Source organism: Hordeum vulgare, chromosome 2H (assembly GCF_904849725.1).
Source record: "Hordeum vulgare subsp. vulgare chromosome 2H, MorexV3_pseudomolecules_assembly, whole genome shotgun sequence".
NCBI lineage: Eukaryota > Viridiplantae > Streptophyta > Magnoliopsida > Poales > Poaceae > Hordeum > Hordeum vulgare.
The window spans coordinates 73,036,956-73,181,134 of NC_058519.1; the positions used below are offsets into that span (position 1 = coordinate 73,036,956).

At 42.9% G+C, this 144,179-nt stretch overlaps 1 non-coding gene across 1 annotated transcript; it reads right to left on the bottom strand.

The window, feature by feature from the left end:
- Positions 1–33,765: 33,765 nt before the first annotated feature.
- Positions 33,766–33,839, bottom strand: TRNAI-UAU. Its single transcript has one exon. It is a non-coding gene; the product is annotated as a tRNA-Ile (tRNA).
- Between the last annotated feature and the right edge of the window lie 110,340 nt (positions 33,840–144,179).

Consider the following 144,179-nt stretch of genomic DNA (forward strand, 5'->3'; position numbering starts at 1 on the left):
TTCTTCTTATATTCTTTCTTTTTCTCCTCTTTCCTCTTCTATACTTTCTTTTTCTTTTTATGCTATTTTTGAGCTTATTATAACATTGTGGAGGAAAATAAAGTAAGTATATAACATTTATGAGCTAACCAAGGTTATTATGATATTTTTGACCTAGCTAAGCTAATTATGTCATAAATGAACTAAATAAGCTAATTATGTTATTTTGAAGGATGATTAGCTAAGTATGTCTTTCTTGAGGAAAATAACCTAACTAAGCTAATTATGTCATTTTAGAGGAAAACAAGCTAACTATGCATTTGTTAAGCAGAACACTTGAGAAAACTTACCATCTTCATCACGGCGGATGTGAAGCACGAGGGTTGCTCGGGGCACTTTCATGTGGAGAAGGTTGCCCTGGAGATGGGCTGTGCGATGCGGCTCGGGAGTCATTCTGCACCAAAGACCATTTGCAATGTCTCATTAGCATGATGACACTAAAATGTTAATACTAGTAACTGATGACCATTCAGATGAAACTCATTGTTCCAATAGCAGAAATGACTGGCGTCGAAGGAGGGGTCTGACCGGTCGCCTCGCACATAGACTGCACATTTGGTTTTGACGAGTCATTCATATTAGTTAGTAATGAAACAGACATTACATGCATGATTTCGATAATATGAAAAATAAACATACCACAAGGAACTCGTACATGGCCCTGTGAGCCGCTTCATTATGTGCCCTCTCCTCCTCCAACAATCAAGCCATCTTCTCCTCCGTGGCCCAATCCATCTCCGCCGTCACCAGGTTCCTCTCCTACAAAAGCTCCTGGAGAGCAGCCTAGGTTTTCACTCTGTGTGTGTGTGTGTGTGTGTGTGTGTGTGAAGAGCAGCCTACAACATCACTCCTCGTTAGCACGGTAATCATCGATGGCCACACACACAATGTAATGGAGTAAAGTTTTCTAAGTCCGTATAACTAACCTCGATGACGAGATCGGTTGGCTGTGGACAAGGCCCTATCTTTTTGAATAGGAGCTCATTTAGCGCGCCTTGATCTTCGGGAGAGTGAGAGGACAGCGTATCAGCCCATCTCCAAAGGCTATCGAGCCATGGGGCCTCCCGCCACGAGATATCATCACCAGCTCTTGATCCAAAGGTTGTTGGCTCGAGTTAAAGTCATGCCCTTTCCTCGCCTTCCCCACCTCTTTGTAACTCATGACCTTGTGGTGGGAGAAGATGTTTGTGAAATTCTCTGGATGATTGAGGTCAGAATCAGAGAATGCCTTGGCCTTCCTGTAGGAGGCAGTATGGGCCATGGCGTAGAGGTCATACACCTCTGGCACCTCCGTGTTATTGTGATGCGCCTAAAAGAGATCAAGAAAGTATTAGTAAAGGGCTCAAGCTAGCATGAACAAATAATTGCATGAATCATGAATCAAACCACATACCCACTTCCGCTCGAAATGAAATAAGTTGTCGCTGCCTTGATGGTGTGGCATACCAACCATTTGGACATGCCGGTCCTTCGCATTATTGTGGATGGCTTGCCAATGGCTTCTGCACCACTCATCCACCCACATCTCCAAACAATCTATCTTATCCGCACACCATCTACGGGGCACCTATAAGTTAGTAATGAGAAATTTGAGCACTATGCCTATGAATCAAATCAAGGAGACTAAGTACAAGGCCTTAAGAATTGGTAATTATCTTCGTGTATTGTTCCTTCTTCAAAAACGTTTCGCAGCACGATGACTTGTCCTTCTTAATACTATGTGATGCATAGTAGTCTCGAACATCCTGCACCCAAGCCTCGTGGCGTAAGTTCTGTAATAGGCGCTTGCACTCGGTATGGATAACCTTGGCCACTGCTTCCTCGTATCTCTCCTCACACCTGTAGAAGGTCTGTAATCAAACGAGACAACACTGATTAGTACAATAACTAGCTATATTGTTCATTTTAGATTGTGTAAAAGGAGAAATTAGCCAAAACTGTTGATCACCATTTTGACCCTCGTGTGGCACAAGACACCATCGATCATCTCCTCTAGCGGGGCTTGTGCAGCCTTGTAGTGCTCCCACCTAAATCCAAGTTGACGAACCTGATCTTCACCATGCAAGGTGATAAACCCCGGGAAATTTTGTCTTCAAAGCACACCAAGGACGTTGTTCAGCCTGCAGACTCCACGGGGGTAATCTCAACCCGTGCAGTATGACCAGGTCAACGCATTAGATATTGGAAGAAATGTGAAGGCAAATGGTACAAGAAGAGTAAATGCACTTACTTCTCCCCATTAGGCCTAATGACGGGCCTCTCCTCGCAGGTCACTATCATGGGCGGGAGACGTGTACCACCATGTTGGTACATGGTGACCCCCTCAACCACCTCGCCATCACCATCAGTAGACTCATCCCCACCACCATCAGCATGCCCACGTGGCCCTCGGTCCGATCTGGCGAGGTACCCCATCTGTACGTCTCCTCGGACGTAGCCCTTGGATCCCGAGTATCATGGGCCGAAGCCTCTAGGACTGGAGTCTCCTGGGACGTAGCCCTGGTACAAAAGTCTCGTGGGCTAAATCCTCTGGGACCAAAATATCATGGGCCGAAGGCCCGTCGACCCAGGCTTGTGTCTCGGAGTCCCCGTATCCTCCACATCAAATAGGTCCACCCTAGTAGTCATGTGCTCGGGTGAATGAGCTGGGGGTGGCAGCAAGGAGAGCGTAGCAGTCCGCCTACCTCTCCCGCGGCCACGTATTGACCCTTCGCCTTCTTACCTACCCAACCTCCTCTCCCACACCAGGCGATAGTTCTTTCGCACAAAGAACATGGAAGAAATAGCTCATCTCTGCGAGAACTTGCCATTCATCCTCGGGAATAAAGCCACACGACGTCACCAGCATTACCAGCTCAAGCCATATGTGCCAATCGTGACTCTTGAGACCAAATATTTTCAATTTTTCAAGACTTTCCCCCCTCTTTAGATTCGTTGCATACACATCGGGTAACATCAACTGAATTTTGACCCAGAAGATAATTTCCCTGATAGCTCCCCATTTTAGATAGAACCAGGCCTTTGGCTTTGACCGGTTCTTCTTTCAATGCGATTGTCGCACGTTTTGTAATGGTCTATCACATAGATTCTGCTGATCGACTCTAGTCTTAGAATTATCATTTGACTTCCCTTATATGCCTAGAAATGTATGAAAAATGGCCTCTCTCATATTATCTTTAGTGTGCATCAGGTCGATGTTGTATGGAAGAAGGAGGTCCTTGAAGTAAGGCAGATCCCACAAGCATGTCTTGTGACTCCCGTCATGTTCCGAATTATACCCCTTGAAATACCTTGAATGCTCTAGATCAGGATCCAGAGCATTTAACTGATCCAGGATTGGTTGGCCTGTCAACGGAGGTGGTGCCGAGTTTTTGACAAATTTACCTTTGATAAAGTTCTTCTTGTCTTTCTGAACTCATGGCGAGCATCCAGGGACTATCTATGAAGTCGAAGCAAGAATACTTACGACCCGCCTACAGACAATGAAACTGAAGAGGTGCCTTGCATGTGGGGCACAGGAACCTTCCATGCACACACCAGCGAGCGAATAGTGCATACGTCGGCAAGTCATGCATCGAGTACATGTACCAAACATGCTTTTTGAAGTTTTCTTTTCTAGCGGCATCGTATGTCTTTAACCCATTAACCCAAGCGTCTTGCAATTCATCCTTAAGCGGCTGCATGTACACATTCATATTCTTCCCCGGATAGTTGCGCCCTGGAATTATCAACATCAGGAATATGTTCTTTCTTTGTATAATCTGTCCGGGGGGAGATTGACTGGAATGACAAATACAGGCCAACTACTGTCGGGGATATAACCCGTCCAATGGGGCCAGGTCAAGCTGTAAAGAAGGAAGGAGGATATGGGCCGGTAGGCTTATCGAATGAGTCGCCTTGCAACCCACCACCGAAAGATGGCGACTCATGGACTAGAGGGCAGAAGACGCCAGAAGCTTTCTTAACTTGGGAAGTAAGATAAGAAAGAATTGTAGTAAGTTAGGGACCTTTATTTGACCCGGACTCTATTGTAGACTCGAGGTCTCTACCTATATATATAAAGGAGAGCCCACGAGTTAGAAAGATCAAGTAAAAAAAACCTCGAGATCTAGGCTAGTGTTTCTTCATCCTTGTAATCGATATATCCATCAATATAGACACAGAAGCAGGACATAGGCTTTTACCTCAACCTGGGTAAATCTTTCTCTCGTCCCCAATCATCCCCTTCGAGACGATGTCCTCACCCCTAAGTCCGATCTCAATGACATCTTCCATGAGAAAACCACGAGAGTTGTCGCCCACTGTGGTCCAATCGCAAGGTGGAGTTGAGTTCTCGGATGGAACCTGCCCGGGGTTTGGGTGCTACACGGTTTCCATGAGAATCAAGAATCGCCGTAGCGACCTCTACACCACCAATCCAGGTTGGAATCGCGAGGCTAGCTTGTCCAACTCTAATCAGCAGGTCCACTTTGGCCAGATCTTCTCGTCGGCACTTGGATCAAGCATCTACACCCCCACCATCGAGTCGGCTCGGTGTGCCTAATGTGATCAATGTCAAGACGGTCGTCGACACATCTTCGTCGGATTCACCCAATGACTCACCCTTTTGGATGAGGTGGTGAGCAGCGAGGATATACTCACCCTGGCGTCGGGTCATCCAAAGGGAACACTAGATCCATCCTTCCTCTCCATGATGGATCTGCAAGCCCTCCAGAAGTAGAAGTCGTTGACCCTTTGAAGAGCCCGATGAGCCACCTCGTCAGGTCACGGTCTACAAGGCTAGAGTCATGCTAGCTCTGGGTCCATCCATAGAAGGAGCCACCAACAGCACCGACGGGTCAGGCAAAACACCGACTCAGGCTATGAGGGATCTGGTGGCTGAAGTGTCCAAGCTTCTTGAGGTCCCTGTCACCGTGGAAAACCAGGAGGAGCATAATGTGGAACTAGAAAAATTTCGCGTGGAGATGGTCAAGGTCCATTAGGAGATAGACGTAGAGAACACCCGAATGGCAGAGTTACACGCTCGAATCCAAGATGACTCGGATTATTTGAAAGCAGATGCCTCACGACTACGGCTTCGACAGAACGCTTATGAGGTAGTTGACCATAGGAGAAATCTGTCCCGAGTGCCTCAGAACCTAACGCCGACTCGTTTGTTCGCCAGCGCACATACACCTGCCACACCTGGTTTTACACAAAATCCACTGCGTGGACAGGTAGATCCAGCTCAACCACCACCGGGGCAACCTCCTCCGGCTCAGGCATCACCGCAACATTTTCATACACCACACGACCATTTTCCAACATCGTTGACAATATGTTGGCTACAACGTGCAACTTGGAGGTGCTTCCCATACACAGAAACACCCTGACTGACATTGAAGCTAGAAACACTATTGAGATGCCGAAGACAGCAGTGGCCCAGCAAGTGCAATTCTCATACAGTCGGGATCGGATGCACTCTACTCCCTATATCAGCCGTCATGAAGAATCGTCGGCTATTTCCAATAACAGGTGATGACACCAGTCCGGGGTTTCCCCAACCCAGCTAGGATGACAGAATTCCCAAGATTTATTTGACGCAGCAAGAGTCGCCTAGCAGATGGAGGTGGAAGCAGCCGCAAGGAGGACGGCTCAACCGCATGCGGCCGGACCTCAGTCAGCAACATAGGGAGTTAGAAATAGCACCAGGACGATCGACGTTCCTTGCTTATCCCTGACTCTTCACAGCGAGCCCATGCCTAAGGATTTCAATGGACATTGCAAGGTGCCAAATTAGACGACAGATCTCGATCCGGTAGCTTTGATCGAAACTTACTATCTCGCCATGGGTATGCTCGACGTCACTGACGTGGTATGTGAGAAGTATCTCACAATGATGTTAGAAGGTCCGACTCGAACTTGGTTGAAAAACCATCCACCCAATTCCATTAACACTTGGGCATATCTAAAGAAATGGTTCATCAAAAATTTCCAAGGAACATGCAAACGTCTGATGACAATCATGGATCTCCAACATTGTGTTCAGTGTACGGGCAAGTCGACCCTTCATTCGACTCATCGGGTTGCAGAAAACATCCAGTCATCAAACAATATTACAGACTTGCAAGCCATCCTAATCTTGGAGAAAAACTGTCACTTCTAGCCCCTCATTCTGAAATTGGGTCACCTAAAGCGGAAGACTCAAGATATGAGCGATTTAATGGATGTTCTGACAAGATACACTGAGTCGGATGGTACAGTAGATCCCGGCTCAGACGACGAGAAAGCCGGTGATACTTCTCCAACGTATCTATAATTCTTTATTGTTCCATGCTATTATATTATCTATTTTGGATGTTTTATATCCATTAATATATTGTTTTATATTACCTTGGGGCTAACCTATTAATCTAGAGCCTAGTGCCAGTTTCTGTTTTTCCACGTTTTGAGTATTGCAGATAAGGAATATTAAACAGAGTCCAAACGGAATAAAATCTCCGGAATGATTTTTCTTGGAACAGAAGAAACGCGGAAGACTTGGAGTAGGGGGGAGGGCATCTGCCGGGAGGCCACAAGCCTGCAGGGTGCGCCCTGGCTTGTGGGTCCCCTGCAGGTCTCCTAACCCTATTCTTCGGCCTATAAATTCCCAAATATTCGCGTAGAGCCACACAGAGCCACGAAAATACTTTTACACCGCCGAGAGCCTTTGTTCCCATGAGAACAATCTGGGAGCCTTTTCTGATAATCCGCCGGAGAGGGAATTGATCACGAAGGGCATCTACATCAACTCCATTGCCCCTCTGATGATGCGTGAGTAGTTCACCACAGACCTACGAGTCCATAGCTAGTAGCTAGATGGCTTCTTCTCTCTCTTTGATCTTCAATACCATGTTCTTCATGATCTTCATCGAGATCTATCTGATGGAATACTCTTTTGCGGTGTGTTTGTCGAGATCCGATGAATTGTGAGTTTATGTTCAGATTATGTATGAATATTATTTGAGTATCTTCTGAATTCTTATATGCATGATTTCATATCTTTGCAAGTCTCTTCGAATTATTGGTTTGGTTTGGCCAACTAGATTGGTAATTCTTGCAATGGGAGAAGTGCTTAGTTTTGGTTCAATCTTGCGATCTCCTCACCCAGTGACATAGTAGGGGTAGCGAGGCACGTATTGTATTGTTGCCATCGATGATAAAAGGATGCGGTTTTCATCATATTGCTTGAGTTTATCCCTCTAAATCATGTCATCTTACTTAATGTGTTACTCTGTTCTTCATGAACTTAATACTCTAGATGCAGGTAGGAGTCGGTCGATATGTGGAGTAATAGTAGTAGTTGCAGAATCGTTTCGGTCTACTTGACACAGACGTGATGCCTATATGCATAATCATTGCCTTGGATATCTTCATAATTATTCGCTTTTCTATCAGTTGCTCGATGGTAATTTGTTCACCCATCGTACTGTTTTCCTTGTTGAGAGAAGCCTCTAGTGAAACCTATGGCCCCCGGGTCTATTTTCCATATTATACTTTCAGATCTATAAACCAAAAATACCAAAAATGCCTTGCTGCAATTTATTTAATTTTGTTTCCGCTATCTTTTATATCTATCTCTATCAGATCTCACCCTTGCAAATAACTCTGAAGGGAGTCACAACCTCTTTATAGCGTTGAGTGCAAGTGTTTGATTGTTTGTGTAGGTACTACGATTGGGGCCTGGCTTGTTCCTCCGACTGGATTGATACCTTGGTTCTCAACAAACTAAGGGAAATACTTATTTAGTTCGCTACATCACCCTTTCCTCTTTAAGGGAAAAAAAACACAAGCTCAAGAGGTAGCAGCCGACAAAGACAAGAATGGAGAAGGTGGTAAGGGAAACCAAAATAATAAACGGAAACAACCTCAAGGCGGACCACAGTGTGTGGCCAATACCCATACTCGGTTCAAAAATCAGCATCGTTCTAGGGGACCTTATAATGGGAATAAGCCCTACAATTATGAGGAAGCACTCAAAGCTCCCCGCCCAAAGCATAGTACTCAGGATAAGCCATCTAATCACTCATGGGGGAATTGCTATATCGTGCAAGAGTTTAGGAATCAAGCTTTCCAAAGCCACCAAGAGGCTAATGGTGGACATCCAGGTTAGTATGGTCAACTCGGTTCACATGGTTGGTCCTCTCGAGGCTTCCCAGGATCAGGGTTTAATGAGCCACGCAATTCGAGGTCAGACTATCAGCATCAAGGGAACACTAGTAATAGGCAGCATTCGGATCAAGGCAAATAGCAAAACAACAATCAATCAGGATTTCAAAGCAATCCTAAGCAACTGAATAATGGTCAATATTGTATTTTCGCCACCAAGGGTTACAACGAGGATATGAAGCACAAGAAAAAATCATAAGCATGGTTGGGCCGGCGGTCCCAAGATATCTTAATTGGTTTGAACAACCAATTATCTGGAGCAGAGAGGATCACCCTCCCTGGGTTGATAACCCGGGACACTTAGCATTGGTAGTAGCACCTCGGGTTGGTGGTTATACCCTCAAAGACGCTCTTATGGATAGAGGAAGTAGCATCAAAATTCTATACTAGGACACTTTCTAGAGGATGAACCTGTGCGACAACAGTCTACAAACTTCATCGACGGTTCTTCATGGCATCGTTCCTGGAAAGTCAGCATATCCGGTGTGGAGGACTAATCTTAAAGATGCTTTTGGGGATGAGCATAATTCCAGATTTGAACCCTTAATGTTTGAGGTGGTGCAGATAAGAAGCCCTTATCATGCTCTCTTTGGAAGGCTGGCTTACGCTCATTTCATGGCTCGTCCTTGTTACATCTGCCTCAAACTCAAGATGTTGGGTCCGAAGTAAGGAGACGTGGCTTCTGCTGAGTCGGCTTGCGCTACCGAAAATTTAAAGTCTCTCACAAACGATGTTGGAAAAGAGCCCCTCAAGTAAGCCGTCGGTCGAGTAAGTCAACCCGGCCAAATTTTTAGCCTCGTCATATTAAGAGCCACCGGCTCATTATCTTATTTATCAATCCCCAAATTCTGTATAGGCCTCTATGATAGTTTGAATCAAATAAATCTCATCTTTTAGCCAAAACTTGAGCATGAGATTTTCATCATATGTTTTATGGGATTACAAGTTTAAATAAATTATCATGATCGATAAAATTAAGCCGGCTTATCTGGGGGTCTACTGGTCCCCATGTTGTTTAGCAGTAATAGCATTGTCTTCTCTAACCCTATGTTGGGCCTTTTATTAATCTTGGTCACTTGGGGGCTTCCAACTCATTGAGTTCAGCTTTCTCACCCTCTTGATCAGTAAAGACAACACAAAATGGTTAAACTTGCCGGTATGTTTGATGCGACTGCGATAAGATGACTCCATGTACTCTTTACTACTCAATCCATTATGGAGCCTGAATTAGCAAGGTTAAAGCATTGGTTTGTCATGTGAGAGCGAGCATACTAAAACTGAGGATAAAAGATTAGTTATCATACCCGCTTCATTGAAGCAAGACATGAGCCTTGAAAGTCGGTCTGCTATTTTTACCGCTACTCACTGAGCCGTCTTATAAATCATATTTTATGTCCTGGGTGATTGTGGTTATAATCATGTTATGGTCAATTCAAATACTGCTCCTCTCTTACAATAGTCTAGTAAGCTCAAGCTCATTGCCGGCTTAAAAGGTCCTACCTCTTTACCACGTCTCATTGAGCCAGCCTATCAAAGATAATTGATTCTTTGCAAAGTGTTAGAAATTTTTCAGGAATGAGCCATATTAGGTGGTTTATCATGGAAAACCAGGATAAAGGAATATCTTAATAAGGTCTTCAGCGGCAAGCTAAAAAAGTAAAGACAAGCGTGCTCGATGGCACAACCAAAAGCATTTCAGAGTTTTTACTACCCCTATTACAAACTCGCATCAGGAGTTGACAAATTCAAAGATATTTTAATGCATGGGACCAGTTGTTCTACTAGGCGAGGCATTTTGACTCGCCCTCAGTTTTATCCCCCGGTTGATCCGAAATCAGATTCATGTGGCTCATCTTCATCATTGGTGTATAATTGGACTTGGTGAATCCACCGGATTGACCTTAACGATTCAAAGTTTGAAGTTGTTCCCGGTTGAAGTAGAAGCACCAACATTAGGAGTGGCCTTTTTCTTGTAATGAGACAAGACTAGCTCAGAAGGCTCATCTTTTGGCATTGGAACACGTTCATTATCAACAGTATAAGTTGTATAATATTGAGATGTGTCGACCTGCTCTGCAAGAAGAGTCACCAGCGACCGGGTTTCCTTCATTACTAGAGCAAAGTCTTCTCGAGAAAATTCAGAGCCATCCAATTTATACTCTAGAAACCCATCTTTCAGAGCCGCCAAACCATGCTCTGGTAGATATGCTTTGGCACGTGTGAGAGGCAAGTTTGCCCCACCACGGGCTGCTGATTTCCAAGTCTCTCAAACCCTTTGCGGCATGGTGAAAAGTTGTTTCAGCATATCTTTGACAATTCGGGGTGGATACTTTGGATTCTTTGCAGCCATCATAAAATAAACAGACCTGGTGTATAACTTTTACACATAGGAAAAAATCTTTTTTAACTTCATTAAGGGCAGTTGCACCAGGGACTGGTCTGTTTGGCCTATAGGACAAGTATGAATTTTGAGTCACCGTTATACGTCAAAGTTGAAGAAACGTAAGGAGATAAAGATAAAGAAAGGCTTACCAAAAATAGCAGTTAGCATCTCGTTGACTTGCTTCACCAGACTAGCATGATTTTCCTTCAAAGGGCCAAGTTTCCCTTCGTCTTTCTCGGCATGGGTTAAAAGAACAATTTTTCTGTCTCAAAGTTCTTGATGACTTGCTCAAGACGTTCCTGCACCTCCCAAATGGAGCTTTCAAAAAGAGCCATTATGGAGTCAGCCTCAGCTCTAAGCCTTGTTTCCTCCTTAAGACGCCTTTGTTGATCTACAGTTGTGGATTTGACATCTTCGACGAGCCTCTGACAGAGATGCGAAGTTTATCAGAAACTGGGAGTATAAATACGCCCTGAGGACGGCTTATTATGAAGCAACAAGAACATGGCAATAAGCCAAAGGCAAAAGCAATGATAAATAATGAAGAATATAAAACAAGTCCCAAACAGATTGCAAGCAATACACGTGGCACTTGGGGGCTAATGTGTGTCAATTCTATAAGTAACATATACTAGACCCGACTCATCTCAAGAAGATGAGCTGGCCCTTGGGGGCTATAGGTCGAGTTCATTTTCGAAATATTAAAGATCCGACTCATCTCAGGAAGATGAGCCGGCCTTTGGGGGCTACAGGTCGAGTTCATTTTCAAGATATCAAATACCCAACTCATCTCAAGAAGATGAGTCGGCCCTTGGGGGCTACAGGTCGAGTTCATTTTCAAAATATTAAAGACCCGACTCATATCAAGAAGATGAGCCTGTTGGAATTATGCCCTAGAGGCAATAATAAATATAGTTATTATTATAATTCCTGTATCAAGATAATCGTTTATTATCCATGTTATAATTGTATTGAATGAAGACTTATATACATGTGTGGATACATAGACAAAACACTGTCCCTAGCAAGCCTCTAGTTGGCTAGCCAGTTGATCAAAGATAGTCAGGGTCTTCTGATTATGAACAAGGTGTTGTTGCTTGATAACTGGGTCACGTCATTAGGAGAATCACGTGATGGACTAGACCCAAACTAATAGACGTAGCATATTGAACGTGTCATTTTGTTGCTACTGTTTTCTGTGTGTCAAGTATTTGTTCCTATGACCATGAGGTCATATAACTCACTAACATCGGAGGAATGCTTTGTGTGTATCAAACGTTGCAACGTAACTGCGTGACTATAAAGATGATCTACAGGTATCTCCGAAGGTGTTCGTTGAGTTAGTATGGATCGAGACTGGGATTTGTCACTCCATGTGACGGAGAGGTATCTCGGGGCCCACTCGGTAATACAACATCACACACAAGCCTTGCAAGCAATGTGACTTAGTGTAAGTTGCGGGATCTTGTATTACGGAACGAGTAAAGAGACTTGCCGGTAAACGAGATTGAAATAGGTATGCGGATAGTGACGATCGAATCTCGGGCAAGTAACATACCGAAGGACAAAGGGAATGACATACGGGATTATATGAATCCTTGGCACTGAGGTTCAAACGATAAGATCTTCGTAGAATATGTGGGATCCAATATGGGCATCCAGGTCCCTCTATTGGATATTGACCGAGGAGTCACTCGGGTCATGTCTACATAGTTCTCGAACCCGCAGGGTCTGCACACTTAAGGTTTGACATTGTTTTATGCGTATTTGAGTTATATGGTTGGTTACCGAATGTTGTTCGGAGTCCCGGATGAGATCATGGACGTCACAAGGGTTTCCGGAATGGTTCGGAAACGAAGATTGATATATAGGATGACCTCATTTGATTATCGGAAGGTTTTCGGAGTTACCGGGAATGACGTATGGGTTCCGGGTGTTCACCGGGGGGGCAACCCACCCCGGGGAATCCCATAGGCCTTGGGGGTGGCGCACCAGCCCTTAGTGGGCTGGTGGGACAGCCCAAGAAGTCCCTATGCGCCATAGGAAGAAAATCAAAGAGAAAAGAAAAAAAAGAGGAGGTGGGAAAAAGGGGAAGGACTCCTCCTTCCAAACCTAGTTGGATTCGGTTTGGAAGGGGAGGACTCCCCCCCTTGGCTCGGCCGACCCCCTTGAGGGTCCTTGGACCCCAAGGCAAGGCTCCCCCTCTTCCCCCTATATATACGGAGGTTTTAGGGCTGATTTGAGACAACTTTGCCACGGCAGCCCGACCACATATCTCCACGGTTTTACCTCTAGATCGCGTTTCTGCGGACCTCGGACGGAGCCCTGTTGAGATTAGATCACCACCAACCTCCGGAGCGCCGTCATGCTGCCGGAGAACTCATCTACCTCTCCATCTCTCTTGCTGGATCAAGAAGGCCGAGATCATCGTCGAGCTGTACGTGTGCTGAACGCGGAGGTGCCGTCCGTTCGGCACTAGATCGTGGGACTGATCGCGGGACGGTTCGCGGGGCGGATCGAGGGACGTGAGGACGTTCCACTACATCAGCCGCGTTCACTAATGCTTCTGTTGTGCGATCTACAAGGGTACGTAGATCGAATATCCCCTCTCGTAGATGGACATCACCATGATAGGTCTTCGTGCGCGTAGGAAATTTTTTGTTTCTCATGCGACGTTCCCCAGTAGTGGTATCAGAGCTAGGTTCATGCGTATATGTCTTCTCGAGTAGAACACAAAAGTTTTTGTGGGCGTTCATGTGCGTTTTGCTGCCCTCCTTAGTCTTTTCTTGATTCCGCGGTATTGTTGGATTGAAGCGGCTTGGACCGACATTACTCGTACGCTTAGGAGAGACTGGTTTCATCGCTACGAGTAACCCCGTTGCTCAAAGAAGACTGGCAAGTGTCAGTTTCTCCAACTTTAGTTGAATCGGATTTGACCGAGGAGGTCCTTGTATAAGGTTAAATAGCAATTCATATATCTCCGTTGTGGTGTTTGCGTAAGTAAGATGCGATCCTACTAGATACCCATGGTCACCACGTAAAACATGCAATAACAAAATTAGAGAACGTCTAACTTGTTTTTGCAGGGTATGCTTGTGATGTGATATGGCCAATGATGTGATGTGATATATTGGATGTATGAGATGATCATGTTGTAATAGATAATATCGACTTGCACATCGATGGTACGGCAATCGGCAGGAGCCATAGGGTTGTCTTTAAACTAACGTTTGTGCTTGCAGATGCGTTTACTATTTTGCTAGGATGTAGCTTTAGTAGTAATAGCATGAGTAGCACGACAACCCCGATGGCGACATGTTGATGGAGATCATGGTGTGGCGCCGGTGACAAGAAGATCGTGCCGGTGCTTTGGTGATGGAGATCAAGGAGCACGAGATGATGGCCATATCATGTCACTTATGAATTGCATGTGATGTTAATCCTTTTATGCGCCTTACTTTGCTTAGAACGACGGTAGCATTATAAGGTCATCTCTCACTAAAATTTCAAGACGAAATTGTGTTCTCCCCGATGGTGCACCGTTGCTAAAGTTCGTCGTTTCGAGACACCACGTGATGATCGGGTGTGATAGACTCAACGTCCACATACAACGGGTGCAAAACAGTTGCACACGCGGAACACTCGGGTTAAGCTTGACGAGCCTAGCATGTGCAGACATGGCCTTGGAACACATGAGACCGAAAGGTCGATCATGAATCATATAGATGATATGATTAGCATAGGGATGCTTACCACTGAAACTATACTCAACTCACGTGATGATCGGAGTTGAGCTAGTGTAAATGGATCATGAACCACTCAAATGACTAGAGAGATGTACTTTTTGAGTGGGAGTTTAGCGAGTAATTTGATTAAGTTAAACTCTAATTATCTTGAACATAGTCTAAGTCCACTGTGAATATATTTGTGTTGTAGATCATGGCTCACGCGACAGTCACCCTGAATTTTAATACGTTCCTAGAGAAAGCTAAGTTGAAAGATGATGGAAGCAACTTTGTAGACTGGGCTCGTAATCTTAAGCTAATATTACAAGATGGGAAGAAGGATTATGTCCTTAATGCTGCGCTAGGAGATGAACCACCCGCTACGGCTGACCAGGATGTTAAGAACGCTTGGTTAAGACGTAAGGAGGACTACTCAGTAGTTCAATGTGTAGTCTTGTATGGCTTAGAACCGGGACTTCAACGTTGCTTTGAGCGTCATGGAGCATTTGAGATGTTCCAGGAGTTGAAGTTCATCTTTCAGAAGAACGCCCGGATCGAGAGGTATGAGACCTCCGATAAATTCTATGCTTGCAAGATGGAGGAGAACTTGTCTGTCAGTGAACATGTGCTCAAAATGTCTGGGTACTCAAACGGTCTAGCTGAGCTGGGGATTGAACTCCCGCAAGAGGCTATCACTGACAGAATCCTTCAATCACTGCCGCCAAGCTATAAAGGCTTTGTGTTGAACTACAACATGCAAGGGATGAACAAGTCACCCGGCGAGTTGTTTGCGATGCTGAAAGTCGCAGAGTCTGAACTCCGTAAAGAGCATCAAGTGTTGATGGTGAATAAGACCACTAGTTTCAAGAGAAATGGCAAAGGCAAGAAGGGTAATTCAAAGAAGAGCGGCAAGCCTGTTGCCAATCCGACGAAGAAACCCAAAGCTGGACCTAAGCCTGAAACAGAGTGTTACTATTGCAAGGGTATGGGTCACTGGAAGCGCAATTGCCCCAAGTATCTGGCAGATAAGAAGGCGGGCAAAGAAAAATCAGGTATATTTGATATACATGTTATTGATGTGTACTTAACCAGCTCTCGTAGTAGTGCCTGGGTATTCTGTACCGGTTCTGTTGCTCATATTTGCAACTCGAAACAGGAACTGCGGAATAGACGAAGGCTGGCGAAAGATGAAGTGACGATGCGCGTAGGAAATGGTTCCAAGGTTGATGCAATCTCCGTCGGCACAGTTTCACTTCAGTTACCATCAGGATTAGTTATGAACTTGAATCATTGTTATTTAGTGCCTGCGTTGAGCATGAACATTATATCTGGATCTTGTTTATTGCGAGACGGTTACTCTTTTAAGTCAGAGAATAATGGTTGTTCTATTTCTATGAGTAACATCTTTTATGGTCATGCACCCAATGTGAGAGGATTGTTCATATTGAATCTTGATAGTGATACACACATACATAACATTGAGACCAAAAGAGTTAGAGTTAACAATGATAGCGCCATATTTTTGTGGCACTGCCGCTTAGGTCATATTGGTGTAAAGCGCATGAAGAAGCTCCATGCCGATGGACTTTTGGAGTCACTTGACTTTGATTCACTTGACACGTGTGAACCATGACTCATGGGCAAGATGACTAAAACTCCGTTCTCCGAAACAATGGAGCGTGCAAGTGACTTGTTTGAAATCATACATACCGATGTGTGCGGTCCGATGAGCGTAGAGGCACGCGGCGGATATCGTTATTTTCTCACCTTCACTGACGATTTGAGTAGATATGGTTATGTCTACTTAGTGAAGCACAAGTCTGAAACATTTGAAGAGTTCAAGCAATTTCAGAGTGAAGTTGAAAATCATCGTAACAAGAAGATCAAGTTCCTACGGTCTGATCGTGGGGGTGAATATCTGAGTTTCGAGTTTGGTGCTCACTTAAGACAATGTGGAATTGTTTCACAGTTGACACCGCCTGGAACACCACAGCGTAATGGTGTGTCCGAACGTCGTAATCGTACTTTATTAGAGATGGTGCGATCTATGATGTCTCTTACCGATTTGCCGTTATCGTTTTGGGGTTATGCATTAGAAACAGTTGCATTCACTTTAAATAGGGCACCATCAAAATCCATTGAGACGACACCATACGAACTGTGGTATGGCAAAAGGCCAAAGTTATCGTTTCTTAAAGTTTGGGGATGTGATGCTTATGTCAAAAAGCTTCAGCCTGAAAAGCTGGAACCCAAAGCGGAAAAGTGCATCTTCATAGATTACCCAAAAGAGACAGTTGGGTACACCTTCTATCTCAAATCCGAGGGCAAAGTGTTTGTTGCTAAAAACAGAGCTTTTCTCGAGAAGGAGTTTCTCTCGAGAGAATTGAGTGGGAGTAAGATAGAGCTTGATGAGGTTGTCGAACCTCTCATCCCTCTAGATGGTGGCGCAGGGCAAGGGGAAACCTCCGTCATTGCGATGCCGGTTCAAGAGGAAGTTAATGATGATGATCATGAAACTCCGGTTCAAGTTCCTGTCGAACCACGCAGGTCGACGAGACCACGTGCTGCTCCAGAGTGGTACGGTAATCCCGTCATGTCAATCATGTTGTTAGACAACAATGAACCTGCAAATTATGAAGAAGCAATGGTGGGTCCAGATTCCAACAAATGGCTAGAGGCCATGAAGTCCGAGATAGGATCCATGTATGAGAACAAAGTATGGACTTTGGAAGTACTACCTGAGGGCCGCAAGGCTATTCAGAACAAATGGATCTTTAAGAAGAAGACGGACGCTGAGGGCAATGTGACCGTTTATAAAGCTCGACTTGTGGCAAAGGGTTTTTCACAAGTTCAAGGAGTTGACTACGATGAGACATTCTCACCCGTAGCGATGCTTAAGTCCGTCAGAATCATGTTAGCAATAGCTGCATTTTTCGATTATGAAATCTGGCAGATGGATGTCAAAACGGCGTTCCTTAACGGTTTCCTTAAGGAAGAGTTGTATATGATGCAACCCGAAGGTTTTGTCGATCCTAAGAATGCTAACAAGGTGTGCAAGCTCCAGCGATCCATTTATGGGCTGGTGCAAGCATCTCGGAGTTGGAACAAACGCTTTGATGAGGTGATCAAAGCATTTGGGTTTATACAAGTGGTTGGAGAATCTTGTATTTACAAGAAAGTGAGTGGGAGCTCTGTGGCGTTTCTAATATTATATGTGGATGACATATTGCTGATTGGAAACAACGTAGAGTTTTTGGAGAGCATAAAGGATTACTTGAATAAAAGTTTCTCTATGAAGGACCTAGGAGAAGCTGCTTACATTCTAGGCATTAAGATCTACAGGGATATATGGAAACGCCTGATAGGACTTTCACAAAGCACATACCTTGATAAAGTTTTGAAGAGGTTCAAAATGGAACAGTCCAAGAAAGGGTTCTTGCCAGTTTTACAAGGTACGAGATTGAGTAAGACTCAGTGCCCAGCAACTGATGAGGATAGAGAGCATATGAGCACCGTCCCCTATGCTTCAGCCATAGGTTCTACCATGTATGCAATGTTGTGCACTAGACCGGACGTTAGCTTGGCCATAAGTATGGCAGGCAGGTTCCAGAGTAATCCAGGAGTGGATCACTGGACGGCGGTCAAGAATATCCTGAAGTACCTGAAAAGGACTAAGGAGATGTTTCTCGTGTATGGAGGTGACGAAGAGCTCGCCGTAAAGGGTTACGTCGATGCAAGCTTTGACACAGATCCGGACGACTCTAAGTCGCAGACCGGATACGTATTTATTCTTAATGGGGGTGCGGTAAGCTGGTGTAGTTCCAAGCAAAGCGTCGTAGCATATTCTACATGTGAAGCGGAGTACATGGCTGCCTCGGAGGCGGCTAAGGAGGGTGTCTGGATGAAGCAGTTCATGACGGATCTTGGAGTAGTGCCAAGCACACTGAATCCAATAACCTTGTTCTGTGACAACACGGGTGCCATTGCCCTAGCAAAGGAACCACGGTTTCACAAGAAGTCCAAACACATCAAACGACGCTTCAACCTCATCCGCGACTACGTCGAAGGGGAGGACGTACATATATGCAAAGTGCACACGGATCTGTGTAGCAGACCCGCTGACTAAACCTCTTCCTCGGGCAAAGCATGATCAACACCAGAACTGTATGGGTGTTAGATTTATTACAATGTAATTCGCATGATGATGTGAGGCAAGTGGGAGACTGTTGGAATTATGCCCTAGAGGCAATAATAAATATAGTTATTATTATAATTCCTGTATCAAGATAATCGTTTATTATCCATGCTATAATTGTATTGAATGAAGACTTATATACATGTGTGGATACATAGACAAAACACTGTCCCTAGCAAGCCTCTAGTTGGCTAGCCAGTTGATCAAAGATAGTCAGGGTCTTCTGATTATGAACAAGGTGTTGTTGCTTCATAACTGGATCACGTCATTAGGAGAATCATGTGATGGACTAGACCCAAACTAATAGACGTAGCATATTGATCGTGTCATTTTGTTGCTACTATTTTCTGCGTGTCAAGTATTTATTCCTATGACCATGAGGTCATATAACTCACTGACACCGGAGGAATGCTTTGTGTGTATCAAACGTCGCAACGTAACTGGGTGACTATAAAGATGCTCTACAGGTATCTCCGAAGGTGTTCGTTGAGTTAGTATGGATCGAGACTGGGATTTGTCACTCTGTGTGACGGAGAGGTATCTCGGGGCCCACTCGGTAATACAACATCACACACAAGCCTTGCAAGCAATGTGACTTAGTGTAAGTTGCGGGATCTTGTATTACGGAACGAGTAAAGAGAGTTGCCGGTAAACGAGATTGAAATAGGTATGCGGATACTGACGATCGAATCTCGGGCAAGTAACATACCGAAGGACAAAGGGAATGACATACGGGATTATATGAATCCTTGGCACTGAGGTTCAAACGATAAGATCTTCGTAGAATATGTGGGATCCAATATGGGCATCCAGGTCCCGCTATTGGATATTGAGCGAGGAGTCACTCGGGTCATGTCTACATAGTTCTCGAACCCGCAGTGTCTGCACACTTAAGGTTCGACGTTGTTTTATGCGTATTTGAGTTATATGGTTGGTTACCGAATTTTGTTCGTAGTCCTGGATGAGATCACGGACGTCACGAGGGTTTCCGAAATGGTCCGGAAACGAAGATTGATATATAGGATGACCTCATTTGATTACCAGAAGGTTTTCGGAGTTACCGGGAATGTACCGGGAATGACGAATGGGTTCCGGGTGTTCACCGGGGGGGCAACCCACCCCGGGGAAGCCCATAGGCCTTGGGGGTGGCGCACCAGCCCTTAGTGGGCTGGTGGGACAGCCCAAGAAGGCCCTATGCGCCATAGGAAGAAAATCAAAGAGAAAAGAAAAAAAGAGGAGGTGGGAAAAAGGGGAAGGACTCCTCCTTCCAAACCTAGTTGGATTCGGTTTGGAAGGGGAGGACTCCCCCCCTTGGCTCGGCCGACCCCCTTGAGGGTCCTTGGACCCCAAGGCAAGGCTCCCCCTCTTCCCCCTATATATACGGAGGTTTTAGAGCTGATTTGAGACAACTTTGCCACGGCAGCCCGACCACATATCTCCACGGTTTTACCTCTAGATCGCGTTTCTGCGGAGCTCGGGCGGAGCCCTGCTGAGATTAGATCACCACCAACCTCCGGAGCACCGTCATGCTGCCGGAGAACTCATCTACCTCTCCGTCTCTCTTGCTGGATCAAGAAGGCCGAGATCATCGTCGAGCTGTACGTGTGCTGAACGCGGAGGTGCCGTCCGTTCGGCACTAGATCGTGGGACTGATCGCGGGACGGTTCGCGGGGCGGATCGAGGGACGTGAGGACGTTCCACTACATCAACCGCGTTCACTAACGCTTCTGCTGTGCGATCTACAAGGGTACGTAGATCGAATATCCCCTCTCGTAGATGGACATCACCATGATAGGTCTTCGTGCGCGTAGGAAAATTTTTGTTTCCTATGCGACGTTCCCCAATAGTGGTATCAGAGCTAGGTTCATGCGTAGATGTCTTCTCGAGTAGAACACAAAAATTTTTGTGGGCGTTGATGTGCGTTTTGCTGCCCTCCTTAGTCTTTTCTTGATTCCGCGGTATTGTTGGATTGAAGCGGCTTGGACCGACATTACTCGTACGCTTACGAGAGACTGGTTTCATCGCTACGAGTAACCCCGTTGCTCAAAGATGACTGGCAAGTGTCAGTTTCTCCAAATTTTTTGTTTCCCATGCGACTGACCCCAACACCATCCCCGAGCCGGACATCAGCACCAACACCATCAACCGACTCGGTTCACTCAACCTACCCAGCGTCACATCGGGCAACGTCACGCTTTCATCGGCTTCACGCAGGAGGTCAACCTCCCGGAGGAGTCGGCGGTTGTTGGAGATACTCGTGGTAACTCTGATAGCGAGTCGTCCATGGGATACACGGAATCAATCTGCGCCTCTATGACAGAGGGCTTTGGGGTTTCCCCGGGGCGGCGATCTCTGTAGGACCTCTAGAGCCCCCTTGCCAAGTCACGATCTACATGGCAGGGCCGTGCCGGCTCAGGATCCTCCAGGAGCGGCAGCCGCCAATGGAGCGAGCGGGTATGGAAAGACGCCGACCCAACACATGATGGATCTGATGGGGAAGATTTCAAAACTCGTAACAACCGCCGTTACTGCCAAAAATCAGGAGGAAATCAACGCAGAGCTGGTAAAACCGCGAGAGGAGGTGGCCAAGGTACAACTGCAGATTGACATTGAAAATGCCTGGATGACGGATCAGCAGGCTCGAATCAAGGAGGAGACGGGACGTTTGAAGGCTGGGGCGTGGAGGCTTGAGCGTCGGCGAGATGCCTCCGATGAAGTGCACCAGAGGAGGCATCAGAGTCGCTTTCCGGCCAACCCTAACCCGACTCGTTTGTTTGATAGCCCATGCACACCAGATGTGGAGCATAACCCGCCTCGACAAACAGATGTACAGGTTAAGCAGGCTCAGCCTCCACCGACCCAGCAGCCGGCTCAGCCTCCACCGACCCACCAGCCGGTTCAACCTCCACCGATCCAGCCACAGGTTCAGTGTTTCCAAACACCGCAAGGCCACTTCTCCAATCCCGTAGACAACATGTTGGCTTCTATGCGCAACCTCGAGTCTCGCCCCATTCATGGGAACACCCCGATTGAGGTGGAAGTTAGGAACGCCATCGAGATGTTTGAAGATAGTTGTGGTTCAACACGCGTAATTCTCTTACAGTCGTGATCGGTTAGATTCCATGTCGCACACCAGCCGCACCAAGAGTCGCCATGAGGAGTCTCTAGTGGTGTCCAGCATCGCTCGTCGACAACAGCCTCAATCCAACCCGCCTGTACCATCGACGACCAACGCCCAGGCGCTTGTGAACATGGCCCGTGCCGCTTGTCAGGCGGAAGCAGATGCGACGGCAGCACTCGTGGCTCAAGTGGGTCCGGTTTACGCCCAGCCAGCACCTGCATAAAGTGAAGTGGGTGGCAGGACCTCGGGGGTCCCTTGCTTGTGTTTAGCCCTACGCAAAGAGAGGATGCCCAAAGATTTCAAAGGACCGTTCAATGTTTCCAACTACACTGCAGATCTTGAGTCGGCTGCGTGGATTGAGAGTTATGAGCTCGCTATGGACATGCTTGACGCCAGCGATGCAGTATGCGCTAAATATCTCACAATGATGTTGGAAGGGCCGGCTCGAACGTGGTTGAAGAATCTACCGCCCAATTCTATCAATACTTGGGTGGAGTTGAAGGAACGGTTTATAAAAAAATCGAGGGAACTGCAAGCGTCCAATGACGATTGTGGATGTGCGGCATTGTGTTCAACACAACGATGAGTCGTCTCACCACTGGACCTGCCAGGTTGCGGAAATCATCCATTCGTCAGATGGCATCACGGCGGCTCAAGCCGTGCTAACTTGGAGAAGGATTGCCACTTCCAACCCCTGGTCCTAAAACTTGGCCGTTTGAAGCGAAAAGTGCAACATATGGGCGAGTTGATGGACACCCTCACCAGATACGCTGAGTCGGATGGCACGAAGGATGTCGGCTCGGACGAGGACTGAACCGGCGAGAACAAGAAGGGAGATGATACCAAGGGCCATTCTCAAACCCCTGGAAGGGAAGGAAAAAGAAGGCAACAAGACGACGGTTGAGACTTTGTTCCTAACACGAATACAGGGTTTAGAAATCAGCGTCGGAATACTAGTCCAGTTCGAGGCTTCAATGGAAAGAAACTGCATAACTATGAGGAGAGGCTCAAGGGGCCTTGCCCTAAGCATATCACCCCAGATTCCCCGTCTGCACACTCTTGAGAGAACTGTTATGTGATGCAAGAGTTTCGCTTAGAGGCCGCTAGGAATCACCAAGGGGGTAACGGCGGAGAACACCCATGTTAGTTTGGTTCTAGCGGGTCATATGGGGGCTCATCTGGCGGGTTCCCATGGTCCGGCTCTCATGGGCAGGGCGGCTCAAGCGGCGGCAATGACAGCACTCTCGCCAGAATAATCAGCAGCATAATAACAAGGGCAGTTTCTAGAGCAATCTAAAGCAATTGAGCAGTGGCCAGTACCACGTCTTCACCACCAACACCTGCAGGCGGGATAAGAAGGTCAAACAGAGGGCGACCAATATGGAAGAACCGCTAGTCCCTAGATATCTCAACTGGTCAAAACAGCCCATTATTTGGTGTAGGGCCGATCACCCCCCCCCCCCCGGGTTGATAACCCCAACGACTTAGCGCTCGTGGTGGCGCATCAGGTTGGGTACACTCTTTTGAAGGTTCTCATGGATGATGGGATTAGCATTAATATCCTATACTATGAGACCTTCCGGCGAATGAATTTTTTGGAGGATGAACTGATGCCACAACGGTTTTTCATGGCATAGTCCTAGGCAAGTCGTCATATCCAGTCGGTCGGATCAAGTTAAATGTTACTTTTGGTGACGAGTCCAACTACGGGAGTGAGGCTCTGATGTTTGAGGTGGTCAAAATTAAGAGTCCCTACCATGCTTTGTTTGGTCGGCCATCTTATGCTCGTTTCATGGTCCGCCCCTATTATGTATGTCTTAAACTCAAAATGCCAAGTCTCAAAGGTACCATCATGGTCGATAGAAATTGAAAGATAGCTCAAGAGTGTGAGGAAGGAGATGTTGCCTATGCTGAGTCGGTATGTGCGGCGGAAGAGTTGAAATTTCACAGGGCCAATGTTGACCCGGCCGACATGAGTCCTCTCAAGAAACCTACTACTTATGCTAAGCCGCCTCTCAAGTTTTAGCCGACGGACGATACCAAGCAAGTCGACTTCACCGCGGGTGACTCTTCTAAGCAATTCACTATTGGGACCGGCTTGGGCGGACTCTTCTAAGAAATTCACTATTGGGGTCGGCTTGGATCCCAAATAGGAAAGCATGGTCCTCGAATTCATCCATGATATTTGGGACATCTTCGGATGGAAGCCTTCAGACATGCCAGGAGTCCCAAGAGAATTCGCTCAGCACCACCTTAAGGTGGATCCGAAGATGAAACCAGTTCGATAATACCTCCGTCATTTTAATGAGGAGAGATGCATGGCTATTGGGGAAGAAGTCACCCGGCTCCTAGCTGCCGAGTTCATCATCGAGGTTTTCCATACGGAGTGGTTGGCTAACCCGGTTTTAGTTTTGAAGAAGAACGGCACCTTCCGTATGTGTATCGATTACACCAATCTCAACAAAGCTTGTCCGAAGGAACCTTTTGCCCTCCCCCGTATCGATCAAATCATTGATTCTACGGTGGGTCGTGAGCGCTTGTGTTTCTTGGATGCATAATCATGTTACCAACAGATCAAGATGATTAAGGAGGATCAAGAGAACACGGCTTTCATAACCCCTTTCAACGCTTTCTGCTATGTCTCTATGCCCTTTGGAATCAAGAGCGCGGGGCCGACATATCAATGTTACATCCAAAATTTTCTGCACAATCATATTGGGTGCAATGTTCATGCCTATGTTGATTATAATGTGGTGAAATCTCAGAAGAAGGAGACGCTCTTGGGGGATCTGAAGGAGACGCTTGATAATCTTCGAGTATACCAGATGAAGCTTAAACCGGCCAAGTGTGTTTTTGTTGTTCCTGCATGCAAGCTACTAGGTTTTGTGGTGTCTGAGCAGGGCATCGAGGCTAACCCGAACAAGATCAAGGCAATCACTTCACTTGGTAAGCCGGCCAATATCAATCATATCTAGCGCATGGTGGGTCGTATCGTGGCGTTGAGCCGCTTCATAAGCCGCCTTGATGAGAAGGTGATTCATCTTTATCAACTACTCAAGAAGACGGATGATTTTGTCTGGACAAAGGCGGCCGATGAAGCTTTCGAAGCCCTCAAAAAACAATTAGCTAAGCCACCTATTTTAGCTACCCCGACTGATAAAGAGCCCATGCTCCTCTATATCGCTGCTAATTCCAAGGTGGTAAGTGTGGTTGTCGTCGTTGAGCGCAAGGAAGAGGGTATGGAATATCAGGTTCAGCGGCCAGTATATTTTGTTAGTGAGGTGCTAACCTTGTCCAAGCAGCGGTATCCACATTGGCAAAAGCTGGTCTTTGGAATTTTTATGGCAAGCCACAAACTGAAGCATTACTTCGAGGAGCATCCAATCACTATGTTCAATTCAGCTCCGATTGGGGATATCATACAGAATAGAGAGGCCACTGGCCATATTGCTAAGTGGGCAATTGAACTTGACCCCCATCATGTGAAGTACTCACCTCGAACAACCATCAAGTCTCAGGTGCTAGGGGATTTCATCAATGATTGGACTGAACTTCAGCTCCCAAAAGATAATTCGGACAACATGTACTGGACTATACATTTTGATGGCTCCCGGCAATTTTAAGGCTCAGGGGCTGGAGTCGTGTTATCTTCTTCAAAGGGTGACAAGTTATGTTATGTTCTGCGGGTTATGTTCCCATGTACCAACAATGCGGCTGAGTATGAGGCTCTCTTACATGGGCTTAGTATATGTAAGGAGATGAACCTTAGCTGGGTCAGGTGCTTGGGCGACTCAGACTTGGTGGCTCAGAAGGTGTGTGGAACCTCGAACTCAAAGGACCCCTTAATGGTGGCTTACCGATGGGCAGCCTCAGATGTGGCGAGTAATTTTCATGGCTATCAGGTTGACCATATTGATCGATGGCACAATGAGGCGGTTGATGCATTGTCATGACTTGGATCTCAACACAAGCCGGTTCCGCCTAATGTTTTCCTGGACGTCCTTCACAACCCCTCGGTCAGGTTACCAACTAAGGAAGATATAGCAATCCCTGACCCGGAACTACAGTTGGTGGTGGCTCTCGAGACGACTCGTGATTGGACGGCGCCATATTTTTCTTATCTCACTCGAGGGGAGCTTCCGACTGAAGAACTTGTTGCTCGCGACATAGTACGACGATGTAAATCCATGGTTATTCATCAGGGCGAGTTGCATAAAAGAAGTGGCAGCGGAGTTTTTCAGCGTTGTGTTTCCCCTGAAGAAGGCCGTGAGATCCTTAACAAGATTCACGCTGGCGACTATGGCCACCATGTCGGCTCATGGTCTTTGGTCTCCAAAGCATTTCGACATGGTTTTTATTGGTTAACGGCTCATGCACACATAGAGCACATCGTGCGTAAGTGTGATGTGTGTCAAAAGTTTGGCCATCAGGATCATGTGTCGGCTGAGGAATTACGCATGATCCCAATCACTTGGCCCATTCAAGATGTCTTCCAACAAAAAGACTCATCTGCTGGTTGCGGTTGACAAGTTTACCAAGTGGGTTGAGGCGATACTTGTTAGCAATTGTGAAGCAGAGACACCTGTCAAATTTCAAAAGAGGTTGATCTTTCGATTTGGCTATCCCCACGGTAGCATCACTCATAATGGCACCAATTTATCACAAGGCGCCATGATGCAGTTTTGTCAGCAGGAGCATATCCGGCTTTATGTATCCGTAGTAGCGCATCCACAGTCCAATGGACAGGCCGAGCGAGCTAATCAGGAGATTGTGCGTAGGATCAAACCCCGGCTCATGGTTCCCTTACAGCGTACTCCGGGATGCTGGGTTGAGGAGCTCCCCGCAGTACTTTGGAGCATCACAACAACGCCAAACAGATCCACTGGTTACACGCCTGTTTTCCTCGTTTATGGAGCTGAGGCAGTTTTACCAAGTGAAATACGACATGATTCTCCTCGAGTGGCCGCTTATGTTGAAGCAGACAATGAGCAGGCACGTCAGGATTCCTTGGACGCTTTAGAGGAAGAGCGTGATTTGGCAGCAACGCGATCAGCTATATATCAGCAAGACCTACATTGCTATCACACACGTAGGTTTAAAAGACGGGTCTTTCAGGAGGGTGACTTAGTGCTTCGATTGACTCAGGATCATACAGGCATGCACAAGCTGTCACCACCATGGGAAGGTCTGTTCATCGTTAGCAAAAGTCTTCACATTGGCTCATATTATCTGGTAGACATTCATCCACACAAGCCAACTTCGGAGGACGAGACAAACCGGCCATGGAACATGGCTCATCTTCGGCCTTATTATACTTAGAGCCATTGGCTCCTTATCTATGTACATAGGTCAAAAAAATGTAGCTTTTTATTTAAAGACAATAAATTCGGCGCCCACGAAATTAGGGGTCTTTGTCGTTTCATCCTATATGATAAGCATGAGCCTTTATTGTTTTTCCTAAGCCGTAAGAGGATGAACCGCCGTGAGGAGGTCATCTAAACATGGATGCTATTAGTATCAAAGAGCATGAGCAGCCACGCTGCGATCGTTCCAACATGGATGTTGATAAGCTAAAGAGGACCAGTTGCCATGATGCATAGTTCAAACATAGGCGCCTATGGTGGTGAGGAGTATCAAGTTGACTTATCTAGGGGCTACTAGTCCCAGATTGTTTAGCAGTGATAGCACTGTCTTCTGCAATCCTATGCTCGGCTTTTTCCTGATCGTAGGTCATTTGGGGGATTCCAACTCACTAATTTTAGCTTTCTCACCCTCTTGGTCTACAAAAAATTAACGCATTAGAATGGTTATACTGGACTGTATCTTCAAGCGACTCCCCTTATTCGCCTCGTGTACTCTTGGCGAGTCAATCCATTGTGGACCCTGAACTTACCAAGGTTAAAACGCTGAGGTGTCATGGAGAGCCGACATATGGAAAATAGACAAACCATGGGTTCATAGAACTCGCTTCACTGAATCTTAACTTGAGTGCGATTTGCCAGTCTAAATTTTAAACGTTATTGCGAAAAACTATCTTAGGGTATGAGGAGAGCCTTGCAAGCTCGTCTGCCTGCGCGACTCATTGAGTCGGCTTGTTGAAAACAACTTGATGCCATATTATTGTATTATTTTTTCCAGTGAAGGATTCAATATTCTTACTGGCTTATGCAGAGAATTTTGGCTACGAATCCATTACCTTGCGAAGGAAAAATCAAATTGCAAGACGACAAATTTCAGAAAGGCGGCTTATATTAAGGTGATGCAAAAAACTTCAGCATGCACGAAGGCATGACGCAAAATAGCAGTTTTGACATCTAAAGCTATTACATGGCTACAGAAGGCCAAAGTTTTTCAATATATCAACCGAGTGGGCAATTCCTCTGGGTTATAATCTTCTGGTTCAGTCTCGGGCAGACACCTCCGGGTTATCCTGCTTCGAGCCTTCTGGATCCTGGATCTGGACGTCGCCTATAACCCAGTTGCAATGGATTAAAGCGTGGAATTCTCCTTCTTCATTCAAGATGGGCGACGGGTCAACATGAGGGGCAAAAAGATTCTTACGGCGCCGAGGAGTAAGGTCCACTATTTTAAATGTGGGTGGTGGCACATGCTTGTTGTTCTCATCATAATTCGCTTGATATTTCGTTAGATCAGCACCTTCAGCGAGGTGACTAGCTGGTAGACGAGCCGCACTCATGCAACGGGCGTAGTCTTCCTGGGTGAACTCTGATCCATCGTCTTTATATTCAGGAAACCCGCCAGCTATCTCCTCTGGGTTGAGTTCTGGTGCATAAGCCAGAGCTCGGCTCGGCGCGGTGATTACCCCTTTACGAGCAGTTGATTTCTTCAACTCTTCAATTTTCTTCGGCATGGTTGAGAGAAGCCTTGGCATGTCACTGATGAACTTCACCGGTTCTTTGTGACCCATAACAGCCTTGATGGTGAACAAGTCGCAAGCATAAAGTTTCTCTGTTAAGGTGTACAAAGCCTTCAGCTTCAGTATAGAGTTGTCTTGAAGGCTGGCGGATCGACGACCTGCGAATAATTCAAAAGTATAAATCGCCCGGGAGGTCATGTTTTTGTACAAAGATTGGAAATGAAAGTCTTACATACAAATACTCACCAAACACAGTTTTCGTCATCTTGGAGATATGTCATTTCAGGCCAGTTAGTTCTTAAGTAACCAGCTTCAGCTAACACTCGCTGTCTTCAACGCGTTTCAGCAAGGCGACTTTGTCAGCTTCGTCAACCTCTTTATATAAAGTGTACTCAGCTTTGAGTTTTTCAATTTCTACCAAGGAGATCCGAAGTTTCTCCTCAGCTTGAGCTCAAGCTTCTTGCTGTTGTGCTAGATTTTTCTTCATACCACTTAAGTTTGCATCGGCTTGGTTCAAAGTTTCCTATACAATAAAAGACCATATGGATGAGTCGTTAAATTTAGAGCCGCCAACATGGTTTACACAAGATTTTTTGAGACTGCATAGAAGAATGTTATCAAGTCTCAAGCAGATTGCAAGCAATATACTTGACACTTGGGGGCTAATGCATGTCGAAGTTTTCCACATAAGTATAATCAATATCCGACTCATCTTCAAGAAGATGACCCGGCCCTTGGGAGCTACAGGTTGATTCTTAGCAATTTCATCAAGACCCGTCTACCCTTCAAGAAGATGACCCTGCCCTTGGGGCTACGTAAGGATATATGGACTGTGTTATTGAAGTACAACATACCTCATATCTTTTCTTCATCATATTGACCATGCTAGCCTGCATAACCCGACTGATGGAGAGGCGGCTTAGATATCCCGAATGTAGCTCTTCGAAATCAAGCTTTTCAATGTTGGGAAGCTCAAGCTTAGCTTTCCCTTTCTCTACTTCATGCTTTGCACTTTTGGCAGTGTGCTTGGCCAACACAGTGGAGACATGTGTTGTGTAACCCGTCCCAGTAATGACAATTCTCTCCTCGTCAGACATAGCGTCTTTGGTTGTTTATGGAGAACTCGGTGGGTTAGGATTGACCTTCGGACTTGTCTCCATGGCCGTGTCATCAGCGTTCGCCGGCTCAACATGAATATTAGGAAGATCATCAACGGCGCCTTGATGATTTTCAGGAAGCTCGGCACGTGCTTCAACATGGAGCAAGCAGAGGCGGAGTTCATCGTCATCCAAGGGGATGAGATGGCGAAACAGTAGGCCATCATGAAGTCCATCTAGGATTATCTCTATGTGGAGGCCAATCAGCGCTTCATCCGGCAGAAGCAGGCGTCGACCGACACCCTTTATGCCAAACTCAAGGTGGAGGCAAAGCAGGCGGTGGAGCCGAAGTTACGGTTGTCACGCATGTACCTGGCGCGGGGCATAAAGATAGTGGACATCTTCGCTGGGGACTAGGCTAGTTGATCTATGTAATATATATGATTTTTTTTACACACTTTTGTATGGATTTAAGATTTCTATATGAGGTATCCGGATGCATATGAGCAAATCTAAAACTTGGTCGGTCAGTGTGTGCGAACGTTTAAGGCCCCTGATTTGCCGATGGCAATTGTCGATGCTCTAATATGTTATGTTGTCTCGAATGGAGAAAAGAGATACATATATGTAATACATCATTGATATATTTTTTGGGCAAAACGAAACATAAAGAGTACATAAAACAATTACTAAAGATACGAGGCTACCGAACAATGAGGCCTCTACAGTTATTATCCTGAATGGACAAATAAAATACTTATATATACTGGGCAAAATGAAACAAGAAGCGTTCAAGTACCAAAGCGAGAAGGCTCAGGGCATGGCCGATGTCCTTTGTGCGGCCTGATTGAGGACACATTCTTTTAAATGCAGCCTTGCAGAAGTTATGTGGGGCTTTATTCACAATGTCAGACAGTTGGACGCATCGGCATCATATACTAGAGCATTTTATACGTTGGCCGCAAGATTATCCGCACGTGCCTATTGGATTACTTGGCTAGTTTTTTAGAATATAGATTGGGCCTTTTGGCATATTAGAAACAAAGCTCTAATAGCATCTCTAGCAGACCACGACCACGTATTATCATCGACCCACAAAATTCGTTCAGAGTTTGTAATAAAACGGTTTTGCGGACTGATGCGAGCTGCACAGATCACGCATAGCGAAACTGTGGATACTCCGTTTTATAGTTCCGTTATACGGTGTCTGCTCTATCGGTGTCCGCGCCGGTCAGTATATCAGATGCGGTTTAATCTAAATTTAACACAAATTCACATATTTAAAATTACTAATTTGCAATATAAGAAAAATCTCAACATCCGAGTCGTCGGAATCGAACGAATCGTCGAGCAAAAACTTCTCGCACAGGCTTAATTTCATCTAAATTCACAAATACGCGCGCCGTGTTAACCAACTATGCATATCGCTCGGCACAAGCACAAGTACAAACTCATCGGCTGCTCGAGGGCGGTGGCTCTCCGACGGTGGATCGGCGGATCAGGGGAGCCGGTGCAGCAGCTCGGTGGAAGAGGGTAGGGGCGCCCCGCGGCGCGATTCCACCCGCAGATTTGGCCGGAATCACCGGCGGACGACGGGCGAAACCAATGGCGGGCAACGGCAGAAGGGGCTAGGGAAAGGGCACGGGTTTCCTTGGATACAGGGCACCGTAGGGGCGAGGCGGAAACCTGCGTTTTCGCGGGTTGGGGATGAGATTTTGCCGCGTCCCTCAAAAATATTTACGTGTCAGACGCGTTTGCCGGGTTTGATCGGACAGCATTTTTCACACCGACCCTGATTTTGACGATTATTTTACAAGTCGCGGCTTTATACGAGGTCTGCTAGACATGTTCTAATAAAGGCATATTCAGTAAAGATCATGTTGATGCCTTGTATAAAATGACAATTTTCTTAAAGGTTTGGAAGCCCTTGAGCAAGTTGGAGGATGCATCCACCTGTGAGGCGTTGCTAGCCAAGCTCAGAGCCCTTGCGTCGAAGCTTCAGCGCCACAGGGAGCACAATGATCAGCAGGGAGGCTGATTTTGATTCTGCGTATTGCATCATCGCATTGTTGGCGTTAGGTATCTTCAGTCTAGTTGCTCGGTTGTGTGCCGTTGGTTCTGTGGATCTGTATATTTTATTTGGAAAATCTAAAGTGCACACGACGTACAGCCGCGTTCGCATGCGGCGGCTGATACATGCACCTAGCAGCGCTCGCTGAGCAGCGTACCGTAGCTACATTACACTGTGTCGCATTATTCACTAGTACAACACCCTTGGGACTGTTTGCTATAGTGGACCGTCGGTGCTAGCTATATGGGTTACAATAATGGAAAATGCGACGGTTGCTGCCTGCGGCTATACTGTGTCATATTATTTTATATAGCTTTTGTACGGTACTATTTGCTACAGCAGGCTAGCAGATGTTGCTATAGTAACCGTACAACACATTACGCCCGTGTTTTGCGTCGAAGTTACCCTCGCTGCCATGTCTACCTTTTTTTCCCTAAATATAAGTCTTTTAAAAGATTTCATACTACATACAAAGCAAAATGAATAAATCTACACTCTAAAGTACTCCCTCCGTTTCAAAATATAAGACGTTTTAGGAATTTCATTAGAAGACTACATACGGAGCAAAATAAGTGAATCTATACTTTAAAATATGTCTATGTACATTCGTATGTAGTTTATAGTATAATCTCTAAAAGGTCTTATATTTAGGAACGGAGGGAGTATGTCTATATACATCCGTATGTAGTAATCTAATAGAATCTCTAGAAAGACTTATATTTAAGAACGGAGGGAGTAGCATGCATGTATGCGTGGTCTATCTTTTTATATGACAAAGCATATAGCATGCCGCTTTGTTTACTTTTCTTCACTGCATAGAATACTCGTGGCAATGAGGTGGTGGGGTGCATGAACGTTATAAAATAACTGGTCACTAGTTATAATTTAAGTGACAAGCGTTGCAAAATAGTACGACAACTATAGTGTTTATAACAACTGACAAGCTTATATGAGATTTGAGTAGAATTTAACTGACCGACACAACAAAATACTACCACAATTACATTTCATAACAATCAAATGTCCTTTTATTTAGACACAACATAACAATCAAGGATAGAATTCAACAGATAAATACAGCAAACACCATGACAACTATTTTTTTACAATGACTGACAAGTTGTATGAGACAATATGATAACGAGGTAGGATTAAAATGACAAGCACAAAAAATATATGTGGCAACTGTGATTTTATAAGCACCTACAAGCTTTATGAGACCACATGACAACTTAGTAGAATAAAAATGACGAGCATATCAAAACATTTTGGGGACTGCATTTATAACATCGATAATCTTTGCACGAAACGACATCAAAAAATATGAAAATTAAGTTATTTTTATTAATTGGACAAGTAAGTGGTTAATAATATAGCAAGTGAATGGAACAATGTGGTAATTATGGAAGGAAAAAAAAAGTTTGTCGAAACATGTCGACATGGGATCTAGTTTTAAAGATCTTGCCGCGACAAAGCTAACAGTGAAAACAGATCATCGATTGAATTAACGGTTTTAAAAATAAAACATTTTAAATTTTAAGCATTGAAAAGAATCTTTACGTTTACTTTTAGGTGCATGTGCATGCGAGTCACCGCATAAAAGCACCAGCATACGGCGTCCCTGCATAGTTGAATCCTATTTTATTTGCCTATGAAACCTTGTCGTATGGTTGTAAGGGCTTCCAAAGCTTCAATAAAATTGTTAGCGTTAGGTATCTTCAGTCTAGTTCGCTATAAGGTCGGGCAATTATGCCCCCTGTATACGACGCTGGCAACCGAGCAATGGGAGATCTAACAGCTACCAACATCAATTATTGTCTCTTTTCGCAAAAAAAAAAGTCAGTTATTGTCTCAAATGGAGAAACAATATATATCAACGATTAAGAAACTCCAATTTTCCTTGCAAAAAAAAAACGATTAAGAAACTTGACAAAATGAAACAAAAATATGTTCCTGGCGGGGCTCACCGGCGACTCTGATGAAACAACAATATGCTCCTGGCGGGGCTCGAGTCTCGAAGGGAGAAAGAAATACTTATATATTAACGGCTAACAAAAAAGAACAAAATGGTGCTCCCGGCGGGGCTCGAACCCGCGACCTTCGGCTCATAAGACCAACGCTCTAACCAACTGAGCTACGGGGGCTTTTTTATTAAGTCTATTATTAACTCTTAATAACTACATTTAATCTGTCACGTTCACATATTACCTACATTGAAACGTTTCCAGGATCACGATTTTCACAAGTCCTTTTCTGTTATTTGTTTCATTCCTATGGTTGCCATATATAGGATCGTTTTATGACGCTGTTTTTTTGCAAACATCCATAGCTCATTAAATACACTGCAATGCATATAAATACTTTTGGTGACTCAAATATCTTGAAAAGATATTTACGTTTTTTTTGGCATAATTAGATAATCTTCCACACAAGTTTATGCGGGACTCAATGGTGCTAGAAGGGTTGTGCGCTCTTTGCTGCGCCGCTTGTGTTATTTGGATTTCATAATAATTTTATTTGGTCTCTCGCGCCAGGGAAATGATGGTGTATATTTTTCTATATTTTCTATAATGTGATGTTTTAGTGGGGCCTTTCTAGAAGTGTGATTCCGTGTTATCTATTATATCAATCCACATGTATGTGAGAGAGTTTCTTATGCTGGTGATCACATGTATTAAATTGGTACTATATTGTTGCATGATGATGATTCTTTATTGCCAAGTAATAAGAAGGTGTTTCTATATATGTTAGTTGTTGTCGACTGATTTGAGTAATCATAGAATAATTCAAAATCATGAATCAAATTCAAAATTAAACACCTCGATCGAAATTATTGACCCATTGACCCAGACAAAATTATGAATCGGATCCGAAATTGAACAAAATAAAAACAGTGAACTAAATTCAATAACCATAATCAAAATGTTGACCCACTCAAAAACATGAACCAAATCCGAAATTTAACACCTGAGGTAAACAATAGAGCTCTAAAATTAGGGATCATATTGTGTTTACTAGACTAGAAGGGTTGGGTTTGATTTGCTACGTCATTGGTGTTGTTAGGTTTCTTAAAAACAATACTCACTCTATTTCAAAATATAAGTTGTAGTACTTTTTTTAGTCAAACCTTTAAAGTTTGATCGAATATATAGAGAAAATATCAAAATCCATAATATCATATTGGTATGATTACATTCATCATGACATGAATTTCCATACATTTTTTTGTTTAATATTATGATGACGGTGATTTTTGCTCTAAACTTGGTATAAGTTTTCGAAATCCGACTTTCCAAAAAACTAATAACACTTATATTTGGAACTAATGGAATATTTAGTTTGCCAGGTGGGGTAGATGATGGATTGTGTTTTATTTTTATTTATAATATGGTTATTTGGTGGGTCATTCTGTTGGAAATATGCCCTAGAGGGTCTTGCTTAATGCGAGACGGCTACTCATTTAAGTCGGAGAATAATGGTTGTTCTATTTATATGAGTGATATGTTTTATGGTCATGCTCCGCTGGTGAATGGTTTATTCTTGATGAATCTCGATCGTGATGTTACGCATTTTCATAGTGTGAGTACCAAAAGATGTAAAGTTAATAATGATAGTCCCACATACTTATGGCACTGCCGCCTTGGTCATATCGGCGTTAATCGCATGAAGAAGCTCCATACGGATGGACTATTAGAGTCTCTTGACTTTGAATCATTTGACACAAGCAAACCGTGCCTCATGGGCAAGATGACTAAGACTCCATTCTCAGGAATAATGGAGAGAGCAACCGACTTATTGGAAATAATACATACTTATGTGTGTGGTCCAATGAACGTTGAAGCTCGCGGTGGCTATCGTTATGTTCTCACTCTCACCGATGATTTGAGTAAGTATGGGTATATCTACTTGATCAAGCACAAATCGGAGACATTTGAAAAATTCAAGGAATTTTAGAGTGAGGTCGAGAATCAACGTGACAGAAAAATTAAGTGTCTATGATCTGATCATGGAGGAGAATATTTGAGTCACGAGTTTGACACACACCTAAGGAAGTGTGGAATCGTTTCACAACTGACGCCGCCTGGCACACCGCAACGCAACGGAGTGTCTGAACGTCGTAATCGCACTTTATTAGATATGGTACGATCTATGATGTCTCTTACCGACTTACCGCTATCATTTTGGGGATACACATTAGAAACTACAACATTCACTTTACATAGGGCACCGTCTAAATCCGTTGAGATGACACCGTATGAACTATGGTTTGGCAAGAAACCTAAGTTGTCGTTTCTTAAAGTTTGGGGCTGCGATGCTTATGTGAAGAAACTTCAACCAAAAAAGCTCGAACCCAAAGCGGAGAAATGCGTATTCATAGGATACCCTAAGGAAACTATTGGGTATACCTTCTATCTTAGATCCGAAGGTAAAACCTTTGTTGCCAAGAACAGATCCTTTTAGAGAAAGAGTTTCTCTCGAAAGAAGTAAGTGGGAGGAAGGTAGAACTTGATGAGGTAATTACACCCCCTCTCGAACAGGATAGTAGCGCAACACGGGAAGTTGTTCCTGTGGCACCTACACCAACTGAAGAGGAAGTTAATGATAATGATCATGAAGCTTCAGATCAAGTTACTACTGAACCGCGAAGGTCCACAAGGGCACGCTCCGCACCAGAGTGGTACGGCAACCCTGTGATGGAAATCATGTTGTTAGACAACGGTGAACCTTCGAACTATGAAGAAGCGATGGCGGGCCCGAATTCCAACAAATGGCTTGAAGCTATGAAATCTGAGATAGGATGCATGTATGAGAACAAAGTATGGACTTTGGTGGACTTGCCCGATGACCGGCGAGCCATAGAAAATAAATGGATCTTCAAGAAGAAGATTGATGCTAACGATAATGTAACCGTTTATAAAGCTCGACTTGTCGCAAAGGGTTTTCGACAAATTCAAGGAGTTGACTACGAAGAGACTTTCTCTCCCGTAGCGAACCTGAAATCAGTCTGAATCATGTTAGCGATTGTCGCCTTTTATGATTATGAAATTTGGCAAATGGACGTCTAAACAGCGTTCCTTAACGGGAACTTTAAGGAAGAGTTGTATATGATGCAACTAGAAGGTTTTGTTGACCCTAAGGGTGCTAACAAAGTGTGCAAGCTCCAGCGCTCCATCTATGGGATGGTGCAAGCATCTCGGAGTTGGAACATTCACTTTAATGAGGTGATTAAAGCGTTTGGGTTCATACAGGTTTACGGAGAAGCCTGTCTGTACAAGAAAGTGAGTGGGAGCTCTGTAGCTCTCCTCATACTGTATGTGGATGACATATTATTGATGGGGAACAATACAGAAATGTTGGAGAGCATAAAGGCCTATTTGAACAAGAGTTTTTCAATGAAGGACCTTGGAGAAGCTGCATACATATTAGGCATCAAGATCTATAGAGATAGATCGAGACGCCTCATAGGTCTTTCGCAAAGTACATACCTTGACAAGATATTGAAGAAGTTCAATATGGAAAACTCAAAGAAAGGGTTCTTGCCAGTTTTGCAAGGTATGAGATTGAGTAAGACTCAGTCGCCGACCACGACAGCAGATATAGAGAAGATGAGTTCTGTCCCCTACGCTTCAGCCGTAGGCTCTCTTATGTATGCCATGTTGTGTACCAGACCTAATATAAACCTTGCCATAAGTTTGGTAGGGAGGTACCAAAGTGATCCCGGTATGGAACACTGGACAGCGGTCAAGAATATCCTTAAGTACCTGAAAAGGACTAAGGAAATGTTTCTCGTTTATGGAGGTGACGAAGAGCTCGTCGTAAAGGGTTACGCCGACGCCAGCTTCGACACAGATCCGGACTACTCTAAGTCACAGACCGGATACGTATATGTTTTGAATGGTGGGGCAGTGAGCTAGTGCAACAGCAAGAAGAAGTCGTGGCAGCATCTACATGTGAAGCGGAGTACATAGCTGCTTCAGAAGTGGCTCATGAAGGAATTTGTATGAAGGAGCTCATCACCGACCTTGGAGTGGTTCCAAGCGCGTCGGGTCCAATGACACTCTTCTGTGATAACACTGGGGCCATTGCCATAGCCAAGGAGCCCAGGTTTCACCGGAAGACGAAGCACATCAAACGCCGCTACAACTCCATCCAGGACCATGTCCAGAGTGGAGTGATAGATATTTGTAAAGTACATACGGATCTGAATGTTGCAGACCCGTTGACTAAACCTCTTCCACGAGCAAAACATGATCAACACCATAATGCTATGGGTGTTCGATACATCACAATGTAACTGGATTATTGACTCTAGTGCAAGTGGGAGACTGTTGGAAATATGCCCTAGAGGCAATAATAAAATGGTTATTATCATATTTCCTTGTTCATGATAATCGCCTATTGTTCATGCTATAATTGTATTAACAGGAAACAGTAATACATGTGTGAATAAATAGATCACAATGTGTCCCTAGCAAGCCTCTAGTTGGCTATCTCGTTAGTCAATAGATGATCATGGTTCCCTGGTCATGGGCATTAGATGTCATTGATAACGGGATCACATCATTGGGAGAATGATGTGATGGACAAGACCCAATCATAAGCGTAGCACTAGATCGTATTGTTCGTATGCTAAAGCTTTTCTAATGTCAAGTGTCTTTTCCTTCGACCGTGAGATTGTGCAACTCCCGGATACCGTAGGAGTGCTTTGGGTGTATCAAACGTCACAACGTAACTGCGTGACTATAAAGGTGCACTACGGGTACCTCCGAAAGTGTCTGTTGGGTTGGTACGAATCGAGATCGGGATTTGTCACTCCATGTGACGGAGAGGTATCTCTGGGCCCACTCGGTAGAACATCATCATGAGCTGAATGTGACTAAGGAGTTAGTCACACGATGACGTGCTACGGAACGAGTAAAGAGACTTACCGGTAACGAGATTGAACAAGGTATAGGTATACCGACGATCGAATCTCGGGCAAGTTCTATACCGACAGACAAATGGAATTGTATACGGGATTGATTGAATCCTTGACATCGTGGTTCATCCGATGAGATCATCGTGGAGCAAGTGGGAGCCACCATGGGTGTCTAGACCCCGCTGATGGTTATTAGCCGGAGAGGTGTCACGGTCATGTCTGCATGTCTCCCGAACCCGTAGGGTCTACACACTTAAGGTTGCGCCACACCTCTCCCACTCTGGCCGCCTCCCCCCTCTCCCATCCGGTGGCCACTGGCCCCTAGGGAGGGAACCCTAGGTGTGGCGCAGCCCTCCCCCTCCTCCTATAAATAGAGAGGGGTTTTGGCCATTGGGGAACAAACTTTTCCCTCTCCCTCGGCACAGCCCTGCCCTTCTTTCTCCTCCTCTCTGCCGGTGCTTGGCGAAGCCCTGCCGGGAGACCTCGTCTCTCCATCGACACCACGCCGTCGTGTTGTTGGAGTTATTCCCCAACCTCTCCCTCCTCCTTGCTGGATCAAGGTGTGGGAGACGTCACCGGGCTGCACGTGTGTTGAACGCGGAGGTGCCGTAGTTCGGCACTAGATCGGAATCACACCGCGATCTGAATCGCCGCGAGTACGACTCCATCAACCGCGTTCTAGTAACGCTTCCGCTTAGCATTCTTCAAAGGTATGAAGATGCACTCATCCCTCTCTCGTTGCTGGTCTCTCCATAGGAAGATCTGAATATGCGTAGGAATTTTTTTGAATTTAAGCTACGTTACCCTACACATTCATGGTGTGATTATGTGGTATCCGCTGACCAACCTATATTTATGTGGGGAAATTTCTGCATCGATGGCATGTATTATATTGATGCTACAATATTACATGGTGGCACTTCTTTTTTTCCGGGTAGTGGGAGGGTGTGTGGGATTGATATGTTTTTATATGCCGATTGCTATTGATTGACTCGGAAAATTGTAAATCCAAAATTGAATACCTCAGTTGAATGAAAGAGATTCAAATTAGGGAACATAGTGAATTACAAGAATTAAATGGCACGGCTCCTTGATAAATTGTTGACCCAGTCAAAATCGAGTGATCCAATTCTAAAATGAAGATCTCAATTACATTTATGGCCTTAAAATTAGGAAGCATAGTGTATAGTATGAAATAATTGAACAATGTTATACAAGATAGATAGATAGATATCATATAGTCCAAGATAGCCCGATTTTGCAATACCAAGTTTGCTCTATTTGTGCATTATTCGAATTTCTCAAAGCTAAAAATTCATATGCATGTTTTAGAACATCTTGTTACTTTTGAAATACATTCCCTCTTTTTAAATTCTATTGTTTATTGGGAATTGGAAACAGATAATCCATTCTGCTATCCCATTGTAAGTCATACAACTCTAGGTCGTTTAAAAATACCAAATTGAATTCCTATGACACGCCCAATGAAGCAATGAACACGATGACGTGAATTAATGAAATTTGCATGGTCGCTAGAGCCATAATTCCCCTTTTTTTAAATGACTCCATTTAAGGATCCATTTTACTCCTTTCAACTAATTTTTTTCTAGTTTTTATAGGATAAAAAAGTGTTCTCACAAGGCGGACACAAATATTAATGTGTATGTGGCATGAGAAGGATTGGACAGAAAAGTTCATTGTGTACTGTAGTGATAGATAGCACATGTACATATGCATGTCAAGCACTCTATATGTAGAGAAGAGTTGTCTTTCTTTTGTATTTTTAGAGACAGATAGCACACATGTACAATTGTACATGATTTCATGTTCGCATGTTGCATACAGAGTTTTAAATATGAAGAAACCAACTCAAGATATTTCATCAGTAGAATTTTTTGATGTGATTATTACTAATTCATAGTCAACATTTTCTTTTCTACACGACTCACAATCACGGTTGAGTTACTACCTAGATACATTGTGATTTATTATTTATAGACCCGAGTAAGTCCAAAATATGAGGGACTTAGTAAAATATTCATCATATAAGCTAGATTAGAATAATAATCGCAAAATATATAAGTATGATAATCATTTGTCACAGCGGACAATGTTTTGCCTAGACAAAATATTTGGTGAATATTGATACGTCTCCAATGTATTAATAATTTTTTATTATATCATTCGATTATATTTTCAATCTTTGATATTTTATATGCAATAATGTGCTATTTTATATTATTTTTTGAAACTAACATATTAACCCAGTGCCTAGTGGCATTCTTTGTCTTCTGCTTGTCTTGGGTTTTCCAGGAAACCAGTATATGTAACATCCCAATTTTCATTTTGGTTGTTTATAAATAGATCATTCATATGCATCCATGATTTATGCATTTTTGTCTCCATATGTTTTATTTGAATTTTGATCCAAGGGACTTTGAGTAACTCAAGGATCAAGAGAGAGAGTTGGAAGTATCCCTAAAATACATTTTTAAAATTTCAAAATTTGGAATTTGGATCCAATTTGGTTTCACCAAAATTCACTTCCATTAGTTCAAAAGAACATAAAGAATGAAGATAAAATGACTTCTTCAAAAATAGAAGAGAAATACTGGAAATTGAATTTGAAACCAAAATATATCTATTGGGTTATATTTGCAAATTATTTTGATGCGGATTTTATTAAAATAGCAAAAATGTTTATTTTTAAATTTTACTTTTAGGAGAGAAACAATGTTCATCTAAGTCCATTTATTAGGAGGAATTTATGTGAAATTTTCTAGGATTTTTTAGGCCATTTTATTTTTGTGGAAAAAAAGAGACGAATTTTATTAAAAAACGAATTTTAAAAAATATATGTCGGCCGGCTCAGCCAGCCACGGGCCACACGCCCAACGCCTCAGCTAGCCTGAGAAAGCACTAGCGCTCGCTTCTGACGGGACGGCAAGCCCTAGCGCTCGCTCGGCCAGGACTGAGCCGCCACCACCCGACGTACGAGCTCCCTCTCGATGTCTTCCTCATCAGGTTAACAGGAATCTAAGGCAGCGTTCGGATTCCCTTCGCTCCGCGACTCCGTGCTGGAGCGGAGCGGAGTCCGGTTATAATTTCTGGAGCTGGTCAAAGCCAGCTCCGCTCGCTCCGCGGAGTGGAGAGTGGCCGAACACGCATTAACTCTAGTACAGATACATACACGAACCGACTTCGGTTCAAATCCTTTCCGAATCCTAATCTTCCCCTTGTTCAAGCATCCTGTCCTATAAATACCTAGGGTTCCTTTTGACCGATTCTCCTAGAAAACTCTCGCCAAGTTCACCCCAAACCGACACCCTAGCCGTTTGGCTCTCACTGCACATGCTGCAGTTCATCCCTGGATTCCGACGCCGGTGAACCATCCTGAGGCTTCCTCTTCTGTAGTTCGTTTTCGTTCGATACCTAGTTTCCTTTTGACAAGGTCTAATCTCTCATCTCCATCTAAGCGACCGCCACGAGTTCGCAAAGCCGTCGGAGTTCACGAAGTTCATCTTGATGCCACGCTCGACCCCGACATCCACTCGTCTTACCATCAACAAAAACGGACGCTCTCGATCTCCTGCATCACCTGAACATCATCTCTGACAACACCGACGACCGGAACCCACCGTCACGCCACCATCTTCTTCTGTGCTCACCTCGTGTTTTTCTTTGTAAGCCAACATTCTGTGTGTAGGCTTAGTTTTCTTGTTTTGACCGAACGGCCGCCTTTTTTTATTAGCCACCTATGCCCGAAATCATTAAGGATCGACCACCCACTTTTAGCACGAAATCGTTAAGGATCGACCACGCCAGCAAACAACCAACAGTTGTCATGTCGCGCCACATATCATCCGCACGAAATTTCCGATTTCATAAAAAAAATCTCGTTTTCAGATTGGATCTCAAATTTATTTTTTATATCTTTAGTTCTACAACTCTGATTTAGATGATTCTTTTTCCTACAGTTTCATAAAAATCCCATCTATCCAGAAAACCAAACGAAAATATTTTTGAAGGTTTTAAAATTTGAATTCGGACAGATTTGTAGTCGAACTTCATTAGGCCATAACTTGAGTTTTGTAACTCCGTTTTTGGTGATTATTTTGCAAATCAAAGCTTGCGACGTGTACTTTCTCTTAAAACAAAGATCACAAAGTTTTTCTACTGTTAAAATTTCTTTCTTTACAGAAGCTTTATTTGATGCTTTTCGGAGTTTTCACAAGTGTTTTCCTTTCTTTGTTTTTAGATCTTTGCTTGTATGCTTATGCATGTTATTGCTTGCTTACACTAGATTGTGCGGAGTGTCAGGCGGAGTACTACCAGTCATTAGAGTTTAACGAACGACAACAAGGCAAGTTCACACTTTGATCATACACTAGTAGAAAACAGGGCTATCGTTCGGCGCTGGCCAGCCCATTAGTCCCGGTTCTTCAAGAACCGGGACCAATGGGGGGTATTATACCCGGTTCGTGAGCCCATGGGGCCGGCCGGGGCCTCGTGGGCATTGGTCCCGGTTCGAGCCACGAACTCGGACCAATGGTCCTCGCTGCTGGCCCACAACCATTGGTTCCGGTTCGTGGCATGAACCGTGACAGAAGGGGTGGCTTTAATCCCGGTTCATGCCACGAACCGGGACAAATAACTTGCCTATATATACCCACCGCCGTGGCAGAGCACTCCACAATGCTCTGTTTTTTCAATCCGGCGAGGAGAGGGCATTTGGTTGCTCTAGTTCACCTCCTATGCACATGAGGTGTTCGATGAAATGCCCGAGCCACACTAGTTAAGCTTTCTCCTCTCGAAGCTCGACCTAGGAGCTCCATTTTTTCGAGATTAGTCTAGATTTAGGGGTCCGTCACGCCCGTCCCCGTTTTCACCGCCGTTGATCGCCCGCGCCGATCTCGTCGTCGGCACCACCATGGTGAGCCTCTTGTTCTTATCTTCTTTATGATACTTGTCTGATTTTCTTACTTTAGATAGATATTTGTCTGATTTTCTTAATTTTGACACACATAATTATATGTAATGCACGCAGATGAACCGACAATGGATGTATGGTGACAGACACACCTCCGAGTACATTAAGGGCGTGCATATTTTTCTCGAAGTGGCTGAGGCAAACAAGCAGAATGGTTTTATGTGTTGTCCATGCAGTAAATGTGGGAATACGAAGTCTTAGTCTGACCGGAAAATCCTTCACACCCACCTGCTTTACAAGGGTTTCATGCCACACTATAATGTTTGGACGAGGCACGGAGAAATAGGGGTTATGATGGAAGACGGCGAAGAAGAAGAGGACGATGACAACTATGTGCCCCCTGAATACGGTGATGCTGCAACGGGGGGAGCTGCTGAAGATCAAGAGGAACCAGACGATGTGCCCGATGATGCTGCAACGGGGGAAGCTGCTGAAGATCAAGAGAAACCAGACGATGTGCCCGATGATGATCTCCGCCGGGTCATTGTCGATGCAAGGACGCAATGCGAAAGTCAAAAGGAGAAGCTGAAGTTCGATCGCATGTTAGAGGATCACAAAAAAAAAGTTGTACCCCAATTGTGAAGATGGCAACACAAAGCTGGGTACCGTACTGGAATTGCTGAAGTGGAAGGCAGAGAATGATGTGCCTGACAAAGGATTTGAGAAGCTACTGAAAATATTGAAGAAGAAGCTTCCAAAGGATAATGAATTGCCCGATAGTACGTACGCAACAAAGAAGGTCGTATGCCCTCTAGGATTGGAGGTGCAGAAGATACATGCATGCCCTAATGACTGCATCCTCTACTGCGGTGCGTACGAGGATTTGACCGCATGCGTGGTATGCGGTGCATTGCGGTATAAGATCAGACGAGATGACCCTGGTGATGTTGACGGCGAGCCCCGCACGAAGAGAGTTCTTGCGAAGGTGATGTGGTATGCTCCTATAAGACCATGGTTGAAACGACTGTTCAGAAACAAAGAGCATGCCAAGTTGATGTGATGGCACAGTGAGGACCGTAAGAAAGACAAGAAGTTGAGAGCACCCGCTGACGGGTCGCAGTGGAGAAAAATTGAGAGAGAGTACTAGGCTGAGTTTGCACGTGACCCAAGGAACGTATGGTTTGGTTTAAGCGCGGATGGCATTAATCCTTTCGGGGAGCAGAGCAGCAATCACAACACCTGGCCTGTGACTCTATGTATGTATAACCTTCCTCCTTGGATGTGCATGAAGCGGAAGTTCATTATGATGCCAGTTCTCATCCAAGGCCCTAAGCAACCCGGCAAAGACATTGATGTGTACCTAAGGCCATTAGTTGAAGAACTTTTACACCTGTGGAATGGAAACGGCGTACGTGTGTGGGATGAGCACAAACAGGAGGAATTTAACCTGCACGCGTTGCTGTTTGTAACCATCAACGATTGGCCCGCTCTCAATAACCTTTCAGGACAGACAAACAAGGGATACCACGCATGCACGCACTGTTTAGCTGACACCAAAAGTATATACCTGGGAAGCTGCAGGAAGAATGTGTACCTGGGCCATCGTCGATTTCTTCCGACCAACCATCAATGTCGAAAGAAAGGCAAGCATTTCAAAGGCGAGGCAGATCACCGGAAGAAGCCCGCCATGCGTACCGGTGATCACGTACTTGCTATGGTCAATGATTTAGACGTAATCTTTGGAAAGGGTCCCGGCGGACTAGCTGTTCGGAGTGACGCTGGGGGACACACACCCATGTGGAAGAAGAAATCTATATTTTGGGACCTACCCTACTCGAAAGACCTAGAGGTCCGCTCTTCGATAGACGTGATGCACGTGACGAAGAACCTTTGCGTCAACCTGCTAGGCTTCTTGGGCGTGTATGGGAAGACAAAAGATACAGCTGAGGCACGGGAGGACCTGCAACGTTTGCATGAAAAAGACGGCATGCCTCCAAAGCAGTATGAAGGTCCTGCCAGCTACGCTCTTACCAAAGAAGAGAAGGAAATCTTCTTTGAATGTCTGCTTAGTATGAAGGTCCCGACTGGCTTCTCGTCGAATATAAAGGGAATAATAAATATGGCAGAGAAAAAGTTTCACAACCTAAAGTCTCATGACTGTCACGTGATTATGACGCAACTGCTTCTGGTTGCATTGAGGGGGCTTCTATCGGAAAACGTCCGATTAGCCATTGTGAAGCTATGTGCATTCCTCAATGCAATCTCTCGGAAGGTGATCAATCCAGAAATCATACCAAGGCTAAGGAGTGATGTGGTGCAATGTCTTGTCAGTTTCAAGCTGGTGTTCCCACCATCCTTCTTCAATATCATGACGCACGTCCTAGTTCATCTAGTTGATGAGATTGTCATTCTGGGCCCCGTATTTCTACACAATATGTACCCCTTTGAGAGGTTCATGGGAGTCCTAAAGAAATATGTTCGTAACCGCGCTAGGCTAGAAGGAAGCATCTCTATGGGCCATCAAACAGAGGATGTCATTGGGTTTTGTGTTGACTTCATTCCTGACCTTAAGAAGATAGGTCTCCCTAAATCGCGGTATGAGGGGAGACTGACTGGAAAAGGCACGCTTGGAGGGGAGACAATAATATGCAGGGACGGATAGTCTTGGTCTCAAGCACACTGCACAGTTCTACAGAACTCTACCTTGGTGACCCCTTATGTTGATGAACACAAGAACAGTCTGCGCTCCAAACACCCGGAGCAGTGCGACAACTGGATTACATGTGAACACATCAGGACTTTCAGCAGTTGGTTGGAAACACGTCTCAGAGATGAAAACACGGTTTGTGATGAGCTGTACTCGTTGTCCAGGGGACCATCTTCGACTGTTACGATTTGGAAAGGATACGAGATAAATGGGAATACATTTTACACGATCGCCCAAGATCAAAAGAGCACCAATCAAAACAGCGGTGTCCGCTTTGATGCAGCCACCGAGAGGGGAAATGACACATATTATGGTTACATAGTGGACATATGGGAACTTGACTACGGAGTAGATTTTAAGGTCCCTTGGTTTAAGTACAAATGGGTCAATCTGTCAGGAGGCGAGGTACAGGTAGACCCACAGAACGGAATGACAACAGTGGATCTGAACAATCTTGGGTACACTGACGAACCGTTCGTCCTAGCCATTGATGTGGCATAGGTTATCTATGTGAAGGACATGTCTACCAAACCGAGAAAAAGAAAAAATAAGGTAGCGAATACATCATACAATGAGCCAAATCGCCACATAGTTCTTTCAAGAAAAAGGGACATCGTGGGAGTGGAGGGCAAGACAGACATGTCCGAAGATTATGAAAAGTTTCATGAAATTCCTCCCTTCAAAGTCAAGGCTGACCCAAGCATCCTGATAAATGATGAAGATTATCCATGGTTACGGCGCAATAAGGAAAGGACACAAGCGAAGAAAAAGTGAAGACTTTCTCCACAACTATTATGATGATACCATGCCAACTTTCAACCTTTTTGTAGTTCATTTGAAATGCATGTTGTAACATACAAGTTTCTGTATGAAATCCTGATACTTCGAAAGATATTGTCCGTTTTGTACACGAAGTGCATCCAGTTCTTGCCGTAACCCTCTCAACTTTCTTGCATATGCTATGTGGATGAAATGATGATACCATGCCAAAATAAAAGAGAGGCGCAATGCTCACCTGCACGTTGCTTAGCTTCAGGCCAATGTGCACGTGAGCACTGCGCTTCTCCCTTCATCGTCTCTACACTGAGAGCTTATAAACCGCTGCGAGTGCCTCTCGCTTGGCGAGGTAGGACTAAAAAACAGCTGCAGAAAGAATCAACTAAAAAACTCTTTTACCGGTTCATGCCACGAACCGGTACTAAAAGGTGCTCGTGGGGCCCAGCCTTAAAACCTGTACCAAATAAAATGCCTTTGTAACAGCCTTAGAACTGGTACTAAAGGAATCAACTAAAAAGCTTTTATAAACCTCTAGTATTATGAAACTAAAATTATATAGAATTTTGTTACAAACTTTAATAGCAAAAAGAATTATCATAAAAGAAAATAAATAAGTAATTAGAATTTTGTTCAAAACATTAAAAGCAAAAAGAATTATCATAAAAGAAAATAAATAAGTAATTAGAATTTTGTAACAAACTTTAATAGCAAAAATAATTATCGTAAAAGAAAATAAATAAGTAATTAGAAACAAAAAAGAAAGCAAAAAAAAGGGGAAAATTAAAGTAAAGGAATCAACTAAAAAGCTTTTATAAACCTCTAGTATTATTGAAACTAAAATTATATAGAATTTTGTTACAAACTTTAATAGCAAAAAGAATTATCATAAAAGAAAATAAATAAGTAATTAGAATTTTGTTCAAAACATTAAAAGCAAAAAAGAATTATCATAAAAGAAAATAAATAAGTAATTAGAATTTTGTTACAAACTTTAGTAGCAAAAAGAATTATCGTAAAATAAAATAAGTAAGTAATTAGAAACAAAAGAGAAAGCAAAAAACAGGAAAAAAAATAAAAAAAGTGCCACCTACAAGGCCACCACGGCCTGCATACGACTAGAAACCCATTACTAGGACCAGGATGCAGGCCCGCAGTAGGCCCAATAGGCCCACAAGCACAGAGAGTGATTTTAGGGCCGTAAGCCTGCAGTAGAGAGGAGCTCGAAATGGTTGGTCCGGCACGGCTTATAAACCACTCCGAGCCCCTCTAGGCTAGCGAGGTGGGACTAAACATAGCACCGCACCGCGCCAACACACGCCCTTTGGTCCCGGTTGGTGCCACCAACCGGGACTAATGGGGTGCATTGGTCCCGGTTGGTGCCATGAACCGGGACCAATGCTTTGCCTATATAAGCAGCATTCGCGAAAATTTGGTTCAGTTCGTTCTTCCCCGCCGCCCGACGCCGCCACGCTGCCCGTCCGTCTCCGCCTCGCCATCGTCGCCCCTCGCCGTCCCGCGCCGCCGCGACGCCGTCCCGCGCCGCCACGACGCCGTTGTCGCCCCCTGCCCTGTGCCCCGCAACGCCGCCGGCCCCTGCCCGTTGCCGCCCCGCCCGGGCCCGCACCGCACCTCACCGTCGACCGTCGCCGCGCCGCCCCGCGCCGCACCTCGCCGTCGCCGTCGCCGTGAGCAAAATTTTTGCTAATTTAATTTGATGTTAGTAGTAGTTAATTTAGATGTGTAGTATAATTTAGATATGTAGTTAATCGAGTAAGATTTTTTTAGATTTTTTTGTTAGATTTTTTTGTAGTTCATAGATTTCTTTTGTTAGATGTGTAGTAATTTAGATGTGTAGTTCATAGATTTTTCTGTTAGATTTTTTTTCATACTGTGTAATTAATTTGTTCATATTGTGTTAGACTTTTTTTCTGTTAAAAGATTTTTTTGCTGATATTATTGTTAAATATGCATGTTTGTATGTTCATATATATGCAAAGATCGAATATGTCAATTTTTTATGATTTTTTCTGTTCATAGAATTTTTATGATTTTTTTCTGTTGTAATTTTGTTCATAGAATTTTAATGATTTTTTTGTTCATAGTATTTTCTTTGTCAATTTATGTATATGTTCATATTGTGTATGTATAGGAAAATTGTGCATGATCAAAGTCATTTATGAATATGTTCATATTTAGAATAGAGGAAAAAGGAAAAAATAAGAAGAGAAAGTGTTTAATATAATTAGTTAGAAAAATAATATAACTATAGTTAAACTAGTTTACTTTTAGTAAGTACTACTTTATTTTATTTATAGTAAGTGCTTCATATATAGTTGAACTAGCTAGTTGATTTAATAAACTACTTTATTTTACTATATATAGAAGTAGTTTGTTTTTAGTAAGTACTACTTTATTTATTTATAGTAAGTGCTTAGTTGTTGAACTACTTGATTTAATTAATAAAACTACTTTATTTAACTATATATAGAAGTAGTTACGCATCGACGTCGACGATGCCTATCCCGCATCCTCGTCGTCGTCGACTCGGCGGTGGAGGCCTGCTTGATCAGGGTCATGTTCGGGACTGGGCTTCGCCGGGCTGGTATTGGGAGGTGCTCCCTTTCGTGGGACGTAGGTTGGTGAGGAGGCAGCCCGTTGTTGACCCGATCCTTGTTTGGTGGCGGTCGCGTGGGCCAGTGACGGTGCCGAGGCTTCCGGACACCGCGGAGGTGGTACGTCACCGTGTCAGCGAGGAGGACGAGCACGTCCGTCGCTACATGGTTGCATTGGAGGGCAGGTTCGACAATACCTGGCAGGTTCTTCAGGGATCTCACTGGAGCTATGATCCTGTGATGGTTCCTTATCTTTGGGTGTCCACCGCCCGCGACGATACCCGTCGGGCGCTACGGTTCTAGCTGTATTAGCGATGCTATATGTATGATAGTATTCGAGGAGTATTAGTGATAATATTCGACGATGTACGGACACAAGAGATGATGTAGTTTTGGTTATAATTGAATGCATGCTAATTTGAATACTACTTTATTTTACGATTTAGTTTTGCTTATTGAATGCTCATATTAGAAAAGTACTCCTACTTTGAATGCTAAAATTGAAGAGCACTCTATGCAGAAATCTTGGAGCCCCCTCCATCATCCACGCCGTCGTGGGGGTAGCTTCTCCTTCATTCCCGTGTGCTAGACAATTTGGTGTAATAATGCACTTGGGAATGAAAGGAGGAGCTACGTACCATCACCGATAGTCAACCCGATAATAATGATATAATTTAGGTTTTTTAGTACATATATTTAATTGTACAAGTTTAATATTTGAATTATGAACATAGGCCGGAAATGTCGTACTCGGACGACGAAAACCGCACGGGGGAGTGCGACTGTGCCACGACGACCGAGGTATGTGCGACAGGTTCATTGAGCTGGACGAAGATCGGCGCTTCAGCATTAAGCTCGAGGAGACCTGCGATGTTCATACGGTATGCAATGACGACAATAGTTTTTTTCGTAATTAAACACGACTTCAACTATTTTAACGTGTATTTTTCATCTTTTCCAATTCGACTAGCTTATCCCATGCTATGCAAGACGCTATGTCTTGGAGAGGATGGGTTTTGAAGACCATGAAAGTATGGAAACCAAAAAAATTCTCCTAAGGACCCATCATGGTGTGGATTTTAAAGTAAAGATGTACAATGCTAAGAGTGTAACCCATTTTGGTTGCAAAAATTGGGAAGCACTTTGCAAGATGTATGGTTTTGATGAGGGTATGCTTGTCACCATGGATCTTGGTGATCCTACAATCGAGCAAGACAATATGGACATTTGGGTCCTTGTGGATACAACTCCAATTCTTCCCCCATGTGAGCTTAACATAGTTATTAAGTAATTTATAGTGTTTATTTCAAAATAGTTGACAGCTTATTTTCATTCTTCAAAGAATGTGCGGAAGATGGTAGACAAACCCCACTACACCGATGGCTCCGAATTAACTTATAAGGAGAAAAATCATCTGATCGCATTTTGTACTGATCTTGAGAATTACAATGTCTACAATCAAACTCCTCAACATTATGGTCAATACGTGCCACTAGTGCACGTGTTGAACTACGGTAACTACCATGGAGATACCCTGATAAGATTTTTTACTATTACGACATCCGTGCATCTTTTTGCATACTTCTAAAACTAGTATACATCATTGCTAACTACGAAGTTATTACTATGTTTTTCAACAGATAATCCCGAATGATTGTGTGCCTCATCTAATGTATACGCACAGTCGCCTTGATGTTTTGAACATACAACCAGGTCGTCCTACGAATCTCAACTGTCCATACCGGATTTCTAAAAGAAGTGGAGACATGACAATCAAAGAATGGAAAAAATGTATGGACAGTCGTAAGGAGCTTCTTGGAAGCAAAAGGAAGCGAAGCACAAGAATTGGAGACAGGATGATCTCCATTCTTCATAATGGAGAGTCACGGTCTATATTGTTTTATGCTATTTTATCTTAAGTTTGTTTAGGTCTACCTGATACTGATGATGTGCTAAGAACAATTATGTAGGGTTGGGTTCCATGACTATGAGTATGATGATCGTATGACTTGTTATTAATAACGAGTAGAAGTTGTATGATGATGCATGATTAGTAGGACTTGTTATTATATATGATCATGTATGATGTGAGCATGAAGAGTTATTATATATCAGCGGGTGAAATGAACATAGAAGTAGCGTTGGTAAACCAAGTACGAAGATAAGAGAGGACACTTCTCTCTATTAGCTAGCTAATAACAACCTAAATTAACCCCCAAAACCCCTAAACCAACCACTTTAAAAAAACTTCAGCTGCAGCCAGCTTCTGACGCGTGGATGCCTTTTGGTCCCGGTTTATGTCACCAACCGGGACCAAAGGCCCCCCTGCCTGGGCTGCCCGCAGCGGCCACTTGGATGCCCATCTGTCCCGGTTCGTGTAAGAAACGGGACTAAAGGGGGGAGGCATTAGTAACGACCTATTAGTCCCGGTTCAAGAACCGGGACTAAAGGCCCTTACGAACCGGGAAAAATGCCCTGTTTTCTACTAGTGATACTTCCTATACTCAGTTTTACTATGCATTAGTTTCACCCTTAGAAATTTGCATGAGTAGGATTGGGAAATTTTAGTATTGCTATGTAGTTCATGAGGTAGGAACCTATGACCATTGATCATCCCGAGAATATTTGTTATGCTTATATATTGCTTATTCATGCTCGTATGCGGGGATTGGTATGTGTGATTCATGTAAGTTGAGAGAAATAATATTGTTTTTGTTAACCTTAAGGTGGCAACATTAACACAACTCTGGTTGGAATGGTTGGGCCACCTGCAGAATCCAGTGCTTGACCTAGGGGATCCCGGAGGACCCGTGTGATCACCCTACGGAATGCCACCCAGGCTAAAAGGGATCATATGATATTTCATGCCTAGAAACTTCCGTGTGCAGCCACAAGCCATTATGGGCTCTGCCATAGTTGAGTAAGTTTGTGTGAGCCTTTTCGGGTAGGATAGTAGATGTAGGAGAAAGTAGGCGTACCGGCCTATCCAGGGTTAAGGAGAACACATTCAAAAAGACTATGTCTCGATCTTCCGATCATGGAGGTGGCCGAGTCTTGTGCAGAATATTGCACAAACCTCTCGAGAGTGTATAAACTAATCATGATTAGTCATGTCCTCGGTTATGGAGAAATTTCAGTATCTAGAAGTGAATTATTGGTTAATCACATCACTCTATTTAATTAATGAACTGGGTTATTAATAACTTGTGAATTTTGGGAATTTAGTTGGAGGAACCTTCTCAATAATGGTATAAACTTGGTAGTAAAAATAATAATTCCTTTGTTGTAGGTAAACGTTAGCTTTAGGTAAAATTAAACTTAGAGCCTCCACCAGCCAAATTTGCGTATATAGGTAGTTTTGTTCATCATTACTCTATAGTGCGACATTGCCAACATGTTCTATGTGCTCACCTACATGGCCGCAACTTCTTATGTTGCAGAATTTACCGATGAGGATTAAGATGCGATAGGTCGTTGTTCTGCACTCAGTTTTGCCATGGAGTTGGATGGACTCATTTACCTTCAAGCTTCCGCGGTTATTTTATTTAGATGGCCTTCAACCATATTTGTGTAATAAATACTCTTTTGAGGACCTCGATGTAATAAAGTGTGTGATTGAACTCTGTTATAATTCCTCGAGTCATGTGTGTCTCAGGACACCGATTCAGGGATGACACTTAAGCACAGAGACTTCGATCCATTGGGATTGGGTCGCTACAAGATGGTATTCAAAGAACACGTTGGCTGTAGGACGCGACCAGTAGGAATGGAAAAGCCATAGGATGGGAAAAATTATTTTCCAATTTCCCTATATATCCGTTCGTCTTATGATCTTCTCTATTCATTTCCAATTCTTCTCTATTTTCAACAATATAGATGTCCACCCCCAGGACCAAGTTTGCCCAGCTCGACGAGACCATGCTCTTCGGACAACGTGTGAAGGACGTCGTGAAGTACCTGAACATCGCCCTGCCCACTTTCACTAGAACCTTCATCGCAACCTTGCTAGAGGAGAAGCACTGGAGAATTGACGTCCACATTCCCGGACACACCTTTGGAAATGCCACCAAAGATATCGACTTCTTCATCAATGCACCAACCTGGACCTTAGGAAGGGAGATTGCCACACAAAACACCTTTGGTTGTATTTGTGAGGAATACAACCAGGATCTCGAGGAAACCATCTACACGATATGTGGACGCAGGGATCGCTATGGAGAAGTAGTTCGCACCAGGGAAGATGAGTCGATCGCATCATACATACAAGATCTAGAGCAGCACATCCACGATATGTGTACTACAGCATGGGGAACACCTGAAAGCCAATAACCCGGAATATCAAGCTGGAGGATAAACTAAAGGCAACTCATGATAGATATGAGGAGGAAATTAGCGTGCTACTTCAAAAGTATGAAAAGCTGAAGAAGAAGCTGGAAAGAGGAGAGGAGAAGTTGGACCAAGGAGAAAACCTTCACAATTATGACAGTGATGCATTATTCATCAGCAACGATGCCGATTATGAAGACAATGATGATGAGGACATGATAAGCATTCTACAGATCAGAACTTCCAAACGACGACCACTTTAGATATTAGAATTTTGATTTATTTCTAATAAGTTTTAGTCCGATGTCATTCGTGAGACTCAGTGCAATAGTTATCTTAGTCTTGATTGTGTGAACCTTGTTTGAATGGAGTGATTTGGAATTTATTGCTATCATTTTGCATATGGGTAGTGTGATTTTCTCATAAGTCCCCTATTCTATTATAAATTTCCCGCCCACTCTAAACCCATCAGATGCCTCCGAGACATGACACAGATCCAACTTTCTGCCGGAACTTATGTAGTTGATCCAAACCCAGAATACCCTCATGCAAATGCTCCTCCAAAACCAGAACAACAACAACAACACACTACCACCTCCCCCAGTTAACAACCTTACTTGTTTCTTTAGGTTGAACCCACCAGTATTCTCCAGCAGCACTGAGCCAATTATCACAGATGAGTGCCTCCAGACGATCAGAAGGGAGCTGACCACCGCAGGATGCACTGATGCTGAGAAGGTGCGCTTTGCCGCGCATCAATTGGATGGACTCATAGCTTCATGGTGGGAAAACTACACCACCACCTTCCCCGTGGCCAATGTGACATGGGATCAGTTCCAGCAGGCTTTCCGCACCGCACATATTTTAGCTGGAGCCATAAGTCTGAAGAAGAGGGAATTACGCAACCTACACCAAGGAAGCCGTTCACTAGCTCAGTATGTGAATGAGTTCAGCCAATTAGCCCAACATGCCCGAGGAGATGTGGACACAGATGCCGCAAAATAGGAGAAATTTTTGGAGGGACTGAATGATGATCTCGGACTTCAGTTGACCATGGCTACCTTCAATAACTTTCAAGAGTTGGTTGAGAGGCTCTCATTCTAGAAGGCAAGACATAGTAGATTGGGAACCGCAAGAGGAAGTACACATAGGGAAAGTATAACTCCGGAGCTCAGCAGAAGTCCTGCTATACCCCGTACTCGGGAGGAACTGGATCATGACCCAATAAGTTTGGAGGACACAACCATCACAACCATGAAGGCCAATCTCGTCACAGAGGAAATGGACGTAACCATAATGCCAATAAGAATGGCAATGGGAATGGAGGGAATGGAAACCATCAGCGTTCCAACCCACCTACACTGGCAAAGAAGGATCTGAGCCACATGACCTGTTTTAAATTCGGGAAGACCGAACACTACACCAACGAATGTCCTGAGGCGAAGAATGGGGATGAAGCTCTGGAAAGAAGCCCAACTTTTTCACCAGAGGTCAGGTGAATCACGTCAATGTGGAGAAAATTGACGAGCAGCCCGACGCAGTCGTTGGTAAGTTTTTGATTAATGCATTTACAACCCTTGTTCTTTTTGACACTGGTGCATCACATTCATTCATACCGAGGGGATTTGTGTACAAGTTTAAGTTGCCGACCATAGCCCTTAAGTCACCTATGTTAGTAAGTTCCCCAGGAGCATAGACTATGTCAACTCGGGGATGTTTTCAGTTCCCATTGACCATAGGGAGGCATATTTTCCCATAGACCTCATCATCTTGGAATCAGAAGGATTGGACGTGACCCTAGGCTTGGATTGGTTATCCAAGTATGAGGGAAACATTGATTGTTCTACTAAGTCAATTCTCTCACCACCCTAGAGGGAAAACAGGTCAAGTATGTGTCGAGGCATATGCCAAGGAGGACACAAATGAATTCCCTTTCGAGGATCGCTGTATTCTCGGAGGAATTGCCAAGGAGGACATAGACGAATTCCCTTTCGAGGGTCATTGGATTCCCCCAAGGAAGTACGAGTTGTAAAGAATTATCCCGATGTATCCCGGCGGAATTGTGAGGCCTGCCACCGGACCAAGACATAGATTTTTTTAATCGAGTTGTTGGCAGGCACCGAACAAATATCCAAGAGACCGTGCCGGATGCGCGCTAATGATCTAGATGAAATTAAGAACCAGGTTAAGGAATTATTGGAGAAAGGTTATATTTGACCGAGTTCATCGCCTTGGGGAGCCCGAGTGCTTCTAGTTGAGAAGAAGGATGGAGCCTTGAGAATGGTTGTAGATTATCGTATGTTGAACTAGGTAAAGATCAAGAACAAATATCTGCTGCCGACGATCATTTATTTGTTCGACCAGCTAGTCGGAGCTAGTGTATTCTACAAGACCGATCTTTGATCAGGATATCACAAGCTGAAGATCCGAGAGCAGGATATACTCAAGACAGCTTTTACCATGAGGTATGGGCTTTATGAGTGTGCAGTCATGTCTTTTTGTTTGACTAATGCCCCTGCCTACTTTATGAGTATGATGAATAAGGTATTCATGGAGTTCTTGGATAAGTTTGTTGTCGTATTCATTGATGAAATATTGATTTACTCAAAGAATGAAGAAGAACACAAGGAATATTTGCCTTGGTTCTCGAGAAGCTCACGGAACATCAGCTATACGCCAAGTTCAGCAGCTACGAGTTTTGGTTGAAGGAAGTCAGATTTCTCGGACATGTTGTATCATGAGAAGGAATGGCAGTAGACCCTTGCAAGGTTGAAGCCGTCACCAATTGGAAGGCACCCACCTCAGTCGGAGAGATATGCAGATTCCTTGGACTCACAGGATACTACCGGAAGTTTATTAAGAATTTCTCCAAGATCGCGAAGCCAATGATGGAGTTATTGAAGAAAGACACCAAGTTTAATTGGACTAAGGATTGTGAGGCCAGTTTTCAGGAGTTGAAGAATGTTTGGTTACAGTCCCAGTGCTAGTTATGCTGAATATACGCAAGGACTTTCAAGTGTATATTGTGACGCTTCACGTCAGGGACTTGGAGGTGTTCTTATGGAAGAAGGGAAGGTTGTAGCTTATACGTCACGTCAGCTACGACCTCATGAGTTGAATTATGCCACGCGTGTTTTGGAGTTAGCAGCCGTGGTACATGCACTCAAGACGTGGAGACATTTGTTATCGGGAATATTTCTAACGTTTACATGGATCACAAGAGTTTGAAATACATCTTCACGCAGAAGGAGGTGAACCTCGGGCAAAAGGAGATGGTGGGAGCTCATAAAGGATTATTACATGAGATTGCATTATCACCTAGGCAAGGCCAACATAGTGGCCGATTCTTTGAACCGTAAGAGTTGTGTCAATACTCTCATAGCAGGAGGGCTACTTGAGGAGTTAGCTGACGATCTCAGAGATCTCCGATAGGAGATAGTTCAGAGAGGTTTTGCTACCACAATGGAAATTCATTCCACTCTGTTGGGAAGGATACGAGAAGCCCAGAAGATAGACAAAGGAACTACACAGATAAAAGGAAGCATGAACAAAGGAAAGGCAAAAGGAGTTCGTGAGGATGAACACGGAACCGTATGGTTTGACCAGCGCATATACGTACTCTATGACACAGAGATCAGGAAGTTAATTCTCCAGGAGGCTCACGATTCGCCTTACTCGATACACCTAGGGAACACCAAGATGTATTTGGAATTGAAGGAAAGTTTTTGGTGGACCAGTATGAAGAAGGATATTGTGGAATATGTCACAGTATGTGATATTTTTTAGGGAGTTAAGGTAGAGCATCAGAAATTAGCTGGATTACTTCAGCCATTGCCGATACCCGATTATAAATGGAATAAACTTGGCATGGACTTCATCACAGGTTTACCGAGGACTCACTGAGGTTACAATTCCATATGTGTAGTAGTTGATCGCTTGACCAAGGTAGCTCACTTCATCCCCGTGAAAACAACCTATACAAGTGCTAAGATGGCAAAGATATATATGACCAGGTTTGTGTGTTTGCATGGAGTTATGAGGACCATCATAACAGATAGAGGAACATAGTTTACCTCGAAGTTTTGGAAGCAATTACACAAAACTTTGGGTACCAGGCTAGAATTCAGTACAACCTTTCATCTGCAAATAGATGGGTAGACCGAGAGAGTCAAACAAATACTAGAGGACATGTCGACAGCTTGTGCACAAGACTATGGGTCTAGTTGGAATGATAATTTGTCGTACGTAGAGTCCTCATACAACAATAGCTACCAGACCAGTTTGAAGATGGCCCCTTTTGAAGAATTATATGGAAGGAGGTGCGGGACACCATTGATGTGGGATGGAGTTGGAGACCGTAAATTGTTTGGACCAAATTTAATCAGAGATTCAAAAGAGAAGGTCATGTTCATTCATGACAGACTCAAGATAGCCCGGTCCAGGCAGAAGAGTTATGCCAATTCTAAAAGCAAGGAGGTAACCTATGAACTCGGAGACAGAGCCTATCTTTGCGTGTCACCACTTCGAGAAGTTAAGAGGTTTGGAGTCAAAGGAAAGTTAGCACAACGATTTGTGGGGCCGTATAGAGATTTGGAACGCATGGGTGAAGTTGCCTACAAGTTGGAATTACCTGAAGCTTTCTCAGGAGTTCATGATATGTTTCACGTTTCCTAGTTGAAGAAGTGCCATGCAGAGATGGCCAATGTTCCTCTCAGAGACACAGTGCCCCTGGAGGTGATACACTTGGATAGTGATCTGACTTATGAGGAGAAACCCGTCAAGATTCTTAAGACAGCAAACTGACTTACCCGCGACAAGGTCATAAAGTTTTGCAAGGTTTAGTAGAGCCACCATACCGAGGAGGAAGCTACCTAGGAACAAGAAGAAGGCCTTCGACAGGACCACCCACACCTTTTTGCTAGACAACCCGAATCTCGAGGGCAAGATTCATCTTAAGGGGGTAGGTTTGTAACATCCCAATTTTCAATTTGGATGTTTATAAGTAGATAATTCATATGCATCCATGATTTATGCATTTTTGTCTCCATATGTTTTGTTTGTATTTTGATCCAAAGGACTTTAAGCAACTCAAGGACCAAAAGAGAGAGTTGTAAGTATCCCTAAAATTCATTTTTTAGATTTCAAAATTGGGAATTTGGATCCAATATGGTTTCACCAAAATTCACTTCCATTAGTACAAAAGAAAATAAAGAGAGGAGATAAAATGACTTCTTCAAAAATAGAAGAGAAATACTGGAAATTGAATTTGAAACCAAAATATATTTATTTGGTTTTATTTGCAAAATATTTTAACGTATGTTTTGTTAAAATAGGAAAAATGTTTATTTTTAAATTTTACTTTCAGGCCAGGAAAAATGACCACCTAAGTCCATTTATTAGGAGGTATTTATGTGAAATGTTCTGGTATTTTTAGGCCCATAATATTTTCGTGGAAAAAGAAGAGACGAATTTTATTATAAATAAATAAAAAATTGTCGGTCGGCCCACTCAGCCACGGGCCACACTCCCATGCCCAAGCCAGCCCGAGCCAGCGCTAGCGAGGCGAGGTGCAAACCTAACGCTCGCTAGGCCAGGAGCGCGAGCGCTCCCCCAAGTCGTCGTCGCCACCCCACGTACGAGCTCCCTCTGAATCTCTTCCTCTTCACATTAACACGAATCCAACTCACGCACGAACACGTAAATGAACCGACTTCGATTCAAATACTTTCCAAATCATATCTCTAGTCATCCCCTCGTCCAAGCATCATGTCCTATAAATACCCAGGCTTCCTCTCGACCAATTCCCCTCGAAAACTCTCACCAAGTTCACCCAAAACCTACGCCCTCGCCGTTTGGATCTCGTCGCAGACGCTGCAGTTCATCGCCGGATTCCAAGGCCGGTGAACCATCCCGAGCCTCCCTCTTTTGTAGTTCGACTTCTTTCGATCCCTAGTTTCGTTTTGACAAGTTATAATCTCCCCTCTCCATCTACACCAACCGCCTCGAGCTCGCGAAGCCATCGGAGTTCATGAAGTTCATCTCGACGCCACGCTCGACTCCGACATCCACTCGTCTCACCATCAACAAAAATCGGACGCCCTCGGTCTTCTGAATTGCCTGGACATCATCTCCAACGACACCGGCGATCGAAATCCGCCGGAGTAAATTGCACAAAAGTATCACAATTGGGGCATTGAAAGCAGACTTGTATAAAGATTGGTAATTTTTACGTGTTAGAACCAACTTTGGAGCGATACGTTGCAGACTGGGCTAAAACCGGTGTTATTACGTACTAGCACAAGGGCCCGTGCGTTGCAATGGGACATACAAAGTTTAGTCCCAGTGGTTCGATATTTTGTAAAAGCAAGAAAGGCCATGTGTTATAAGGAATACAAAACAAATAAACGTGTATTTGGAAACCTGAAAAATAATTTACCAATCGAACAACTTCTATTATCTCGTGGCACAAAATGAATGGTGTCAAAGATACACATCAAGCTACATTGTGGACTAAATGAATTTGAAAATAATGGCAGCTCGGTACTCATGTGACATGATCCCAACTGCAATAGAGAAGATTCTGATTTAGCTTGTTATACGAAATTCACATTTTTTTTATTGAAGAACTATTGCCTATAAATCAAACAAGAATGATAAATTTTGGCACAATGCAATGATTCATATTTTTTAATTTAAAATGAAGGATATAAATGAGAAAACGATGACCATACTAAGGCTATCAAGAAATACATAGGCAGCATAGCACACAGTTATATGAAATAACACGCCTTTAGACATTTCCAAATATACAAAACATAAGGTAATGGATTCTTTTAGATAGACTGATATGACTCAAAAATGCAATGGCTGATGAGAGGGCAAAAAGGCCACACGATTTCCATTCCTATATCAGTGCCAGCTAAAAATAATAAGAATTGTAATTAAAGAAATAAACAATGAAAAAAAATCTTAAGAGCGTTTGAATTGCACTTTGACACAAATTGTTGCTGGTGCATTTGCTCGTGAACAGATTTTCTTTACTAACCCTCCTATAAACTTTGTCTAAACTATCAACTTGATGTCAGCGTCGTTGAACTACCCGCTCCATTGAACGCTCAACTTCAGCCAGCTCCATTCTAGGAATAGACGATTTGTAGTTTTTGGCTCCTACTTGAATAAGATCATATATGTGGTGGTTGTAAGTCCTTCCAAAAGGAGTTTGTTGGCCTCTACTTTAAGTAAGAACCATATAGTCCTACTGCAAACACATAAAAAGTAACAGTTCAAGTAATGCAGAATAATATTCATAGTTTAATATACAAAAGGATTTTTAAAAAAAATATCAATATAACAAACATGGAAAAGGATTATAAGTTCTATATTGGTGCACACAAAGTCTCTATCTAGCTCAGAAAGTCATTTTACTTTTGAGAGTGTCACAAATTTAATCTCTATTTTCTCAAGAAGATAACAATTCCTCGTTGTGAGCAACTGCAGAATGGTAAATGTGAATAATAGCCTGTAGTGAGATTTAAGGGAGAAGAAATCCAGGGAATTTTAGCCCACACTCTCAAATGATGTGATGTTATCATTATTCTTGGCATACTTCACAAAATGATCACGCTTCAGGTGAAAAAGATCTGGAAGCATGGAGTTCAAAACTGCGCTAGTCTTCGTACCATGGAGAATAAGCGTCTTCTTGCCATTCTCAACCTGGAATAAACATTAGAGAAATAGTCTCATGTGGGAGCGAGGGAAAAGCACATTCATACTATTTCTAGTTTCTCGACAAGGAAGGTTCGAAATCAAACGTATTTTCCAATAGCAACTAAATTATGATTTACAAGTGGTTACTTACAAATCATGGACTATGTGCTAGAAAATTTGGCCCTTTTGTGTGTGACTCGGTTCCTATAAAACATAATACAATGTTGGGAAAAGCACATTCATTATGTGCTAGAAAATCTGGCCCTTTTGTGTGTGACTCAGTTCCTATAAAACAAAATACAATGTTGCAACACACTACTTGAAGTAATATGGGAAATTGCTGAAAGATGTCGTTATGTCAGTCTATGCTTGACCAGTGTCACAAGACAATAATGCTGAGATACTACCTATGAAAATACCTATACTTTGTTGTGTCCATAACAATAATGACTTGATGCTAGACAGGGTTAGTGTTCTTCTGGCATTATAAACTGAAGGCAAAATTACAACAACTAAAGAGAGGCACTGAAGATATGAGAAGGTTACGAGCTTGGGGGCATGCTTGCGGAGCTCAAACGTGGCGAGCATGGTCATGGGAACCCTGATGCCACCATCTTGATCCTCCAGCAACCTAGGGATGAGGCCTCTGGCGAAGGGTTCATAACTCTATCAGAACTTGAAAAATCCTGAATGGATGCTCGTGTTCGCTGCCATACTTGAAATATTAGATATACCATGTAATCATGATCTTGGCTAGGCTCTTGAAATCACAAAGAACATGTTAGCATTATGTACAGTAGAGCTTACAGGAAAATGAAATAAGGTGACACATCATGCTCAATCAATTTTCTGATTTTCCCTCGAACAAGATACAACCTGCATAGAAGTCAAATCAATAAATTTTACTCTTGTTGTGAAGTCCAAAAATGAATCTCACATGTACTGAATAGCAAAAAAACAGAAATTTATTTTGTTACTCATGATCACTGATTAAAACTGCGAGAGAAAGGATTTAGCAACAACAAAATATGCAGGGAAATTGTAGCCTAAGTCGGCGTGATCTACCGCAATCTCCTATGATTTTGTAATGCATGAAAATCATGCGGTGATTGCGGCCAAATCAATCTCATCATTAGTATAATATCATAACATTTGGAACTTGCGGACATTTAAAGAACAAAGGAGAATGAAATCATGGTGTGGAACAATTTCTTTTGCTAGTGCATGTCAGTAGATTTTTACTCGTTCCCGCTGCCATTCTACTGAAAATTCCACGAGGCAAATCTAGCTACGCCTTCTTTCATAGCAATGAATTCTAGAACCTTGACCATCAAAGAGAAGATAATTTTTCATCAAATTATCCATCACTGTAATGAAAAGATAAGCAACCATAAAGTAATAAACAAGCTGAATCTGACTGTACCTCATCAAATGAAGGTGGATGAAGTGTGGCAACTGTTGGGGAACGTCGCATGGGAAACAAAAAATTTCCTACGCGCACGAAGACCTATCATGGTGATGTCCATCTACGAGAGGGGATGTGTGATCTACGTACCCTTGTAGACCGAAGCGTTAGTGAACGCGGTTGATGTAGTGGAACGTCCTCACGTCCCTCGATCCGCCCCGCGAACCGTCCCGCGATCAGTCCCACGATCTAGTGCCGAACGGATGGCACCTCCGCGTTCAGCACACGTACAGCTCGACGATGATCTCGGCCTTCTTGATCCAGCAAGAGAGACGGAGAGGTAGAAGAGTTCTCCGGCAGCGTGACGGCGCTCCGGTGGTTGGTGATGATCTCGTCTCTGCAGGGCTCCGCCCGAGCTCCGCAGAAACGCGATCTAGAGGTAAAACCGTGGAGATATGTGGTCAGGCTGCCGTGGCAAAGTTGTCTCAAATCAGCCCTAAAACCCCACTATATATAGGAGAGGGAGGGGGAGCCTTGCCTTGGGGTCCAAGAACCCCCAAGGGGTCGGCCGAGCCAAGGGGGGAAGGATTCCCCTCCCAAACCGAGTCCTACTTGGTTTGGAAGGTGGAGTCCTCCTTCCCTTTCCCACCTCCTCCTTTTTTTCCTTTTCCTCTTTGATTTTCTTCCCAATGCGCATAGGCCTCTTTTGGGTTGTCCCACCAGACCACTAAGGGCTGGTGCGGCACCCCCAACACCTATGGGCTTCCCCGGGGTGGGTGGGCCCCCCCGGTGAACCCCCGGAACCCATTCGTCATTCCCGGTACATTCCCGGTAACTCCGAAAACCTTCCGGTAATCAAACGAGGTCATCCTATATATCAATCTTCATTTCCGGACCATTCCGGGAACCCTCGTGACGTCCGTGATCTCATCCGGGACTCCGAACAACATTTGGTAACCAACCATATAACTCAAATACGCATTAAACAACGTCGAACCTTAAGTGTGCACACCCTGCGGGTTCGAGAACTATGTAGACATGACCCGAGAGACTCCTCGGTCAATATCCAATAGCAAGACCTGGATGCCTATATTGGACCCTACATATTCTACGAAGATCTTATCGTTTGAACCTCAGTGCCAAGGATTCATATAATCCCGTATGTCATTCCCTTTGTCCTTCGGTATGTTACTTGCCCGAGATTTGATCGTTTAGTATCCGTATACCTATTTCAATCTCGTTTACCGGCAAGTCTCTTTACTCGTTCCGTAATACAAGATCCCGCAACTTACACTAAGTCATATTGCTTGCAAGGCTTGTGTGTGATGTTGTATTACCGAGTGGGCCCCGAGATACCTCTCCGTCACACGGAGTGACAAATCCCAGTCTTGATCCATACTAACTTAACGAACACCTTCGGAGATACCTGTAGAGCATCTTTATAGTCACCCAGTTACGTTGCGACGTTTGATACACACAAAGTATTCCTCCGGTGTTAGTAAGTTATATGATCTCATGGTCATAGGAATAAATACTTGACACGCAGAAAATAGTAGCAATAAAATGACACGATCAACATGCTACGTCTATTTGTTTGGGTCTAGTCCATCACGTGATTCTCCTAATGACGTGATCCAGTTATCAAGCAACAACACCTTGTTCATAATCAGAAGACACTGACTATCGGTGATCAACTCGCTAGCCAACTAGAGGCTTGCTAGGGACAGTGCTTTGTCTATGTATCCACACATGTAAATGAGTCTTCATTCAATACAATTATAGCATGGATAGTAAACGATTATCTTGATACAGGAATTGTAATAATAACTATATTTATTATTGCCTCTAGGGCATAATTCCAACAGTCTCCCACTTGCACTAGAGTCAATAATCTAGCCCTCACATCATCATGCGAATTACATTGTAATAAATCTAACACCCATACAGTTCTGGTGTTGATCATGCTTTGCCCGTGGAAGAGGTTTAGTCAGCGGGTCTGCTACATTCAGATCCGTGTGCACTTTGCATATATTTACGTCCTCCCCTTTGACGTAGTCGCGGATGAGGTTGAAGCGTCGTTTGATGTGTCTGGACTTCTTGTGAAACCGTGGTTCCTTTGCTAGGGCAATGGCACCCGTGTTGTCACAGAACAAGGTTATTGGATTCAGTGCGCTTGGCACCACTCCAAGATCCGTCATGAATTGCTTCATCCAGACACCCTCCTTAGCTGCCTCTGAGGCAGCCATGTACTCCGCTTCACATGTAGAATCTGCTACGACGCTCTGCTTGGAACAGCACCAGCTTACTGCACCCCCATTAAGAATAAATACATATCCGGTTTGCGACTTAGAGTCATCCGGATCTGTATCAAAGCTTGCATCGACGTAACCTTTTACGGGGAGCTCTTCGTCACCTCCATACACGAGAAACATCTCCTTAGTCCTTTTCAGGTACTTCAGGATATTCTTGACCGCCGTCCAGTGATCCACTCCTGGATTACTCTGGAACCTACCTGCCATACTTATGGCCAGGCTAACATCCGGTCTAGTGCACAACATTGCATACATGATAGAACCTATGGCTGAAGCATAGGGGACGGAGCGCATATGCTCTCTATCTTCATCAGTTGCTGGGCACTGAGTCTTACTCAATCTCGTACCTTGTAAAACTGGCAAGAACCCCTTCTTGGACTGTTCCATTTTGAACCTCTTCAAAACTTTATCAAGGTATGTGCTTTGTGAAAGTCCTATCAGGCGTTTTGATCTATCCCTATAGATCTTAATGCCTAGAATGTGAGCAGCTTCTCCTAGGTCCTTCATAGAGAAACTTTTATTCAAGTAATCCTTTATGCTCTCCAAAAACTCTACGTTGTTTCCAATCAACAATATGTCATCCACATATAATATTAGAAATGCCACAGAACTCCCACTCACTTTCTTGTAAATACAAGATTCTCCAACCACTTGTATAAACTCAAATGCTTTGATCACCTCATCAAAGTGCTTGTTCCAACTCCGAGATGCTTGCACCAGTCCATAAATTGATCGCTGGAGCTTGCACACCTTGTTAGCATCCTTAGGATCGACAAAACCTTCGGGTTGCATCATATACAATTCTTCCTTAAGGAAACCGTTAAGAAACGTTGTTTTGACATCCATCTGCCAGATTTCATAATCGAAAAATGCAGCTATTGCTAACATGATTCTGACGGACTTAAGCATCGCTACAGGTGAGAATGTCTCATCGTAGTCAACTCCTTGAACTTGTGAAAAACCCTTTGCCACAAGTCGAGCTTTATAAACGGTCACATTGCCGTCAGCGTCCGTCTTGCTCTTAAAGATCCATTTGTTCTGAATAGCCTTGCGGCCCTCAGGCAGTACCTCCAAAGTCCACACTTTGTTCTCATACATTGATCCTATCTCGGACTTCATGGCTTCTAGCCATTTGTTGGAATCTGGGCCCACCATTGCTTCTTCATAATTTGCAAGTTCATTGTTGTCTAACAACATGATCGATAAGACGGGATTGCCATACCACTCTGGAGCAGCACGTGGTCTCGTCGACCTGCGTGGTTCGACAGAAACTTGAACCGGAGTTTCATGATCATCATCATTAACTTCCTCCTCAACCGGTGTCGCAACTACAGAGGTTTCCCCTTGCCCTGCAACACCATCCAGAGGGATGAGAGGTTCGACAACCTCGTCAAGTTCTATCTTCCTCCCACTCAATTCTCTCGAGAGAAACTCCTTCTCGAGAAAAGCTCCATTTTTAGCAACAAACACTTTGCCCTCGGATTTGAGATAGAAGGTATACCCAACTGTCTCTTTTGGGTAACCTATGAAGACGCACTTTTCCGCTTTGGGTTCCAGCTTTTCAGGCTGAAGCCTTTTGACATAAGCATCACATCCCCAAACTTTAAGAAACGACAACTTTGGCCTTTTGCCAAACCACAGTTCGTATGGTGTCGTCTCAACGGATTTTGATGGTGCCCTATTTAAAGTGAATGCAGCTGTTTCTAATGCATAACCCCAAAATGATAATGGAAAATCGGTAAGAGACATCATAGATCGCACCATCTCTAATAAAGTACGATTACGACGTTCGGACACACCATTACGCTGTGGTGTTCCAGGCGGTGTCAACTGTGAAACAATTCCACATTGTCTTAAGTGAGCACCAAACTCGAAACTCGGATATTCACCCCCACCATCAGACCGTAGGAACTTGATCTTCTTGTTACGATGATTTTCGACTTCACTCTGAAATTGCTTGAACTTTTCAAATGTTTCAGACTTGTCCTTCATTAAGTAGACATAACCATATCTACTCAAATCGTCAGTGAAGGTGAGAAAATAACGATATCCGCCGCGTGCCTCTACGCTCATCGGACCACACACATCGGTATGTATGATTTCCAACAAGTCACTTGCACGCTCCATTGTTCCGGAGAACGGAGTTTTAGTCATCTTGCCCATGAGGCATCGTTCGCACGTGTCAAGTGAATCAAAGTCAAGTGACTCCAAAAGTCCATCGGCATGGAGTTTCTTCATGCGCTTTACACCAATATGACCTAAGCGGCAGTGCCACAAAAATATGGCGCTATCATTGTTAACTCTAACTCTTTTGGTCTCAATGTTATGTATGTGTGTATTGCTATCAAGATTCAATATGAACAATCCTCTCACATTGGGTGCATGACAATAAAAGATGTTACTCATAGAAATAGAACAACCATTATTCTCTGACTTAAAAGAGTAACCGTCTCGCAATAAACAAGATCCAGATATAATGTTCATGCTCAACGCAGGCACTAAATAACAATGATTTAAGTTCATAACTAATCCTGACGGTAACTGAAGTGAGACTGTGCCGACGGCGATTGCATCAACCTTGGAACCATTTCCCAGGCGCATCGTCACTTCATCTTTCGCCAGCCTTCGTCTATTCCGCAGTTCCTGTTTCGAGTTGCAAATATGAGCAACAGAACCGGTATCGAATACCCATACACTACTACGAGAGCCGGTTAAGTACACATCAATAACATGTATATCAAATATACCTGATTTTTCTTTGGCCGCCTTCTTATCAGCCAGATACTTGGGGCAATTGCGCTTCCAGTGACCCATACCCTTGCAATATTAACACTCTGATTCAGGCTTAGGTCCAGCTTTGGGTTTCTTCATCGGATTGGCAATAGGCTTGCCGCTCTTCTTCGAATTACCCTTCTTGCCTTTGCCGTTTCTCTTGAAACTAGTGGTCTTATTCACCATCAACACTAGATGCTCTTTACGGAGTTCAGACTCTCCGACTTTCAGCATCGCAAACAACTCGCTGGGAGACTTGTTCATCCCTTGCATGTTGTAGTTCAACACAAAGCCTTTATAGCTTGGCGGCAGTGATTGAAGGATTCTGTCAGTGATAGCTTCTTGCGGGAGTTCAATCCCCAGCTCAGCTAGACGGTTTGAGTACCCAGACATTTTGAGCACATGTTCACTGACAGACGAGTTCTCCTCCATCTTGCAAGCATAGAATTTATCGGAGGTCTCATACCTCTCGATCCGGGCGTTCTTCTGAAAGATAAACTTCAAGTCTTGGAACATCTCAAATGCTCCATGACGCTCAAAGCGACGTTGAAGTCCCGGTTCTAAGCCATACAAGACTGCACATTGAACTATTGAGTAGTCCTCCTTATGTGCTAACCAAGCGTTCTTAACATCCTGATCGGCCGTAGCGGGTGGTTCATCTCCTAGCGCAGCATTAAGGACATAATCCTTCTTCCCAGCTTGTAAGATTAGCTTAAGATTACGAGCCCAGTCTACAAAGTTGCTTCCATCATCTTTCAACTTAGCTTTCTCTAGGAACGTATTAAAATTCAGGATGACTGTCGCGTGAGCCATGATCTACAACACAAATATATTCAAAGTGGACTTAGGCTATGTTCAAGATAATTAGAGTTTAACTTAATCAAATTATTTGCTAAACTCCCACTCAAAAAGTACATCTCTCTAGTCATTTGAGTGGTTCATGATCCACTTACACTAGCTCAAGTCCGATCATCACGTGAGTTGAGCATAGTTTCAGTGGTAAGCATCCCTATGCTAATCATATCATCTATATGATTCATGATCGACCTTTCGGTCTCATGTGTTTCGAGGCCATGTCTGCACATGCTAGGCTCGTCAAGCTTAACCCGAGTGTTCCGCGTGCGCAACTGTTTTGCACCCGTTGTATGTGAACGTTGAGTCTATCACACCCGATCATCACGTGGTGTCTCGAAACGACGAACTATAGCAACGGTGCACAGTCGGGGAGAACACAATTTCGTCTTGAATTTTTTTAGTGAGAGATCACCTCATAATGCTACCGCCGTTCTAAGCAAAATAAGGTGCATAAAAGGATTAACATCACATGCAATTCATAAGTGACATGATATGGCCATCATCACGTGCTTCTTGATCTCCATCACCAAAGCACCGGTACGATCTTCTTGTCACCAGCGCCACACCATGATATCCATCAACGTGTCGCCATCGGGGTTGTCGTGCTACTCATGCTATCACTACTAAAGCTATATCCAAGCAAAATAGTAAACGCATCTGCAAGCACAAACGTTAGTTATAAAGACAACCCTATGGCTCCTGCCGGTTGCCGTACCATCGACGTGCAAGTCGATATTTTCTATTACAACATGATCATCTCATACATCCAATATATCACATCACATCGTTGGCCATATCACATCACAAGCATACCCTGCAAAAACAAGTTAGACGTCCTCTAGTTTTGTTGTTGCATGTTTTACGTGGTGACCATGGGTATCTAGTAGGATCGCATCTTACTTACGCAAACACCACAACGGGGATATATGCGTTGCTATTTAACCTCATCCAAGGACCTCCTCGGTCAAATCCGATTCAACTAAAGTTGGAGGAACTGACACCCGCCAGTCATCTTTGAGCAACGGAGTTACTCGTAGCGATGAAACCCATCTCTCGTAAGCGTACGAGTAATGTCGGTCCGAGCCGCTTCGATCCAACAATACCGCGGAATCAAGAAAAGACTAAGGAGGGCAGCAAAACGCACATCACCGCCCACAAAAACTTTTGTGTTCTACTCGAGAAGACATCTACGCATGAACCTAGCTCATGATGCCACTGTTGGGGAACGTCGCATGGGAAACAAAAAATTTCCTACGCGCACGAAGACCTATCATGGTGATGTCCATCTACGAGAGGGGATGTGTGATCTACGTACCCTTGTAGACCGTACAGCAGAAGCGTTAGTGAACGCGGTTGATGTAGTGGAACGTCCTCACGTCCCTCGATCCGCCCCGCGAACCGTCCCGCGATCAGTCCCACGATCTAGTGCCGAACGGACGGCACCTCCGCGTTCAGCACACGTACAGCTCGACGATGATCTCGGCCTTCTTGATCCAGCAAGAGAGACGGAGAGGTAGAAGAGTTCTCCGGCAGCGTGACGGTGCTCCGGTGGTTGGTGATGATCTCGTCTCTGTAGGGCTCCGCCCGAGCTCCGCAGAAACGCGATCTAGAGGTAAAACCGTGGAGATATGTGGTCGGGCTGCTGTGGCAAAGTTGTCTCAAATCATCCCTAAAACCCCACTATATATAGGAGAGGGAGGGGGAGCCTTGCCTTGGGGTCCAAGAACCCCCAAGGGGTCGGCCAAGCCAAGGGGGGAAGGATTCCCCTCCCAAACCGAGTCCTACTTGGTTTGGAAGGTGGAGTCCTCCTTCCCTTTCCCACCTCCTCCTTTTTTTTCCTTTTCCTCTTTGATTTTCTTCCCAATGTGCATAGGCCTATTTTGGGCTGTCCCACCAGCCCACTAAGGGCTGGTGCGGCACCCCAAACACCTATGGGCTTCCCCGGGGTGGGTGTGCCCCCCCGGTGAACCCCCGGAACCCATTCGTCATTCCCGGTACATTCCTGGTAACTCCGAAAACCTTCCGGTAATCAAATGAGGTCATCCTATATATCAATCTTCGTTTCCTGACCATTCCAGAAACCCTCGTGACGTCCGTGATCTCATCCGGGACTCCGAACAACATTCGGTAACCAACCATATAACTCAAATACGCATAAAAAACGTCGAACCTTAAGTGTGCAGACCCTGCGGGTTCGAGAACTGTGTAGACATGACCCGAGAGACTCCTCGGTCAATATCCAATAGCGGGACCTGGATGCCCATACTGGATCCTACATATTCTACGAAGATCTTATCGTTTGAACCTTAGTGCCAAGGATTCATATAATCCCGTATGTCATTCCCTTTGTCCTTCGGTATGTTACTTGCCCGAGATTCGATCGTTTAGTATCCGTATACCTATTTCAATCTCGTTTACCGGGAAGTCTCTTTACTCGTTCCGTAATACAAGATCCCGCAACTTACACTAAGTCACATTGCTTGCAAGGCTTGTGTGTGATGTTGTATTACCGAGTGGGCCCCGAGATACCTCTCCGTCACACGGAGTGACAAATCCCAGTCTTGATCCATACTAACTTAACGAACACCTTCGGAGATACCTGTAGAGCATCTTTATAGTCACCCAGTTACGTTGCGACGTTTGATACACATAAAGTATTCCTCCGGTGTTAGTAAGTTATATGATCTCATGGTCATAGGAATAAATACTTGACACGCAGAAAACAGTAGCAATGAAATGACACGATCAACATGCTACGTATATTTGTTTGGGTCTAGTCCATCACGTGATTCTCCTAATGACGTTATCCAGTTATCAAGCAACAACACCTTGTTCATAATCAGAAGACACTGACTATCGTTGATCAACTGGCTAGCCAACTAGAGGCTTGCTAGGGACAGTGTTTTGTTTATGTATCCACACATGTAAATGAGTCTTCATTCAATACAATTATAGCATGGATAATAAACGATTATCTTGATACAGGAATTATAATAATAACTATATTTATTATTGCCTCTAGGGCATAATTCCAACAGCAACCTAGCATAGATATTTCACAACCGCAAGGCTTGAGGAATCAATGAAGTCAGAAGCCTCTATGTATAATATGTAGGCATGTCTTCTTAGTTCATGAGCCTGTTATCTACTTTCCAGGAACTGTTTGTAAGCACACTTATCTTATTACTTGACAATCCTCGCTTTTTTCAAGATTTGATCAGAAAATTGACCCCAGCGGTAACTCTGAAGTTGATGAGTACGCTAGAACACTAAAAGTTGTGGCTGGAAGCTCGAGTTCAGATTCTATTTATGAATAAAGTGGAGGAAGAACATGAGGTAGCTACTTAAGCTAATGCTGAAAATAAATCAAGGAACTACCCAACTCAGAACGAAAGGTGGGTGCTCACACTCGTCGTGATCTGCCACGGCTTGTAGCAGCCGACTGATCGACGCCACCACACACAACTGCTAACCGTCCCATTTGAGCGCCCGAAACTCCAGCAGAACACCATCGCGCGTCCAACCTTCAGCGGCCACGCATGTCGAGGGCATGGGTGTGGGGGCACTTGAGGTAGGGGTAGGCACGCTGGGCAGGTAGGTGACGGCGGACGGCACACTCCACGCGGTGAGGTGCAGTGAGTAAGGGCGGTGCACAGTGAGGCAGTGCGGTGGTAGGCGGCGCGCAATGAGACGGGACGACGCAGGCGGGACGGCGGCAAGTGGCGCGGTGAGGCGGCGCGGCGCAACGGGGAACGACGTCGCGGTGAGGCGGGATGGCGTGCGGCGACGGACAGCGTCGTGGTGAGGCGGGACGGCGTGAAGCGGCGGCGGGTGGCGTGCTGGAGGTCGAGATGGATCGGGAGGCACATCCGTGCTTGTGCGGTGGGTGGGCTAATTTGTTTTTTCTCTCATCCGTACCAGTTCCGATTGAATTATGACGAGGACTATGGGTTGAATATCCAAGACATCAGGGGCTTTTCTGCAAAAAATGCCATGACGGACGACCAGAAACCCTATTTGCTTTATTATTAGGGATAGATTGATGGTGTATCTGACCGACGAAGCATGCGTGTCAGGTGCTAACGTGGCATTTTTATGCATAAAACCTCCTTACTTTATATGTAATCTTATATATACCCTTTATTTCCGAGGATTTTGTTTTGTAATTTCTCAACACCGAATCGGACTTTTTTCAAAGTTTCCACCGAATTGGACAATTAAATAAAAGAAATGGAAACGAGCGTAGGCGGGGATCGAACCTGCGACCTCGCGTTCAGAGGAGCGGCGCCCCGGCCACCTTGCTACCAAGGGACTTGCGTCATAGAACCGGCGAGATTTCTCTTATACTAGTGCAAACATGTCGGGCCTGCTTGTTAGGCCCAACAAGGTGTGAACTGAATTACTAGTAAATGAAATATGTACCTATTTCTGTAAAAATCAAGCAGCGTGGGCACCTCACAAGCGGGTCCCGTCGGTCAGATACACCATCAATACATATAAACACAGATTTTAGTCCATTCTACAACGTAATGGCCCGTAAAAATTATCAATCTTGATACCAATATGCTTGTAATGTCCTAATTGTGATACTTTTGTGCAATTTACTCAACCCACCCCCATGCCACCATCTTCTTCTCTGCCCACCTCGTGTTTTTCTGTGTAAGCCAACGTTCTTTGTTTAGGCTAAGTTTTTTTTTTGACTAAACCGCCTCCCTTTTTTTATAGCCACCTATGCTCGAAATCATTAAGGATTGACCACCCACTTTTACTACCGCAGGAAACACCCAATAGCCACTCATGTCGTGCCATGTGTCATCTGCCCGAAGTTTCACGTTTTCATAAAAAATCACGTTTTTAGATTGGATCTCAAATTTGTTTTTTATATCTTTAGTTCTATAACTCGACTTAGATGGTTCTTTTTCCTACAGTTTCATAAAAATCCCATCTATCCAGAAAACCAAACGAAAAATATATTTTAAGGTTTTTAAATTTGAATTCGGACTGATTTGTATTCAAACTTCATTAGGCCATAACTTGAATTTTGTAACTCCGTTTTGGGTGATTCTTGTTGCAAATCGAAGCTTGCGACATGTACTTTCTGATAAAACATAGATCACAAAGTTTTTATACTGTTCAAATTTCGTTAGTTACAGAAGCTTTATTTGATGCTTTTTAGAGTTTTCACAAGTTTTTTCCTCGCTTTTGTTTTTAGATCTTTGCTTGTATGCTTATGTATGTTATTGCTTGCTTACGCTAGATTGTCCGAAGTACGAGGGAGAGTACTACCAGCCCTTAGAGTTTAACAAATGGCGGCAATGCAAGTTCACACTTTGATCATACTTCCTATACCAAGTTTTACTATGCATTAGTTTCACCCTTGCAAATTTGCCGGAGTAGGATTGGGAAATTTTGGTATTGCTATGTAGTTCATGAGGTAGGAACCTATGACCATTGATCACCAAGGGAATATTCGTTATGCTTATATATTTCTTAGTCATGCTCATAGAAGGGGATTGGTATGTGTGATTCATGTAAGTTGAGAGAAATCATAATTTTGGGTTAACCTTAAGGTGGCAACATTAACACAACTCTGGGTGGAATGGTCGAGGCACATGGAGAATCCAGTGCTTGCCCTAGGGGATCCCGGAGGACCCGTGTGATCACCGTACGGAATGCCACCCAGGCTAAAAGGGATCATATGATATTTCATGCCTAGAAACTTCCTTGTGCAACCACAAGTCATTATGGGCTCTGCCATAGTTGAGTAATTTTGTGTGAGCCTTTCCGGGTAGGCTAGTAGTTGTAGGGGAAAGTAGGTGTACCGGCCTATCTAGGATTAAGAGGAACACATTCAGATAGACTATGTCTCAAACGTCTGATCATGGAGTTGGCCGAGTCTTGTGGGGAAAATTGCACAAACCTCAACAGAGTATATAAACTAATCATGATTTTTCGTGTCCCCGGTTATGGACAAATTTGAGTATCTAGAAGTGAATTAGTGGTTGATCTCATCACTCTATTTAATTAATGAAGTGGGTTATTAATAACTTGGGAATTTTGGGGAATTGAGTTGGAGGAACCTTTTCAATAATGGTATAAACTTGGTAGTAAAAAAAACAATTCCTTTGTTGTAGGGAAAAAATAGCTTTAGGCAAAATTAAACTTAGAGCCTCCACCAGCCAAATGTGCGTATAGAGGTAGTTTTTTTCATCATTACTTTATAGTGTGACATTGCCAGCATGTTCCATGTGCTGACCTACATGGTTGCAACATATCATGTTGCAGAGTTTACCGACGAGGATTAAGGTGCGATAGGTCGTTGTTATGCACTTTGTTTTGTCGTGGAGTTGGATGGACTAATTTACCTTCAAGCTTCCGCGATTATTTTATTTTGATGGTCTCCAGCCATATTTATGTAATAAATACTCTTTTGAAGACCTCGATGTAATAAAGTGTGTGATTGAACTCTATTATAAGTCATTGAGTACTATGTGTGTCAACATACCGATCCAGGGATGACACTTAAGCACAGAGACTTCGGTCCATTGGGATCGGGTCGCTGAAGTATCAAACGAAGTCCAAATGATATGAAACTTTTTGGCGATTTTTTCTAGACAATAGAGACCCTGGAAGCTTTAGAAGGAGATAAGAAGACAAACGAGGAGACGACAAGGCAACAAGGCACACCGAGAGGGTAGGCGTGTTGAGATGTCTTGTGGGCCCCTCTTGGCTCTGCATGACCTAATTCCACCTTCATAAATTATCTAAAATTGGGAAACCAACAAAGAGCTACCACAAACACTTTATCCACCAACGCAAGTCTATGTTCCACCGTGATCCCATCTAGAGACCTTTTCCGGTGCCCTATCGGAGGGGGAATCAATCACGAAGGGCATCTATGTCAATATTGCTGACTCCATGATGATGTGTGATTAGTCCACCACAGGCCTCTGGGTCCATAGCTAGTACCTAGATGGCTTTTTCTCTCACTTTGATCTTCAATACAAAGTTCACCATGATTCCCGTGGTGATCTACCCTATGTAAACCTCTTTTATGGTGTGTTTGTTGGGATCCAATGAATTGTGGGTTTATGATCAAATTATTCATTAGTATATATTAAGTCTTCTCTAAATTCTTTTATGCATGATTATTATAGATTTGTATTTCTCTATGATATATCAGTTTAGTTTGGACAACTAGATTGATTTATCTTCAGTGGGAGTGATGCATTGTGATGGGTTCAATCTTGCGGTGCTCAATCCTAGTGATAGAAAGGGACATGACACGTATTTGTATTGTTGTCATTAAGGATAAAATGATAGGGTTTGGACATATTGTTTTCTTACCTTGTCTACATAATGTCATCTTGCTCCAAGCATTACTCTATTTCATACTTAATACTTTACATGCATGTTAGATAGCGGTCGATGAGTGGAGTAATAGTAGTAGATGCACGCAGGAGTCGGTCTACTTGTTTCTGAATGTGATGCCTATATACATGATCATTGATGTGAATAACATGTCATAGCTATGCACTATTTTTTCAATTGCCCAACACTATTTTTTAAGCATCGTATGTTGTGTTCAAGACCAAAGCCACTAGCGAAAACTATGGCCCCCGGGGCTACTCAAATATATTTACTAAAACTCAATTTACCCTCCTGCAATTTATTTCTGTTTATTTACTTTTATTTCTATATATAAGTATTTAATCCTTGAGAGTAATGAGTTCAAGGGGCTTGAAAACACGAGAGAGCCACCCGCAACACTTTTTTCCGCCGTCGCAAATCTGGGTTCCGCCGTGATCCCATCTTGAGCATTTTTCCGGTGCCATGCCGGAAGGGGATCAATCAAGGAGGGCCTCTACATAAACCTTGCTGCTCCCATGGTGATGTGTGAGTAGTCGACCACCGACCTACGGGTCCATAGCTAGTACCTACATGGCTATCTCTATCTCTCTATGTTCTTCAATACAAAGTTCATCGTGATTCCCGTGGTGATCTATTCGAGGTAATACTCTTTGCAGTGTGTTTGTTGGGATCCGATGAATTGTGGGTTTATGATCAGATTATTCATGAAAATATACTAAGTCTTCTCCGAATTCTTTATGCATGATTATTATAGCTTCATATTTCTTTCTGATCTATTGGTTTGGTTTGGCCGACTAGATTGATTTATCTTTAGTGCGAGCGGTGTGTTGTGATGGGTTCAATCTTGTGGTGCTCCATCCCAGTGACATAAGGTGACATGTCACGTATTTGTATGCTTCAAGTAAGGATAAAAAGATGGGGTTTACTCATATTAGTTGAGTTTACTTTGTCAACTCTAGATGCATGTTGGATAGCGATCAATGAGTGGAGTAATAGTGGTAAATGCACGCATGAGTCTGTCTACTTGCTTATGGACGTAATTCCTATATACATGATCATTGTCATGAACAAATATTTCATAACTATGTGTTTTTTATCAATTTCCCAACGGTAATTTGTTTACCCACCGTATGCTATCTTCGAGAGAGATGCCACTAGAGAAAACTATGGCCCCCGGGTCTTCACAAAATATATTACCAAAAACCTAAAAATATTGTTGCTTTCATATTATGTCATTTTATTTTATATTTATATTATCAATCTATCACTACTTAATACTTGCAAGTAGCGAGTTCAAGGGGCTTGACAACCCTCTTGCCCGTGTTGGGTGCAAGTGTTTGCTCTTTTGTGTGTAGGTGCTGACGATGAGAATTTGTGTTGTTCTCCTATTGGTTCAATAACCTATGTTCTCACTTAAGGAAATACTTATCTCTAATGTGTTGCATCTCCTCTCCTCTTCGGGGAAAAACCCAACGCAGTTTACAAGTAGCATTTACCCACAACATACTATGTTCAAGAGAGAAGCCTCTAGCATAAACTATGGCCCCCGGGTCTACTCAAATATATTTAGTAAAACTCAATTTACCTTGATACAATTTATTTCCTTCTTATTTCCTTTTATATTTATATATCTATCTATCATTATTTAATTGTTGCCAGTAACGAGTTCAAGGGGATTGACAACCCTCTTGCAAATGTTGGGTGCAAGTGTTTGGTTCTGTGTGTAGGTGTTGCTAAAGGGGGATTAAATGAGTCTCCTATTCATTCGATAACCTTTGTTCTTATTGAGAGAAATGATTATATCTAATGTGCTGCATATCCCCTCCTCTTATGGCAAAATTCCCAACACAGTTTGCAAGTAGCAATTATCTGAATGTAGTAGCTGCTTTTGATTTTGCCATACGTAATTTATCTGCCTTTAGCCATAGATCTCCCAAGGTCGTTTTACACAGAGTTTAGGTTAGACCTCTTCATGTTATTTCACTGAGCACTTTGGTTTTAGTCCAGGGAAAAATCATGCTTTATGTGTTGGAATGTGTGAGTTCGTAAGTGTTACCCACTAGATTTATGTACGTTTGGCCATGCAGATATGACGTTGGAAATGGAACAAGTATTCTCTCAGTTCTTTATGTGCTTCCTTCAGAAGTAACGGATCTTCTACATTTGGTGTGTAAATAGTGCAAAGCAGCAAATATGTCATTTTCTATAATTTTGATCTCTCGCAAAAGGCTACATTTGGCCAAAAAATGGTGAATTTGGGTGAATCAAATGTAAAAAGGTTCACACATGACAATGTATATGTGATGTCTTGTTTTTAATATTGCTGAGATGAAAAGAAATAAATCACTTCCAATAGGATAATGTTGTACTTGATATCTACGCATGTTTCTGTTGTTTCTGGGAGGGGCATAATATAATGGGGTTGTACTGCATGGAATGTGAACTTCTTATTTTTTAGCACTTCTTTTTGGCAATAATAGTTTTGCCTTTTAGGTTATTATAGGATCGCAAGTAGGTCTAGAGGAGGAGGTTCTTAGATTACTTGACCAAATAAAAAACCTCGCCTTTTCCCAATTTTAGTTTTCGACAAATTTAGCTGATTCACACAAGTCAAGTAACACCCTACACGTTCAAGTCTAGATAGCAGGGAGTGGAAAGTAGAGACATTACATATGAAAAAGGAGGAATTGTAGAAATCAAACGCAATGAAGACACGGTGATTTTTGGTATGATTCCGATAGATGGTCTGGTGGTGCTATCGTACATCCACATTGATGGAGACTTCAACCCATGGAGGGTAGAAGCTGCATGAATCCATAGAGGGCTCCACCCACGAAGGGTCCACAAAGAAAAAACTATTGGAAATATGCCCTAGGGGCAATAATATTGTATTATTATATTTCCATATTCATAATTGAGAGTTTATATTCTATGCTATAACTGCTCTAATTCTGGAATATGTAATTTGATGGAAAACTCATATGCACATGTGGAATCATAAATGGTTAAATGGAGATTCCTATTCCTTCCACTAAGACTTGCTCAAGTGTTGTTTGTGATCATGTTTTCCAGACCTTAGGATATCATTAATCATAACGATAGTCTGAAAGCAACATTTAGATTATGACGTTAGAAGAATGATCATATTGAATCGACCCAAACACTTGTTTGTTATACTTTGAGATAATACCGTCCAAAATCAATTGTTATAACATGGAGTGTTAACATGTGTCTTATATCCTTTTACCATGAGAGTATAGTAGTCACTTCTTACCGTACGATGAGCTTTTTTGAGATTGTTCCAATGTCATCTTCAACTAGGTGATTATAATGACAACTTAAGGGTTCATTGGAAAGTTTGACAAGGAATTGGATAGCTCGAGAGTGGTATTTTCTCCTTCGATGATAGAGATATATTCTTAGGGATCTCTCCTTGTGGAGGAACACGAAAACGAGAAAGAAGAACAAAACTGGTAACGAGGATAATGGTATAGTGAGCATGTGATGACTCAGGAGGATACCGATGCATCCTGGGCTTTGTAAAGTATTGCAAACCAAAGGGAATGTCACATGGTAACCAAAGGTTCACTTGAATATCATTCATGTATTCATAGGGATTGATATGGACGTCCAAGGTTCCTCTATCGGTCATTGAACGAAGGGGTTTCGTTCATGTCTATGAGTTACCGAACCCACTGGGTCACAAGGTTAAAGTAATCACGATCTACTGAGTGTGAGTAGGATAGAAGTATGAGAACATATTTGTGAAACTATTTCATTATTATTCGAAATAGTTTCGACATGATCCATAAGTGTTTCGGGGTCACCGAAAGGTTTGAGAAAGTATCGGGTAATACCGGGTATTACCGATAAATAATATATATGTGGAAAATGTTTGTGGTGATGTTATATTATATATAAAGGTTCAGAAAATAATTATAAGGATTTTATAAATAATTAAATGCCAACGAGACTGAAAAGGCCAAGAGGTGGAAGGTAACTTGGGCCACAAGGGCCCAAGTAGAGGTGGCGCCCCCCTTTCCAAGGGGGGGGGCGAATTGAAATGGGGGAGGGGAGTCCGCCTCCCCCTAGGATGGGGCATCATGAATGGGATTTCCCTCCTTGTGTGTTTGTTGGAAATATGCCCTAGAGGCAACAATAATTTTTTTATTTCCATATTTCATAGTTCATGATAAACATTTATTATCCATGCTAGAATTGTATTGACCGAAAAATTAGATACATGTGTGGATACATAAACAACACTATGTCCCTGGTGAGATTTTACTAGACTAGCTCCTTGATCAAAGATGGTTAAGGTTTCCTAACCATAGACATGAATTGTCATTTGATAATGGGATCACATCATTAGGAGAATGATGTGATGGACAAGACCCAACTGTAAGCTTAGCATATGACTGTCTCACTTAAGTTTATTGCTACAGCTTTCTTCATGTCAAGTATCTGTTACTAAGACCATGAGACCATGCAATCCCGTGACACCGCAGGAATATCTTGTGTGCTACCAGACGTCACTTCATAACTGGGTGATCATAAAGGTGCTCTACAGGTATCTCCAATGGTGTATGTTGGGTTGGGATGGATCAATACTGGGATCTGCCACTCCGTATGATGGAGAGGTATCTATGGGCCCTCTCGGTAATACATCATCATAAAGAGCTTGCAGGCAATGTGGCTAATGATTTAGTCATGACATCTTGTATTATGAAATGAGTAAAGAGACTTTCCGGTAATGAGATTGAACTAGGTATGGAGATACCGACGATCAAATCTCGGGCAAGTAACATATCACTAGCCAAAGGGAACTGCATACGGGATTGACTGAGTCATTGACATCATGGTTTGGTCGATAAAGATCCTCATAGAATATGTAGGAACCAATATGGGCATCCAGATCCTGCTAGAGGTTATTGACACAAGAGGTGTCTTTGTCATGTCTACATGATTCTCAAACCCATAGGGTCCACACGCTTAACGTTTCATGATGCTGGAGTGGTATTGCGATATGTACGTTGGTGACCGAATATTGTTCAGAGTTCCTGGATTTGATCCCGGACGTCATGAGGAGCTCCGTAATGGCGAAGAGGTAAAGATTTATCTATGGTAAGTCATATTTTGGCTACCATAAAAGTTTCGGGTTTTGTCGGTATTGTACCGGGAAACTTCTGGAAGGTTTCACATGATTCCGGAGAGGTACGGAAGTCCATATAGGTTTCCATCATCACCTTAGGACAACATGGGGGGTGCCCTAGGTATAATTGTATTGATTGGAAAATTAAATACATGTGTAGCTACATAGAAAACAAAGTGTCACTAGTAAGCCTCTACTAGACTAGCTCGTTGATCAAAGATAGCTAAGGTTTCTAGGCCATAGATAGGAGTTTTCATCTCATAATGGGATCACATCATTAGGAGAATGATGTGATGGACAAGACCCAAACCTTAAGCATAGTGTTTGATCGTATCTAGTTTACTTCTATTACTTTATGCATGTCAATGGATTTATTCCTTTGACCATGAGATCATATAACTCACTGAAACCAGATGAATATCTTGTGTGTATAAAATGTCACAACATAACTGGGTGATTCTAAAGATGCTCTATGGGTATCTCCAAGGGTGTTTGTTGAGCTGGCATCGATCTAGACTAGGATTTGTCACTCCGCGTGACGGAGAGGTATCTCGGGTCCCACTCGGTAATACAACATCACCGTAAGCTTGCAAGAAATGTGACTAAGGAGTTAGTCACGGGATCTTTTATTATGGAACGAGTAAAGAGACTTGCCAGTAACGAGATGAACTAGGTATGGAGATACAGATGATTGAATCTTGGGCAAGTAACATGCCGATGGACAAAGGGAACTACATACGAGATTAACTGAATCCTTAACAACGTGGTTCGACCAATAAAGATCTTCATAGAATATGTAGGAACCAATATGGACATCCAAGTCCCACTATTGGTTATTGACCATAGAGGTGTCTTGGTCATGTCTGCATAGTTCTCGAATGCATAGGGTCGGCACACTTAATGTTGACGATATAGATATAGTTGAGTTATTTTTTTGGTGACCGAAGGTTATTCGAAGTCCCGAATGAGATCCCAAACGTGACGAGGATCTTCGGAATGGTCCAGAGGTAAATATTGATATATGGGAAGTTGGTATTCGAGTTCCAGAAAAGTTCCAGAAGGTTGTCGGTTTTGTGACTTAGGTTACGGAAGAGTTCCAGGGGTCCATCGGGAGGTTCCACCTATCCCGTAGTCTGTGAGAGGTGGTGCACTTGCACCTGATGGGCTGGCCTCCCCTCCCACCTAAGGCCCATGCGGCCAGGGTGGTGGGTGATACGTCTCCAACGTATATATAGTTTTTGATGGTTTCATGCTATTATCCTGTCAAACTTTGGATGTTTTGTATGCCTTTTATATCTTTTTGGGACTAACTTATTAACTCAGTGCCAAGTGCCAGTTCCTGTTTTTTCCGTGTTTTTGACACCTTTCAGAGGAGGATTTTAAACGGAGTCCAAATGGAACGAAACTTCCAAAAAGATTTTTTCCGAAACAGAAGAAGACCGGGAAGCTTGAGAACCAAGGCAGGGGGCCACCAGGGACCCCACAAGCCCCCTAGCCGCGGCCAGGGGGCGCGCCTCCCACGCTTGTGGGCTCCCTGTTCCACCTCTGCCCTAGGTCTTTCGCCTATATATTCCCATAAATTCCAGAAAAAATCAGGAGATCATCGAAAGTACTTTTCCGCCGCCGCAAGCTTCTGTCTCCGCAAGATCCCATCTAGGGCACGTTCTGGTGCCCTTCCGGAGGGGGGATTCGGATACAGAGGGCTTCTTCATCAACACCATGACCTTTTCGATGATGCGTGAGTAGTTCACCATAGACCTACGGGTCCATAGCTAGTAGCTAGATGGCTTCTTCTCTCTCTTGGATCTTCAATACAAAGTTCTCCATGATCTTCATGGAGATCTATCCGATGTAATCTTATTTTGCGATGTGTTTGTCGAGATCCGATGAATTGTGCATTTATGATAAGATTATCTATGAATCTTATTTGAGTTTCTTCTGATCTCTCTTATGCATGATTTCATATCCTTGTAATTCTCTTCGAGTTGTGGGTTTTGTTTGGCCAGCTTGATCTATGATTCTTGCAATGGGAGAAGTGCTTGGTTTTGGGTTCATACCGTGCGGTGACCTCACCCAGTGACAAAAGGGTTAGCGAGGCACGCATCGTGTTATTGCCATCAAGGGTAAAAAGATGGGGTTTTCATCATTGGTTTGAGTTTATCCCTCTACATCATGTCATCTTGGTTTTCTTGTGCTAATGTTATCACGAGTTTCTGTTTAAGTTTTGTGTTGTGAAGTTTTCAAGTTTTGGGTGATGTTCTCATGGACAAAGAGATAAGGAGTGGAAATATCTCAAGCTTGGGGATTCCCAAGGCATCCCAAGCCAAATTCAAGGACACCAAAAAGCCTAAGCTTGGGGATGCCCCGGGAAGGCATCCCCTCTTTCGTCTTCAATCCACCGGTAACATTACTTGGAGCTATATTTTTAGTCACCACATGATATGTGTTTTGCTTGGAGCGTCTTGTATCGTAGGAGTCTTTTTTTTTGTGTCACAATCATCCTTGCTGCACACCCTTTGAGAGAGACATGCACTCATCGTGATTTTTCTAGAATGCTCATAGTGCTTCACTTATATCTTTTGAGCTAGATAATTTTGCTCTATGTGCTTCACTTAGATCTTTTAGAGCACGGCGGTGTGTGACTTGGTAGTTGGCTTGTGCTATGAAAGTAGTCCCCAAAGGTGATAGGTACCCAAAGAAGATACAAAAACCTCCATCTTCATGTGCATTGAGTAGAAAGAGAAGTTTTGATTCCTCTCAATTAGTTTTGAGACATGGATTTGGTAATATTAAGAGTTATGTTAGTAGGGTGTTGTGAATCTAGAAATACTTGTGTTGAAGTTAGTGATTCCCGTAGCATGCATGTATGGTGAACCGCTATGTTAGGAAGTCGGAGCATAATTGATCTATTGATTGTCATGCTTTGTGTTGCGGTCGGGATCGCGCGATGGTTAACACCTACCAACCCTTCCCCTAGGAGTATGCGTTTAGCACTTTGTTTCGATTACTAATAAAAACTTTCGCAACAAGTATGTGAGTTCTTCATGACTAATGTGAGTCCATGGTATATATTCACTTTCACCTTCCACCATTTCTAGCCTCTCTAGTGCCGCGCAATTCTCGCTGGTGCACAAAACCACCATATGCCTTCCTCAAAACAGCCACCATACCTACCTACTATGGCATTTTCATAGCCATTCCGAGATATATTGCCATGCAACTCCCACCGTTCTGTCTCATGACTTGTGTCGTCACTCTCATATTGCCATTGCATGATCGTAAGATAGCTAGTGAGTTCTTTCAACGTCATATTTCAAGCTAGATCGTTGCACATCCCGGTACGCTGCCGGAGGCATTTCCTATAGAGTCATCATCGTTCTAAGCTTTGAGCTGTGAGTAAATAAAAGTGTGATGATCATCATTATTAGAGCATTGTCCCATGTGAGGAAAAAAAAGAGGCCAAAGTTGCCCACACAAAAAAAGAGAGAAAAAAAGAGGCCCAAGAGCCCAAATAAAAAAAAGAGAAGGGACAATGCTACTATCTTTTTCCACACTTGTGCTTCATTATAGCACCATGTTCTTCATGATTGAGAGCCTCTTGTTTCGTCACCACCATATGCTAAGGGAATCTTCATTATAAAACTTGGCTTGTATATTCCAATGATGGGCTTCCTCAAAATTGCCATAGGTCTTCGTGAGCAAGCAAGTTGGATGCACACCCACTAGTTCTCCTTTTGAGCTTTCACATACTTATAGCTCTAGTGTATCCTTTGTATGGCAATCCCTACTCATTCACATTGATATCTATTAATGGGCATCTCCATAGCCCTTTGATACACCGAGTCAATGTTACCATCTCCTCCCTTTTTGTCTCACAACCACCACCACACTATATTCCACTTATAGTGCTATATCCATGGCTCACGCTCATGTATTGTGTGATAGTTGAAAAAGGTTTGAGAAAGTAAGAGTGCAAAAACAATTACTTGGCCAATACCAGGGTTGTGCATGATTTAAATTAGTTGTGTGAGGATGATGGAGCATAGCGAGACTATATGATTTTGTAGGGATAACTTTCTTTGGCCTTGTTATTTCGAAAGTTCATGATTACCTTGCTAGTTTGCTTGAAGTATTATTGTTTTCATGTCAATAGAAAACTATTGTTTTGAATCTTACGGATCTGAACATTCATGTCACACAAAATAAGTTGCAAAAGAAAACTATGCTAGGTAGCATTCCACATCAAAAATTCAGTCCTTATCACTTCCCTACTCAAGGACGAGCAGGAGTTAAGCTTGGGGATGCTTGATACGTCTCCAACGTATCTATAATTTTTTATGGTTTCATGATATTATCCTGTCAAACTTTGGATGTTTTGTATGCCTTTTATATCTTTATAGGACTAACTTATTAACTCAGTGCCAAGTGCCAGTTCCTGTTTTTTTCGTGTTTTTGACCCCTTTCAGAGGAGGATTTTAAACGGAGTCCAAACGGAATGAAACTTCCAAAAAGATTTTTTCCGAAACAGAAGAAGATCGGGAAGCTTGAGAACCAAGGCAGGGGGCCACCAGGGACCCCACAAGCCCCCTAGCCGCGGCCACGGGGGGTCGCGCCTCCTAGGCTTGTGGGCTCCCTGGGCCACCTCTGCCCTAGGTCTTTCGCCTATATATTCCCATAAATTCCAGAAAAAATCAGGAGATCATCAAAAGTACTTTTCCGCCGCTGCAAGCTTCAGTCTCCGCAAGATCCCATCTGGGGCACGTTCTAGTGCCCTATCGGAGGGGGAATTCGGATACGGAGGGCTTCTTCATCAACACCATGACCTCTCTGATGATGCGTGAGTAGTTCATCATAGACCTATGGGTCCATAGCTAGTAGCTAGGTGGCTTCTTCTCTCTCTTGGATCTTCAATACAAAGTTCTCCATGATCTTCATGGAGATCTATCCGATGTAATCTTCTTTTGCGGTGTGTTTGTCGAGATCCGATGAATTGTGGATTTATGATCAGATTATCTATTAATCTTATTTGAGTTTCTTCTGATCTCTCTTATCCATGATTTCATATCCTTGTAATTCTCTTCGAGTTTTGGGTTTTGTTTGGCCAGCTTGATCTATGATTCTTGCAATGGGAGAAGTGCTTTGTTTTGGGTTCATACCGTGCGGTGACCTCACCCAGTGACAGAAGGGGTAGCGAGGCATGCATCGTGTTGTCGTCATGAACTCAATACACTAGATGCATGCTGGATAGCGGTCGATGTGCGGAGTAATGGTAGTAGATGCAGAAAGTATCGGTCTACTTGTCTCGGACGTGATTCCTATATGTATGATCATTGCCTTAGATATCATCATGACTTTGCGCGGTTCTATCAATTGCTCGACAATAATTTGTTCACCCACCGTAATATTTGCTATTTTGAGAGAAGCCTCTAGTGAACACTATGGCCCCCAGGTCTACTTCACACCATATTTTGAGCCTTACACTTTTTCTTCGTTGCACTTTCCGCCTTCAGATCTCACTTTGCAATCAATCTTGAAGGGATTGACAACCCCTTTATAGCGTTGGGTGCAAGCTCTTTTGTGTTTGTGCAGCTACTCTGGACTTGACGAGATTCTCCTACTGGATTGATACCTTGGTTCTCAAACTGAGGGAAATACTTACTGCTCCTCTGCTGCATCACCGTTTCCTCTTCAAGGGAAAAGCCAGCGCAAGCCAAGTCTCCGTCAACATGCCAATTTCTGGCGTTGTTGTCTGTTCCATAGTAGTGGGTTGGCCCTAAGATGGTCGCCGCCCCACCTGGCTTGGTGGCCAAGCCACCTAGGTGGTCGTCGCCCATCCTAGGGCGCCACCCCTCCTACCTCCCTCTTATATATATATAGGAGAGGGAGGGAAGCCGCACCTAAAAGATCCACGACGCTTCCCTCTCTCCCTCTCTTGTAGTACTTATCCACTGTCATGATCGCAACAACACTTGGCAAAGCCCTGCCGAGATCGCTCCATCACCACCGCCGCCATGTCGTCGTGCCCCCGGAGAACTCAGCCTATACTTCTCCATTGCTCACTGGATCGAGGAGGTGAATGCGTCATCGAGCTGCACGTGTGCTTAACATGGAGGTGTCATCCGTTCGGCACTTGATCGGGACGTTCATGGTAGGATCGCGAGACGGATCATGATTGGATCACGAAGACGTTCTACTACATCAACCGCGTTTCTTAACACTTTCGCTTAGTGATCTACAAGGGTATGTAGGTGCACTCCTCCTCTCATAGATGTTGATCTCCATAGAATGATCATGGTGAGCGTAGGAATTATTTTGTTTCCCATGCAACGTTCCCCAACAAATCTTTATTATATAACTTGCATGCTCAATTACATGGATAGATCGAACTCAAAGCAAAAATTCTAAGCAAAGAAAATCTGAAATTTATTTCTCTAAATCACAAAACAACTAAGGATCGAACTAACATAGATAGTAATGATGGAAGTGGTGGTGATACAAACTCAAAAACCTAGATTCAAACTCAAAGTTTTTGCCTTGAAGTTCATAGATTTGATCTTGGAGGTGATCGATCTGTTCTTGGTGTTTAGAAAGAATCTCTCATATGTTCCTTGTGTCCAGTTTGTTTTCTTGGATTAAATCCGGGTCATAGAGTGGTTGGAACTCAAACCACACTCAACCATCCCTTGGGACTTGAAGATCTCCTACTTCACCGCTGCAAGCCTGGACTTCACCGCTGAAAATCCTAGATGTGGAGCATCCCCTCATGCATCTCAATTGCTTAAGGGTGCTTCATCACCTCGAGAAGGTTTCTCGAAGAACTTGTCTTTGGATGGGCTTGGTGAAGTCATGGCGATCTAAATATGTCATAAAACACCTCAAAACTAGAATATATAAGAAACTTGCGATGCAGTAGTCAAAACACATGGGAGTATATAATGATATTTTTCTAGGTCACGGTACCTAATCCGGAAGAATTCAGAGTCCACGGGGCACACAAGGGCCCCACAAGCCATCAGGGCGCGGCCTTGGGGGCGTGCCGTGTTGGCTTGTGCCTCCCTCGTGGGTCCCCTTGACTCCTTTTTATTTTAATTTTTTTTATAAAATACCAAAACCAGCAAAAAAAATTGGAACTTTTGGAGTCGGTTTACTTACGTACCACGTACGTACCCCTTTTTCAATTTTCCGGAGTGTTCTCGAAGACTTCCCTCCGATGTTATGACTTGGATGACATTAGTATCCTCATTACTCGATGTACTTGAAATATAATGCTTTATTATTTGCCCATTCACCACTCTTGGGTTGTTACCTTCAAAGTTAGTAGTTTTTATAGCACCGGAGCGATAGACCTCCTCGACAACATATGGTCCTTCCCATTTGGAGAGAAGTTTCCCCGCAAAAAATCTAAAATGAGAATTGTACAAAAACACTAGGTATCCTGTATCCTACATTGAATTCTCGTTTTTGAATTCTCTTGTCATGCCATCTTTTAAGCTTTTCTTTAAATAACTTAGCATTTTCATAAGATTGTGCGCTCCATTCATCTAGTGAGCCAATTTCAAATAACCACTTTTCACCCACAAGTTTAAAATCATAATTAAGATCTTTAATTGCCTAATAATCTTTATGTTCTAACTCAATAACTAAATGACAAGCTTTTCCATAAACCATTTTCTATGGGGCATCCCCATGGGATTCTTATAAGCAGTCCTATAAGCCCAAAGAGCATCATCTAATTTCTTAGACTAATTCTTCCTCGGTCTATTGCCAGTCTTTTGCAAGATTAATTTTATTTTTTGATTGCCTAATGATACATCTACAATATATCTATATTTTTTTACTATTCCATGCTCATATATTATCATTCTAGAATACTTTTGGGGTATTTATTTACAATTTTATATTATTTTTTAGCACAAACCTATTGACCCAGGGCCTAGTGTTAGTTGTTGTTTTTTGCATGTTTTTCCCTTTGCACGTTTTCATACCAAATGAGGTCCAATTGCCATGAAACTTTTTGGTGATTTTTCTGGACCAAAAAAAGACCAATGAGCGTCTAAAGAAGGTTGGAGGCCTCATGAGGAGCCAACAAGCCAACAGGGCATGACATGGGGGGGTCACGCCCTCATGGCTTGTGCCTCCCTTGTGGCCCTCCTGACTCCGTTCTTTGGCTTATAAATTATAATCTATCCTAAAAAATCAGAGGGAGTCCCGAAACAATTTTACGCCACTGCAAGTCTTTGTTCCGATGGGAGGCCATCTAGAGCTCTGTTCCGGCACCCTGCTAGAGGGGGGATCGATCATGGAGGTCCTCTTCATCAACCTTGTTTCCCTCACAATGATGTGTGAGTAGTTCACAATAGACCTACGGGTCCATAGCCAGTACCTAGATGGCAATCTCTCTCTCTCTCTCTTTCATCTTCAATACAATGATCATTGCATCTTTGCTTTGATCCATATGATGTAATTCCTTTTGCGCGGTGTGTTTGTTGGGATCTGATGAATTGTGAGTTTATGTTCAAATTATTCATGATAAATATTTGAGTCTCCTCTGAATACTTATATGATTTTTATGTGCATGATTATGATAGCTTCGTAATTCTCTACAGCCTATTGAAATAGTTTGACCAACTAGATCAATATTTCTTCGGTGAGAGAGGTGTGTTGTGGTAGGTTTAACCTGGCGAGTTTCTATATACCGATGAGAGAAGGGGACAAGATGCATATTTGTGTTGCTGGTACTAAGGATAAGATGATGGGGTTTTTTCATATTGCTTGAGATTACTTTGTTTACATCATGTCATTGTTCTCCATGCATTACTCTATTTTACTTAATACTCTATATGCATGCTAGATAGTGGTCGATGAGTGGAGTAATAGTAATAGGTGTTGGAAATATGCCCTAGAGGCAATAATAAAATAGTTATTATTATATTTCATGTTTCAAGATGATTGTTTATTATCCATGCTATAACTGTATTGAACGGAAACATAAATGTATGTGTGGATATATAGACAAAAAAACTATGTCCCTCGTGAGTCTCTAGTTGACTAGCCTGTTGATCAAGGATGGTTAAGGTTTCATAGCCATAGACAAGTGTTGTCACTTTATGATGGGATCACATCATTAGGAGAATTATGTGATGGACAAGACCCAAACTATGAATGTAGCATATGATCGTGTCATTTTATTGCTATTGTTTTCTGTATGTCAAGTATTCATTCCTATGACCATGAGCTCATGTAACTCACTAACACCAGTGGAATGCCTTGTGTGCATAAAATGTCACAACGTTACTGGTGACTATAAAGGTACTCTACAAGCATCTCCGAAGGTGTCCGTCGAGTTAGCATGGATCAAGACTGGGATTTGTCACTCCGCGTGACGGAGAGGTATCTCGGGGCCCACTCGGTAATACAACATCACATATAAGCCTTGCAAGCAATGCGACTAAAGAGTTAGTCACGGGATATTGTATTATTGAACGAGTAAAGAGACTTGCCGATAACGAGATTGAAATAGGTATAGAGATACCGACGATCAAATCTCGGACAAGTAACATACCGAAGGACAAAGGGAATGGTATACGGGATTATATGAATCCTTGGCATAGAGGTTCAACCGATAAGATCTTCGTAGAATATGTAGGATCCAATATGGACATCCAGGTCCCGCTATTGGATATTGACCGGGGAGTGTCTCAGGTCATGTCTGAGTAGTTCTCGAACCCGCAGGGTCTGCACACTTAAGGTTCGGTGATGTTTCGGTATAGTTGAGTTATAGGTACTGGTGATCGAAGTTTTGTTCGTAGTCCCGGATGAGATCCCTGATGTCACGAGGGTTTCTAGAATGGTCCAGAAACAAAGATTGATATATAGTAAGTTGGTATTTGGATTCCGGAAGAATTTCGGGAATTGTCGGCAATGTACGAGGAGTGACGAATGGGTACCGGGGGCCCACCAGGTGGGCCCACCACTCCCCAAGAGGGCCACGTGGACTTTATGGTGGCGCAATAGCTCTTACTAGGCTGACTAGACAACCAAAGAAATCCCATGAGGTAAAAGTGGAAAAAACCTAAACAGGTGGACAACTTGGGGAGGAGTCCTACTCCAAGTAGGATTGGAGGAGGACTCCTCTCTAGCTTCGGTTGAGCCCAAGGAGGTTCTCCTTGGTGTTCAAGGCTATCCCCTCCTTCCTCCTATATATACTAGAGGTTTTAGGGTTTTTGAGACACAATTTCAGCCACGTGCAACCCTCTCCTCTAGTTCGTAGTTCTTCCTCTAGGTCGGATTTCTGCGGTGCTTAGGCGAAGCCTTGCAGGAATAGATCACCACCACCACCGGTGCGCCATCGCGTTGCTGGAGAACTCATCTACTTCCCATCTCTCTTGCTGGATCAAGAAGGCAGAGATCGTCATCGAGTTGTACATGTGCTGAACGCGGAGGTGCCGTCCGTTCGGTACTAGATCGGGACGGATCATGGGACGGCGGCGATTTGGATCGCGTAGACGTTCCACTACATCAACCGCGTTTCTTAACGCTTCCCTCTTAGTGATCTACAAGGGTATGTAGATCCGATATCCCTCTCGTAGATGATCATCACCATGATAGGTCTTCGTGTGCATAGGAAATTTTTTGTTTCCCATGCAACGTTCCCCAACAGTGGCATAATGAGCTAGATTCATGCGTAGATGAAATCTCGAGTAGAACACAAAAGTTTTTGTGGGCATTGATGTTCAATTTGCTGCCCTCCTTAGTACTTTCTCGATTCTGCGGTATTGTTGGATTGAAGCGGCCAGGACCAACCTTACTCGTACGCTTACGAGAGACCAGTTTCATCGACAAACATGCAACTTGTTGCATAAAGATGACTAGCGGGTGTCGGTTTCTTCAACTTTTGTTGAATCGGATTTGACCGAGGCGGTCCTTGGAGAAGGTTAAATAGAAATTTGCATATCACAGTTGTGGCTTTGTGTAAGTAAAATGCGATCATACTAGATACCCATAGCAAGAACGTAAAACATGCAACAACAAATTAGAGGACGTCTAACTTGTTTTTGCAGGGTATGCATGTGATGTGATATGGCCAAAGACATGATGTGATATATTGGATGTATGAGATGATCATGTTGTAATAGTTAAATATCGACTTGCACGTCGATGCTACGGCAACCAGCATGAGCCATAGGGTTGTCTTTAAACTAACGTATGTGCTTGCAGATGCGTTTACTATATTGCTAGTAGTAGCTTTAGTAGTAATATCATAGATAGCACGACAACCTCGATGGCGACACAATGATGGAGATCATGGTGTGGGCCGGTGATGATGAAGATCATGCCGGTGCTTTGGTGATGGAGATCAAGAAGCACAAGATCATGGCCATATCATGTCACTTATGAATTGCATGTGATGTTAATCCTTTTATGCACCTTATTTTTCTTAGAACGACGGTAGCATTATAAGGTGATCCCTAACTAAATATCAAGATAAAATTGTGTTCTCCCCGACTGTGCACCGTTGCGACAGTTCGTCGTTCCGAGACACCACGTGATAATCGGGTGTGATAGACTCAACGTTCACATACAACGGGTGCAAAACAGTTGCACATCCAGAACACTCGGGTTAAACTTGACGAGACTAGCATGTACATACATGGCCTCGGAACACAAGAGACCGAAAGGTCGAGCATGAATCATATAGTAGATATGATCAACATGGAGAAGTTCACCACTGAAACTATACTCAACTCACGTGATGATCGGACTTGAGTTAGTGAATTTATATCATGCGACACTCGAATAACTAGAGGGATGTCTATTTGAGTGGGAGTTTATTAGTAATATGATTAGCTAAACTCAATTGTCTTGAACATAGTCTAACTAATCTTTGCAAAATTTTATGTTGTAGATCAATGGCTCGCGCAGTAGCAACCCTGAATTTCAATACGTTCCTAAAGAAAGCTAAGTTGAAAGATGATGGTAGCAACTTTGTCGACTGGGCTCGAAATCTGAGGCTTATCCTTCAATCTGGGAAAAATAATTATGTTCTTGATGCAGCGCTAGGCGATGAACCACCCGCCATGGCTGACCAAGATGTTTTGAATGTATGGCAAGCTCGTAAGGATGACTACTCACTAGTTCAATGTGCAGTTTTGTATGGCTTAGAACCGGGACTTCAACGATGTTTTGAACGTTATGGAGCATATGAGATGTTCCAGGAGTTGAAGTTTATCTTTGAGAAGAATGCCCAGATCGAGAGGTATGAGACCTCCGATAAATTCTATGCTTGCAAAATGGAGGAGAATTCGTCTGTCAATGAATATGTGCTCAAAATGTCTGGGTACTCAAACCGTCTAGCTGAGCTAGGGATCGCTCTCCCGCAAGAATCTATCACTGACATAATTCTTCAATCACTGCCAGCTAGCTACAAGAGCTTCCTGTTGAACTATAACATGCAAGGGATGAATAAGTCACCCGACGAGTTATTTTTTATGCTGAAAGTCGCTGAGTTAGAAATCTAGAAAGAACATCAAGTGTTGATGGTCAATAAGACCACTAGTTTCAAGAAAAACGGCAAAGGCAAGAAGGGTAACTCCAAGAAGAGTGGCAAAACTGTTGCCCCTCCGACAAAGAAACCCAAGGTCGGCCTAAACCAGAAACTGAGTGTTATTATTGCAAGGGGACTGGTCACTGGAAGTGCAACTGCCCCAAGCATGTGGCCGATAAGAAGGCGGCCAAAGCCAAAAAAGGTATATTTGATATACATGTTATTGATGTGTACCTCACCAACTCTCGTAGTAGTGTCTGGGTATTTGATACCGGTTCTGTTCCTCACATTTGCAACTTGAAACAGGAACTGCGGAATAAGCGAAGGCTGGCGAAGGATGAAGTGACGATGCGCGTGGGAAATGGTTCCAAGGTTGATGTGGTCGCCGTTGGCACGGTCTCACTTCAGTTACCATCGGAATTAGTTCTGAACTTAAATAATTGTCATTTAGTGCATGCGTTGAGCATGAACGTTATATCTGGATCTTGTTTATTGTGAGACGGTTACTCATTTAAGTCTGAGAACAAAGGTTGTTCTATTTGTATGAGTAATATCTTTTATGGTCATGCACCCAATGTGAGGGGTTTGTTCATATTGAATCTCGATTGTGATGACACTCATATCCATAACAATGAGACCAAAAGATGTAGAGTTAACAATGATAACGCCACTTTCTTGTGGCACTGCCACTTAGGTCATATTGGTGTTAAGCGCATGAAGAAACTCCATGCTGATGGACTTTTGGAGTCACTTGATTTTGAATCACTTGACATGTGCGAACCATGCCTCATGGGCAAGATGACTAAGACTCCGTTCTCTGGAACAATGGAGCGTGCAAGTGACTTATTGGAGATTATACATACTGATGTGTGCGGACCAATGAGCATAGAGGTGCGCGGCGGATATCGTTATTTTCTCACATTCACTGACGATTTGAGTAGGTATGGCTATATCTACTTGATGAAGCACAAGTCTAAAATGTTTGAAAAGTTTAAGGAATTTCAGAGTGAAATTGTAAATCATCGTAGCAAGAAGATCAAGTTCCTACGATCTGATCGAGGAGGAGAGTATCTGAGTTACGAGTTTGGTGCTCACTTAAGACAATGTGGAATTGTTTCACAGTTGACACCGCCTGGAACACCACAGCGTAATGGTGTGTCCGAACATCGTAATTGTACTTTGTTAGATATGGTGCGATCTATGATGTCTCTCACCGATTTTCCACTATCGTTTTGGGGCTATGCATTAGAGACAGTTGCATTCACTTTAAATAGGGCACCATCAAAATCCATTGAGACGACACCATATGAGCTATGGTATGGCAAGAAGCTAAATTTGTCGTTTCTTAAAGTTTGGGGATGCGATGCTTATGTCAAAAAGCTTTAGCCTGGAAAGCTGGAACCCAAAGCGGAAAAGTGTGTCTTCATAGGTTACCCAAAAGAGACAGTTGGGTATACTTTCTATCTCAGATCCGAGGGCAAAGTGTTTGTCGCTAAGAATGGAGCTTTTCTTGAGAAAGAGTTTCTCTCGAAAGAATTGTGTGGGAGGAAGATAGAACTTGATGAGGTTACAGAACCTCTACTTCAACAAGATGGTGGCGCAGGGCAGAAAGAAATTTATGTCGAGGCAATACCGGTTGAAGAGGAAGCTAATGATGATGATCATGAAGCTTCAGATCAAGTTACTGTCGGACCTCGCAGGTCGACAAGAGCACGTACTGCTCCCGAGTGGTACGGGAATCCTATCTTGTCTATCAAGTTGTTAGACAACAATGAGCCTACGAGTTATGGAGATGCAATGGTGGGCCCATATTCCAACAAATGGTTAGAGGCCATGAAATCCGAGCTAGGATCTATGTATGAAAACAAAGTGTGGACTTTGGAAATATTACCTGAAGGTCGCAAGGCTATTCCGAACAAATGGATCTTTCAGAAGAAGACGGACGCAGACGGTAATGTGACCATTTATAAAGCTTGACTTGTGGCAAAGGGTTTTTAACAACTTCAAGGAGTTGACTATGATGTTACATTCTCATCCGTAGAGATGCTTAAGTCCGCCCGAATCGTGTTAGCAATAGCAACATTTTTCGATTATGAAGTCTAGGAGATGGATGTCAAAACGGAGTTCCTTAACAGGTTTCTTAAGGAAGAGTTGTATATGATACAACCCGAAGGTTTTGTCGATCCAGAAAATGTTAACAAAGTATGCAAGCTCCAGCAATCCATTTATGGGCTGGTGCAAGCATCTCGGAGTTGGAACAAGCGCTTTGATGAGGTGATCAAGGCATTTGGGTTTATATAAGTTGTAGGAGAATCTTGTATTTACAAGAAAGTGAGTGGGAGCTCTGTAGCTTTTCTAATATTATATGTGGATGACATATTGCTGATTGGAAACAATGTGGAGTTTTTGGAGAGCGTAAAGGATTACTAAAACAAAGGTTTTTCAATGAAAGACCTAGGAGGAACTGCTTACATATTAGGCATTAAGATCCATAGAGATAGATCGAGGCGCCTAATAGGACTTTCACAAAGCACATACCTTGATAAAGTTTTGAAGAAGTCCAAAATGGAACAATCCAAGAAGGGGTTCTTGCCTGTGTTACAAGGTATAAAGTTGAGTAAGACTCAGTGACCAGTAACTGCAGAAAATATTGCAAATATGAGTGTCGTCCCCTATGCTTCAGCCATAGGGTCTATCATGTATGCAATGTTGTGCACAAGACCGGATGAAAGCCTGGCCATAAGTATGGCAGGCAGGTTTCAAAGTGATCCACGAGTGAAACACTCGGCGACGGTCAAGAATATTATGAAGTACCTGAAAAGGACTAAGGAAATGTTTCTCGTTTATGGGGGTGACGAAGAGCTCGTCGTAAAGGGTTACGTCGATGCAAGCTTTGACACCGATCCGGATGACTCTAAGTCACAAACCGAATACGTATATGTTCTTAATGGGGGTGCGGTAAGCTGGTGCAGTTCCAAGCAAAGAGTCATAGCTGATTCTCCATGTGCAGTGGAGTACATAGCAGCCTCGGAGGCGGCTAAGGAGGGTGTCTGGATGAAGCAGTTCATGATAGATCTCGGAGTTGTGCCAAGCGCACTAAATCCAATAACTCTATTCTGTGACAACACTGGTGACATTGCTCTAGCCAAGGAACCAAGGTTTCACAAGAGGACCAGACACATCAAACGACGCTTCAACGTCATCCGCGACTATGTCGAAGGAGAGGACATAAATATTTGCGAATTGCCCACGGATCTCAATGTTACAGATCCGCAGACTAAACCTCTAGCACGAGCGAAGCATGAACAACACCAGAACTGTATGGGTGTTAGATTCATTACATTGTAAATCACATGAAGATGTGAGACTAGATTACTGACTCTGGTGCAAGTGGGAGACTATTGGAAATATGCCCTAGAAACAATAATAAAATAGTTATTATTATATTTGTTGTTTCAAGATAATCGTTTATTATTCATGCTATAACTGTATTGAATGGAAACATAAATGCATGCGTGGATATATAGACAAAAAATGTGTCCCTAGTGAGTCTCTAGTTGACTAGCCTGTTGATCAAGGATGGTTAAGGTTTCCTAGCCATAGACAAGTGTTGTCACTTGATGACGGGATCACATCATTAGGAGAATGATGTGATGGACAAGACCCAAACTATGAACGTAGCATATGATTGTGTCATTTTGTTGCTATTGTTTTTTGCATGTCAAGTATTCATTCCTATGACCATGAGATCACGTAACTCACTGACACCGGAGGAATGCCTTGTGTGTATCAAACGTCGCAACGTTACTGGGTGACTATAAAGGTACTCTACATGCATCTCCGAAGGTGTCCATTGAGTTAGCATGGATGAAGACTGGGATTTGTCACTCCGTGTCAAGGAGAGGTATCTCGGGGCCCACTCGGTAATACAACATCACATATAAGCCTTGCAAGCAAAGTGACTAAAGAGTTAGTCACGGGATCTTGTATTACGAAATGAGTAAAGAGACTTCCCGGTAAGGAGATTAAAATAGGTATAGAGATGCCGACGATCAAACCTTGGGCAAGTAACATACTGAAAGACAAAGGGAATGGTATACAGGATTATATGAATCCTTGGCATAGAGGTTCAACCGATAAGATCTTTGTAGAACATGTAGGATCCAATATGGACATCTAGGTCCCGGTATTGGATATTTATCGGGGAGTGTCTCAGGCATGCCTACATAGTTCTCGAACCCGCAGGGTCTGCACACTTAAGGTTCGGTGAGTATTTGGTATAGTTGAGTTATAGGTGCTGGTGACCGAAGTTTTGTTCGGAGTCCCGGATGAGATCCCGGACGTCACGAGGGTTTCCGTAATGGTTCGGAAACAAATATTGATATATATAGGAAGTTGGTATTTGGATTCTGGAAGAATTTCGGGCATTGCGTGTAGTGTATCGGGAGTAACGCATGGGTACTGGGGGCCCACCACTCCCCAAGAGGGCCACGTGTACTTTATGGTGGTGCAATAGCTCTTAGTGGGCTGACTAGTCAACCAAAGAAAGCCCATGAGGTAAAAGTGGAAAAAACCAAAAGAGGTGGACAACTTGGGGAGGCATCCTACTCCAAGTAGGATTGGAGGAGGACTCCTCCTCTCTAGCTTCGGCCGATCCCAAGGAGGTTCTCCTTGGTGCTCAAGGCTACCCCCTCCTTCCTCCTATATATACTAGAGGTTTTAGGGTTTTTGAGACACAATTTCAGCCACGTGCAACCCTCTCCTCTAGTTCGTAGTTCTTCCTCTAGATCGAATTTCTGCGGTGCTTAGGCGAAGCCGTGCAGGAATAGATCACCACCACCATCGGTGTGCCGTCACGCTGCCGCATAACTCATCTACTTCCCTGTCTCTCTTGTTGGATCAAGAAGGCGGAGATCGTCATCGAGCTGTACGTGTGCTGAATGCGGAGGTGTCGTCTGTTCGGTACTAGATCGGGACGGATCGTGGGACGGCAACGATTTGGATCGCGAAGACGTTCCACTACATCAACCGCGTTTCTTTACGCTTTCCGCTTAGCGATCTACAAGGGTATGTAGATCCGATCTCCTTCTCGTAGATGATCATCACCATGATAGGTCTTCATGTGCGTAGGAACTTTTTTGTTTCCCATGCAAAGTTCCCCAACATATTAATACTCTAGATGCATGCTAGATAGCGGTCGATGAGTGGAGTAATAGTAATAGGTGCATGCAGGAGTCAACCTATTTGTTTATGCATGTGATGCCTATATACACATGATTATTGATGTAAATATCGCATAACTATGCACTTTTCTATCAATTACCCACACTAATTTGTTTACCCACCATATGCTATTTTTCATGAGAGATGCCATTAGGGAAACTATGCCCCCCGGGTCTATTCACAACATATTGATAAAACCTTCAATACCTTTCTATTATTTACTTTTTTTATTTTATCTTTCAATCTACAATTATCTACACACTTCATTTTCTTGCAAATAAAAAGATAAGAGGATTGACAACCCTCTTGCCCGCGTTGGGTGCATGTTGTTTGTTATTTTGTGTGCAGTCTCTGGAGAAGGTTGTGGTTGATATTCCTATTGGTTCGATAAACCTTGGTTTCGTAACTGAGGGAAATACTTACCCACATTGTGTTGCGATAACTCGTTCCTCTTCACGGAAAACACAATGCAAATCACAAGTATCAACAAGGATTTCTAGCGTCGTTGCAGGGGAATATCATCACTAACTACCAAGTAACTGCACAGAAATTTTCATTCACTTGTTCCTCTATTTATTTGTTGTTATATTTAGTTTGCCTCAAAAAAAGGTAAAAATTCAAAAATATTTATCTTCGCTTGCTACTTCTCTTCTTGTTTGAAGTCATGGCTAGTTCTTCCTTTGTTCGCGTTACTCCCAATAATGATGTCGTCAGTTTTAAACAAAGTAGGGGAGAAAGTTTGAAATACGCATGGTATAGGATTTCCTACACTCAAAATAAAGCAAGTAATAAGTTATCTACTACTACCTGGCTCCATAATTTTTATGTTGGTGTGACAACTTGGTATAGGTTTGTCCTTGACACCATCACTCGTGGGAATTTCTTAATGTGTCACATTTTGGATGCCTATAATGCCATTGAAAATCTTGTTGGAACACCACTCATTATGATTAATGAAACCAATTTAACCTTGGAACATGTTTTGCAAAGTCTTTAGGCTATTGAAAATAAAATGGTTACTCACGAACCAATTGAGGAGTTGGGTAAAAATTGCATAATCATATTACTCAACTTGGGTCACGTGTAGGAATGACTTTGAAAACCTTAAAGGAAAAGGGCACTATTATTGATGAGAGAGTACAACAAGGTTTGAGAAGAATTGATAAAATGGAGGAGGTGATTGTCAAAGTAGGTTCCGCCTGTACACCATCTAAGACTAATGCTAGTAGTTCTCGAGACAAAAAGGCCCAAGCTCATATACGTTCCTAAAAGCGTATGTACACCTCTTACCAAAATAAATGAAGACCTCAAAACAATTAGTTTTCACCCCAACTTCATAAACCTAATAAAGGATACTATTCTTAAGCCTCCTCTTACTAATGGTTGGGTTATTAAGGATCCCAATGTCAAATATAACAACACTTGAAACTATGCAATATGCCTAGCTAGGGGCATAAAACAATAGCGCTTGTTGGGAGGCAACCCAATGGTTATAATTATTTTTGCTTTTTTACTTTATGTTAGTTTGTGATAACATGATTATTGCCTCTGTAATGATTTTTTTATGTTTCAATTAGTGTTTGTGCCAAGTAAAGCCTATGGGATGATTCACATGATGAGTAGAATTGATACAGTGCAAAAAATAGAAACTTTAACGTCCAGTGTAGAATTTCACTTATTTTACTGGAACGTCCCTTTAAGATGAACTATTTTACACAATATTTCTATACAAAATGATCAGGTCGTCCTAATTTTTCAGTATTTTTGGAGTTACAGAAGTATAGGTTTCTTACAGATTACTATAGATTGTTCTGTTTCTGTTAGATTCTGTTTTCAATATGTAGTTTGCTTGTTTTGATGATGCTATGGATTTTTTCGAGGGGTATAAGCCATGGAGGATTTAGTATGCAATACCCTATGCTAAAATAAAGTAAGAATCAACTTATAACAACACCTGAAAGTATTTGATTTTTTGCTTATACTAACGGATCTCACGAAGTTTTGTTGAGTTTTACGTGATTGAAGTTTTCAAGTTTTGGGTACTATCCCGTTGGACAAAGGATTGAGGAGGAGAGAAAAAACTAAAGCTTGGGGATTTCCAAGGCATCCCAAGGTAAAATTCTAGGAAGACTCAAGCGTCTAAGCTTGGGGATTCCCTCGAAGGCATCCCCTCTTTTCGTCTCAATCCATCGGTATGTTACTCAGAGTTATATTTTTATTCATCACATGATATGAATTTTGATCGGAGCGTCATTTTATTTTGTTTTCTTTTAATTTCAGTTTGACATAATCATTGTTTGATGGACACATCTATTATATAGATATACCTCATTATCACAATTTGTTAGAATACTCTATGTGCTTCACTTATACCTTTTGAGCTTAGCAGTTGCTCTAGTAATTCACTTATATCTTCTTTAGCACGGTGGCATGTCGATTTTATAGAAATACTATACTCTCTTTCTTCACTTATATTTTTTCAGAGATGGACAAATAGTGACGGTAATTTGCATGTGTAATAAGACTAGATAAAAAATAATGAGTATTCAATGATTGATAATGAAAACCATCATGTAGCACATATCGAGAAATTGTGGGTTAATGATATTGAAGTGGTGATATGAAAAAGGTGTGAGTGCATTATTATTAATCCAGATAGGTGTCGATATTAAGATATGTTAAACTTCTTGTTCATTTAAATTTTTTTTAAAAGCATGGTGATGATGTGTGAGCATTTATATTCCTCGTTGAAATCCTAGTATTGTTTTGAGCCAGAGTCGCTCGATGGTTAATTCTTACCAACCCTTTCCCTCATGGCATATGAGTAGTACTTTGATTTATTATAAAATTAATAAAACTTTGCAATAAGTACATGAGTTATTCATGACTAATGTGACACCATGGACATACGCAATCTCACCTCCTCATATTTGCTAGCCTCTTCGGTACTGTGCATCGCCCGTTCTCACCTTGAGGATCGGTGCAACTTTCGCCAGTGCATCCAAACCCCATGAGATGACACGCTCTCACGCACATAAACCTTATTATATCATCCTCAAAACAGCCAGCATACCTACCTATCAGGGCATTTCCATAACCATTCCAAGATATATTTCCATGCAAATGTCAATGTCACTTCACATGACTAGTTCATTCATCATCGTAATGCTTTGCATGGTCATATAGAGCTGACATAGTATTTGTGGCAAAGCCACCGTTCATCATATATTTGATACATTCATGCTTGATCTTTGCACATCCTGGTACACTTCTAGAGGCAGTCATACATAGTCATATCGTCCTATCAGTAGTTGTAAGTAAATAAAAGTGTGATGATCATCATTATTAGAACATTGTCCTAGTGAGGAAATAAAAATGGCACAGGAAAAATGAACCCATCATAATAAAAAAGGAAACAATGAAAAAAAATTAATGAGAGAAAAAGTGAGAAGGGACTTTGCTACTATCCTTTACCACACTTGTTCCTCAAAGTGGCACCTTGTTCTTCATATACAGAGTCTCATGTTATATCATTCATATGCTAGTGGGAATCAGTTTTTCATAAAATTGGCTTGTATATTCCAATCACGGGTTTCCTCAAATGCCCGAGGTCTTCATGAGCAAGCAAGTTGGATGCACACCCCCACTTAGCTTCAGTGGAGTTTTCATACACTTTTAGCTATTGTGCATCATTTGCATGTCAATCCCTACTCCTCACATCGATATCTATCGACGGGCGTCTCCATAGCTCGTTGGTATGCCTAGGCTATGTAAGACTATATTCTCCACTTTTACCCCTTTGAAACCTACCACCATATTCTATTCCACCTTTATGCTATGTCCAATGGTTCACGCTCATGTATTGTGCGACGAATAAGAAGTTGATGCATATTGAAAAAGTACGATCCAATTGCGTGACTTGGACACCGTGGTGCTTGACATTTGTATTAATGTGGTGAAGATGGAGCCATGCCTTGATAATATAATAAAGATGGATAGGGATAAAACAATCTTTGAGGATTGTATATTTTGGAAGATTAATGATTTGCTGCTTATACCTATAAGTATTGTTGTGTAAATATTTTTTAATTCGTAGTTTCTCAATGAGCATACATGCATAAGGTTATATCATGGATAGAATGTCACATCAAAAATTATGTTTTTATCATTCACCTACTCGAGGACGAGTAGGAATTATGCTTGGGGAGGCTTGATACATCTCCAACGTATCTATAATTCTTGATTCTTCCATGTTGATATATTATCATTCTAGAATACTTTTGGGGTATTTGTACCAATTTATATAATTTTTGAACACTAACCTATTGATTCAGTGTTTAAATGTCTCCAGCGTATCTATAATTTTTGATTGTTCCATGCTGTTATGTTATCATTCTTGGGTGTTTTACTATCATTTTATAGCAACTTTATATCATTTTTTGGGACTATTGAAATAGTGCACAATGCCAGTTGCTATTTTTTGCTTGTTCTTTACTTTGCAGGAAATCAATACCAAACAGAGTCCAAACACAGTGAAACTTTTTGCAGAATTTTTCTTGGCCAGAAGACACATGATGGGCCAAAGAAGTACCACAGGGGGGCTGCGAGGGGAGCACTGTTGGGGAACGTTGCATGGGAAACAAAAATTTCCTACACACATGCAATACCTATCCATGGTGATGATCATCTACGAGAGGGGATTTTGGATCCACATACCCTTGTAGATTGCTAAGCGGAAGCGTATATAATGCGGTTGATGTAGTCGAACATCTTCGCAATCCAAATCGCAGTTCCTCCCGCGATCTCATCACGAACCGTCCCGCGATCCCATCACGATCCATCCCGATCTAGTGCCGAATAGACGACACCTCCGCGTTTAGCACACGTGCAAATCGATGACGATCTCCGCCTTCTTGATCCAGCAAGAGATATGAAGAGGTAGCTGAATTATCTAGCAGTACGACGGCGTGGAGGCGATGGTGGTGGAGCTACTTCGGTAGGGCTTCACCATACCATATCGAACTAGCTATGGGGTGTCACGAAGGGGTGGAAGGAGAGAGGGTTGCGCCTTGGTTTGAGGTCCAAAAGCCTATCTCACCTCCACTATATATAGGATGGAGGGGAGGGGTGGCTCCCTAGGGAAAATCCCTAGGGTTCGGTTGAACCAAGAGGAGAGGGAGGAGTCCTCCTCCAACACAACTTGGAAGGAGTCCTCCTTCCCAATTCGGTTTTGGACCTTTCCTACTTTATTTTTTCTCCCTTGGTCTAAATAGCCTCTTTGGGCTGGCCATCAACCCACTAAGGGCTGGTGCACCACCCTTGGGCTTCTTTGGTTCTCTCTCGGGTGAGTAACCCCTCCCGGTAGAATTCCGGAACCCATTCGTCACTCCCGGTACATTACCGATAATGCCCAAAAACCTTCCGGGAGTCAAATGGATACGTCCTATATATCAATCTTCATCTCTAGACCATTCTGGAAATCCTCATGACGTCCGGGATCTCATCCGAGACTCCGAACAACCTTCGGTTACAAACATCAATAATTCAGCTGTACCGAAACCTCACCAAACCTTAAGTGTGCACACCCTGCAGGTTCGAGAACTATGCAGACATGACCTGAGACACTCTCTGGTCAATAACGAATAGCGGGACCTAGATGCCCATATTGGCTCCTACACATTATACGAAGATCTTATCGGTTGAACCTCTCTGTCAAGGATTCAGTTAATCCCGTATGATGTTCCCTTTGTCCTTCGGTATGTTACTTCCCCGAGATTCGATCATCGGTATCTCTATACCTAGTTCAATCTCGTTACCGGCAAGTCTCTTTACTCATTCTGTCATACGAGATCTCGTGACTAACTCCTTAGTCACATTGCTTGCAAGTCTTATTGTGGTGTTGTATTACCGAGTGGGACCCGAGATACCTCTTCATCATACGGAGTGACAAATCCGAGTCTCGATTCACGCCAACCCAACAGACACCTTCGGAGACACTTGTAGAGGACCTTTATAGTCACACGGTTATGTTGGAACGTTTGATACACACAATGTATTCCTTCGGTGTCCGGGAGTTGCATGATCTCATGGTCATAGGAACAGATACATTGACATGCAGAAAACAATAGCAATGAACTGACACGATCATATGTTATGTTCATAGTTTGGGTCCTGTCCATCACATCATTCTCTTAATGATGTGATCCCGTTATCAAGTTACAACACTTGTTTATGGCCAAGAAACCTTGACCATTTTTGATCAACGAGCTAGTCAACTAGAGGCTCACTAGGGACAGTGTGTTGTCTATGTATCCACACATGTATTTGAGTTTCCAATCAATACAATTCTAGCATGGATAATAAATGATTATCATGAACAAGGAAATATAATAATAATCAATTCATTATTGCCTGTAGGGCATATTTCCAATAGTTTCCCACTTGCACTAGAGTCAATAATCTAGTTCACATCACTATGTGATTGCAATGAATCTAACACCCATACAGTTTTGGGGTTTGATCATGTCTTGCTTGTGAGAGGGGTTTTTAGTCAACGGGTCTGAACCTTTCAGATACGTGTGTGCTTCACAAATTTCTATGTCATCATGTAGATGTTGCTACCACGCGCCATTTGGAACTATTCCAAATGACTGCTCCACTATACGAATCTGGTTTACTACTTAGAGTTATCTGGATTAGTGTAAAAGCTGGCATCAACGTAACCCTTTACGAAAAACTCTTTTATCACCTCCATAATCGAGAAAAAAATCCTTAGTCCAGTAGTTACTACGGATAACGTTTGACCTGTTGTCAAGTAATCCATTCCTGGACCACTTTTATACCCCTTGAAAGATTCATGGCAAGGCACACATGAGGTGCGGTACACAACATAGCATACTATAGAGCTTACGGCTAATGCATAGGGGACGACCTTCGTCCTTTCAATTTCTTCTATCATGGTCTGGCTTTGAGTCTTTACTCAATACTCACACCTTATAACACAGCCAAGAAATCTTTCTTTGACTGATCTATTTTGAACTCCTTCGAAATCTTGTCACGGTATGTATTCATTTGAAAGTTCTATTAAGCATTTTGATCTATCTCTATAGATCTTGATGCTCAATGTTCAAGTATCTCAATCCAGGTTTTCCTTTGAAAAACTCCTTTCAAACAACCCTTTATGCTTTCCAGAAATTCTACATTATTTCCGATCAACAATATGTCAACCACATATACTTATCAGAAATTCTATAGTGCTCCCACTCACTTTCTTGGAAATACAAGTTTCTCATAAACCTTGTATAAACCCAAAAACTTTGATCATCTCATCAAAGCGTATATTCCAACTCCAAGATGCTTGCTCCAGTCCATAGAAGGATCGTTGAAGCTTGCATACTTGTTAACGTCCTTTAGGATCGACAAAACCTTCTGGTTGTATCACATACAACCTTTCCTCAAGGAAACCGTCAAGGAAATAATGTTTTGACATCCTATCTCCAAGATTTCATAAATAATGGAGCAACTACTAACATAATTCCAAAAGACTTTTAGCATTGCTACGAGTGAGAAAGTCTCATCATAGTCAACTCTTTGAACTTGTCGGAAACATCTCTGCAACAAGTCGAGCTTTCTTAATGGTGACATTTACCATCATCGTTTGTCTTCCTTTTAAAGATCCATCTGTACCTAACAGCCTTACAACCATCAAGTAGTTCTTCCAAAGTCTACACTTTGTTTTCATACATTGATCCTATCTCGGATACCATGACCTTCGGCCATTTTTTGGAATCCGGGCCCACCATCACTTCTCCATAGCTCGTAGGTTCATAGTTGTCCAACAACATGGCCTCCAAGACAGGATTACCATACCACTCTGGAGCAGTATGTGATCTTGTCGACCTTCGAGGTTTGTAGTAACTTGATACGAAGCTTTATGATCACTATCATCAGCTTACACTTCAATTGGTGTAGGCCCCACAGGAACAACTTCCTACGCCCTGCTACACACAGGTTGAAGTGACGGTCCAATAACCTCATCAAGTTACACCATCCTCCCACTCAATTCTTTTGAGAGAAAACTTTTCTCGATAAAGGACCCTTTTCTGGAAACAAACACTTTGCTTTTGGATCTGAGATAGGAGGTATTCCCAACTGTTTTGGGTATCCTATGAAGACGGATTTATCCGCTTTGGGTTTGAACTTATCAGGCTGGAACTTTTTCACATAAGCGTCACAGCCCCAAAATTTTATGAAACGACAGCTTAAGTTTCTCCAATCCATAGTTCATATGGTGTCATCTCAACGTAATTACGTGGTGCCCTATTTAAAGTGAATGCGGTTGTCTCTAATGCCTAACCCAAAAACAATAGGGGTAATTCGATAGGAGACATCATAGTATGCACCATATCCAATAGGGTGCGGCTGTGACGTTTGGACACACCATCACACTATGGTGTTCCAAGAGTGGCATGACTTGTGAAACAATTTTTGCATTGTCTTAAATTTATACCAAACTCGCAACTCAGATATGCATTTACCTCCATTATCACATCATGGACATATTATCCTCTTGTCATGACGATCTTCAACTTCACTCTGAAATTGCTTTGAACTTTTCAATGTTTTAGACTTTGTAATTCATCAAGCAAATACACTTGTATCTACTCAAATTATCACTGAAGTAAGAATATAACGACATCCACTGTGTGCCTTAGCACTCTTTGGACTGCATACATCAAAATGTATTATTTCCAACAAACCACTTGTTTGTTCCATCTCACTGAAAATGAGACCTTCAGTCATCTAGCCCATGTGGCATGATTTGCATGTCTCAAGTGATTCAAAATCAAGTGAGTCTAAACAATCCATCTGCATGGAGTTTCGTGTTTACACCAATCTCAAACGATTCAAAAATGAGTGAGTCCGAAGGTCCATTAGTATGGAGCTTCTTCATGCGTTTTATGCCAATATGACTCGAGAGGCAATGCCACAAGTAAGTGGTACTATCATTACTACTTTGTATATTTTGGCATCAATATTATGAACATGCGTATTGATACGTCTCCAACGTATCTATAATTTTTTATGGTTTCATGCTATTATCTTGTAAAACTTTGGACGTTTTGTATGCCTTTTATATCTTTTTTGGGACTAACTTATTAACTCAATGCCAAGTGCCAGTTCATGTTTTTCTGTGTTTTTGACCCTTTTCAGAGGAGGATTTTAAACGAAGTCCAAATGGAATAAAACCTGCGGAATGATTTTTTTTCCATAACAGAAGACGCGCAGGAGACTTGAGAACCAAGGTAGGGACCCTCGGAGGAGGTCACAAGCCCACCAGGCTCGGCCTAGGGGGGGCGGGCCTAGCAGGCTTGTGAGCTCCCCGTGGCTCCCCTGCCCTAGGTCTTCCGCATATATATTCCCTAAAATCCCCGAAAAATCAGATCATCGAAAGTACTTTTCCGCCGCCGCAAGCTTCTGTCTCTGCAAGATCCCATCTCGGCACGTTCTGGTGCCCTGCCGGAGGGGGGATTTGGATACGGAGGGCTTCTTCATCAACACCATGACCTCTCCGATGATGCGTGAGTAGTTCACCATAGACCTATGGGTCCATAGCTAGTAGCTAGATGGCTTCTTCTCTCTCTTGGATCTTCAATACAAAGTTCTCCGTGATCTTCATGGAGATCTATCCGATGTAATCTCCTTTTGCGGTGTGTTTGTCGAGATCCGATGAATTGTGGATTTATGATCAGATTATCTATCAATCTTATTTGAGTTTCTTCTGATCTCTTATATGCATGATTTCATATCCTTGTAATTCTCTTCGAGTTGTGGGTTTTGTTTGGCCACCTTGATCTATGATTCTTGCAATGGGAGAAGTGCTTGGTTTTGGGTTCATACCGTGTGGTGACCTCACCCAGTGATAGAAGGGGTAGCGAGGCACGCATCGTGTTGTTGCCATCAAGGTTAAAAAGATGGGGTTTTCATCATTGGTTTGAGATTATCCCTCTACATCATGTCATCTTGCTTAAGGTGTTACTTTGTTCTTCATGAACTCGATACACTAGATGCATGCTGGATAGCGGTCGATGTGTGGAGTAATAGTAGTAGATGCATAAAGTATCAGTCTACTTGTCTTGGACGTGATGCCTATATGTATGATCATTCCCTTAGATATCTTCATGACTTTGCGCGGTTCTATCAATTGCTCCGCGGTAATTTGTTCACCCACCGTAACACTTGCTATTTTGAGAGAAGCCTCTAGTGAACACTATGGCCCCGAGGGTCTACTCCACACCATATTTTCAGGCTTACACTTTTTACTTTGTTGCACTTTCCGCCTTCAGATCTCACTTTGCAATCAATATTGAAGGGATTGACAACCCCTTTATAGCGTTGGGTGCAAGCTCTTTTGTGTTTGTGCAGGTACTCTGGACTTGACGAGATTCTCCTACTAGATTGATACCTTGGTTCTCAAACTGAGGGAAATACTTACTGCTCCTATGTTGCATCGCCCTTTCCCCTTCAAGGGAAAAGCCAACGCAAGCTCAAGAGATGACAGAAGATTTTTGTCGTCGTAGCACGTATCACTATGATTGAGATTCAGTAAACCATTCATTTTAGGTGCAAGACCATTGAACGAATTATTCAAGTAAACAGAGTAACCATTATTCTCTTTGAATGAATAACTGTATTGCGATAAACACAATCTAATCATGTCTATGCTCAACGCAAACACCAAATAACAATTATTTAGGTTCAACATTAATCCCGATAGTAGAGGGAGCGTGCAATGTTTGATCACATCAACCTTGGAATTACTTCCAACACACATCGTCACCTCAACCTTACTAGTATTCGTTTAATCTTTAGCTATAATTTCGAGTTACTAACACTTAGCAACTGAACCGGTATCTAATACCCTGGTACTACTAGGAATACTAGTAAGGTACACATCAATATCACGTATATCCATATACTTTTGTCGACTTTGCCAGCCTTCTTATCTACCAAGTATCTAGGGTAGTTCCGCTTCAGTGACCGTTCCCCTCATAACAGAAGCACTTAATCTCGGGTTTGGGTTCAACCTTGGGTTTCTTTACTAGAGCGGCAACTGTTTTGCCATTCATGAAGTATCCCTTCTTGCCCTTGCCCTTCTTGAAACTAGTGGTTTTACTAACCATCAGAAATTGATGCTCCTACTTGATTTCTACTTTCACGGTTTCAAACATCGCGAATAACTCAGGGATCATCATCTCTATCCCTGACATGTTATAGTTCATCACTAAGCTCAGTAGCTTGGTGGCAGTGACTTTGGAGAACTATGTCCATCACTATCTTATCTGGAAGATCAAGTCCCACTCGATTCAAGCGATTGTACTACTCAGACAATCTGAGCACATGCTCAACGATTGAGCTTTTCTCCTTTACTCCGCAGGCCAAGAATCTTATTGGAGGTCTCATACCTCTCAACGCGGGCACAAGCCTAAAATCCCAATTTTAGCTCTTGGAACATCTCATATGTTCTGTGACGTTCAAAACATCTTTGGCGCCTTAATTCTAAGCCGTTAAGCATTACCCAATGAACTATCACGTAGTCATCAAAAACGTGTATGTCAATTGTTTGCAACATCCACAGACGACGCTCGGGGTTCAGCACACCGAGCGGTGCATTAAGGACATAAGCCTTCTGTGCTGCGATGAGGAAATCCTCAGTTTACGGACCATGTCTGTATTATTGCTACTATCATCTTTCAACTAAGTTTTCTCTAGGAACATATCAAAAACAGTAGAGCTACATCGCAAGCTATAACATAATTTGCAAAGACATTTTGACTATGTTCGTGATAATATGTTCAATTAATCATATTGCTTAAGAACTCCCACTCAAATTGACATCCCTCTAGTCATTCAAGTGATCTGATCCAAATTCACTAACTCAAGTCTGATCATGACGTGGATTGAGTTTAGCTTCAATGGCGAACATATCCATGTTGATCATATCCACTATATGACTCATGCTCGACCTTTCGGTCTCTTGTGTTTCGATGCCATATCTGTACATGCTAGGCTCGTAAAGTTTATCCCGAGTGTCCCGCGTGTGCAACTTTTTTGCACCCGTTGTATGTGAACGTAGAGTCTATCACACCTGATCATCACGTGGTGTCTCGAAACGACGAACTGTCGCAACGGTGCAAAGTCGGGGAGAACACAACTTTATCTTGAAATTTTAGTGAGGGATCGCCTTATAATGCTACCATATTCCTAAGCAAAATAAGGTGCATAAAAGGATTAACATCACACGCAAATCATAAGTGATGGCCATGAACTTGTGCTTCTTGATCTCCTTCACCAAAGCACCGACATGATCACCATCATCACCGACGCCACACCATGATCTACATCATTGTGCTGCCATCGAGGTTGTCGCGCTAACTATGCTATTAATACTAAAGCTACTTACTAGCGATAAAGCAAAGCATCTCCAATCGCAAAAATAATTAAAGACAACCCTATGGATCTTGCCGGTTGCCGTAGCATCGACGTGCAAGTCGATATTTAACTATTACAACATGACCATATCATACATCCAATATATCATATCATGCCTTTGGCCATATCACATCACATGCATACCCTGCAAAAACAAGTTAGACGTCCTCTAATTTGTTGTTGCAAATTTTATGTGGCTGCTATGGGTATCTAGTATGATCGCATCTTACTTACGCAAAGCCATAACAACGATATGAAAATTGCTATTTAACCTTCTCCAAGGACCGCCTCGATCAAATCCGATTCAACTAAAGTTGAAGAAACAGACACCCGCCATTCATCTTTATGCAACAAGTTGCATGTTAGTCGATGAAACCGGTCTCTCGTAAGCGTACGAGTAATGTTGGTCCAGGCCGCTTCAATCCAACAAAACTGCCAAATCAAGAAAAGACTAAGGAGGGCAGCAAACTGAACATCAACGCCCACAAACTCTTTTGTGTTCTACTCGAGATATCATCTACGCATGAACCTAGCTCATGATGCCCCTGTTGGGGAACGTTGCATGGAAAACAAAAAAATTCGTACGCACACGCAATACCTATCCATGGTGATGATCATCTACGAGAGGGGAGTTCATATCCACATACCCTTGTAGATCACTAAGAGGAAGCGTATATAACGTGGTTGATGTAGTCGAACATCTTTGCAATCCAAATCGCAGTCCGTCCCACGATCCCATCACGGTCCATCCCGATCTAGTGCCGAATGGATGGCACATCCGCGTTCAGCACACGTGCAGCTCGATAACGATCTCGGCCTTCTTGATCCAGCAAGAGAGACGAAGAGGTAGCTGAATTCTCCAGCAGCACGACGGCATGGCGGCGATGGTGGTGGAGATACTCTGGTAGGGCTTCTTCGTATTGTACCAAACTAGCTACGTGGTGTCGCGAAGTGGTGGAGGGAGAGAGAGATGCGCCTTGGTTTGAGGTCCAAAAGCCTCTCTCACCTCCACTATATATAGGAAGGAGGGGACGGGTGGCGCCCTACGGCAAAGCCCTAGGGTTCGTCCGAACCAAGAGGAGAGGGAGGAGTCCTCCTCCAACACAACTTGGAGGGAGTCCTCCTTCCCAATTCGGTTTTGGCCCTTTCCTCCTTTCCTTTTTCTCCCTTGGCCGAAATAGCCTCTTTGGGCTGGCAACCTGCCCACTAAGGGCTGGTGCGCCAGCCTTGGGCTTCTTTGGTTCTCTCCCGGGTGGGTGGCCCCTCCCGATAGAACTCCGGAACCCATTCGTCACTCCCGGTACTTTATCAATAATGTCCAAAAACCTTCCGGAAGCCAAATGGATACTTCCTATATATCAATATTCGCCACCAGACCATTCCGGAAACCCTCGTGACATCCGGGTTCTCATCTAGGACTTCGAACAACCTTCGGTTACCAACATCAATAATTCAACTATATACTGAAACGTCACCGAACCTTAAGTGTGCAAACCCTGCGGGTTCGAGAACTATGCAGACATCACCTGAGTCACAGTCCGGTCAATAACCAATAGCGGGACCTGGATGCCCATATTGGCTCCTACATATTCTACGAAGATCTTATCGGTTGAACCTCTATGTCAAGGAGTCAGTTAATCCCGTATGATGTTCCCTTTGTACTCCGGTATGTTACTTGCCCGAGATTCGATCGTCGGTATCTCTATACCTAGTTCAATCTCGTTATCGGCAAGTCTCTTTACTCATTTCGTAATTCAAGATCCCGTGACTAACTCCTTAGTCAGATTGCTTGCAAGGATTATTGTGATGTTGTATTACCGAGTGGGCCCCAAGATACCTCTCCGTCATACGGAGTGACAAATCCTAGTATCGATTCATGCCAACCCAATAAACACCTTCGGAGATACGTGTAGAAAGCCTTTATAGTCACCCAGTTACGTTGCGACATTTGATACACACAAGGTATTCCTCTGTTGTCCGGGAGTTGCATGATCTCATGGTCATAGGAACAGATACATTGACATGCAGAAAACAGTAGCAATAAACTGACACAATCATATGCTACGTTCAAAGTTTGGGTCATGTCCATCACATCATTCTCCTAATGATGTGATATCGTTATCAAGTGACAACACTTGTCTATGGCCAGGAAACCTTGACCATCTTTGATCAACGAGCTAGTCAACTAGAGGCTCACTCGGGACACTGTGTTGTCTATGTATCCACACATGTATTTGAGTTTCGAATAAATACAATTCTAGCATGGATAATAAATGATTATCATGAACAAGGAAATATAATAATAACCGATTTATTATTGCATCTAGGGCATATTTCCAACAAGCACCACCCACATGGGCGCACTAGGGAGCCCAAGTGCGCCCTGGTAGGTGGTGGCCTCCTGCACCGCCTTTTCGCCCTATAAATCCCCCAATATTCCAGAAACCCTAAGGGAGTCGACGAAAAACAATTCTAGTCACCGCAAGTTCTAGAACCACAAGATCCAATCTAGAGCCCTATTCTGGCACTCTGCGGGAAGGGAACACGATCACTGAGGGGTTCATCATCCTCATTGGTGCCTCTCCTATGATGTGTGAGTAGTTCATATGAGACCTACAGGTCCGTAGGCAATAGCTAGATGGCTTCTTCTCTCTATGTTTCTCAATAAGATGGTCTCTTGGAGATCTATTTGATGTAATGCTTTTGTGCGGTGTATTTGTTGGGATCCGATGAACAATGAGTTTATTATCAGATTTTGCCTTGAATATTATATCCAATCTTGATTATTATAGCCTCGTATTTCTTCTCCTATATTTGGGTTTTGTTTGTCCAACTTAATCTATTTATCTTGGAATGTTATGTGGTGCTTTGTGATGGGTTCGATCTTGCGATGTCCTTTCCTAGTGACCGAAGGGGCAGCAAGGCACGCATGTATCGTTGCTATTAAGGATAAAAAGATGGTGTGTATTCCTACATGAATAGATCTTGACTACATCATGTCATCGTTCTTATTGCATTACTCCATTTTTCAATGAACTTAATACACTAGATGCATGCTGGATAGCGGTCGATGTGTGGAGTAATCGTAGTCGATGCAGGCGTGAGTTGGTCTACTAATCTTGGACGTGATGCCTATATACATGATCATTGTCTTGGATATCATCATAATTATTTGTTGTTCTATCAATTGCCCAACAGTAATTTGTTCACCCACCATTACTATTTTCTTGAGAGAAGCCACTAGTGAAATATGCGGCCCCCGGGTCTATTTCATCATCATATACTTTCAGATCCATATTGCTATTTGCTTGTTCCTTTATTTGCAACTTTTATTTTCAGATCTATAGTATCAAAAACACAAAAATACCTTCCTGCACCTTTTTTATATTTATTTTATTTCGCATCTACGAGAGATTTATTTATCCAAACCATCATCAAGCTATCTATCTTTTTTACCGTGAGGGATTGACAACCCCTCTATGACGTCAGGTTGCAAGTGTTTGTTATTTGTGTGCAGGCGCTGTCTACATAGTGTTGCTTGATCCTCCTACATGTTTGATAACCTTGGTCTCATCACTAAGGGAAATACCTACCGTTGTTGTGTTGCATCATCCCTTCCTCTTTGGGGAAAATACCTACGTAGTTCTAGCGACATCAAAAGGAATTTCTGGCACCGTTGCCTGGGAGGATCAAGTCAAGATAGTTTCCCATCAAAGTGCCAATTTCTGGCGCCGTTGCCGGGGAGGATCAAGTAAAGATAGTCTCCCGTCAACGTGCCAATTTCTGGCGTCATTGCCAGGAAACATCATGAACATTATCAGGTTCCTAGTCACAAATCTCATCTCCTTCCAATTTACATTATTTGTCATTTGCCTCTCATTTTCCTCTCCGCCACTTCACAAAAATTTGCCATTTTATTCTCCCTCTTTTTCATTTGCCTTTTTGCTTGTTTTATATCTTTGCTTGTGTTGCCATGTGCTTTCTATTTGCTTGCATCTTCGCTTGCTAAAAAACTATTGATATGGATCGTCATCCACTTGTTAATCTTTTCAAAAGACCAAATTATTATGAACCAATTGCTAGTGAGTTGAGTGCACTTGATTATCTCTATGAAGTTTTGTTTGAAATCATGAATCCGAAAAATTTGATGAAGTGTTGAAACAACAAATTTATAAAGTGATTCATGATAGCTCCTTGATTGAAAAGCAAGATTGCAATGATTTTACTATAAATTCTATTAATTTCAATTATGTTAATGATATGCCAAACTACAAGCTTGGGGATGATCATTTTGTCATGTCCACTACTCACTGTAATGATCATGATTGGGGTGATGCTTCTTATGATCGTGAAAATTTATTTAATCCTCATGATGAATATGTTATTGATAATAAGGTTTGCAGTAGTATAGAAAGTGGGTTTGGAAGAGTGTCAACTTTAGGTAAAAACAATCCCACATATATGGAGAGTGCTCAGTCTTGTGAATTTTTTGATAAAAGTGGGTTTGGAGAGGTCAAGACTTCAGTTAATGTTAATCCCACTACCTTGGAAGATCGTAAGACTTTTATGCATGTGGATCATGAAAATAATGTTTTATTCGATAGTTATATTTTTGAATTTATTCATGATTCTACTAAAAATTACTATGAGAGAGTATCATATGCTTTTACATATTGCAATAATATCAAGTTTCTTCTCTATGTGTTGGAAATTTTGAAGTTATACTTGTTTTGGCTTCCTATGCTAATTGATTCTTGTTCCCATAATTTGTTTGCTCACAAAATCCCTATGCATAGGAAGTGGGTTAGACTTAAGTATGCTTGCCATTTGATTCATGATGCTCTCTTTATGTTTCGATTCTTTACCTTTATGCGAGCATCATTCAAATCATCATTCCTAGCTAGGGGCATAAAACAATAGCGATCGTGGGAGGCAACCCAATGAATAAATATTATTTTTATTTTTTTCCTTCCTGTTTTTGAGTGTTTGCACAATCATGCTTCTCTTATGGTTGTGTTTTTTATGTTCTATTTAGTGCTTGTGCCAAGTAAGACCTTTAGGATGATTTATAAGATGAGTACAAACAATGTTGAATCTGAAACAGAAATTTTGTCTCGAGTGCACATTCATTTTTTACTAGAGTGTGATAATGAGCTGAACTTTTTTACACAGTATTGCGCTACACATTATTTACTTGTCATAGTTTTTCAGAATTTTTATAGTTACAGAAGTATGGTTATAGTATAGATTACTACAGATTGTTCTATTTAAAACAGATTCTGTTTTCATTGCATTGTACGCTTGTTTTGATGAAGCTATGAATTGTATTGGGTGGTATAAGCCATGGTAAAGTTAGAATACATTAGGTATAATGCAATATTAAAATATGAATGGGTTTGCAATAGTACCTTAAGGTAGTAATTATTGCTTTATTATACTAACGGATCTCACGATAATTTTGTTAAGTTTTGTATGATTGAAGTTTTCAAGTTTTGGTTGAGATCACGATGGATGAAGGAATAAGGAGTACAAAAGCCTAAGCTTAGGAATAATTGGTGCACCCCAAGACAATATTCAATAAGTATCAAGCAACTAAGCTTGGGGATGCCCCGAGTGGCATCCCCTCTTTCTTCTAACAACCATCGGTATTCTACTTGAAACTATATTTTTCTTCGTCACATATTATGTGTTTTGCTTGGAGTGTCTTGTAGGATCATCAAGCTATCTATCTTTTTTACTGTGAGGGATTGACAACCCCTTTATTATGTCAGGTTGCAAGTGTTTGTTACTTGTGTGCAGGCGTCGTCTACATAGTGTTGTTTGATCCTCCTACTCGTTCAAAAACCTTGGTCTCATCAGTGAGGGAAATACCTACCATTGTCGTGCTGCATCATCCCTTCCTCTTCAGGGAAAATACCGAAGTAGTTCTAGCGACATCAAGTGTCCAGTGCTAGTTGTTGTTTTCTGCATGTTTTTCACTTTTCAGGTTTTCCATACCAAACGAAGTCCAATTGATCTGAAATGTTTTGGTGATTTTTTCTGGACCAAAAGAAGATCAACGAGCATTGGAAGAAGGCTGGAGGCCTCATTATGGGCCCACAAGCCAAGAGGGCACTCATAACCCACAAGTATAGGGGATCGCAACACTTATCGAGGGTAGAGTATTCAAGCCAAATTTATTGATTCGACACAAGGGGAGCCAAAGAATACTCTCGAGTATTAGCAGTTGAGTTGTCAATTCAACCACACCTGAAAGACTTAGTATCTGCAGCAAAGTTTTGGTAGCAAAGTAGTATGATAGTAACGGTAGCGGCGGTAACAGTAGCAGTAGTAATTTGTATAGCAAGTGTGACAGAGTAGCGGTAAAGTAACTTAGCAAGGACCAGTATAGGAAAAGCTGTTAGAATTATGCCCTAGAGGCAATAATAATATAGTTATTATTATAATTCCTTTGTCAAGATAACCGTTTATTATCCATGCTATAATTGTATTGAATGAAGACTTATATACATGTGTGGATACATAGACAAAACACTCTCGCTAGCAAGCCTCTAGTTGGCTAGCCAGTTGATCAAAGATAGTCTGTGTCTTCTGATTATAAACAAGGTGTTGTTGCTTGATAACTGGATCACGTCATTAGGAGAATCACGTGATGGACTAGACCCAGACTAATAGACGTAGCATGTTGATCGTGTCATTTTGTTGCTACTGTTTTCTGCGTGTCAAGTATTTGTTCCTATGACCATGAGATCATATAACTCACTGACACCGGAGGAATACTTTGTGTGTATCAAACATCGCAACGTAACTGGGTGACTATAAAGATGCTCTACAGGTATATCCGAAGGTGTTCGTTGAGTTAGTATGGATCGAGACTGGGATTTGTCACTCCGTGTGACGGAAAGGTATCTCGGGGCCCAATCGGTAATACAACATCACACACAAGCCTTGTAAGCAATGTGACTTAGTGTAAGTTGCGGGATCTTGTATTACGGAACGAGTAAAGAGACTTGCCAGTAAACGAGATTGAAATAGGTATACGGATACTGACGATCGAATCTCGGGCAAGTAACATACCGAAGGACAAAGGGAATGACATACGGGATTATATGAATCCTTGGCACTGAGGTTCAAACGATAAGATCTTCGTAGAATATGTAGGATCCAATATGGGCATCCAGGTCCCGCTATTGGATATTGGCCGAGAAGTCTCTCGGGTCATGTCTACATAGTTCTCGAACCCGCAGGGTCTGCACACTTAAGGTTCGACGTTGTTTTATGCGTATTTGAGTTATATGGTTGGTTACCGAATGTTGTTCGGAGTCCCGGATGAGATCACGGACGTCACGAGGGTTTCCGAAATGATCCGGAAACGAAGATTGATATATAGGATGACCTCATTTGATTACCGGAAGGTTTTCGGAGTTACCGGGAATGTACCGGGAATGACGAATGGGTTCCGGGAGTTCACCGGGGGGGCAACCCACCCCGGGGAAGCCCATAGGCCTTGGGGGTGGCACACCAGCCCTTAGTGGGCTGGTGGGACAGCCCAAGAAGGCCCTATGCGCCATAGGAAGAAAATCAAAGAGAAAAGAAAAAAAAGAGGAGGTGGGAAAAGGGGGAAGGACTCCTCCTTCCAAACCTAATTGGACTCGGTTTGGAAAGGGAGGGCTGCCCCCCTTGGCTCGGTCGAAACCCTTAGGGGTCCTTGGACCCCAAGGCAAGGCTCCCCCTCTTCCCCCTATATATACGGAGGTTTTAGGGCTGATTTGAGACGACTTTTCCACGGCAGCCCGACCACATACCACCACGGTTTTTCCTCTAGATAGCGTTTCTGCGGAGCTCGGGCGGAGCCCTGCTGAGATAAGATCACCACCAACCTCCGGAGCGCCGTCACGCTGCCGGAGAACTCTTCTACCTCTCCGTCTCTCTTGCTGGATCAAGAAGGCTGAGATCATCGTCGAGCTGTACGTGTGCTGAACGCGGAGGTGCCGTCCGTTCGGCACTAGATCGTGGAACTGATCGCGGGACGGTTCGCGGGGCGGATCGAGGGACGTGAGGACGTTCCACTACATCAACCGCGTTCACTAACGCTTCTTCTGTACGGTCTACAAGGGTACGTAGATCACACATCCCCTCTCGTAGATGGACATCACCATGATAGGTCTTCGTGCGCGTAAGAAATTTTTTGTTTCCCATGTGACGTTCCCCAACAGTGCCATCATGAGCTAGGGTCATGTGTAGATGTCTTCTCGAGTAGAACACAAAAGTTTTTGTGGGCGGTGATGTGCGTTTTGCTGCCCTCCTTAGTCTTTTCTTGATTCCGCGGTATTGTTGGATCGAAGCGGCTCGGACCGACATTACTCGTACGCTTACGAGAGACTGGTTTCATCGCTATGAGTAACTCCGTTGCTCAAAGATGACTGGCGGGTGTCAGTTTCTCCAACTTTAGTTGAATCGGATTTGACCGAGGAGGTCCTTGGATGAGGTTAAATAGCAACTCATATATCTCCGTTGTGGTGTTTGCGTAAGTAAGATGCGATCCTACTAGATACCCATGGTCACCACGTAAAACATGCAACAACAAAATTAGAGGACGTCTAACTTGTTTTTGCAGGGTATGCTTGTGATGTGATATGGCCAACGATGTGATGTGATATATTGGATGTATGAGATGATCATGTTGTAATAGATAATATCTACTTGCACGTCGATGGTACGGCAACCGGCAGGAACCATAGGGTTGTCTTTATACTAGCGTTTGTGCTTGCAGATGCGTTTACTATTTTGCTAGGATGTAGCTTTAGTGGTAATAGCATGAGTAGCACGACAACCCCGATGGCGACACGTTGATGGAGATCATGGGGTGGCGCCGGTGACAAGAAGATCGTGCCGGTGCTTGGTGATGGAAATCAAGGAGCACGTGATGATGGCCATATCATGTCACTTATGAATTGCATGTGATGTTAATCCTTTTATGCACCTTATTTTGCCTAGAACGACGGTAGCATTATGAGGTGATCTCTCACTAAAATTTCAAGACGAAATTGTGTTCTCCCCGACTGTGCACCGTTGCTACCGTTCGTCGTTTCGAGACACCACGTGATGATCGGGTGTGATAGACTCAACGTTCACATACAACGGGTGCAAAACAGTTGCGCACGCGGAACACTCGGGTTAAGCTTGACGAGCCTAGCATGTGCAGACATAGCCTCGGAACACATGAGACCGAAAGGTCGATCATGAATCATATAGATGATATGATTAGCATGGGGATGCTTACCACTGAAACTATGCTCAACTCACGTGATGATCGGACTTGAGCTAGTGTAAGTGGATCATGAACCACTCAAATGACTAGAGAGATGTACTTTTTGAGTGGGAGTTTAGAGAGTAATTTGATTAAGTTAAACTCTAATTATCTTGAACATAGTCTAAGTCTACTTTGAATATATTTGTGTTGTAGATCATGGCTCACGCGACAGTCACCCTGAATTTTAATACGTTCCTAGAGAAAGCTAAGTTGAAAGATGATGGAAGCAACTTTGTACACTGGGCTCGTAATCTTAAGCTAATCTTACAAGCTGGGAAGAAGGATTATGTCCTTAATGCTGCGCTAGGAGATGAACCACCCGCTACGGCTGATCAGGATATTAAGAACGCTTGGTTAGCACGTAAGGAGGACTACTCAGTAGTTCAATGTGCAGTCTTGTATGGCTTAGAACCGGGACTTCAACGTCGCTTTGAGCGTCATGGAGCATTTGAGATGTTCCAAGAGTTGAAGTTTATCTTTCAGAAGAACGCCCGGATCGAGAGGTATGAGACGTCCGATAAATTATATGCTTGCAAGATGGAGGAGAACTCGTCTGTCAGTGAACATGTGCTCAAAATGTCTGGGTACTCAAACCGTCTAGCTGAGCTGGGGATTGAACTCCCGCAAGAGGCTATCACTGACAGAATCCTTCAATCACTGCCGCCAAGCTATAAAGGCTTTGTGTTGAACTACAACATGCAAGGGATGAACAAGTCACCCGGCGAGTTGTTTGCGATGCTGAAAGTCGCATAGTCTGAACTCCGTAAAGAACATCAAGTGTTGATGGTGAATAAGACCACTAGTTTTAAGAGAAACGGCAAAGGCAAGAAGGGTAAATCAAAGATGATCGGCAAGCCTGTTGCCAATTCGACGAAGAAACCCAAAGCTGGACCTAAGCCTGAAACAGAGTGTTACTATTGCAAGGGTATGGGTCACTGGAAGCGCAATTGCCCCAAGTATCTGGCTGATAAGAAGGCGGCCAAAGAAAAATCAGGTATATTTGATATACATGTTATTGATGTGTACTTAACCGGCTCTCGTAGTAGTGCCTGGGTATTTGATACCGGTTCTGTTGCTCATATTTGCAACTCGAAACAGGAACTGCGGAATAGACGAAGGCTGGCAAAATATGAAGTGACGATGCGCGTAGGAAATGGTTCCAAGGTTGATGCAATCGCCGTCGGCACAGTTTCACATCAGTTACCATCAGGATTAGTTATGAACTTGAATCATTGTTATTTAGTGTCTGCGTTGAGCATGAACATTATATCTGGATCTTGTTTATTGCGAACGGTTACTCTTTTAAGTCAGAGAATAATGGTTGTTCTATTTCTATGAGTAACATCTTTTATGGTCATGCACCCAATGTGAGAGAATTGTTCATATTGAATCTTGATAGCGATACACACATACATAACATTGAGACCAAAAGAGTTAGAGTTAACAATGATAGCGCCATATTTTTGTGGCACTGCCGCTTAGGTCATATTGGTGTAAAGCGCATGAAGAAACTCCATGCCGATGGACTTTTGGAGTCACTTGACTTTGATTCACATGACACGTGCGAACCATGCCTCATGGGCAAGATGACTAAAACTCCGTTCTCTGGAACAATGGAGCGTGCAAGTGACTTGTTGGAAATCATACATACCGATGTGTGTGGTCCGATGAGCGTGGAGGCACGCGGCGGATATCGTTATTTTCTCACCTTCACTGACGATTTGAGTAGATATGGTTATGTCTACTTAATGAAGCACAAGTCTGGAACATTTGAAAAGTTCAAGCAATTTCAGAGTGAAGTTGAAAATCATCGTAACAAGAAGATCAAGTTCCTACGGTCTGATCGTGGGGGTGAATATCTGAGTTTCGAGTTTGGTGCTCACTTAAGACAATGTGGAATTGTTTCACAGTTGACACCGCCTGGAACACCACAGCGTAATGGTGTGTCCGAACGTCGTAATCGTACTTTATTAGAGATGGTGCGATCTATGATGTCTCTTACCGATTTGCCGTTATCGTTTTGGGGTTATGCATTAGAAACAGCTGCATTCACTTTAAATAGGGCACCATCAAAATCCGTTGAGACGACACCATACGAACTGTGTTATGGCAAAAGGCCAAAGTTGTCGTTTCTTAAAGTTTGGGGATGTGATGCTTATGTCAAAAAGCTTCAGCCTGAAAAGCTGGAACCCAAAGCGGAAAAGTGCATCTTCATAGGTTACCCAAAAGAGACAGTTGGGTACACCTTCTATCTCAAATCCGAGGGCAAAGTGTTTGTTGCTAAAAACGGAGCTTTTCTCGAGAAGGAGTTTCTCTCGAGAGAATTGAGTGGGAGGAAGATAGAACTTGATGAGGTTGTCGAACCTCTCATCCCTCTGGATGGTGGCGCAGGGCAAGGGGAAACCTCTGTCGTTGCGACGCCGGTTGAGGAGGAAGTTAATGATGATGATCATGAAACTCCGGTTCAATTTTTTGTCAAACCACGCAGGTCGACGAGACCACGTGCTGCTCCAGAGTGGTACGGTAATCCCGTCTTGTCAATCATGTTGTTAGACAACAATGAACCTGCAAATTATGAAGAAGCAATGGTGGGCCTAGATTCCAACAAATGGCTAGAAGCCATGAAGTCCGAGATAGGATCCATGTATGAGAACAAAGTGTGGACTTTGGAAGTACTGCTTGAGGGTCATAAGGCCATTCAGAACAAATGGATCTTTAAGAGGAAGACGGATGCTGACGGCAATGTGACCGTTTATAAAGCTCGACTTGTGGCAAAGGGTTTTTCACAAGTTCAAGGAGTTGACTACGATGAGACATTCTCACCCGTAGCGATGCTTAAGTCCGTCAGAATCATGTTAGCAATAACTGCATTTTTCGATTATGAAATCTGGCAGATGGATGTCAAAACGGCGTTCCTTAACGGTTTCCTTAAGGAAGAGTTGTATATGATGCAACCCGAAGGTTTTGTCGATCCTAAGATGCTAACAAGGTGTGCAAGCTCCAGCGATCCATTTATTGACTGGTGCAAGCATCTCTGAGTTGGAACAAACGCTTTGATGAGGTGATCAAAGCATTTGGGTTTATAAAAGTGGTTGGAGAATCTTGTATTTACAAGAAAGTGAGTGGGAGCTCTGTGGCGTTTCTAATATTATATGTGGATGACATATTGCTAATTGGAAACAACGTAGAGTTTTTGGAGAGCATAAAGGATTACTTGAATAAAAGTTTCTCTATGAAGGACCTAGGAGAAGATGCTTACATTCTAGGCATTAAGATCTACAGGGATAGATCAAAACGCCTGATAGGACTTTCACAAAGCACATACCTTGATAAAGTTTTGAAGAGGTTCAAAATGGAACAGTCCAAGAAAGGGTTCTTGCCAGTTTTACAAGGTACGAGATTGAGTAAGACTCAGTGCCCAGCAACTGATGAGGATAGAGAGCATATGAGCACCGTCCCCTATGCTTCAGCCATAGGTTCTATCATGTATGCAATGTTGTGCACTAGACCGGACGTTAGCCTGGCCATAAGTATGGCAGGTAGGTTCTAGAGTAATCCAGGAGTGGATCACTGGACGGCGGTCAAGAATATCCTAAAGTACCTGAAAAGGACTAAGGAGATGTTTCTCGTGTATGGAGGTGACGAAGAGCTCGCCGTAAAAGGTTACGTCGATGCAAGCTTCGACACAGATCCGGACGACTCTAAGTCGCAAACCGGATACGTATTCATTCTTAATGGGGGTGCAGTAAGCAGGTGCAGTTCCAAGCAAAGCGTCGTAGCAGATTCTACATGTGAAGCGGAGTACATGGCTGCCTCGGAAGCAGCTAAGGAGGGTGTGTGGATGAAGCAGTTCATGACGGATCTTGGAGTGGTGCCAAGTGCACTGAATCCAATAACCTTGTTCTGTGACAACACGGGTGCCATTGCCTTAGCAAAGGAACCACGATTTCACAAGAAGTCCAGACACATCAAACGACGCTTCAACCTCATCCGCGACTACGTCGAAGGGGAGGACGTGAATATATGCAAAGTGCACACGGATCTGAATGTAGCAGACCCGCTGACGAAACCTCTTCCACGGGCAAAGCATGATCAACACCAGAACTGTATGGGTGTTAGATTTATTACAATGTAATTCGCATGATGATGTGAGGGCTAGATTATTGACTCTAGTGCAAGTGGTAGACTGTTGGAATTATGCCCTAGAGGCAATAATAATATAGTTATTATTATAATTCCTTTGTCAAGATAATCGTTTATTATCCATGCTATATAGTTATTATTATAATTCCTTTGTCTCTCGGGTCATGTCTACATAGTTCTCGAACCCGTAGGGTCTGCACACTTAAGGTTCGACGCTGTTTTATGCGTATTTGAGTTATATGGTTGGTTACCGAATGTTGTTCGGAGTCTCGGATGATATCATGGACGTCACGAGGGTTTCCGGAGTGGTCCGGAAACGAAGATTGATATATAGGATGACCTCATTTGATTACCGGAAGGTTTTCGGAGTTACCGGGAATGTACCGGGAATGACGAATGGGTTCTGGGAGTTCACCGGGGGGCAACCCACCCCGGGGAAGCCCATAGGCCTTGGGGGTGGCACACCAGCCCTTAGTGGGCTGGTGGGACATCCCAAGAAGGCCCTATGCGCCATAGGAAGAAAATCAAAGAGAAAAAAAAAAGAGGAGGTGGGAAAAGGGGGAAGGACTCCTCCTTCCAAACCTAGTTGGACTCGGTTTCGAAAGGGAGGGCTGCCCCCCTTGGCTCGGCCGAAACCCTTAGGGGTCCTTGGACCCCAAGGCAAGGCTCCCCCTCTTCCCCTTATATATACGGAGGTTTTAGAGCTGATTTGAGACGACTTTTCCACGGCAGCCCGACCACATACCTCCACGGTTTTTCCTCTAGATTTCGTTTCTGCGGAGCTCGGGCGGAGCCCTGCTGAGATAAGATCACCACAAACCTCCGGAGCGCCGTCACGCTGCCGGGGAACTCTTCTACCTCTCCGTCTCTCTTGCTGGATCAAGAAGGCCGAGATCATCGTCGAGTTGTACGTGTGCTAAACCCGGAGGTGCCGTCTGTTCGGCACTAGATCGTGGGACTGATCGCGGGACGGTTCGCGGGGCGGATCGAGGGACGTGAGGACGTTCCACTACATCAACCGCGTTCACTAACGCTTCTGCTGTACGGTCTACAAGGGTACGTAGATCACACATCCCCTCTCATAGATGGACATCACCATGATAGGTCTTCGTGCGCATAAGAAATTTTGTTTCCCATGCGACGTTCCCCAACAAAAGCTCGTAGGCATTGGATCGGTGATGGATAATTATGTCGGATGGCATTCTTCATGTAACAGTTATAAAAAGGGTGATATGTAACTAGCTCCAGTTCGTCAATGTAATGTAGGCATGTATTCTGTATTTAGTCATACGTGCTTATGGAAAAGAACTTGCATGACATCTTTTGTCCTACCCTCCCGTGGCAGCGGGTCCTAATGGAAACTAAGGGATATTAAGGTCTCCTTTTAATAGAGAACCGGAACAAAGCATTAGCACATAGTGAATACATGGGATCCTCATACTATTGTCATCTCCGGGAGTGGTTCCGGCTATTGTCACTCCGGGGTTGCCGGGTCGTAACACATAGTAGGTGACTACAACTTGCAAGATAGGATCAAGAACACACATATATTGATGAAAACATAATAGGTTCAGATCTAAAATCATGGCACTCGGGCCCTAGTGACAAGCATTAAGCATAGGAAAGTAGTAGCAACATCAATCTTAGAACATAGTGGATACTAGGTATCAAACCCCATCAAAACTACCTCGATTACATGATAGATCTCAACCAACCCATCACCGTCCAGTAAGCCTACGATAAGATTACTCACGAACGGTGGAGAGCATCATGGAATTGGTGACGAAGGATGGTTGATGATGACGACGGCGTCGATTTCCCCTCTCCGGAGCCCAGAACGGACTCCAGATCTGCCCTCCCGAGGAAGAACAGACGGTGGCGGCGGCTCCGCATCGTGAAATGCGATGAACTCTTCTCTCCTATTTTTTCTGTGCGAGAGAGGTTATATGGAGTTGGCGATGAAGTCGGGGGAGCCATGTGGGCCCCACGAGCCTGCTAGGTGCGCCTGCACGGCTCGTGGCCCATTGGCAGCGTATCTTCAGTTGATTCTTTCTCTGATATTTTTTATATATTCCATAAAAAATCCTCGTAAGTTTCCAGGTCATTCCGAGAACTTTTATTTCTGCACAAAAACAACACCATGGCTGTTCCGCTGAAAACAGCGTCAGTCCGGGTTAGTTTCATTCAAATCATGCAAATTAGAATCCAAGACAAGGGCAAAAGAGTTTGGAAAAGTAGATACGTTGGAGACGTATCAACTCCCCCAACCTTAAAGCCTTGCTTGTCCTCAAGCAATTCAGTTGATAAACTGAAAGAAGACAAAAGAAAAACTTTTACGAACTCTGTTTGATCTTGTTGTTGTAATTATGTCTAACTCATATTCAGATTTTCAGCAAGATCATAAGCTAACCACATAAGCAATGACATTTAGGTCTCATGGTATACTCATATCAATGGCGTAATTAACTAGCGAGCAATAATAATAAGTTTCAAACGTCAACACTTCAATCAAAATAATCATGATACAATATGAATAAATGGTATCTCGCTAGCCCTTTCTGAGACCGCAAAACATAAATGCAGAGCACCTTCAAAGACCAAAGGCCGAGTGGAAATTGTAATTCATGGCAAAGAAGATCCAGTCATAGTCATACTCAATATCAATTAATAGCAAAGCATATAAATGATGGAGGTGCTCTCTAACTGGTGCTTTTTAATAAGAAGAGGATGACTCAACATAAACGTAAATAGATAGGCCCTTCGTAGAGGGAAGCGTTGATTTGCAGAGGTGCCAGAGCTCAAGCTTTTTAAAACAGAGATAAATAATTTTGGGTGGCAAGCTTTCATTGTCAACGCGATGACCAAGAATTGTCACCATCTTCCATGCTACACATATTATAGGCGGTTCCCAAACAGAATAGTAAAGTTTTGACTCCCCCACCACCGATCAATCACACTCCACAACTAGCAGAATCCTTGGGTGTCGTCCATACCAACAACAATCCAGGGGGAGTTTTGTTTGCAATTATATTTTTTATTTGATTTGAGCATGGAACTGGGCATTCCGATTACCGGCCCCTTTCTCGTGGGTGATAGTGAATAAACACGTATCGAGGATAACACGCCTAGCATGGAAGATACTGACCGCCCCTTGTCACCACATGAGCGGTTCGGGCATACAAAACAGATTATTATTTGAAGATTTAGAGAGTGGCACATGCAAATTTACTTGGAACGACAGGTAGATACCGCATATAGGTAGGTATGTGGACTCATATGGAACAACTTTGGGTTTATGGAAGTGATGCACAAGCAGTATTCCCGCTTAGTACAAGTGAAGGCTAGCAAAAGACTGGGAAGCGACCAACTAGAGAGCGACAACAGTCATCAATATGCATTGAAATTAACCAATGTTGAGTGCAAGCATGAGTAGGATATAAATCACCATAAACATGAATATCGTAGAGGCTATGTTGATTTTGTTTCAACTACATGCGTGAAGATGTGCCAAGTCAAGCCACTTGAATCATTCAAAGGAGGATACCATCCTATCATACTACATCATAATCATCTTGAAATTCATGTTGGCATCCAAGACAAACCATTATAAGCTCCTAGCTAATTAAGCATGGCATCAGAAACTATGATCTCTAAGTTGTCATTGCAAACATGTTTCTCTCATAAGAATGCTGAATTAGGAACGATGAGCTAGTCATATTTACAAAAACAAAATAGGTCGAGTTCATACCAGCTTTTCCAGGCTCAGTCACTACATCATATGTCGTCATTATTGCCTTTCACTTGCACGATCGAATGATGTGAATAATAATAAGAATGTTCGTGCATTGGACTAAGCTGGAATCTGCAAGCAAATTCAGAGGAGAAGACAAAGTAATATGGCTCTTTGACGGATAAACAATAATGCATATGAGAGCCACTAATCATTTTAATCATGGTCTTCTACCTCGACCCAAAAAAAGGAAACTATTTACATGGGAAAGCTCCCAACAAGCAAAAGAAGAGCGGGAAATCTTTTTGGGTTTTCTTTTTAATTACCACTAAGCATGATGGAAAGTAAACTTACAACTTTTTTTTTGTTTTTCTTATTTTTAAACAAACACACGAGAAGAATGCAAGAAAAGGAAATAAACTAGCATGGATGATAAAATGGAAGAGTGTGAACACCGACTATTAAAGTGAATGTGTGAGCATGAATATAAAGTCGGTGAGAGACACGTACTCCCCCAAGCTTAGGCTTTTGGCCTAAGTTGGTCTAGTTCCACGGCTGGTCCAGGCGATATCCAAAATCATAATGGGGGTTGTACTAGGATGCGGCAGCTACCGCCTGAATAGCTGCCTCACGGAGGCGAGCAGCCTTCACCTCCCTCTCATACTCCTCTCCTACAGCAATAGTATCAATGAAAGCCTCCAAGTCTTGTGGACGAGATTCATGAATATCCCCAACATAAGGTAACTTGCAAACATTGCAGAAATCCTGAAGTGACATGCGCTGGGGGATATCATATAACTTGAACTCAACCATAGGAGGACTCTTCCTCGGATAAAAATTAAAGCGTTGCACGAAAGTATTAGTGAGGAGGAGGTATTGTGGACACTTATCTTTGAAAAATGCGGTAAGGCCTGTGTTCTCCACCAAGCAATAAAAATCCTCATAAAGACAGACGGCGTGTAAGAACACATCGCTTGGCCACTCGCATGCTTGAACTTCTGCAACTCGGGGGACCGGATACTTGGGTTTCTTCTTCTCATTTTCATCTTCTTTGGGATCACGGCTCGAAGAGCCTCTTAGAAACCTCCTCATCTTTTCCTTTTTCTTTCTCTGAAAATTTCTGAATTTTTTAGTGACTCAAAATAAGAGTGAACAAAGCTTAACAAAACTCATAGCAACTACTCCTACAAGTGCCTAGAGGCCATATCATGCATCAAAACTACTTGGGACCAACTAAAATTAACATGCAAAGCTCAAGAATAGGGTCACCAAGGCAGCAATAATATGCAATGAATAAAGCACTAGAATGAAAAACTAATTGGACCAATGTAGGGGTCACATACCAAGGAACAATTCCCCAAAACAGTTTGGTGAATGGGGCTTTGCACAAGGAGATCAAAAAATGCAGCAAAATGAGCAAGAACACGGGTTTGATCTGTTGAATGATTTTTTTCTGGAGGTAGACAAAGAAGATGGGTGCTAGAATAAGTGGAGGGGGCCACGTGGGACCCATGAGCCTGCTAGGCGCGCCCAGGGGCGTGGGCGCGCCTCCTAGGCTCATGGCCCACTGGTGCATCCCCCTGATTAGTTATTTATCTCAGAAATTCTTAAATATTCCAGAAAAAACATACTTGAATTTCAGGGCATTTGGAGAACTTTTATTTTCAGGTCATTTTTTATTGAACGGATAATGCAGAAAACAGGAAAATAATGCTATATTTATTATTTTTCTACTAAATAGCAGAAAGTAAAAGTTGGGAACAGAAGGTTGTGACTTCTAGATTCATCCATCTCATGGTCATCAAAAGAAATCCGGCAATGAGGTTGATCAAGTCCCCTTGACAAACTTTTTTTCAAATCACATAAAACCGGAGAATTTTCGAATAATCACTAGGTTACCTCAACGGGGGTGTGCATATACCCAATAACAAATATATCATATTTCATCTTGATAGTAGGTATAGGGAATTCAAAGCTTCCAACAATAATTGATGAAGATTTTTCAATAGCATTAATGCAATGAACTCGATATTGTTTATTCAGAAAGTGCACCGTGTGCTCATTACCATTAACATGGAAAGTGACATTGCCTTTGTTGCAATCAATAACAGCCCCTGTAGTGTTTAAAAAGGGTCTTCCAAGGATGACCGCCATGGCATCATCCTCGGGAATATCAAGAATAACAAAGTCCGTTAAGATAGTAATGTTCGCAACCACAACAGACACATCCTCGCAAATGCCGATAGGTAAAGCAGTTGATTTGTCGGCCATTTGCAAAGAAATTTTAGTAGGTGTCAACTTATCCAATTCAAGTCTAAAATATAAAGAGAGAGGCATAACACTAACACCGGCTCCAAGATCACATAAAGCGGTTCTAACATAATTTCCTTTAATGGAGCAAGGTATAGTGGGCACACCGGGATCACCTAGTTTCTTAGGAGTCCCACCCTTAAAAATGTAATTAGCAAGCATGGTGGAAATCTCAACATCAGGTATCTTTCTTTTATTAGTCACAATATCTTTCATATACTTAGCATAAGGAGACATTTTAAGCATATCAGTCAAACGCATTTGCAAAAAGATAGGTCTAATCATTTCAAAAAAGCGCTCAAAATCCTCATCATCCTTTTTCTTGGATGGTTTGGGAGGAAAGGGCATGGGTTTCTGAACCCATGGTTCTCTTTCTTTACCATGCTTCCTAGCAATAAAATCATTCTTATCATATCTCTTGTTCTTAGGTTGTGGGTTATCAAGATCAACAACAGGTTCAATCTCCACATCATTATCATTACTAGGTTGAGCATCAACATGAACACCATTATCAATATTATCACTAGGCTCATGTTCATCACCAGATTGTGTTTCGGCATCAGAAATAGAAACATCATTTGGATTCTCAGGTGTAACAGCAACATGTTTACTCGCATGCAAGTTCCTATCATCTTTCTTTTTCTTCCTATTATCAGGATGACTAGGTGTAGGGATGAAAATGGAGTGGAAACTTTCCGCTTTTTCGGAGGAAAAATGAAAACGGAGAGGAAATACGAAAGCGGAAATGGAAATTTGCAAAACGGAAATGGAAATGGAATTTTTAATGTGAAAACGGAAACAAAAACGGAAGTGTGTTTTCCGGTGAAACATATGTGGAAATGGAACTTTCCGTTTCCGTGAATATGAAATTTCCCATTTTTACTATAGGCCTACGGCTGCTTTGTAGCTCAATCACCAAATAACACACAATGACATAATGATCATAATGGATCATTTGAGGCTCAACTTATACTACAATATATGTACTCAGCTAGACCCTATACACAATTGTCATGTACTAATACAATACTAGGATATGTTGCTAATGTAATCAAATTATTCTATAGACATGTTAGCAATTCATTAATTTTTGTTGTTGTCTGTATTACTCTATGATTCAAGAGGTTTTAAAGTTCCGGTCAATGCCCACTTCTATGTTTGTATCCGTTTTGTATTCGCTCCGTGTCTGTTTCCGGTAGTATCTGTTTCCGTATTCATTTTCGGGGTTTCTGTATTCGTTTCCATTTCTGCAAAACAATATGAAAACAAATGTGATAGCACCCAGTTCCGTCTGTTTCCGCTCCGTTTTCATCCCTAACTAGGTGCATCAGTATTTACTCCTTGAGAATCTTGTTCAATTCTCTTAGGATGGCCCTCAGGATACAAAGGTTCCTGAGTCATTCTACCACCTCTAGTAACAACTCTAACGGAATTATCATTCAATTCATTAAGCAAGTCATTTTGAGCCTTAAGTACTTGTTCTACTTGAGTAGTGACCATAGAAGCATGTTTACCAATAAGCTTAAGATCATTAACATTTCTATCCACACAAGCACTTATATGATTAATCATACGAGCATTTTGTTTCAGTTGTCTGCTAACATAATCATTAAAACTTTGTTGTTTGGCAACAAAGTTATCAAATTCATCTAAGCATAAGCTAGCAGGTTTATCATAAGGAATATCACTCTCATCGAATCTACGAAGAGAATTTACCTCTACTACCTGTGTCGGGTTATCAAGACCATGTATTTCTTCAATAGGTGGTAGATTCTTAACATCTTCAGATTTAATACCTTTCTCTTGCATAGATTTCTTGGCTTCTTGCATATCTTCAGGACTGAGGAATAGAATACCTCTTTTCTTCGGAGTTGGCTTCGGAGGTGGTTCGGGAATAGTCCAAGCATTATCATTGCTCAAGATATTATTCAATAGAACTTCAGCTTGTTCCACAGTTCGTTCCCTAAAAACACAACCAGCACAACTATCTAGGTGGTCCCTAGAAGCATCGGTTAGTCCATTATGAAAGATATCAAGTATTTCATTTTTCTTAAGAGGGTGATCAGGCAAAGCATTAAGTAATTGGACAAGCCTCCCCCAAGCTTGTGGGAGACTCTCTTCTTCAATTTGCACAAAATTATATATATCCTGCAAGGCAGCTTGTTTCTTATGGGCAAGAAAATATTTCTCAAAGAAGTAGTATATCATATCCTGGGGACTACGCACACAACCAGGAGCAAGAGAAGTAAACCAAGTTTTAGCATCACCCTTTAGTGAGAAAGGAAACAACTTAAGGATATAGTAATAGCGAATTGTTTCCTCATTAGTGAATAGGGTGGCTATATCAATCAGTTTAGTAAGATGTGCTACAGCAGTTTCAGATTCATAACCATGAAAAGGATCAGATTCAACCAAAGTGATTAACTCGGGATCGACAGAGAATTCATAATCCTTATAAGTAACAAAGATGGGTGAAGTAGCAAACTTAGGATCATATTTCATTCTAGCATTCAGAGATTTTTCTTTCCACTTGCGTAATAAATTCTCAAGATCATAGCTATCCTTACAAGCAAGAAAGTCTTTTGCTACCCCTCCCTCCATAACATAACCCTTAGGTATATTAGGAAATTCATATCTAGGAGAGCTAGATCTAACAGGTGTCACAGCAGGTTCAATTTCAATAATTTCATCAGTTTCAGAAGTATCATCAGATTCAGCAGTAACTCTAGCAATTTGTGCATCAAGAAATTCACCCAGTGGCATATCATTATCAATCAAAGCATCATCATAAGCATCATGGAATAGCAGAAGTAGCACCATCAAGCACAGGTGACATATCAGAGATACTAGTAGGTGGTGGTGTCGCAAATTTACTCATAACAGAAGGTGAATCAAGTGCAGAGCTAGATGGCAGTTCCTTACCTGTCCTCATAGTTGAGGGCAAGAATTTAGTTTTTGGATCTCTCGGATTCCTCATAGTGATCAACAAATATAAATCCCAAGTGACTTAGAGAATAGAGCTATGCTCCCCGGCAACGGCGCCAGAAAAAGGTCTTGATAACCCACAAGTATAGGGGATCACAACAGTTTTCGAGGATAGAGTATTCAACCCAAATTTATTGATTCGACACAAGGGGAGCCAAAGAATACTCTCGAATATTAGCAGTTGAGTTGTCAATTCAAGCACACCTGAAAGACTTAGTATCTGTAGCAAAGTTTTAGTAGCAAAGTAGTATGATAGTAACGGTAGCGGTGCTAACAGTAGCAGTAGTAATTTGTATAGCAAGTGTGACAGCAGTAGCGGTAAAGTAACTTCGCAAGGACCACTATAGGAAAAGCTCGTAGGCATTGGATCGGTGATGGATAATTATGTCGGATGGCATTCATCATGTAACAGTTATAACATAGGGTGATATGTAACTAGCTCCAGTTCGTCAATGTAATGTAGGCATGTATTCCGTATTTAGTCATACGTGCTTATGGAAAAGAACTTGCATGACATCTTTTGTCCTACCCTCCCATGGTAGCGGGTCCTAATGGAAACTAAGGGATATTAAGGTCTCCTTTTAATAGAGAACCGGAACAAAGCATTAGCACATAGTGAATACATGGGATCCTCATACTATGGTCATCTCCCGGAGTGGTTCCGGCTATTGTCACTCCGGGGTTGCCGGGTCATAACACATAGTAGGTGACTACAACTTGCAAGATAGGATCAAGAACACACATACATTGATGAAAACATAATAGGTTCAGATCTGAAATCATGGCACTTGGGCCCTAGTGACAAGAATTAAGCATAGCAAAGTAGTAGCAACATCAATCTTAGAACATAGTGGATACTAGGGATCAAACCCCATCAAAACTAACTCGATTACATGATAGATCTCATCCAACCCATCACCTCCCAGCAAGCCTACGATAAGATTACTCACAAAATATGGAGAGCATCATGGAATTGGCGATGGAGGATAGTTGATGATGACGACGGCGTCGATTTCCCCTCTCCGGAGCCCAGAACGGACTCCAGATCTTCCCTCCCGAGGAAGAACAGGCGGTGGCGGCGGCTCTGTATCATGAAACACGATGAACTCTTCTCTCCTATTTTTTTTCTGGGCGAGAGAGGTTATATGGAGTTGGAGATGAAGTCGGGGGAGCCACGTGGGCCCCACGAGCCTGCTAGGCGCGCACTAGGGGGCGCTCCTGCAGGGCTCGTGGCCCACTGGCAGCGTATCTTCAGTTGATTCTTTCTCTGATATTTTTTATATATTCCATAAAAAATCCTTGTAAGTTTCCAGGTCATTCCGAGAACTTTTACTTCTGCACAAAAACAACACCATGGCAGTTCCGCTGAAAACAGCGTCAGTCCGGGTTAGTTTCATTCAAATCATGCAAATTAGAGTCCAAGAGAAGGGCAAAAGAGTTTGGAAAAGTAGATACGTTGGAGACGTATCAGGCACGTCTTGGGGGGGCACGCCATGATGGCTTGTGCCTCCCTCGTGGCCCTCCCGACTCCATTCTCGGGCTTATAAATTCTCATCTACCCCAAAAAATTAGTGGAGTCCCAAAACACTTGTTACCTCGCTGCAAGTCTCTATTTCAACGGGAGGCCATCTGGAGCTCCGTTCTGACACCCTATCGGAGGGGGATCGATCACAGAGGGCCTCTTCATCAACCTTGATGCCCTCATGATGATATGTGAGTAGTTCACCACACACCTAGGGGTCAAGGCCTAGTACCTAGATGGCAATCTCTCTCTCTCTCTCTCTCTCTCTCTTTATCTTTAATACAATGATCATAGCATCTTGGCTTTGATCCATATGACGTAATCCTTTTGTGCGGTGCATTTGTTGGGATCCAATGAATTGTGGGTTTACGTTCAGATTATTCATGATAAATATTTGAGTCTTCTCTAAATACTAATGTGATTCTTATGTGCATGATTATGATAGCTTCGTAATTCTCTTCGGTCTATTGAAATAGTTTGGCCAACTAGGTTGATATTTCTTCGATGAGAGAGGTGCATTGTAGTAGGTTCAACCTGGCGAATTTCTGTATCCTAGTGATAGAAGGGGACAAGATGTGTGTTTGTGTTGCTAGTACTAAGGACAACATGATGGGGTTTCTTCATATTGCTTGAGTTTACTTTGTCTACATCATGTCATCGTTCTCCATGCATTACTCTGTTTTACTTAATACTCTAGATGCATGATGTATAATGGTCGATGAGTGGAGTAATAGTAATAGGTGCAGGCAGGAGTCGTCCTATTTGTTTATGGACGTGATGCTTATATACACATGATCATTGTCGTGAATATCATATAACCATCTGCTTTTCTATAAATTGCCCAACAGTAATTTGTTTACCCACTGTATGTTGTTCTCATGAGAGACGCCATTAGAGAAAACTATGGCCCCGGGGTCTATTAACCATACATTTACAAAACCTTCAATACCTTGCTGCCATTTACTTGTTTTCATTTTATTTTGCAATTTACAATTATCGACAATTATCTACTCATTTTACATGCTTGCAAATAACGAGACCAAGGGGGTTGACGACCCTCTTGCCCGCGTTCGGTGCAAGCTGTTTGTTCTTTTGTGTGCAGCCGCTGAAGACAATTGTTGTTGATATTCCTATTGGTTTGATAAACCTTAGTTTCATAATGAGGGAAATACTTACCACATTATGCTGCGATAACCCGTTCCTCTCCACGGAAAACCCAACACAGATCACAAGTATCAGTACCTAAAGAGGACTAAGAAAATGTTTCTTAGATATGGAGGAGCAAAGAATTCGTCCTAAAGGGTTACGTTGATGCAAGATTTGACACCAATCCAGATGACCCTGAGTCACAAACCACATACGTATAGTGAAGAAGTCATTTGTTATAGCTCCAAGTGGAGGGTGATAGCAACATCTATAGTATGCCATATAGATTTGCAAAGTACACGCACATCTGAATGTTGCAGACCCGTTAACTATAACCTCTCTCACAAGCAAAACATGATCAAACCCCAGAAGTCTTTGGGTGTTAATCACATGGTGATGTGAACTAGATTATTTACTCTAGTGGACGTGGGAGACTGTTGGAAATATGCCTGAGAGGCAACAATAAATTGGTTATTACCATATTTCCCTGTTCATGATATATAAAAGTTTATTATCCATGCTATAATTGTACACTAGAAACTTAGATACATTTGTGGATACATAAACAACACAGTGTCCCTGGTGATCAGACTCTACTAGACTAGCTCGTTGATAAAAGACAGATAGGATTTCCTAACCATATACATAAGTTTTCATTTGATAATGGGATCACATCATTAGGAGAATGATGTGATGGACAAGACCCAACCGTAAGCTTAGCACATGATCATATCACTTAAGTTTATTGCTACAACTTTCTTCATGTCAAGTATGTGTTCATAAGACCATGAGATCATGCAACTCCCTGACACCGTAGGATTACCTTGTGTCCTACCAAACATCATTTAGTAACTGGGTGATCATAAAGGTGATCTATAGGTATCTCCAATGGTGTTTGTTGGGTTGGCATGGATCGATACAGGGATTTGTCACTCCATACGACGAAGAGGGCCCTCTCGATAATACAACATTGTAAAGAGCTTGCAAGCAATGTGTCTAATGAGTTAGTCATGGAATCTTGTATTATGGAACGAGTAAACAAACTTTCTGGTACGTAAAGAGATTGAACTAGGTATGGAGATACCGACGATTAGATCTTGGGCAAGTAACATATCGGTGGACAAAGGGAATTGCATACGAGATTGACTAAATCCTTGACATCGTGGTCCGACCGATAAAGACCTTCGCGGAATATGTACGAACTAATATGGGCATCCATGTCCTGATATTGGTTATTGACCAGAGAGGTGTCTTGATCATGTACATGATTCTCGAACCCTTAGGGTCCGCATGCTTAACTTTGGTGATGCTAGAGTAGTATTGAGATATGTACGTTGGTGACCGGATGTTGTTTGAAGTCCCGGATGATATTTCGGGGCCTCACAAGGACCTCTGGAATGGTCCGGAGGTAAAGCTTTATATATGGGAAGTCATATTTTGGCTATAGGAAAACTTTCGAGTTTTACCGGTATTGTACCACGAAGCTTCTAGAAGGTTTCGGAGGATTCCAGAGGGGTCTCGAAGTCCATGGAGGCTTCCACCACGCCCCTTAGGAGAGCATGGGTTGTAAGGGGAGCCCTAGCCTTATTGGGCCAGCTCCCTAAGGACCCATGCGGCTAGGGTGTTAGAAACCCTCAGGGGCAAGGCACCTAGGAGGTGCCTTGGAGAGGGAGGACCCCTCCCTTGGAGGAGGGCTCACGATTGTGCCCCTCGTCCCCCCTTGCCTCCTATAAATAGTGGAGGGGAGGGCTAAAAAGAAAAGGTCCTCTCCCTTGAGGCAGGTGATAAGTCTCCAAAGTATCTATAATTTGTTATTGCTTCATGTTGTTATGTTATCCTTCTTGGATGTTTTATAATCATTTTATAGCAATTTTATATCATTTTTTGGGACTAACCTGTTGAAATAGTGCTTAGTGCGAGTTGATTTTGTTTCGTTAGTAGAAAATCCATATCAGATGAGGTCCAATTGCCACGAAACTTTATGGAGATTTTTTTTGGACCAGAAGAAAACGTGGGGGAAAGATTGAGCAGCAACCAAGGCCCAGGAGGCCCACTAGTCATCACGGCGCGTCAGAGGCCCCTAGCACGTCCTGCTGTCTAGTGGGGTGATGAGGACAGCAAGACCATTGTTACACCCACAGCCCAGCTGCTATACATACTGGCTCGTTACTAGAGCTCGCGCACGCCAATTGAATTACCAGGTACTTTCATTTCTTGGAAATCCTTCTAATGTTCATGAACATATGATGTTGCCTAAGTTAAATACTTTTGTTGTACTTATGAATGAAGGACCTAACATGGACAAGAAGGATATCTGTTGGAGCGGGATCAAGCATGGAGTACAAGGTGCATGCGCGGGAAAGAACAATGGAGCTTCCACTGGTGATTTTGCACTTTGAAGCCACCATAAGGAGGGCATGAAGGCTTGGACGAAATATTCAAGATGCCACTTTATATATTTCGTCCGTATGCTATTATAGGTGATGCGTCACCTTATTTTTGGGCCAGGCCCATGTAATTTCGAAATACCATATAGGCTATTTTTAGAGCCCGTATGTCTGGGGAAACTGAGTTAGGGTTGGTTTCGGACCCCTCCTACAAGGGTCAAGAAATTCCTCCTCTATTCCCCCATATATACATCCCTTAGGGCGCCGTTTAGACTTGGGTTTTGTTTAGATTACAAGGTTGCCATAGTTGCAACTTCACCTTCTTCGTTTGTGTTCCACGACCAGACAAGGGCGTCATAGAACCCCACTTTCATCAATAAAGCTTTTCCTCTTATATTCGCAACATATAGACGACAATCTTAGTTTCTTGCTTGTTCTTCATTGGCGTGTAAGAAACAGACCCTTGTGGTCAGGTTGATCATACTCCGGCGTGGTCAATAACCTCTCAGAGCTAGTTTAGTGATTGCTAAGGCGCGACGTCCTCACACATTCGTAGTCGGATCATCAAAGTCTACTCCATCAAAAACGATAACCACCATGTCATCGAAAGACAGGGACAACTTTGCCTCTATAAAGTGGTATAATATTTCCAGGTTGCTCGGTGAGATTTTACCAGTTTTTTATAGTTAGATCGCATCTGTTCTTCATACCTATAGTCCACGGAAAATCCAAAAAAAATTAGGGTTAGATCATCATATCTGAACCAATCTGAGCCCTTGCATAGTCTTTTCAGTATTTTGCTTTGTTAAATTTGTGGTTACATCATCGTGTCGAGTTGCTGGTCTTGGTGTCTAGTCCTTTAGAGTTTTGAGTTTTGTTCACATGTTGTCACGCCACCATCGCGCCATCTTTCATCACTGCCATATACCACCACCACGCTACCATCATCAATGCTGCCATATACCACCACCACGCCACCATTGTCTTTGCTACCATATAACACCACCACATATCCACCACCAATCCTAGTCCGAGTCATTTACATCTTAGGTTAATTTCGAGATCCTCTTGTTTTCAGTTTTGCGTTTCCTTACCTCAGTAGGTTTCGGGAAAAAAAAGTCTGGCACGCTTTTTACAGCACTTTTTAGGCCAAAATTTCGGAGGGTGAAATTTTTTCCCTATCATTTTGTTTGGCTTTTTAGAGAGTTTTGAGACACTCGCCATCTTAGTGATTTTTGTCGAAATTTTTTGTCGTCGCAACCCCGAATTGCTCAAAAAAATTGTCAAATTTTTTGTGCCTATCTTCTTTTTAGTCCTTCAGAAGAGTTTTGAGACACTCGCCATTATAGTGATTTCCGAAGAAAAAAAGAGCGTAAAAAAGAGCCAAAAAAGAGAAAGAAAAGATGAGTGGCTCTTCCCTTGATTACACGTAGCGTCGTGATTTTGTTGGTGTTCTAGGCTCACGTCTCTAGTACGGTCTAGCCTGGGACCAGCACGGTACCGTCGTTGAGCGTCCTTTCAACTTTGCATGTCTGAACTGATTATTACTGACCCTTTTTGCTACCATATTATAAGCTTTCCTAGCTCCACATACATCTACATTGTGTGTTTGACACCACCTGGCAATCGCTCTATCCAAGCTTTGAGAGTTTTTACTACATCGATTGTCGATCACCACCTGCTGCTGGGTAAGAATTGGTATGAATTTGAGATTTGCTTGATGGATTTGTGACACACCACCGCCACCACCACCACCACTTCCTAGTAGTCTGTAGGTTCACATTCTTGTGTGTTCCTATTGCTGCTAACCATGCCAGGATCACAAGACGAAGAGATTGACTGGGAGATCCTGACCAACCGGGAGCTCCATGGTAAATTTTAGCAAATGATGGCTAATCAGGTACAAGACTTCGTGGCCAGCCTTGGAGAGTCCATGGATAAGCTAGACGGTTTGGAGAAGACATTCGACACCAAGATGGATGCCAAGTTCAGTGAGGTGCTTGCCCATCTACTACCACCAGCTGCAGCTTCCATCCATCTCCAACAACAACAAAAAGGACAGCAACGAGGCCTAGATTTTGTGGGACGAGCGCGACGTGTGCCTTCCGTCCAAGCAGAGAATTATAGTGATGTTGCTCCTCCTACTGTTGCTCCTGCTGCTACTACTGAGGTTTATGTGGCTGACCAGAATGAGAATTATGATGGTGATGATTATGATGTGGGAGAGGTTGTTCCAAATTAGCACCAGGGACAACAACCACAAACACAAGCATCGGGTCGTCCACATGGATACAATCGCAATGGTAGGGCTGCACCACCCCCTCAGGTACGGGATCATGACCATCTCCCTAAACTTAAATTGAATATTCCTATGTTTGATGTTCGGTATGTTCCTAATATATATCTTACTTGGGAGTTAGAAAATAGAGTAATGTTTTACATGCTTCCAATTTCTCAAGGATAGACGTGTTGCTGCTGTTGTTTCTTCATTCACTAGTTTTGCTTGTGTTTGGTGGTCTGAACATTGTCGAATACATCATGCTAATATTACAACTACTTGGGTTGCTTTGAAAACTGCTATGCGTACTAATTTGGTTCCACCATATTATCAACGTGAATTACTTCAAAAAGTGCGGTGTTTAAGACAAGGAAAAAATTCTGTAGAAGAATATTATCAGGAATTACAAACTGGCATGATTAGATGTGGTATTGTTGAGGATAATGAAGCTATGCTTGCATGTTTTATGGGTGGATTAAATAGATATATTCAGACTATTCTAGAATATAAGGATTATAACACTATCACTCGTTTATTCCATCTTGCTTGCAAAGCTTAAATTGAAGTGTAGGATCGACAAGCATTGGCGAGAACTAACTTTTCTACAGGTCGCACTTCCTCATAGATGCCACAGACCTCATCTACTTCCACATGTCCTCCTGCATCAGTACCGCCTACTTCAGCCACCAACTCCAATAGAGATACCAGGAAACAGGCCCACCTTCCGCCAAGAGCACACCTTCTGGGCCAACATAGAGCTCTTCTTCATCCATGGCATCCACAGGGCAAACACATGAGGTTATCTTTCATCGTTGCAAGGGTGGAGGTCATTATGCGAGAGAGTGCACATCCAAGCGTGTGATGGTTGTTACCAAGGATGGTGGATACGACTCCGCTAGTGATTATGACGAGGAGACTCTGGCTCTTATTGCAAGTGAAGAATAGGGTCTAGATGATACTGAACAAGAGACACAATACATGGCTGCTGACTATGCTGTCAGGTATGAAAATTTAGTTGCTCCACGTGTTTTAAGTGTGCAGGTAACACAGGCTGAGCAAAATCAGAGACACAACTTGTTCCATACAAAGGGAGTTGTGAAGGAACGTTTTGTTCACGTAATCATCGATGGAGGGAGTTGCAACAACTTAGCTATCATGGAGATGGTGGAGAAGTTGTCTCACACCACGAGACCACATCCTCATCCTTATTATATCCAGTGGTTCAACAACAGTGGCAAGGTTAAGGTAACACGTACTATTCGTGTGAATTTTAGCATTGCTACATATTCTGATTTTATTGATTGTGATGTGGTGCTCATGCAAGCATGATCCATTTTACTTGGTAGACCATGGCAATTTGATAAAAATTCTGTACAGCATGGTAGGACAAATCAGTATACTCTTGTTCATAAGGATCAAAATGTAACTTTGCTTCCTATGTCTCCTGAACATATTATGAAAGATGACATTGCTAGAGCTAGTAAAGCAAAACAGGACCTACATAAGAGTGAAAATCAGATTGTAGCAAAGGTATTTGAGCAACACAATAAGCCTAATAAACCATACCGTGCATCGCTACCCAACCGTGCACCATACCATACCAATCCACAGGAGACAAAAGAGATTATGCGTCAAGTACAAGAGCTGCTCGACAAAGGTTATATACGCGAATCTCTTAGTCCTTGTGCTGTTCGTATTATTCTAGTGCCAAAAAAGGATGGTACATCGCGTATGTGTGTTGATTGTAGAGGCATTAATAATACTACTATTCATTATCATCATCCTATTCCTAGGCTAGATGATATGCTTGATGAATTAAGTGGCTCTCAAATTTTCTCCAAAGTTGATTTGTATAGTGGATACCATCAAATTCGCATGAAATTGGGAGATGAATGGAAAACAGCATTTAAAACTAAGTTTGGATTATATGAGTGGTTAGTTATGCCTTTTGGATTAACTAATTCACCTACCACTTTCATGAGATTAATGAATGAGGTTTTACGTGTTTTCATTGGACGATTTGTGGTAGTCTACTTTGACGATATACTGATTTATAGTAGATCTTTGGAGGAACATTGGATCATTTGTGTGTTGTTTTTATTGCTCTACGTGATGCACGTTTGTTTGGTAACCTTGGGAAGTGCTCCTTTTGCACCGATCGAGTATCTTTTTTTGGCTATGTTGTTACTCCACGGGAAGTTGAAGTTGATAAAGCCAAGATTGAAGCTATTGGGAGTTGGCCGCAACCCAAAACGGTCACACATGTGAGGAGTTTTCTTGGACTCGCCGGGTTTTATAGGTGTTTTGTGAGAGATTTCAGCACCATTGTTGCACCTCTCAATGAACTTACAAAGAAGGATGTGCCTTACGCTTGGGGTACCGCACATGAAGAAGCTTTCACGGTTTTGAAAGATAAGTTAACACATGCTCATTTACTCCAACTTCCTGCTTTTAATAAGACTTTCGAGCTTGAATCTGATGCTAGTGGAATTGGATTAGGAGGTGTGTTATAACAAGATGGTAAACCTGTTGCATACTTTTCTGAAAAATTGAGTGGGCCTAGTCT